A 128,338-nucleotide genomic window follows, 5' to 3' on the forward strand; every position below is an offset into this window, starting at 1 on the left:
GTCCGGGATGGTGCACGTCCATGTATTCATCTTCCAACCAGAAGGACGGAGAGGGAAGGAGAGGTCCCGGATCCAACGTCCCCTGCAAGGCTTTGACCCAGGAGTTCCACTTAACGATTCCTGCTACATCTCAGTGTCCAGACCCGAATCCATCTGGCCACACTGAGCTGCAAGAGGAGCTGGGGAGAAAGTAGTTTTAATTCTGAGTCATTATGCTAAAAATCATAGAGAATGTTTAAGGAAAAGTGGGAAATTGGAGGTTGAGGGGCAATGAACAGTCTCTTCTGCAGAAAGGTTTGAGGGAACTCACAGAGCTGATGCTCCAAAAACCAATCAGATTGTGGGTGCTGGATGAAATCAGCACTGAAATGAATGCCAGAGGGCGCTAGATCCTCTGCATCGTCTGTTCTGCGAACCCAGGTCCTCATCTGTATCCAGTCCTGACCCTCTAACCTTCCCCAAATTCTCAAATGCACATTTCCTCTGCTTCATCTTTCTAACAGTTTCCCAAGTTCTTAATCTATTTCCTCCAACTAAATCTTCAGCTTAAAACCTCCCCCTACTCCCCCAATTTCCTCACTTGCCTTTTCTGTGACACTCCATGCACCCTGTTCTGGGTATCTGTTGCTACATAACAACCATCCAAAACTTAGTGGCTTCAAATGACAAGATATTGTCTCTCATGGTTATGTGGTTGGCTCCAGTTGACTTAGGCTCTACGGGCTGACTTGGGGTCTCTCACGATTGCAATCAGCTGTCAGATGAGCCTGCAGTTATCTGGAGGCAACTCACTAACTCCTAAGATAACTCACTCACATGGCTGACAGTTGACGCTGGCTGTCAGCTGAAAGCTTAGCTGGGGCTGTTGACAGGAACCCGTGTCTTTCTTTTTTCTTTTTTTTTTAGCCCGTGTCTTTCTTGACAATTTCTGTTTCTCTTCTTTTTTTGTATCTTGTCTGTGCACTGCTGTCTCCCCACACCGCCCCCCACCACCGACCCCTCTCTTTCCAGAGGTCTCTGTCGCTTTTTGACCCTTTCACCTCTCTGTTTCTCTGCTTTGCTTCCTCGATCTGTATCTTCCGCTCCCCCCCTCCACCTTATCTCTCTGTTTCCAAATGTCAGTGTCCCCTGCCCACCGCCCCTGTGTCTGTGTCTCTGTGTGTGTATCAGTTATCTATTTCTGAGTAACAAACCACCCTGAAACTTGGTGGCTTAAAAAAATGATTTTAACGATTCTGTGTGTTGATGGTGGTGTTGGCTGACGTCATCGTGTGGCTGCATTCATCTTGGAGCTTGGCTGGGGCTCGAATGCGCGAGGTGCCCTCGTTCACGGCTGGCAGTGGGCGCTGTCTGTGGGCTGGGCCACCTCACTTCTCCCTGGAGCCCCCCTTCCTCTCCTAGTTGTCTAGACCAACTTCTTTGCAGCATGGTGACTGGGTTCCAAGAGAGCCACCGTGGAAGCTGTAAGGCCACGTCTGCCATATTCGGTGGGTCAAAGCAAGTCACAAGATTCAAGGGGCAGAGTAATAGACATCACCCCTTGGTGGGTGGAGAGGGCACCCTAGAAGGAGGGGAGGAATTGTTGGTGGCCATTCATGGTAGGCTGAATAATAGCCCCCAAAAGATATCCACATCCTAATTCCCAGAAACTGTGAATGTGTTCCCTTCTATGACAGAACAGGATTTGGCAGGTGTGATTACATTAAGGATCTTGAGATGGGGAGATGATCCTGGATCATCCTGGATCACATGGATCCTTAGAAGAGGGAGGCAAAGAGGAGATTATACTACACACAGAGGAGGAGGCCGTGTGAAGACGGGGCAGAGATTTGAAGATGCTGGCCTTGAAGATTGGAGCAATGTGGCTGCAAGCCAAGGAATGCCACAGCCCCCAGAAGCTGGACGAGGCAAGGAACTGATTCTCCCCTAGAGCCTCTGGAGGGATTGCAGCCCTGCTGACACCTGGATTTTGGCCAACTGGGACTGATTTTGGACTTTCAGCTTCCAGAACTGTGAGAGAATAAATTTGTGTTGTTTTAAGTCACTGAGACTGCACTAATTTGTTACAACAGCAGCAGGAAATTAACACACCATCTCTAGAGCTAATCCACCACTGCCTCTTGTCTGAGTTTCTATGGATCTCTACATCTTGAACTCTTTTTTTAAATTGTGGTAAAATACACATAACATAAAATGTACCATTTTAACCATTTTCAAGGGCACAATTCAGTGGCGTTTAGTACCACCACGATGTGGTGCAACCATCATCACTATCTAGTTCCAGACCTTTTTCATCTCCCCCAAAGGAAACCCCATAGCAATTAGGAGTTATGCTCCATTCGCCCCCCCCACCCCACCCCACCCCCAGGCAGCCACTAATCTACTTCCTGTCTCTATGGTTTTGCCTATTCTGGACATTTCACATAAATGGCATCCTACAATGTGTGGTATTTTTTGACTGGCTTCTTTCACTCAGCATGAGTAATGTTTTCAAGGTCCATCCATGCAGTAGCATGGAGCAGAACTTCATTCCTTTTTATGGAGGAATAATATTCCACTGGAGGAAAATACCACATTTTGCTTATCCAGTCATCTGTTGAAGGATGCTACATTTTTTTTTTTTTTGGCTGCGTTTGGTCTTCGTTGCTGCACGCGGGCTTTCTCTATTTGTGGCGAGCGGGGGCTACTCTTCGTTGCGGTGCACGGGCTTCTCATTGCAGTGGCTTTTCTTGTTGTGGAGCACAGGCTCTAGGCGTGCGGGCTTCAGTAGTTGTGGCACGTGGGCTCAGTAGTTGTGGCTCGCGGGCTCTAGAGCGCAGGCTCAGTAGTTGTGGCGCATGGGCTTAGTTGCTCTGGGGCATGTGGGATCTTCCCAGACCAGGGCTCGAACCCGTGCCCCCTGCATTGGCAGATGGATTCTTAACCACTGCGCCACCAGGGAAGCCCCGAAGGATGCTACATCTTGAACCCTTATGTTCTTTTTATTTCTTTGTCATGCCTCACATGCTCATAGCAATTTAGATTTTGGAAGTATATTAGTAAGGGTTCCCCAGAGAAATGAAACCAATAGGATGTATAGATAGATAGGTAGATAGACAGATAGTAAAGGATTTATTTTAAAGAATTGGCTTATGTGATTGTGGGGTCTGGCAAGTCCAAAACTGGGAACCCAGGGAAGCACTGAGGTTGCAGCTCAAATCTGAAGACAATCTGGAAGCAGAATTCCCTCTTTCTCAAAGAACCTCAGTCTTTTCCTTTTAAGACCTTCAACTGATTGGGTGAGGCCCACCCGCATTATGGAGGATAAACTGCTTTACTCCAAGTCAGCTGGTTTCAGTGTGAATCTCACCTGCAAGATACCTTCACAGCAACATCTAGGCTGGTGTTTGACCAAACAACTGGGTACCATAGCCTAGCCAAGTGGACATATACAATTAACCATCACGGGGGCGGGGGTCTCTTCTCGCCTTGCCCCCCTTTCTGCCCATCCACCATGTGCCTGGTTGGCTGCTGTCTCAGGCTGGGCTCCAGAGAAGTCAGCCCAAGGCAAGTGGCTTGTTTGGAAGACGATTCCAGAAAACACTGGAGGGGAGACAGGGAAAGAAACCATTAAGGGGCGTGTTGACAAACAGGTCACCCCCCGTGGACAATGAGGTCCGCTGGGGACTCTGTAGAACCCTCTTTGGGGGCCCAACCCGGGGTGAAGAAATTGGGGTGTTTATTTACTAACTCCCGGCTGCTGAGGGGGAAGGCCGCTTCCTTCAGTGGGGGGCGTCACAGGTGGCAGCGTGGGGACTGCTATTGGGTCAGAGGGGTGCGAATGGGGCATCCCTGTTCCCGTGGGGAAATCTGTGGGCACCAAGGAACGAGGGGAGGCACACCTGTGCCCAGGTCTCCCCCTCCCCTTGCCCCACACCCCCCAGCCCCCTTCTCCGCGCCTCGCACCTGGGAGCACAGAGCTTCTGGTCCCTCCAGGGAACAGGGAGGGCTTGCTCCTGGCACCTCCTCTGCATCCTGCTGTCTCCCTGAGGACTGAAGTCAGACTCTAGGGAGGATTTCCAGGCACTCAGGGCTGGCGGTGGGGGGCAGAAGGGATGGGCCTCCCAGGCCTCCAGGGACCCAGTCCTCAGTGCCTCCCAGGGCGCTTGCCCTCTTGCTTCTTCCTCCTCCTGCCCTCTCCCTGCAATTTTCTCTCCCTGGGGTGGAGGGAAGGAAATGTCTAGGATGATGGATTGAAAAGGGGCAGCTGGGGTCAGGAGAGGAGGGACCGAAGGACAGACGGGAAGAGGAACAGACAAGAGGCAGGAGGGAGGGAGCGGGGGAGGGAGGGGGTCCAGAACAAAACATCGGGTGGGGGGAGGGCAACAGAGACAGACAGGAGAGAAAGAGGTCCCCAGAGGTAGAGAGAGATGGGGAGGGGGAGGGGGGAGAGACAGAGAAAGGAGAGATTGAGAGTGAGAGTGAGAATGAGAGAGAGAGATGGAGACAGAGAGAAAAAGATGGAGGGAGAGACACATGAGACAGACGGATGGACAGACAGACAGACACACACACCCAAGACAGGGAGGGACACAGTGAAAGAGGAATGGGGGTGGGGGGAGGGGGTGGGCAGGAAGAGTGAAGAGGGGAGACCCAGAAAGGAGACAGGGAGGCAGATGCGGAGAAAAAGGAGAGAGAGGCCGGAGAGACGGGAAGTGGGTGGGGGAGCGGCGGCCCTGTGCCCCTCCCCCGCCCGCGTCAGGCCCGGTCCTCCCGGTGGCCTCTGGCCGGCCATGGCTAATGGTATGATTGCTTGGTGGGGCGGCAGGCAGCGGGTGACAAATGAGCCTCCGGAGTCACCAGCTCTGGTGATGGATGGGCCTGGGCGGCAGGCGGAGGGGCGGGCCCCGGAGCGGAGGAGAAGGGGCCCACCAAGATAAATGTTTCCTTCTCCTGGAGCCGGGCCAGGCACAGGGGGAGGAACTGGGGATTCGGCGCGCTGCATCTATGAAAGGCCTGGGCAGCGGGGTGGAGGAAGGCAGAAACCCGGGGACAGGGATGGGGGTGCAGAGAGGTGGGGAGACAAAGGCCCAGAGACACAGGTCCTCAGAGACGGACTGGGGGTGGGGGAGGGAGGGAGGCCTGAGAGAAAGTGAAGGGGAGAGACCGGGAGTGAGAGTGAGAGAGAGAGAGAGAGATGGAGACAGAGACACAGAGAGAGAGCCCAGAGAAAGAGAGACACAGAGATAGAGAGAAAAAATAGAGGGAGAGACACATGAGGCAAACAGCTGGAAAGACAGACACCCAAGACCGAAACAGAGACACAGAGGCCCCCCTCATATAGGATCCCCTTTTCCCCACCCCCGAGATACAGACCCTTGGAGAGAGACTAGGAGTGGGGGAGGAGGGCGAGGCAAACACAGCTGATGAGAAAGAGGGGAAACTGAGGCGGAGAGCTCGCAGGCCCACGAGAGAAGATGGGGGGCCCTGAGCTGGTCCTGGCTCACTCCCTCGGCTCCACAGCCTCGGAGCGCAGACCCTGGGGACCACTGGGGTTCCCTGGGGGTCGCCGCTGCCTGGTGGGCACAGCCCCAGTGGCCCGTGCTCCGGTGGGGGGACCGAAGAGAGCAAGAAGGTCCCGCCCAGCCACTGAGAGGTTGGTGGCGCGCTGGGAGAAACTGGTGTTGGGGAGACCTGCGAGGTCCCCCAGATCTATTCATGCAGATCTCAACGGGGCGGGCTAGGCTTGGGGCCTTCCCATCTATAAAATGGGGGCAGGGTGGGGCTAGGGGGCGATACCCCATCCTGGGTCTGGTGTTCATGTGCGAGTCTGTGCCCCCGCTGAGATGCACACACACACACAGACACACACAGAGACACACACAGACACGCACACAGACATGCACACAGACACGCACACAGACACACGCACAGACACACACACACAGACACACACAGAGACACACACAGACACGCACACAGACACGCACACAGACATGCACACAGACACACGCACAGACACACAGACACACACACAGAGACACACACAGACACGCACAGACACACACACATGCACACACACACACACACACACACCAAGAGACGCACCCAGATACACGCACCCAGAGAGAAATGCACACGGGCAGTCGGGATGCTTCCAGATTCCTGCACATAGGGGCCCAAACATCACCTCACAGATGCAACCAAGGCGGGACCAGCAAGTACGGGGCACCTGCCAACCAAGGGACTGGACCTGGACCCGTCTGCACCCTCCCCTGCCTGAGACGATGGGTACAAATGTCTAACCAAGGACCAATTAAGGGAGACAGCTCTGCAGAGGAGGCCTGAGTTCTGAGAGAGATGGGCCAGGGTGTGTCTGTGTGTGTGTCAGACAGACAGAATGGGGGCAGCAGGAGTGAGAAAACCAGCCTCCTGCTTCCTCCTCCCTCCAGGCTCTTGCCTTCCCCAGCAGGTTCTCTCCCAGACACTCCTACTTTCCCCTTGCTCTTCTCTTTAATTAAAAAGATTTATGCCCAAGAGTCCAAGCCCCTCCTCCCTGTTTGGGGGCTGAGCGATGCAAGGAATAACTCTGGTCTCTGTCTCCTGTCTTCTCTGTCTCCTGTCTTCTCTGTCTCCGTCTCTCCCTCCCTCTCCCTCCTCCCTCTCCCTCCTCCCTCTCCCTCCTCCCTCTCCCTCCTCCCTCTCCCCCCAACCCCCTCCTCTGTCCGGCTCACTCTGGGCCTCAGTCTGCCCCCTTTCCTTCTTTCCCTCTTTGCGCCACTCTGTTTCTGCCTTTCCCCAGCCGCCCTGCCCCCATTGGCTTCACCAAGACCGCCACCCAGTTAAGACACAGCTGGCTCCTTCCCTCCATCCACTTACCGCCCCCCAATCAGATCAGGCCACCCTCCTTGCCCCCCATCAGATCAGGCCACCCTCCTTGTTTTCAGAATCAGCTTGGGCGAGGGGACCTCAACACACCCCCCAAGACCCAAAGCGAGGCTGGGGGCCCAGACCCCTGGCTCCCGCACCCTAAGCCTCGGCTGAGAGCAGTAGGGGGAGGGGAGGGGGTGCACCCAGAAAAGCTTTGCGTCTTTAATTAAAAAGTGATTTAAATAAATTTTCTGCTCCAAAACCCCTATCTGGGGGGCGGGGTGTGTGTGGCAGTGATTAAAAGCTCTCCCCTGACCCTCCGCCTGCCTTAAAGGGCCAGCGTCACCCGAGGGACAGTGCGTGGGAAAGTTTCAGGGGGAGAACCCATTGGCTTGAGGACCCCGGACTCAGACAAGGTGCCCAGAGTCCTGGCACCTACCAGTTTAACCATTTCGCCATCACTCCTCACTCCTCAAGCCCAAGGCTCATCCAGCTGATGGGGAGATTGAGGCTTAGAGAAGGAAGAATTGGTCTGAGGTGGGTCTGGACCCCAGATTCCTGGAGGAGACCCAGGGATAGCCAGGAAGGAAGGTTGGTGGTGTGCCGAGGGGGGCGGTCAGAGGACAAGAGTCAGGGACACAGAGAAAGACAGGGATGGAGATCCTGGGTGAGACAGAGAGAGTGAGGGCCGGCGAGAAAGAGATCCAGGGAGAGACAGAGATGGGGGGGTGGGCTGGAGGTGAGGCTGAATCCTGGGTGGACGAGGAACGGCCTTCCCCGGGCCTGAGGGGGACCAGGGCCATCATCCTCGCCCTCAGCCAGAGCCCTCCAACTTGCCTTCTCCCTCTGGGAAGTGCTGCTGCTGTCCTAACCTCAATCCTTCATGCTGTAGCTCCAGCTCTCTCACCCCCTTCCCTGGCCCGGGTGGTTTGGTTTAATTTCCACAGGCTGGGAGGAGGTAAGAGCAGCAGGGTGTGGCAGAGGTGGAGCTGTTTATGAGGGTCATAAAAATATCCTTAGAGAGCCCAGCAGGGGTGGGCGTACGGCTTGCAGCCTGCCCTCTCAGCCCCCTTCTCTCTCTCTGGGACTCTGTCTCCCCCTCCCATCTCTGCCCTCCTTTCTCTGGGTCTTTGTCCCCTCCTCCAATTTCTGTCCCTTTCTCTCTGGATCTCTGTTTCATTTCTCTCTGGAATTCTTACTCTGGGGTGATGGTTTGTAACTTTTGGGGGGTCAAGTATCCTTTTTGATCATAGGATGAAAACTATGGGCCATCTCCCTAAAAAAACACATAAGCACCAAGACCATAATTTGCCAGGCAACCTGAGGGAGTTCACAGGCCTCTTGATACCCACTTATACATCCCCTCGGGAATCTGAGGCCACCAGAAGATAAAGTCACTAGTGTAGAAAAGCCAGTGAGAGAATGAATCCCAGGGGTCTCAACCTCCCTCCCCCCAACCCCATGCCCTCTCCTGCCCTCTCTGGCCTCCAAAACATTCCTGCCCCAGAACCTTTGCACCTGCCATTCCTCTGCCTGGAATGATCTTCCCCAGACATCCGTATGGCTCCCTCCTTCCCCTTCTTCAGGTCTCTGCTCAGATGTCACCTCCTCTGAGAACTTGCCCTGTCCAGCTTTTGTCACCCCCCTGTCCTTATTCTGCTTTGTCTCAGAGCACTTATCACCTCCAGGCATGATTTTATACTTACACATTTATTTACCGGACTAATCTCTCTCCCCCACACCATCCCCAGTAGCATGTGAGCACCAGGAGACCAGGAACGGTTGTCTTTTGTTCCCTGCTACATCTCCAGAACATCACCCAACACACAGTAGGCGCTCAATAAACTTCTGTTGCAGAAATCTTTCTTTCATTAGAACACCAGTTTCAAAGGCTGCCTGGGTCCCAGGCTCCTCCAGGAATCAGATCAGTGAAAAATTGGCAGAGGGGCAGTGATAGTTCCAGGCGTGTGCACGCATGTGCGCGCACACTCACACACCACTTACACACCCACTATATTCAGAAACAGAAACAACACACCCACACCAGGCATGATCCAACAACCAGACACAGCTGGGGACACACACACACACACACACACACACACACACAGATGGCTTCAGGCAAGCGCACAAGTGTCCTTGTCTCCCGGGGTGGGAAGTTAGGGGGGGCTGGAGCAAGAAGAGAAAGTACAACATAGGGTTTGGTTACTTCCAGCCTCTGGTTCTCCTCTGAGCTGTCTCCCAGTCAGAGAGAGAGAACAGGGAAAGGGGGAGGGGAAGAGGGACTGATCAGAGGGCCTGAGTGGGAGCCTGGGCGGCCAGGAGAGGCAGAGATGTGGGGAGCAGAGACGGGAGAGAGACACAGACACAGAGACAGAGAAAAAAAGAGAGAAAGAAATGGAGAGAGAGAGACTTGAAGACCTAGAGAAAAGAGGGAAGCAGGGAGATGGAGAGAGAGAGAGACGGAGACGGGTGGAAAGGAGGAGGAAAGGGGGGAGAGAGAGAGACAGGGACCTGGGGCGGCCGGGAGAGGGAGAGGCAGAGAAGACCCGAGCGCGGTGGGAGGAGAGCGCGCGACGTGGAGAGAGGAAGGCAGGCGGGGTGGGGACCGAGGCAGACCAGACGCTGCGAGACTCCGATACAAAAACCCGCCCCCGAGAGCGGCCGCAGCCCCCGGGAGGGGGGAGGGCGAGGGGAGGGGAGGGGGCTCCGGACGCTCCCGCCCTGCCCCGCCCCGCCCCGCCAGCGGCCGAGCCGCCGGCGGACAGTGGGTTAAGCATCTCCGCTGTGGAACTTCCGGATGTGACCACAGAGAGAGGGAGAGACCGGGAGAGGGGGAGAAGGGGAGAGAGGGAGAGACGGAGCCGCCAGCATCCCTCCGGCCCGCCACCGCCGGGACCCCGCACCGCGCGGGGAGCCGCCGCCCGCCGCCCGCCCCCCGGGCCGGGCCCCCTCGCGCCCCCCTCTCCCCCGCCTCTCGGTCTGTGGATCTCGGGCTGGTTCCATCCTCCCAGGACCCGGGGGAGGGACTGGGGGCCCCGGGGAGGGGGCCTCGGGCGGCCCTCCCCCGCCTTCTCGCCCCTGCCCTCGCTGGCAGGAGCCCCTAGCTGTGACCCCCGCGGGGGCAGGAGGCTGGGGGTCCATGCTCGGAGCCTCCGCTCGGCCCGGCGCCTGCCGCTGACGGCGGTGGGGGTGGGGGGGCCGGGCACCCAGCCTCCTGCCCCACCCCCTGGCGTCGGCACCGCGGGCCATCTGGGGCCGCTGCCCCTGGCTGCGCCCTCCCCGCCGGCCAGGCCCTGGAGGGACCCGGGAGCTGCCGCCGGCATCAGCCCATGGCCCGGAGGGTAGGTCTGAGGGCGGGCGATCCTGTGCCCCGGCCGGTGGTCGCATCCCCCATCCTTCCATCTCCTCCCTGGGGAGCTCTGGCCCCCATCAGCCCATCCCGCTCTCTCCACCATCTCTTTCTCTGCCTCCCCTCTTCCTAACCCCGGGTCTCCCCTCTGCCTGCCCCTCAGTCTCCCCTCTCTGCCCCTGGTCTCCCCTCCACCTCAGGCCCTTTATCCTACCCCCCCCTCTTCTTTTTCATCCCTCCCCCATCCTTCTCCCTGGTCTACTTTTGTTCCAAGTCCTCCAGAGGGTTAGGTGTGGGGACAGTGCTGGGAGAGGTGGGTCTCACCAGGCAGGGCCAAGGGATTCTCTTTCGCTGTCCTGGGGATGGAGAGACAGGCAAAGAGGTGAGTAGGCACCTTTGGGGGTGGAGGGGGGCAGGAATACCACAGGATTCGAGGACATCCTAAGATGTGCGATGAACAGTGGGGGGCAGATGGATTCAACTTCAGTGCTCAGGAGAAGTTAGGAGAAAAGGAAAGACACACACACACACACTCAGAGCCCTCCGCGCACACACCCGCGTGGCAGGAACACTGGTGCTCCCCCCTCCCCAGTCCCTTTGCCTCTTTGAACCTCAGTTTCTTCATCTCCGAGGAAAGGATTGGACGTGGGTGACTTAAAGGTCCCCTAGCTTCCCCGGTGCGTGTGCTTCTGTGATGACAGGACACAGAAATCTCACGCGTGATTTCTCTTTGGGGCTATTGGCACAAGTGCGTTTGTGTGGTTGAGCCGGGTTATACTTTGGTTCAACAAGTGTTTATTGAATGTGCGCCAGGCACTGTGCTAAATGTCTCATGCATTGATTCATTCACTCACTCATTCATTCCTGCGCCTGGCTTTTGGCTGTGTGTGTGTGTATGTGTGTGCGTGTGTGGTGGGTTCACATGGGGAGTGGAGTGTGACAAGTTAAGATGCACTCAGACGTGCATATTCATCTGTGAAATGAAATTGAGAGGGGGAGACTGTATGTGTACATTTGTGTACAAACAATGCACTGCTTTGATGGGCAGTGCCCACGAGCGAGAATCAATTTCTCTCCCGGCTCCTCTCTCTCCCCTTCTCTGTCTCTCTGTCTCCGTCTCTGTCCATCTCTCTCTGCCCCCTGTCTCCCTTTGCCTGTTTCTCCTGTATCTTCTCTCTGTGTGTGTCTCTCTCCCTTTCTGCTCTTCCCTCTGACTCTACATCTCTCTTTATCTCTTGTCTCTTTCTCCACCTTTTTTGTCTCTCCCACCATTTCTCTCCCTCCCTCTCTCTCTCTCCCTCTAATCTCTCCTTCCCTCTTTCTCTTGCATCTCCCTCCCAGTCTCTCTCTTCTCTCACATCTCTCTCCCTCTCTCTGAATCTCTCTCCCCCCAACTCTCTGTGAGAAGCTGGCAGTTACCGGCCAGCCAATCCCTGACCCCCCAACCCTGACCCTCAGATCCAAGACCTGGGTCAGTCTCTCTCCCCTGGACCCTCCTGTCCACACGCTGGGAATCTCTGACGGGACATTTTTCACAGTCCACGGGTCCAAGGGAAGGCTTGAGGACAGGGCCTTCAGTCCCACCCAGACAGCTCCATGGGACATCGGGGGCCCAAGGGAGCAAGGCTGGGACACTTGGGGACAGTAGGGCAGGTGACTGGGGCAAGGAGGGGGCATTTCCTGGGTGCGAGGGTAGGGAGGTTTCTTGTTGGTGCTGACACCTCCCTGGGGCTCTTCCCCTCTCACCTCCCCCCACCCAGTACGATGAGCTGCCCCACTACCCCGGCATCGTGGACAGCACTGCAGCCCTGGCTGGCTTCTCGGAGGCAGTGCCCTCGGCACCGAGAGCCCCCGGGCCCTACGGCCCCCACCGGCCTCCCCAGCCCCCGCCCCTGGGCTTGGATAGTGATGGCCTGAGGAGGGAGAAGGATGAGATCTACGGGTGAGTGGGGACAAGGCTGAGGGCTCCATGGGGTCTCGGGATGCGCCCCCCGCCCTGTTTCTTTGTCTCTCTGGATATGTTTCTCTTCTCTGACTCTGTCTCACTCTGTTTCTGTCTCTCCACCTCTTCCCTCTGGGTCTCCTCTCCACCTCCCGGTTGCGCCATACTTCCCAGCCCCCCTGCCCTCCCCTCATGAACTCTCACCTCTCCTGCTTCCCCCAGACACCCACTCTTCCCGCTGCTGGCCCTGGTCTTTGAGAAATGTGAACTGGCCACGTGTTCTCCCCGTGATGGGGCTGGGACTGGGCTGGGCACACTCCCAGGCAGTGACGTTTGCTCCTCCGATTCCTTCAACGAGGACATTGCAGCCTTTGCCAAGCAGGTGGGCACCCACCATCCACTGTGCGCCAGCAGAACCAGTGAAGTGGGGTGGGCAGGAGACAGGATGTGCCCTCCCTGGCCTCTCTCTTTCTCTCAGGTCCGCTCCGAGAGGCCTCTCTTCTCCTCCAACCCGGAGCTGGACAATCTGGTGAGACCTGGGCCCTCCCCAACTCCTCCTCCTCCAAGGGGGTCTCCTGTTCCACCCTACATAGCCCTGGGATTGGTTGTGGGAGCAAAGAGGAGACTGCCTGGCCCACGTCCTCAAATAGTGATAATTGTTGCCCATTTGCAATGCAGTGTAGCCTAGAGTTTGAGAACAGGGACCCGATGGCCTGAGTTCGAATCCCAGCTCTACACTTACTAGTTCTAAGAACCAGGGCAAGTAGTTCCATCTCCCTGGGCCCCGTTTTCCTCATCTGTGAAGTGTAGCTAGTAATAATTTCTATCTTGTAGGGCTGTTGTGAGTGTATAATGAGTTAAAGAGAGTCAAGCATGTAGCACAATGCCTGGCACTGAATGGGGACTCATTAAATGTTCGCTGTTCTATCAGTCAGAACAGGGCTCACACCACAATGAATAAAAGCAATTAGCTGTAAAGGAGAGAGGAGAGGAGAGAGAAGAGAGGGAAAGGGAAGAGAAGGAGGAGGGGGAGAGAGAGGGAGAAATACCACGGCTTGTCCCTTCCTTTTGCGGTCCAGCTCCCACCGGAGCTTCCTATTGGCTGAACCCTTTTGGCAAAGGACTCTGGGAAATGTAGTTTTCAGGTGAAGGGTGGGAAATGGATCCAAGGGCAAGCCGACAAAGGATGTGGTGTTATTATTAGAGCATACCTTAGCTCACTCCTCTTGTGATGGGTCCTCTTCTGTCTCTTGCACCTCTTGCTTCTCTTTCTTTGTCTCTGATCTCAATCTCACACTCCCTTGTTCCTTAATTCTGGGTCTCCATCTCTGTTCTCTATTTCTCTCTGCCCCTGTCATTTTGTCTTTGTCTCTCTTTGCACTCTTTTTCTCTTTGTCATCCAATGCACTTTTTGTTTCTCTCTCTTCTTCTTCCTCCTCCTCCCCCTCTTCTTCTCCTTCTTCTTCTTTCTTCTTCTTCTTCTTCTTCTACTTCTCCTTCTCCTTCTTCTTCTCCTTCTCCTTCTTCTTCTTCTTCTTCCTCTTCTTCTCCTCCTCCTCCTCCTCCTTCTTCTCTTTTTACACCTCCTCCTCTTCCTTCTTCTCTGTCTCGCTCCCTCGCTCCCTCTCTCCCTCCCCTCCTGTGTCTCTGTTTTCAGATGATACAGGCCATTCAAGTGCTCCGCTTCCACCTGCTGGAGCTGGAGAAGGTGAGTGCTTGTCACTTCCCCTCATGCCCTCACTTGCCCCCCATCCCTTCCCTTCTTGCCCCCTCCACCCCTCCTTCAGGCTCTCTCCCCACCAGAGTTGCAGCAGAAGGCCACCCCCATCCCTATACACCCCAGCCCTGGCCCCCGGGTGGCCCCCCCAGTACCCCGGTGCCCCCTCAGGTCCACGACCTGTGCGACAACTTCTGTCACCGCTACATCACCTGCCTCAAGGGAAAGATGCCCATCGACCTGGTCATCGAGGATCGGGACGGCGGCTGCAGGGAGGATCTCGACGACTACCCGGCCTCCTGCCCGAGCCTCCCAGATCAGGTGGGCCCCAGGATGGGGCAACAGGCATTGCCCTGAAACCAAAGGCATGCCCAGAGAGCTGGGTTCCAGCATCAGGGCGCACACAACACACCACACAACCTCAGACAGCCACTGTCAGACATGGCCTGACCACAGGACATGCACCAACTATGCAACAGCTACACAGACTGCAATACAGCTGGATGACAGCACACATATACACCCCAACAGCTGCAGATACCACACATAGACTTGGCTACACCCACATAGGTTCACAAAGAGCCACAAAACCCATTACACTCACAGTCAGGTGACATCATACGCCACATACTTAAGCACTCACAGCCCAGCGGCATAATAGCGTCATAGATCACACAGCCTGATTGAGACACTGCCATTCTAGCGTGTGTGTGTGTGTGTGTGTGTGTGTGTGTGTGTGGTGTGTGTGTGCAGTACACACACCTCAACAACATAACAGCCACCCAGCTGGAAATGGAGCCAAATGGCCCCAGATCCTGCAACATAAACTCAGCTACACCCACACTTAGACCCAGAGCAACCACAGTGCCTGCACACACATACACACACACACACACACACATGCTACCCTAACCTCTTTTTCTTTTTTATAAATTTATTTCTTTATTTTTGGCTACATTGGGTCTTCGTTGCTGCATGCAGGCTTTCTCTAGTTGTGGCGAGTGGGGGCTACTCTTCCTTGCAGTGCATGGGCTTCTCATTGCAGTGGCTTCTCTTGTTGCGGAGCACAGGCTCTAGGTGCGTGGACTTCAGTAGTTGTGGCACACGGGCTCAGTAGTTGTGGCTCACGGGCTCTAGAACTCAGGCTCAGTAGTTGTGGCACACGGGCTTTGTTGCTCCATGGTAGGTGGGATCTTCCCAGACCAGGGCTCGAACCCGTGTCCCCTGCATTGGCAGGCAGATTCTTAACCACTGCGCCACCAGGGAAGTCCTACCCTAACCTCTTAACAATTGGACTACTGTAGGTGTGGGCACACACCTTTCCACTCAATGGCCACGTGGGCCCAGATTCATTCAGTCTCAGATACAATCAGACTATAGTTTCATAGACCTAGGCACCCAGGCAACAATCACACAACAGCTGTGTGGATCCCAGTGAGGCCCATACCCACAAGGCGGTCACACTATCAACACAGCAATTATACAGCATGACACCCACACCCAAATACAGACACGTGGCCATACCACAACTACGCAGACTTGAGCATGCGCACACAGCAGTCACAGGTGAGCCTCAAGGACCCTCTGCCCCACGACCCATATTATGCACCTGCTCAGTGGCACACCATGTGCGTGTGCTGATCAGTTACAACCCCCTTGGAGGCAGAGCCATATTCTATATCTTCACACAGCTGCCAACACACGCCTATGGCCATCACCCCCCGCCAGAGAATCACGCCAGTCCCACTCATGCAGGACTCAGGATAACCACACACTGTCTCCCAAATAGGACACCAACCCCTAGAACTACAGCCACAAGCTTAGAAAACTAAATGTAGCCTTGCATTTGTCAGATACAGCCACCTGGCCGGTTGAGAGAGTGACACAACCGTGCTCAAATACGGCTGCGTGTCTTAGCTCTGCCCATGTGACACCTCCTCTCCAGGGACAACCTTGCCTTGTCAGGCACGGACGTAGGCACATTCACACTTACGTGCTGCATGACAGTCTCAGGGCAGCTTCAGGTACACTGACATGGACGCTCATCCGATCGGATCCAATGCCAGAAGGGCAGGGTGACAATTCCAACGATGCTCAAAAGCCTTCAGACCTAATGATTCTGTCATTTGCACACAACCCATCCCCAATGCCCTCAAACTCTAAATTCCACACAGATATTCTGAGCCCGGAGAAAACTTCTCTAAGGTGCCGGGTCCCAGGCTGAGCCCTGGCAGGACACAAATGATGCATCCACACTGGGTCATTTGCAGGGGTGGGGGACTAATTACAAAGCAGAGGGCAGGGTCTAGGACATTCAACAGGGGCAGGGGTGTACCCCAGGGCTCAGCAACAGCAGGCGGCTGTTGCCATCCCCACTTCCACCCAATCTGCCTCCCAACAACTGAAGAACCTTAAACCAAATGACAAAGAAATGATGTATCTATACAGGTGGGTGGGCCTCCTGGGACACAGAGCTGGGGCAGGGGGTGAATTCAACACATTGTCAAGTTCCTCAACGTGTGTAGGAGTTTGGATAAAGAAAATACAACCCCCGACTCCCTGATCTGCAATTTGGAGACCCCCCAAATCTCTGAAAACTAAAAGTTGGTGTTTTTTTCCTCATAAGTTTAGTGCAAACTCATTGGGCAGCAAAATCTGACCTGAACTAATGAGAGGCTATTTATAGCCTTTATTTATTCCACTTAGTTAAATATTCATCCATTCTGCTGCAGAAATGTTAATGAGTTTGATGATGAGGTTATGCCCCAGACCCTGTGGAGGTGTTAGGAAATACATGGCGTGTGCACTGATTTACTGCCTAAAGATGTGAAAAGTTTTGGATTTTGAAAGAGCGCTGGCTTCCAGGGATTTCTGATAAGGTGCCAGAGATCCGCACAAGCTCATCTTTCCTGAGTGATTGCTGTGTGCCTTTACGTAAGTTAACTCACTGAATCCTTACCACACTCTGTGAGGACAGTGGGGATGGCTATTGTCCTCCATTTTTCCAGTTGAGGAAACTGAGGCACAGAGAGGTGAAGTGACTTGCCCAAGGTCACACACAGCCAGGAAGGAGGCAGACACAGTCTTCACACTCAGGACTCCTAGCTCCAGAACCTGTGGTCTTAGCCACCGTAGTATATTATACCCCAAGCCTTGGCACTGACTTCCAACTCCTATTTTCCAGAATACTACATGGATTAGAGACCATGAAGACAGCGGGTCTGTACATTTGGTGACCCTGGGTCCATCCAGCGGGGGCCTGGCCTCCCAGAGTGGTGACAACTCCAGTGACCAAGGTGAGAAGCTTGAGAGGTGGAGGGGAAAGGTGGGAGTCAGTCTGAGGATTGAAGTTAGACAGCAGGTAGGACTTCCAGAGGGGCAAGGATGACTGGGGTGTGGAGTGGTGCCTTGGGGGAGGGTTCTGGGTCCCTCTGGTCCCCCCACCTTTCCCGTCCACAGCACAGCGTGCCTCTCCCTGCTCAGGAGATGGGCTAGACACAAACGTGGCCTCTCCCAGTTCTGGGGGAGAGGACGAGGAGCTGGACCAGGAGCCGCGGCAGAACAAGAAGAGAGGCATCTTCCCCAAGGTGGCCACCAACATCATGAGAGCCTGGTTGTTCCAGCACCTCTCGGTGAGAGCCCTGGGGCCCTGGTGCGGGGTGGGCAGAGAGAGAGATGGAGAAGGATGGCTACACAGAAACTGAGGCCCGGAGAGAGACCCAGAGGCGGGAGACTGAGGCAGCAGGGAAATATTGAGGGAGAATCTCAAGCAGATGGGAATTGACAAGAGCAAACATCCATGAGCACTACCTGTGTGCCAGGTGCCACTAAGGGCTCTTGACTCATTCAGTCCTCTCCCCCACCCCCGACCCTCCCATCCAGTCACCCACCCATCAGTCATCCACCATCCAGCCAAACATACCCCGTGACAACAGGGATGTTATTAGCTCCATTTCGCAGATGAGGAGACTGAGGCCCAGAGGTCTCACAGCCAGAAGTGGGTTCAAATGCAGGCAGTTTGGCCTTAATCACCAAACCACTCTGCCTCAAGGAGACAGGAGGACAGACAGGGAGAGGCCGAAACAAAGATAGAGATGGGGAGTTATGGAGAGCATTGAGTCAGAGCAAGAGAGACACAGGGGGAGACTGAGTCACATTGGGGGAGAGACAGACAGACAGATAGACACAGAGAAAGATAAGAGATTGGGATGGGGAGAGACATGCACAAGGACCTGACGGACTCAGATAGGGCTGGTGCTGGGCTTTGCCTCCTTTCTCCAGGGCGGTGGAGTTCCCCCAGTACCCCCCTCCCCCAGCTCCACCCCCCTGATGAGAACTGGCCAATTAGCCTCTAATTGCTGGAAGAGGTGGGGGGACACCCACCGGTGTAATTGCCCGAAGCTTGGCTCTGCCTCCCTCCATTGGGCCCCGGGGAGCACGGAGAAGCTCAGACACGCCACCGTCTCTCCCGGCCTTGCCTCAGCCTGGGCTCACCAACTCCCTGGGAGCTGGGCAGGCCAGGCCTTGGGGATCAGAGGGCAGCCAGGCAAGCAGGGTGACTCTTGCTGGTGGCCACAGCACCCGTACCCCTCAGAAGAGCAGAAGAAGCAGCTGTCGCAGGACACGGGGCTCACCATCCTGCAAGTCAACAACTGGTGAGAGACGCGGGAGGCCGGGGCCGTCCGTGCGCCAGCCCGGGGTGGGAGGCCGGGCGCTGTCCGCGGTGCTGAAGGAGGCCCCAAAGCCCCTCGGAGCCTCTCTTCTTCCTGCCTCTGCTTTGCCGCCCCTGTACCCGTCCTCTCTTGCCTGCTCTCTCTCTGTCCCTGTGTATCCATTTCTGCCTCTCTTCTACTCCCTCTTTGCACCCTCCTCCGTTTCCATGACCCCCTCCCAGGTTCATTAACGCCCGCAGACGCATCGTGCAACCAATGATCGATCAATCCAACCGCACAGGTACGGGGAGAAGGTGGGAAGAGAGGGCCTAGTGTTCCTGGGGGAATATCAAAGCCTGAACCAGGCATCCTGGGGCTCAGCCTGCACCCGTCAACTCCCCTAGCAGGGCAGGGTGCAGCCTTCAGCCCAGAGGGCCAGCCCATGGCGGGCTACACGGAGACTCAGCCGCAAGTGACTGTCAGGCCCCCAGGTAAGCCCCGCCCCCTAACTAAGCCACACCCCCAGCACTCCAGGCCCCTCCTCCAAACAATGTGCCCCACCTTCTGGGATTAAGTTCTTGAAAAATATCTTGCTTCATTTGCTTAAGAGGGGAGTCGAAGATGCAAATGCAGATTTCCTGGTCCCCACCTTTCCTCCCAGAGTTTGCTTCTTCCAGGCTTCAACCACCCATTGGAAAGCTCCACTTTTCCTTAAAGGACCAACACCCTCTTAAAGGATGACTCAGTTTGTCCTGATAGAGGAGTCCCCTGGGGAAGGAAGGGGGAGTGGGGCATATGGGGGTGTCTGGTGAAGACCACTAACACTCCTCTTTTGTCTTCCAGGATCAATGGGGATGAGTTTGAACTTAGAAGGAGAGTGGCATTATTTATAGAGGCTGGAGTCAGGAGAAATGTGAGTGTCCTAGGTCTAGGGGCACTGGGTTGGAGATTGTGCTATTCTCAACCCTTCGTAAGACCTCCAGACTCCCAACAGTGAGCCCACACAGAGCAGGGTCAGCCTGCGTCCCTGAACTGAGGGTTCTCCAATTCATCCATCCATCCATCAATTCACCCATACATACATTTATCCATCCATCAGTCATCCACCAACCCACCATCCATCCAAACATACATTCACCCACTCATTCATTCATCCATCCACCCACCTAGCCACTCATCCGTCCACCTCCAAACTGATCCACCCACCCACACATCCACCCACTTATTCATGCATTCATCCACCTACCTACCTACCTGCCTACCCATGGATCCATCCATGTATGTATCCCCCACCCTTCATCCATCAGAAGATACATCTACCCACTCATTCACCCACCTCCACATTGATCCACCCACCCACATGTCCACCCACTTGTCAACTTACGCATGCATTCACCCACCTACCTACCCACCCATCCACATATTACATACATTTCCAAACATATATTGACATGCCTCAGGTAGGGTCCAGCTCTTGAGAAGATTCTGGGCTCATGAGGAAGTGGACATCAGAAACCAATGGCAATCTAGTCCAACAGTTCAAACAATAAAACACAGCTATCATCAGCTATCTCTGAGATATCAGGGAAGACTTTGTAGAAGAAGTGGCTTCTGGGTAGGGCATTGAAGGATGAATAGGAGACCACTGGGCAGAAGGTTGGGGGCAAGGTAGCAGGGTGCATTCTTTTACTCTCCCAGGTCTTAAGTCTAGAGTATCTTCTCAGTCTTTACAATAACCCCAAAAGAGAGAAGCTATTATTATTTTCATTTTACAGATAAGAAAACTGAGGCTCAGAGAGAAGAATTCACTTGTGCAGGTTCACTCAGCTTAGAAAAGCAGAGGGAACAGCATGTACAAACGCCCAGGGTTGAGAGGCTGCCTGGAGTTTCTAAAGCACAGATCAGATCTTGACTCTCCTTGGATTAAAACCCTTCTGTGGCTCCCTAGTGCCCATTGGATGAGGTCCAAACTCCTTGGTTTGGCATCTATTCATTCATTCATTCCATACACATTCCCTGAGCAACTGTGTGCCCAGCCCTGTGCTGGGTGGTGATGGGGACACAGCAGTGACCATGACAGCCCAGCCCTGTGCCCATGAGGCTCACAGTCCAGTGGGGGAGACAGATCTGTCCCCAGACAGTAATGACCTACAGTGGGCAGGGCTGGGAGGAGGGAAGCCAGGAACTGGAAGAACCCAGAGGGGGCATTGGGCCCCGGCTGGGGGGGTTCAGGGAGGACTTCCTGGAGGAGGGCACTTTGGAGCTGAGACCAGGAGAATAAGAGGAGTGAGACAGGAGAGGAAGGAACAGTATATGCAAAGGCTATGAGACAGTCCCTCACTACACACACATGTACATACAAAGGGACTGGGCTGGGCTGAGGCGGGTGAGTAATGAACTCAGGGCCCACAGAAAGGCTGGGAGATGAGAGTGGAGACCTGTGAGGGCTTAGGCTTGGAGAGCACTGGAGGCCTGAGCCTGGGAGGAGAGGTTTGTTCAGTGCCCAGCAGGTCCATGGGGGGTCTCAGCTCTGCCCTGACCAATTGCAGACAGGTGAGCCCTGGTCCAGAGTCAGGGGACCTCTGGGACCAGGAGTGAGGGAGGGAGCTTCTTATCCTGCTCCCCAAGCAAGCTGCCTTTTCTCCCTCCACTTCTCTCTCCACTCTTTTCTGTCTCTCCCCAACCCCTGCCTTTTCCTCTTTGTCTCTCCCTTTATATCTGTCTCGCTCATTCTTTCTCTTTCCACATCTCCATCTCTATCTCGATGTCTCTTCTCTGTCCTGCTCTGTCTCTCTCGCCTTATCTTTTTTTTTTTAATAATTTATTTATTTTTGGCTGCGTTGGGTCTTTGTTGCTGCACGCGGACTTTCTCTAGTTGCAGAGAGCGGGGGCTACTCTTCGTTGCGGTGCGCGGGCTTCTCATTGTGGTGGCTTCTCATTGCAGAGCACAGGCTCTAGGTGCACGGGCTTCAGTCGTTGTGGCACGCGCGCGGGCTTAGTAGTTGTGGCTCACGGGCTTAGTTGCTCCTCGGTATGTGGGATCTTCCCAGACTAGGGCTCGAACCCATGTCTCCTGCATTGGCAGGCGGATTCTTAACCACTGCGCCACCAGGGAAGTCCTCCTTATCTTTATCTCTTTCTTTGTCTTGACTGTCTCCTTGTCCTTTTTTCATCTCTGTCTGTCTCTTTCCCTCCATTTCTGTTCTGATTCTCTGCCTCTGTCTCTGCCTCTCTCTCTATGTCCCTCTCACTGTGGGGCTGGTGGGGATAGCACAGAAGGCCTGATGTAGGTCCAGACCCCCTCCCCATCTCCTGACTTGGCATCTCCTCTCCTCTCCACAGACCCCCACCTCTGGACTGTGGCTGCCAGGCTCATACCTGCTTCTGGTCGACGCCTGGCCCTCTGGCTTCAGCACCCCACCTCCTATGGCCCCCCAACTCAATGCCTACCTCCCTGGGGCCCTGCCGGGACATGAGGGGCCTGAGCGCCCACTCGAGGGTCTCTCAAGGACAAAGACAAGGCCTCCAGGCCCTGTGCCCCACTTCTGCCCTCACCTCTGCCTGGAACCCGAGCGGAGATCCTGGGCCTGGGTGTTCAGAAGATGGTGGCTGGGTACCCCCCCAACCCCTAGGACAGAGAAGGGATTGGGGGTGGGCTGGGGCCATCAGGGAAGGAGGGTCACCCAGATCCGACATTTAGAGAGGTTCCCTTCATCCTCCCAGCCCACCCTCTTTCCCCCTCCCCCACCTCCCTCTTGTGTTGTCTTCTTTTTTTTTTAAGCATAAAGTCTTAAAAACAAAAGGCCACCAATCTGAGTTCGTGGGTCTCTTCCAAGATTCAAATTCTCATCAGTTTGAAGCTCATGAATTACTAATTATAATAATAATTGATGCTCTTTATCCTGCTCTCTCCTCAGGCCCTCTGTATGTATCAGTTAGCTATTGCTGTGTAACAAACCATACCAAAGCTTCATGGTTCAAAAGGCCAATTAATTTTTAGCACATTAATCTACGGGTTGGTGTAGTAGGCTGAGCTGGGCAGTTCTCGTGGCTTCAAAAGGGCTCTCTTGTGTGTCTGTGGCCAGCCACAGGTCAGCAAGGGGGCTCTGCCGGCAGGCAGTGGGGGCAACAGGAGTGACTGGGCCGCATGGTAATGTACACCAGCAGGCTGACCTTGTTTGTGGAAAAGGACCAGCTCAGTCCCCCTTCGGGGTGTCTGTCCTGGCTGTTCCCTTTGCCTGGGACACCTTCCTGGCTCAGAGGTCACCTCTGCAAAGACACAGGAACAGCCACACCAAAGCACCCCGCTCTGTCCACCGCTCTCTCTCACCTCATCCCCTGTCCCCCATCACCCCCTCCCTGGAATTCTTTCCATCATTTATTTGCCTATTCATTATTGGCTGGAACCTCAGCACTTCCAGAATGCAGGAGATTGTCTCTCTCTGTCACCGTGGTGACCTGGGGCCTCAGACAGCAAGCACCGTCTACCCAGCAGGTGCCTGGGAAACAGGTGGAGAACGGAGGAAGAAATTCCATAGTTCTGAGACTCAGCTGCCTTCACCTCGTCATTCATTCCTCCTAGCCACGGGTATGCCCTGGACATGCACCCTCTGCTCGTCCCTGCACTCGAGTGAACAAACCCAAGACCCTGCCCTGGGGGAGCTGACATCCTAGTGGGGAAGATCCACGATGGACCAAATAAATGAGCACATCATTTAGTCTGTTAGAAGCTGACAGTGTCATAAAAAGCAGAGCAGGGTAGGGATGGGAGTACAGGTGCCTCTTTTACACATTTATTTACCCTTTCTCTAGTTCGTGCTGTGCCAGGCTCTGTTCCAGGAGCTTTATGCCTATCAATCTGGTAAACGCTTACCACTAAGCCCCAGGAGGAGGAATGATCACTGGCCACATTTCCCAGATCAGGAAACTGAGGCCCAGAGAGGTGAAATCGTTCGCCCGGGGTCACAGAGCTGGAGAGCGGGTGTTCCCATTAGAACCCAGGCAGGCTTTGAGCTAACCACTTGCCTCACAACCTCTCATTTTTAAAAATAGAATTCTAAGAGTCTATGATTTCTAAAGGACCTATATCACCAACTGTTTTCTGAGTTACATATTGTTTTGGTGACTATGATTACGGTTTGTCTCTCCCCAAACTCCCAGGGGCTGAAGTGGGATGGATGAGGGATATACAGCAAGAAGGACTTCCAACACCTCTTCTCCCCACTTTTAAAGGCGGGCGGGGGAGGGTTATGGGGGAGGGGGCAGGGCTGGGCCAAGGCCTGAGGTCTACATCAAGGGGAGGGCTTTGTATTCCTGCAACCTGGCCTGGCTGGCAAAGGGACACTGGCAAGTGGGGGAGGGGAAGCTCTCCTCTCCCCCTCCCCCACCTGGTTGAAAATACCTCTCATTTAATCCTCTCTAATTAAATCAATCGGCTGTGCCATGGGGGAGGAGGGAAACTGGGCGGGAGGTTAATTGTAACTAAAAATACCTCCCCCACTTCCTGGGGTGAGGAAACAGCTGAACCTGGAGTTCCGAGGCTGCCTGCGCAGTGGGTGTTGCTGAGTGGAAAGGGCAGAGAGGTGGGGACTCTGATGGGTCTGCAGGGTGGCCCGTGTGGGGCTGGGTGGCAGGGCCGGGTGGTCACCGGGGTTGGTGCATGTGCGTGTGTGTGACAATTGCATGACTGCTGAGGCCATGGACTTAGGATGCTGGGGTCGACGTGCCATTGTGGGGAGGGGCATCGGTGTAGCGGCCGCCTCCAGGAGTGTGTCCGCCGCCGAGCCTACTACTGAATGGGACGTATGTCACTGAGGAAGGACTGTGGCTGTCACGCTGTGCCTCATAGGTTGTATGTCTCCGTGTGAGTGCGTGTCCATGACTACAAGACAGTGGGTCTTTATAACTGGGGACCACCTTGCGTGTGTCCAAAGCCTGGTTGTGTCTCCACGGCCGCTCTTCTCTCCAGACCAGACCTCACGGTGGCCGCGCCTGAACTGGGAAACAAGTGCAGTGGGGATCATCCGATCCGGGGGCGGCTGGGGCTAAGACGCGGCACTGAGCCGCCAAAGGCCAGGTGGGCGTGGCCACCACGCTGTGGGCGTGGCCACCACAAAGGACAGCCCCGCAAACAGCAATCGGAAGAGACCATGGCGCTGGGAGTTGATCATGGCGCTCCTAGGAGGGAAATAGATGTCCTCTCCACTAAGTTCTGGCTTGGTCTGTAGACGCGGAAGAGTTCTGGGTCTAGTGAACCAAAGTCTAACCTGAATCTTAAAATCAGAGAGTCACGGGCCCTCCGTCAATCCCCAGACTTGAGCCAGGTTACAGACCCAAGGCCCCTTGAATGAGGGGAGGCCGGGTCCCCTCGAGGAAGGACCCCAGTACACTGCTCAAAATTCATACTGTTAACCTTTCTACGGGTCTTCCCCAAAGGGACCTACAGCCTTTGGCCAGGGTCACTGCGCACTGGGAAAAAGGAAATAATCAGACCTTTCGGGTACCGCCAGACACCGGCTCTGAACTCATGCTGATTCCCAAAGACCACAAACTTCAATGTGGCCAACCGGTCAGACGGGGTGCTCATGGAGATCAGGTGACTAATGTTTTTTTTCCACTCAGGTCCGTCTCACCGTGGGCCCAGGGCATCCCCGAATCCATCCTGTGATAACTTCCCCAATTCTGGAATCCACAATTGAGATAAACATACTCAACAGCTGACAGAATCCCTGACAGACACCACCTTGGTGTCTGGCTGGGATGGTGGGCGAGGCCACTGGGCCACCTGGTACGGTCTGGGGGTGTGTCTGGGTGGGATCGTGTGGCAAAGTGAGTCATTATAACTGGGGGCCTCCTTATATGTGTCCATGGCAGTGTCTTCTGTGTGTGGCTTTGCAGCCTCTTGTGTCACGTGCCCACAACAGTGTGGGGTCATCCCGCGCGGATGCACCAGAACGTGGGGCCGGGCAATGAGGCCGGGCAATGAGGCCGGGCTTCCTCCAGAGGGCGCTGGGGAGCCAGGGAAGTTGTTTGATAGCAGTTTTATTGAGATACAATTCAAATACCATAAAATTCACCAATTTAAAGTGTGTAGTTCAGTGACTTTCTTATCTTCACAGAGTTGTGCATCCATCACCACAATCGGTTCTAGAACATTTCCATCACACCCAAAATAAACCCTCTACCTCTTACCAGTCACTCCCGATTCCCCCTCCCCAACCCCAAACCCCAGGCAACCACCAATCCACTTTCTGGCTCTGTGGATTTGCCTGTTCTGGACGTTTCTTATACATGGAATTATACAATACGAGGTCTTTTGTGTCTGCCTTCTTTCACTCAGCATAATATTTTCAAGGTTCATCCGTGTCATGGCAGTGCTTCATTTCTTTTTAGGGCTGATAATATTCCATTATCTTGGAAGAACTTTGAGCAGAGAAAGGACAGAGTCGGTTTGTGCTTTGCCCTTCGGGCTGCCATATGGAGGGTGGAATAAAGAGGGGGTGTTATGAGTGGAATTCTGTCCCCCAAAGAGATATACTGAAGTCCAAACTCCAGGACCTGTGAATGTGACCTCATTTGGAAGTAGGGTCTTAGCAGATGGTCAAGTTCAGATGGGGTCATCGGGTGGCAAATCACCAAAAACTGGGAGAGACAAGGAAGGCTTCCCTTGTGGGTTTCAGGGGTGACAAGCCAAGGCAGGGACGTGGGGAAAGAATATGAGGAAACAGGGCCAGACTTTTTATTTTTTATTTTGTAAAATAAATTTATTTATTTTTGGCTGCGTTGGGTCTTCGTTGCTGCGTGCGGGCTTTTCTCTTGTCGCGGCGAGCGGGGGCTACTCTTCGTTGCGTTGTGCAGCCTTCTCATTGCGGTGTCTTCTCTTGTTGCGGAGCACAGGCTCTAGAGCGCAGGCTCAGTAGTTGTGGTGCACGGGCTTAGTTGCTCCACGGCATGTGGGATCTTCCCGGACCAGGGCTGGAACCCGTGTCCCCTGCATTAGCAGGTGGATTCTTAACCACTGCGCCACCAGGGAAGTCCAGGGCCAGACTTTTTAGAGATGGGAGTGCCATCAAATTTCTACATGGTATCTCAAGATATCACTGTGCTCACCCCCACAGCTCACGGTGTAATTGCAAACACTCAGACAATGCCTGCTATGTGCCAGGCACCATTCTAAGCACTTTACATATATGGATTCACTTAATCTTTGAAACAACCCAGCAAGATAGATACTCTCATTACCCTCCATTTCGCAGATGGAGCAACTGACACCCAGAGAGATTGGGTAACCTGCCCAAGGTTGCACAGTGAGTATGTAGCAGAGCTGGGATTTGAATCCAGGCTGTCTGGCTCCTGAATCCATGCCCTTAACCATGATTCTATGCTGCGTGGAGAGCTTGCTTTTTCTACAGCCAAGGAGAACTCCGAGGCATAACTTATTCAGCCATCACCCAATTGATGAGTGTCTTTGTGGCTTCCAATTTTCTGATATAATTGGGTGCATCCAGGTTTTGTGGGGCCTGAGGCTCATACAATTCGAGGGGCCCTCTTTTGGAAAAACTATAGCGCTACCAGCACATTAGGTGCAGGGTCTTGAAAAAGACCTGAACAAGTGAGGGTCCTGAAGCCCCGGCGGCACCATCATCACAGTAAATCCCCCTCTGCTAACTGTACTGCAGAAACAGTACTAGCTGTAGCAAATAGAAGCACAGAATATCCACACGCAGTCTGCACATGTGTGCAAGTGTTAGGAGGAAAGCTTCCTAGAAGTGAAGTTTGGACTTTCCATCCCCAATGCCTAGAGCAGTCGTGCCTTCGACATAGAATATGCTCAATAAATAGTCGTCAGATATCTTTAACAGGACACAAAAACACTAATTGTACAGAAAAACTGGACAAACTGAAGTATAAGATGAATAACTCCTGTTCGTCAGCAGACATCATTAAAATAGAAAGGCAAGCCACAAATAAGATACTGGTAGTACAGACATTCAACAAGCATTTGTATGCAGAATATATAAAGAACTCCTACAAACCAGGAAAAAAAAGACAACCCAATAGAAAATAGATCAAACACTTAAATGGACGCATCACAAGAGACCATCCAAATAGCCAATAAGAACATGAAAAGATGCCCGAGTTCATCAGTCATCAGGGAAATGCAAATTAAAAACCACAAAGTGGATCTACCGGAACCTTCGAATTGTGAGCGGGAAGGTAAAGTGGATGAACCACTTTGCAAAACTGTTTAGCAGTTTCTTTTAAATGTAAACATATACCTACCTAAGGCAGCAATTCTGCTCCTAGGTATTTACCCAAGAGAAATGAAAACATATCCACATAAAATCTTATACATGAATGTTCACAGCAACTTTATTTCATAAATAGCTCCCCACTGGAAACAACCCAAACATCTAGAGAATGAAGAGACTGTAGAATATTCAGACGCTGGATTATCACAAAAAGGACATGCTGTATGATTCCATTTATGTGAAATTCTAGAAAAGGGAAATCTAATAAATGGTGACAGAGAGCAGATCAGTGATTGCCTGGGGCTGACGCTGGGGTAGGGCATTGACCCGAAGAGGGGGGAACCATGAAACTTTCTGGAGTGTTGAAAATGTTCTGTGTCAAAACAGACTCACAGACTTAGAACAAACATACGGTTACCAAAGGAGAAAGGTGTGGGTGAGGGATACATTAGGAGGTTGGGATTAACATATACACACCACTATATATAAAATGATAACCAACAAGGACCTACTGTATAGCACAGGGAACTCTACTTAATACTCTGTAATAACCTGTATGGGAAAAGAATCTGAAAAAGAATGGATATATATATATATATGTATAATTAAATCACTTTGCCATACACCTGAAACTAACACAACATTGTAAATCAACTATACTCCAATATAAAATAAAAATTAAAAAAAATAAAATGATGAAATAAAAAAAGAAAGAAAATGTTGTGTCTTGATTGAGATGGTGGTTACACAGGTGTGTTTGCCAAAATGTATTGACATTTTATTATATGTAAACTAGACCTCAATAATCTTGATTTAAAAAGAAAAATCACCCTTTCCTGTCTTCCGTCCCCACCCCTCCTATCCCCTGCCCTTCCCTCCACAAAGATGACCATCATTCAAGTTTGCTGTGTATCTATTGTATCTGGTGTGTAATTCTACTCAATTATGTGAGCATATGGAAACATAAATGTCAATTTTTTAAAAATTGGGATATCACACATGGTTCTGCAACTTGCTTTTTTTCACTTAGTATAATTTGGAAATATTGTTTGTATCAATACAGAGCCTGCTCGTTGTTTGGCATGGCTGCATAAGTGGTCCATTATATGGATGGGTTTTATTTAAGCAGATCCATATGGAGAGACGTTTACGCTGTTTCCCATATTTTGCTCCTACAAAGCTGGTGTGAATATCCTTACACACGTCATTTCCAGATATATGTGTATCTGTAGGATAAATTCCTGAAGGTGGAATCACTGGTCCAGGGGAAGGGGCATTTTTCACAGGTCATTTGATAGATTCTCCCAAATGTCTTTCCAAACAGGCTGTACTGATTTACATTAATTTCCCCTGATTGCCAGTGAGTCTGAGCACCTTTGCAAATTATTCTGGGCCATTTCTATTTCCTCTTCTGTGTGGGTTCAAATGTTTTGACTGTGTCCTTCCTAGGCTCTTTATCATTTTCTTATTGGTTTGTAGCAGCTCTTTATATATTTTGGATCTTAAGCTTCATCATAGATATTACAAACACTTCTCCCAGTTTGCTGCTTGTCTTTTGGCTTTATGGTGACTTTACCCTCTCAAAATGTTTCCATTTTTTGGTTGTCAAATCTCTATCCCTTTTCTGTTATGGCCCCCGAAAATGACTTCCCAACTCAAGGTATTAAAAACAGAGAAATAAATGGAAGAAGGGAGGAAACTCTAAATGCCCAGAGATAGCCATCAGGGCATCTGTCAGAATTGAGGGCCCAGAGGTCACAGCCCCTCAGGGGTGAATTCTATGGCCCTTAACAGTTCCAGAAGCTCTTACTATCCATTAATTACCTGGGGAAACATGTCTGTTCCAATACGTGCATAAAAATTCCAGGTGGGGCTGTGCCTTTGCCGTTCTCAACTGCCTTAAATAACCCTCGTTGTGACATTATTTTTCACCCATCAGATTGACCCAGGTTAAAAAGATGACGCTCACTGCTGGCGAGGCTGTCGGGGAAATGGGCTCTTTCATCTTCCTTGAGGGGAATTTGTACAACTTCAATTTAGCAGGGTCTTTCTAAATACAAAGTGCGTAGGCATTCATTCAATAACCTTTTAAAACTTTCTCTTGAAGCTTAACATACAGAAAAGTGCACAAATCATTAGTTTGGTGAGTTTTCCCAGAAAATGAAACACACCTGCGCCACCAGCATCCAGACCAAGAAACAAACCCTGAGCAGCCCCCGCAGCCCGGCTGGTGCTGCCCCCGCCCCCACTGCGTTGCACGGAGCTGTGGTTTAGTCCTTCTAATGTATGAATTCATCACAATTATTTAACTATTCTTCTGTCAATAGGCATTTGGCTGGGTTCCAGTTACAAATAATGCTGCTGCCCACACACCCTGGCTTTTGGTGGACACACGTGCATTTCTGTGGAGTGTGTGTCCACGAGCAGAACTGCCAGGTCACAGGACGTGCCCAGGTTCGATTTTAGCAGATTCTTTGAATTATTTTCCAGAGTTGTTTTACCAATTAATGTTCCCGCCAGCAACATATGTGAGCTCTGATTGTGCCACATATTGAATTAGTATTGTATTTTTTTATGTTAGCCATTCTAATGATATTTACTGTGATATTCATTGCAGTTTTAATTGCATCTCCACGACAGCTAATGATTGCAAGTATTTTTTCATGGGCTTATTAACCATTTGTTTATCTACTTTTTGTAGTTTATATTCAGTATTTTGCCTCTTATAAAGCAGTTGTCATTGATTTGAAAGAATTCTTTGTATAGTTTATATATTTATGTAATATGTATAGTTATTATATATGTATTTGTTAAATATACATATATAGTGAATATTTTCTCCAAGTCTATACTTGCCTTTTCATTTTCATTCTTTTTTTTGTTGTTCTTTTTCTTAGTATCTTTTGCAGAACAGATTTTTAATTTTGATGAAGTTCGATTATCATTTTCTTTTATTACTTGCACTTTTAAATAACTTTTATTTTATTGATTTTAATTGTTTATCTATTTATTTTAAATTTTATTTTTATATTTGTATTTCTCTTATTTTTATATCTATTTTATTATTAAATAAAGTTAAACCCAAGATTTCTATATCAAAATGAAACCTCTGGGGAAAATAGTTTAGCTGTGTTCATTTGTCAGAGAAAAGAAATGTTGGAGCAGAGCGGTCAAGGGGGTTTACACAAGGCCACAAGGTGTTGTTAAAATTCGTTTAACACATTTTCTGTTTTTAATACGGTGAATCACACTGATTAACTTCCAAATGTTAAACCTACTTTGTATTCCTAGAAGAATGCCACTTGGCCATGATGTACTGCTGTTCTTTTTATATGTTGCTGAATGAGTTGCTAAACTTTTAGGAAGTTTTGTGTCTGTGTGTCGTCTGAGTCAAGTTTTGCATTAGGGCAATGCTGGCCCAGAGGTGTCGCCTTCCACACTGTGAATGAGCCGTCGTTGAGTCCCTTCCCCGTCTGCTGGAGGTCACCAGTGAACCCACCCAAGCCTGTCCTCTGTGTTTGTAACTATGAATTAAATTTCTTAATAGGTTCATAGCATTGTGCAGTTTCTTCTTGAGTGAGCTTTGGTAGTTTGTGTCTTTCTCTGTTTCTCTCTTGCTGTGTCTCTTGTCTCTTGTTCTCTCCTCTATCCCGCAGCTGTCTCTGCCTTGGCCACGTCCATCCTGTTGTCACCCAGATTTCAACTGAGTCGTGGAACTTACTGGCATCATCCTCGTTCACAGCGTTCCCTATCCTTTTCATGTCTGTCGGGGAGACATGGCCAGGGAGTCCAGAGGGGACGGCTGAGGACTGCCCACGGACCCCGCAGCAGAACGACCCTGGTGAACAGGCAGCCTGTGGGTCCACAGGAACACTGAACCCACCCCGTCCAACTCTCAAAGTGGCACATGTACATGGGCCAATGCAGCGTCTCCCGGGTTCGAGGGAAAGCAGAGGCCGTGAGTACAGACTCAGGAGAGAGCAGTCGCCAGGGGCGATCAGATCCTGCACCTGGAATCTGAGGTCCCTGCTCAGCCTTAACTCCCCGGATCTACCCCAAAACACCTCAGATGGCCTGCTGCAGGAGGAGGGATGAGAGCCAGACCATGAAGAGGACCAACAAGAAGCAGCTGCTACTTTCTGGATGGGCAGGAGCAGGCTTAAACATCTGAGTCCATCGGTGAGACTTTTTTTTTTTTTGGCTGCGTTGGGTCTTCCTTGCTGCGCGCGGGCTTTCTCTAGTTGCAACGAGCAGGGGGCTACTCTTCGTTACGGTGCGCGGGCTTCTCATCGCGGTGGCTTCTCTTGTTGCGGAGCACGGGCTCTAGGCACGCGGGCTCGAAAGTTGTGGCACGCGGGCTCAGTAGTTGTGGCTTGCGGGCTCCAGAGCGCAGGCTCAGTAGTTGTGGCACACGGGCTTAGTTGCCCCACGGCATGTGGGATCTTCCCAGACCAGGGCTCGAACCCATGTCCCCTGCATTGGCAGGCGGATCCTTAACCACTGCGCCACCAGGGAAGTTCCATCAGTGAGACTTTATTCACATATTTATGCTCCCTCCCCGCGTAGGCCGGGGGCTTGGGCGGGAGCCCCGGCCCCGGCCCTGGCCCTGGCCCAGGACTGGCTGGGCTCACACGTGCTGCCTCCTGTGCCGCAGCACCTCCGTGGGCGTGAACAGAAAGTCCTTCTGGCAGGCCTCGCAGTGGTAGGGCCTCTGCAGGGCGGATGCCTTCTGGAGGGGCTCGGGGGCAGCTTCCTCAGCCCCTAAGGGAGAGGAGACGGGAGGCTGTGAGGGGGACGCGCCATTGCATGCTCTCACCCCCACCCAAATCCCAGAAACCTGGCGGGGTTAGGCTCTCTCCTGGCCTCTGGGGACTCCAGCTCTGTGTCCTCCAGGAAGCCCTCCTTGATCAATACACACACAGAGGCGAGTCTTTACTCTGTGTCCCAGGGGGTGAGAGAGACACAGAGAAAGACACAAGCAGAGACACAGAGACTGAAAGAGACAAATAGAGCCCAGGGGTGGGACCACGTGGCCCTACAGCCATCTCCCCAGCAAGCGCCAGCGTGTGGCGTGTGGGGCACCACAGCAGACTCTGTGCCCGGGTCTGCCCACTGCAGCGTCCCCTGGCTGACAACAGGATGGACGTGGCCAAGGCAGAGACAGCTGCAGGACAGAGGAAAGAACAAGAGCCACGGCAAGAGAGAGACAGAGAAACAGACAGGAACACACAGGGCGACCGGACAGGCGGAGACACAGAGACCAAAGAGAGACAGACACCACGACCTGAGAACGAGGTGGCTCCAGGGCCTCCTGGTCCCAGGCTCTGGGTCCTTGTGACGGGGTCCGCACGTGGCCCCGGCCAGGGCAGATGGCTGAGGTCGTGGGTCCCCAGAGTGTCGAGCAAGTGCCCAGAGGCACAGTCAACAACCACAGGCTGGACGGACAGCTGGGCAAACACAGGCGCCCCGGCCGCCACCGCCCCAGCCTCACCTGGGGGACCGTCCTGTGGGGCCTTGGGGCAGGTGTTCTCGTGGGCGATGCGCTCCAAGGGCGTGAAGGGCATGTGCAGGTCGCAGTGGGGGCAGGTCCAGAAGGTGCGGAGACAGTCGCTGTACAGGTCCGCATCGCTCTGCGACAGGCAGGTTGTGTCAGGCCTGGGTCCCCGCCGCCCCCCGCCGCCAGCCTGGGACCTTCCCAAAACCCCTCGGGGCTGGCAGGCCCCTTTCTGAAACTGCATCCCTGGACTAAGCTGGAGTGTGGTTGGGGGCAGAGGGTGGGGGGAATCACTGAAGTCACATTTTCAGGGGCAGGAGGATGAGGGGCCAAGGTGGGGTCCGTGCTCACCGTGAGGCAGCTGTAGGTGAGGAAGTCAGTGACTGCGTAGCCCCCTTTGGTGGGATGGGGGGACGGGGTAGAGCAGCCAAAGAGGCCAGGGAGGCTGGGGGCAGCAGTGATGGTCTGGGGTCCCACATAGAGGTTCTGGATTTCCAGCCCTGTGAGCCGCCGGAGGCTGTAGGAAACCTGAACAAAGAGAGACAGGAAATAGGGGAGAGAGACTCAGGCAGACATGATCGGAGCACCTGGATCCAGCCGTGCCGAAAGTCCACCCCTGGACTTTTCAGTTATGGGGGCCAATTGCTTAAGCCAATCACAACACGGTTTCAGATACTCATGACCACAGGCTTGTCTAGAACATTCCCTGATGCCCCATCCCCCATCTCACCTGCCTTCCCCAGACCCCTTCTCTCCTTATGACTGCTGGGAACACATCCAGACCTTAAGTCTGACCTGCAAGTCTGGCCACCTTGCCCCTTCTCCTCCAGCACGTCAGCCTGTTCCCCTTTCCCTGGTCTACTGGGTCGCACCCCATCCACGGGTAATAGCAATAGAATCAGGAGCAATTCTCAACTCCCCACCACTAAAAGAGGTGGGGGATCAGTTTCAAATCTGCTCCATCCGAATTCTTCCTGTCTGTCCTCCACAAATAGACAGATACCTTACAGCTTCCCTCTCACACCCTGCACGCCCTTAACTGCAAACGAGGGGTAACCTGCACCACACATGCAGTATGTATTCATGAATATCTGTTGAATGAGGGCCGCAGGGGTTAATGGCATGGCTCCTGGGGTCAAACCCTGGCTCTCCCCTTACCAGCTGTGTGATGTTGGGCTTGTCATCAACCTCTCTGGTTTGAAAACCCCCAAATGTGTGCATACTGATGAGCTGGAAGCCAGGCCTTCCAGAGCTTTCATCCCTATGGCTGATGGCCCCTCTGGCCAAGGGGGTGCAGGTGCCCCGGAGGCGGGTACCTTGGACGCCGTGAACTGCAGCAGCTCCCTGCTCAGGGCCGCCACCTCCTTGCGGTTCACGGGGGCCTCCTCCTCCTCATCTCTGTCCTCCAGCTGCCACCGGGCCTGGTGGGCCAGCTGCCGGTCCAGGGCGCTTTCCCAGTGGGCCCGGAGCCGCAGGGAAGCCGCCAGGAGCCGGACAGCACTCTCACTGTCCGCAAGCTGGAGCTCCAGCCAGCCATCGGCCACCAGACGGCAACAGTCACCATTGGTGTCCAGGGACCGGCTGAACAGCAGGAGGGACTGCAAGAGAAGGGCAGGAGACAGGCAGTGGCAGGAGGGGCAGGACGCCATCACAGAGGGGCCCCCGCCTGGCTGGGCTCCTGCCCACCCCCCACTCTCCCACCCACCCATCCAGACGTCCACCTGTCTCTCCAAAGCACCCACCCACCCGCGCAGCCGGCCACCCAGCCCTGCAACAAATACTGGCCACACGCCTACTCTGTGCCAGACACTCTTCCGGGTGCCAGAGACACAACGTGAACAAGATGGACTCAGGCCTCGCCCCACGGAGCTGAAATTCTACTCGGAGAAAGAGACTAATGAAGACTGAAGAGTAAAACACAGAGCAGGTTCCAAGAAGTCAGGGGAGTCGTCACCTGTGCTGGGGGCCAGTGGCCGTCTCTTATCTTCTTAGGGTTGGGGCTACACGTGTGTGTCTTTGTCAACACTCGTCAAATGGCGTGCTTACTATGTGTATGCGTCAATCTCTATACCTTTTATCCTCAAAATATATACACAAATATTGAACGCTAGTTAACGGGAAGCATGCTGAAGTGCTTACAGGTGAAGGGTACCGATGTCAGCAACTTACTTTAAAATGCATCAAGAAATTCAAAAGAAAGCCCACCTATTAAAATAGATTGATGAGTGGAGAGGTGATAAAGCAAAGACCGAATGTTAGCTGTAGGACTGGGGAGTGGGAATATTGAGTGTTCACTCTACACTTCTTTCAACTTTTCTCTTTGAAAACTGTCAAGATAACACGTTGGGGAAAATTCTATGGGATGGGGCGGGGGTGAGTGGATAGGGCAGGACTGGCCACGGGTCGAGGGTCTGTGGGGCTGGTGATAGAATATGAGAGTTCAGTGTGCTATTCTGTCTACTTTTGTGCATGTTTAAAATTCTCCATCATCAGAAACTGTACGGGGCAGGGACAGGGTCAGGGTGGGGCGGATTGAAATATCAGGCAGCATCTCGGCCAGCAAAGCCGTGTTTCCGTCCTGAGGTCCTGCTGATCACCAGTGCTCCGGCCCTCGCCCCACCTCATTCCTCCATCCGGCGCTGGTACGGCATCTGGTGTGGTCTCTTACATTTGTGCTTCTCTTTACCATCTGCCTCCCCCACTTATACATGAGCCCCACGAACACAGGGAATCTTGTCCATTCTGATCACGACTGCATTCCCAGCACCCGGAAGAGTACTTAGCGGCTGGTGCCAGGTGGCCACTCAGTACATGTTTGAACGAAGACATAACGGAGCAGATCAGAGTTCGCTATCTTGGTGCCAGTGGAAATCAGCGTCAACATCTCCCAGGGCTCTAGGAAGGGTTTCTCTCTTCCCTCTACGTTCCCTGGGATGGAAGCGAGGGGGTCGGGGTAACGGGGACGCCCACCTGATGGGGGGAGGCCTTAGGTGTGGCCTGTGACCCTGAGCTCAGGCTCAGCCACTTGCTCGCTGTGGGGCTTAGTCAAGGGACACGCCCTCCTCCTCACTGCCCCCTGCCCCCAGCCCCATCTTCTCCCCTATGAAGTGAGAATTGTGGCCAGGCCTGGAACCACAGGGTGGCCACAGTGGGCACACAGGTGTGGCAGCTACTGCTGTCAGGATCCCCCCCTTGCTGGCTGCAGACACATATACACACGTATATCTGCAACCTGAGCACGTCCTCAGCCTCCAGCGCCACCCGCTCCTGCCCTACAACCGCAGTCGCCTCCTTGCTGGGCTCCTGGCCTCTGCCCCATGTCAGACCCTGTCCCAGCTCTGCTCAGAACCCTCTGGTGGTGGGGCGGAGGGGGATCCAGTCTCACTTGCCTCCCTGACCTCTTCTCCAGCCACGCTCCCCCTCACTGACTCTGCTCCAGCTGTTCCGTGTCCACACCAGGCATGTGGTACCTCAGGGCCTTTGCACTTGCTCTTCGCTCTGCCCAGGACACTCTTCCCGCAGAGATCCCTACGGCTCCCTCCCTCCCTCCCTCAGGTCTTTATTTGACTGCACCTTCTCAATGAGGCCCACCCGGATCGCCTAATTCCACACTAGAACCTGTCCCCTCCCCTCCCCCCTCAACCCACCCCTCCCCAATCCCCTTACCTGTTATTTTCATTCTCCCCAAACGCTTATCGCCCTCTACCCTATCATTTAGTGCTGCACTGCGTTTAGTGCTACTGCCCGCCCTCCCCCCGCGAGATGTGAGCTCCTGGAGAGCAGGAACCGGGTCTTGCCTTGTGCACCTTCCACAGGTCCTGGCACCCGGCAGGCACTCAGCGAGTAATGAATGACAGCAGCCAGCCTGGGGGAAGGTGGCTCCTCCAGGCCCACCCGGGGCCCCCTGCCCTGGGACACAGCCATGGCACCGGGAGCCGGGAGGCAGGGAGGCTGGGGCGGGGACACACCTGCAGAGCGGGGATGCGGACGCAGTTCACCAGGTACGGTTTGTTGGTCTCCAGCAGGGACACGAAGGTGAGGAGCTGGTGCTTGCTGCTCATCTTGTCCTTGTCATCTGAACGGGTCGAGGGGACGGCTCAGCTCCCCCCCCTCCCACACCCGTCATCCCCCAGCGGCTGCCTGCCCCACCCGGGCCATTCACACATCCACACAAAGAACACGCTCACGTGTGCAACGATAAAATGCCTGTGGCTTATTCTTAAATACTTTGCCAGGCTGGATGTGATTTTGGCTATTCAGTGATACTAAGAACTATTGTTAATTTTGTTAGGGGAGATGACAGCATTGTGGTGATGCAAAAAAACAATCCTTAAGAATATGATTTTTATTATTATTACTAACTGGTAAGATGTCTGGGACCTGCTTTAACATGCTCCAGCAAAAAGGAAAAAAAAAAAAATCAAGGGGACAGAAGAAACAAGGATGGAAAAATGGTGACAGCTACAGCTAGGTAAGAGCACGGAGGGTTCCTCACACTCTCTCTACTTCGAAGATGCTTGGAACTTTCAAAATGTTTTCAAAAAGGAGTAAAACAATGTAATAGGAAGAGGGTAAATTCACTTGGAATTTACAGCACTTAAAGATTAGAGAGAAAATTTCAAATTCTATCTTTGGTATTTAAAATCATAAACCTTACCTTTTGGGGTTACTGTTCACCATTTTAGTGCAGTGTGTTACTTTCTTTACAAACAGGAGAAGGATGAGCTGTGTTTCAGCGCTCAGGCAAAGCACACAACTAGTCCTTCACGTTGCAGACGTAAAGCCCGCTCCTGAGTGCAGGGCCTGCGCCTGGGGAAGGGCACCCTGGTGGGACTGGCCTGGCCCGAGTGCAGCCTCAGCTGAGGCGACTTTTGTGGCCTGGATCCCACTAGAAGGTAGACCGTATCCAACTGCCTGAATGCTGGGGCTGGGGGAGCCCCCCCAGGCAGGACCAAGCCCTGAAGTTCACGGGGCTCCCGGGACAGGTCTCCCGGCAGGCGCTGCTCTAACTGCTAAAACCTCAGGCCTCGGGGCTCGGGACAGCCAGCACGTGGTGGGAGGGCGAGGCTCAGCAAGGGGTGGACTTGCCAAGGCCACCCAGCCAGGTCTGGCTCTTGGGACCTGCAGGTCCCACGTCAGAAGCCCCAGCGAAGCTGAATGTGGGGAGGAGCGAGGGGGTAACCCCAGATGGCAAGGGGCACCCTGAGGTCACTGTCTCGCCCCTCACGTCCCCGACGGAGGGCTTCTCCCCACCCCTACCTGGGCTCACGGTACCTCGGCTCCCATCGCCGCCCCTGGCCTCCTGTTCCTGTGTGTGCAGCACCTCAGGGCTGTTGGCGAAGATGCAGGTGGGGTGCAGCACGGCACCCTGCTTGGTCTCGGTGTGGAAGATCTGGAGAAGCCGAAGGCGGGCGCTGGGTGACAGAGGCCCTCAGACTTGCTCTTCCCGCTGCCAGGTTCCCTCCGCCTCATCTCACCTCAGAAGTCTCCTCCTCCAGGAAGCCCTTCCTGACCTCCTCCAAGGCTGATCAGGTCCCCCTCCGCCCCTGGGTCCCCATCCCGACCCCAACCACTCTGGTCATCTGTCTGGGAACGAGTCTATCCCCTGCCCCTGCCACTAGACTGCAGCCCCACAAGGGCATGGCCAAGGCTGTTTCAGTCACTGCTGTATCCCCAGCACAGAGCAGGTGCTGGGAAGGGGTGACAGATGACAAAACACACACGGGGACGGGGAGAGGGAAGGAGACCCACCTGGTCCGAGTCCTTGCGGCCGCTGTTGAACGGGTCCGGGATGGCAAGCTGGGGGTAGAGGCCCCGGCCCAGCACCAGCTTGAGCAGGGCCATCTGGTCCCGAGTCAGGGCCTGGGCCGAGCTGGCGGCCGCCTGCAGCTGCTCCAGGTTGTGCCGGAGCTTAAACTTCACATCCTGGTGGCAACACGGGGGAAGGTGGGTTCCCGAGGGCCCTCCCCGCTACCCCAGGGGCTTGTACTGCAATCTGTGGATCCAAGGGTTTCTGTAGACTCCTGTCCATGGAAACCTGCCTCCTGAATGAGGGCAGGGCTGTGTCCTCTCAGACCCCAGAGCAGGGCCATGTCCCATAAGACCCCCAGGGCAGCCCACATCCCCACTCTGATAAACTCCATCCCCACCCACCCCAGGCACCAGTCAGCCCCGCGGCGCCTCACCTGGATGTCCACGTTGTCGCCAGCCCCCTGGGAGGCTGTGCCGCCCCGGTCCTCATCGCTGGAGCCGCCGTCCTGGTCCTCCTGGAGCCGCAACACCTTGCGCCTGCGCCCCTGGCCCTCCTCATGCTGGCGCTTCAGCTGGTAGAGCGCCTGGCGCTCCCGGCGCTGCCGTAACCGACTGTAGCTGTCCCCCGGCTTTGAGGCCTGGGCCCTGGCCAGCAGCCCGTGGTCTTCCAACAGCTCCTGGGGGCGGGTGGGGCCCGAGTGAGGGACACGGGGCAGGCCAGGCGTGCTCTGGATGCAGACGCACGTTCCGGTCTGGGGCCTGCTGCTGGCTGGCACAAGACCTCACCCTTAGAGCCACACTTTGCCTCAAATGAAAAACGGGGCCCTTCCTGGGACCTCCCTGCTAGGGCTGTTAGGGCTGAAAGGGGCTGTAGGAGAACAACTCTTTGCATGGTGCCGGGCACATGACTGCTCCAGGAAAGAGCCGTCTCTGTCATCAGCCAACGGAACACCTGGGCCAGCCGCCAGGAGGGAGGAGAGGAGGCCAGGCGATCACCACCCAGGGTCCTCCCCGGGGCCTCCTCTCCACAGTCGTCAGCAGGCTCCGGGTACGCTCAGAAATGCCAAGACCTGGGCCCCATCCCAGAATGACTGAATCAGAATCTCAGGGGGCGTGGGTGTGGAATCTGGATATCACGGACCCTCCCCATGATTCCAATGCACATTAGAGACCTACTGCCCACGCCTTTGGAAGCAGTCTCCCAGGGACCTACTGGATTGGACCTTCTGTTTCTCATCGAGCCCCGATCAACGAGGAGAGATAGGATATCATATGTGACTCAGAGAGTGAGAGAGAGAAAAGGACTCACACTTTTCATTAGTTTCTGAGCGTCTGGGGCTCAACAAAGGTTGAACCGTCGCTCTTTAGAAAGTCAGAGACGTATAAAAAAAAAAAAAAAGAAAGTCAGAGATGTTGAGAGATGCCGAGAACAGCTGGGATGTTGGTGGTCCCCAACGTGGAGACCCCTGCGATTGCGTGGGAGGCCTTGGCAGTGACCGTCCACTCTGGGCCGCAATCTGCCCTCCTGTAGCCGAGAGGAACGGTTACACCGTTATTTTCGTTCCGTGGCACGCTACACGACCGCAGAGAAGTCCTCGGCACTGGATCTTTTTGTGCTCGAATGGAAAGATGCCCGTGGAATATTAACGACACAAGCAAGCTATAGAACCACATCCTCATAATGACAATGAAAACTGCAAACATTTGTATGGGAACACCTGTGTGTCAGGCCCTTCTAAATAGCTCTACGTGTATTAACTCATTTAATCTTCATGGGAACGCTGGGAGGCAGGGGCTGTTTTTAGCCTCCCCGTTTTCAGAGCGAGGAGCTGAGGCCCCGAGAGGCCCAGTAACTCGCCCAGGGTTGCACTGCTAGCAAGCAGCAGAGCTCAGATTCACTGCTGGGACGTCCGGCTCCAAATCTGGTGCCCCGTGCAGCCTGCCGGCACTCAGCCAGCTCGGCTCCCCCACTCCAGAGAAGGCGGCTTTTCGTGAGGATGCAGCTTGTTACCCTGTCCACCCCTCCAGGAAGCCCTCCTGGATCTCTACCCCTTTGCCCGGGCCCCACCCCACACCTGGTGATGTGACGGTAGGGGAGGCACGTGTAGGGTGGGACTCATGACTGTCAGAGGATGGGAAGCCGTGCCGCAGAAGGTGTTCATGCACACCCCACTCCAGCGCCCTCCACCCCCGCTCAGCAGGTCTGTTCCTGGCCCTGTCTGCCTGGGCAGGCCGGCCCTCACCCCTCCTCCTGGGCCTCACCTTGAACTGGCGCCGCAGGTTGGCCATCTCATACAGCCGATGCTCCTCTATGCCCCGGTGGCGGCACCACCTGCGAGAGTTTCTGCTCCGTTCAGATTTCACCTGGGTGGAGGTCCGGCCACCAGAGGGTCAGGGCCTGGCCAGCTGGGAGGAGGGATGGGGGTGCCGACCCACTGCCCAGACAAACCCAGTGTGAGCCCAAACACCAGCCTCTGGGAGGATGGCAGGCAGGCCTGCCGGCCCTCCCTCAGCACCACCTGCTCTCCTCCTTTTTCCAGGTCTCAGCCCCACTGCCCCCTCCTACAGGAAGCCCTCCCAGACACCACATGGGGTCAGACACCCTCCCTGGGCTCTCCCAGCCCCTTGGACTCCCCATCACAGCCCATTCTGGGTGGTCACTGTCCAGGGACGGTCTCTCTCCTGCACTGAACTGGGAGCCCCAGGAGGGCCGGGCCAGCACTGCCCAGAACAGGACCCGGCCCGGTCAGGGAACGTGTGCTGGAGATAGAGCCTCCACCCTAAGGCAACTAAACTCTCTCCAGATGGCACTGGCTTTCGTCAGTGCTTTAGAAACCGCAGGCTCCCCCTCAGGCGGGGGCCTCTGCACGTGCTGGTCCCATGAATGGAGTCGGGGTCCTCCGCAGACAGGCCCGGCCTGCGGAGGGCTCAGTGGTCGTCCCTGGGGTGGGGGTGGGGCGCACAAGGAGGAGCCACAGCCTCAGGGAGGCCCTGGCCCCGTGAAGAACGACAGCCAGACGGGGGCACCCTGCTGTCAACCTCACCTGCACCCAGGTGTTGAAGACGTTGAAGAGCGTGAAGGGGTCGCCCTGGTCACTCTCCAGGGGTCGCCGCGCCGCCACACACTCGGGGTTGCTCTGGGCACCGCGGGTGAAGGGCGACTGGACGCTGAGGGCGGCGGCGATGGTGAGCACAGGCTCCGCCAGGTGGAACATGGAGCCCAGGATCAGCATCTTCCCTGGGGGCAGACGCCGCGCTGAGCCTCCTGGGCGCCTGACAGCACCCCCAGCCCTCTGGGACCCCTGACCCCCCCTCCACCTCACCCACAGAGGGCCTCGGGAGCCAGAGGGACAGAATCAAACCCAGAATCGGATTCCAATGTGATGGAAGACTGTTTCCACCTGCCCCAAGGTCAGTGGCCTGCATGTCATGCATCTGACTCACCCTCACTGTTCCCCTAGCCTACGTTTCCAGAAAGATCCTGTTACACATGTAGCCTCATAAGATAAAGTAGGGCAGTAAAACAAGGCTGTCCCAGAACCCCCTAGCTCTGTCACCTCAGGCAAGTCCCTCCACCTCTCTGTGCCTCTGTTTCCCCATCTGTGAAATGGGTTAACTGCAGCATCTACCTGCTGTGAAGATGAACGGTCACCTGTGAAGCACTGGGAGCTCCACCTGGCACAGAGCAAGAACGGTGACTGAGCCACCTGGGCCCAGAACTGCCCGGCACTGCATCATCTGTGTCTCCTGCTCCGCAGAGCCTGGGGACCGATGGTGCCAGCCTGCCTGGGGCGTGCCTCCCTGGCGAGCGAGGGACAGCCTTTCTCTGAGCCTCGTTTTCCTCAACTGTACAACACGAGCGCCCAGAGGCCCTCCCCTCACCAGGTGAAGATGAAATAAGGGCCACAAAGTCTTCCACTGACACAAAGCAAATGCTCACAGACTGTTCCCTTTCTTCTCAGATCTGATTCTCCTTGCACTAGCCCTGTTTCCTTCTAAAATAAACAAAAATAACCATTTCCATAGCTGTGGGTGGCCCCCAGGGTTGGTGGTATCCAGCCCGCTGCCCGTCCTGACGCTCCAGCGTGCCGCAGTGATGGAGACTTTAACGACACTGACACAGGCAGAAAGCTCTCCTGAGCATTATGCTTGGGAAGTGGTGCCCCAGGTGGTAGAACTCAGCTAGGAATATTCTCTGGGCCGTGGATTGCTGGTAGACACAGAATGTCTCAAGTCAGGAGGATTGGGCAAGATGAATATGCCTCGGTCAGCAAGTTCCTCGGGAGGGGCAGGGATGACTCAGGAAGAGCAAGAGGAAGAGGCAGGCGGTTTTGACATCCAGCCGCAAGAGAGGGGGTACCACGGTGGAGCTGGGGACAGGCTGTGCAGAGAAGGGAAGTGTCTGTTTTGTTTACTGCTGTATCCCTGGCGCTAGAACAGGATCTGACACAGAGGACCTGAGAATGAATGGACAGGGCCCAGAGAAGGACCAGACTTGCCCCCGGGTCACTCAGAGCGAGCAGTGTCCCACACCCATTCCCAGCACCCTATGTGATCACCCAAAGGGGGTTCCTCACCAATCACGACATCCACAGGCAGCTGGGCCAGCAGGGACCCGATGGGGGTGAGGGCCTCTGAGCTGTCCAGGGCCCCCTGGTCCCGGAGGTAGAGGATGGCCGTTTCCAAGCTGGTTGGTGGGGGGGGCTCAATGAAGGGAAAGGTTCGGGGGTCCCCCACGCTCATGCTCTTCATCTGGAATGAGAACCAAACCCTGTCAGGAATGGGGAACACATGAGCCACTGTGGAACACTGGGGGACTCAGGGATCACAAACTTGTGATACTTTAAAATGCGCAACGTCAAGGCCCCTTGTACAGAAGCAGGGAAGGAGGGCCGTTATCTGTCTGTCTGCCTAGCAGCTCTTCTCCACACCCTTGCCATGGAGCGAGCAGACGATCTAAGCTGGACCAGTTGAGGTTTCTCAGCCCCTGGTCAGAGCGACTGACTAAGGAATGAGCACATGACCTGAGCTGGGCCATTCAGAATCCTTCCCTGGGACTTTGCAGACTGGAGCTGAGAGAGAGAAGCTCCAGCATCCTCTCTGGTTGTGAGGGGCCAGGATGGAAGCCCAGAGCTATTGTGGTTAGTTTTTCCACTGCCTGGAAATTAGCCCATTCACAGCAGATGGAGAAATCCTTAATTTTTCCTAAGCTAGACCCCCACCCCCGCAACATGGACACACAAATCCGTAAAATCCCCTTTTCTGCTAACAACAGTTTGAGTTGGGTTTCTCTCACTTTTGACCAAAGCATCCCGACTGATCCAAAGGCCCAGAGGGGTAGCAGGTCATGGGGAGGAAGCAGTGAAACAGGTACCATCACCAGGCCTGGCATGGCATAGGGAAGGAGCACCTCTCTGGTGAGTGGATGAAGGCAAGGCCGGCATGCGGCTCACGTGACCATGAGAGGGTGAGAACAAGGCTCAGAGAGCCTAGGGGTTCAGCCAAAGTCTCTGCGTAAGGTGCCCTGCTCTCCTGGGCCTGATCTGGAGGGCACCGGAAGTTCTGGCATCCACCCAGCAACCAGTGGTACCACCTTCCTCCCTGCTCACGAAGCTGTGGTGTTGTCTGGGAGATCACTAATGCTCATTAAAAGACCTGTGAACTAGAAGCTCTGGGTGAGGGGTAGGGCACGGATGTTTTTTGTTTTTTTAAGCGCTCTCGTGATTCCAACGCATAGCTGGGACTGCGAATCACTGCTCTGATCCAGTCGGGCGATGCCACGCCCCCGCGGACAATTACAGGTCACAGAGTGGACACGTGACCCAGTTCTGCTGACAAGACAGGATGGGAGACCAGCCAGGGGGCTTCTGGAAAAGGTTCCCACGGCCTTAAAAATGAGACCCACAAATTGGGAATTCCCTGGCGGTCCAGTGGTTGGGACTCCGCGCTTTCACTGCCGTGAGCCTGGGTTCAATCCCTGCTTGGGGAACGAAGATCCTGGAAGCTGCTTGGCACGGCTAAAAAAAAAAAAAAAAAATGAGATCCACAAAGAGGGGCAGTTCATCGCCTCTGCAGCCAGATAGTAAAGAAGGAGGAGGTGCTGCCCATGGCTACCAGAGCCAGGTGGCATTCATGAGGCACGCTCTGGAGCTTGAAGCCTCAGATGGAATCCGGGCTCTGCCACTTGCCAGCCATACCACATGGATCAAGCTACTTAACCTCTCTGCATCCTTTTTCTCATCCATAAATTGGAATAAGTTTACCTACTACAGAGATTGTGTGAGGAGCAAAAGTTATATACGTAACTCAGGCACCTAGAACAGAGCTAGCACACAGGAAGTACTAGGTAAGTGCTTTTCATCATCATCATGATCATCGTCATTAGAACGGCTGCTGACAAGCTGAGGCTGGAAAGCTAGAAAAAACCCTGGTCCTTTATGACATCACCATTCTATTTAAATAACCAAGCCTGGGGACTTCCCTGGTGGTCCAGTGGGTAAGACTCCACGCTCCCAGTGCAGGGGGCCCGGGTTCAATCCCTCGTCGGGGAACTAGATCTCGCATGCCGCAACTAAAAAAAGATCCCACGTGCCGCAACTAAGACCTGGCACAACCAAAATATATTAAATAAATAAATAAATATTAAATAAATAAATAAATAACCAAGCCTGGAATTTCCCTATCTCAAGGTTTCTTGTTATGTGAAACGGTACGTTTTCTGTATTGTTCAAGACAGCATTTTTCAAACAGCAGGTTATGTGAGTCAGAACTCCATGACATGGGTCACAACTGGCATTTTTTTAAAAGGAAATCAAATGAACAGAAACAATCAGTGTGCATCACCCATAGGAAAGGGGGCTGGTTCATGCCTCTCTCCGACCTGGGCACGTGTGAGCCTGAGGCAGATGCCACCTGCTGTTCCCCACTTTCAATTTCTGCTTCTTCCTGAGCACAGAGACTACACTTCCCAGCCTCCCCTGCAGCGAGGTGTGGCCACAGAACTGAGCTCTCACCAGGGTGAGTGGAAGGGAAGTACACTGCTTGTGGACACGGCCCTCACACCCTCCCAAACGTAAGTCCCACGCTCTCTCCCCATTGCTGGCTGACACACATGATGAAGAGGCCCCAGGGAGATGACGGAGCCATGAGAGGAAAAAGGCCCAGGTCTCTGAATAAAGGAAACTGCCCACCAACCCAAGGACTAACGTTCTGCTGTGTTGGCTGTTATGTGAGTGGGTCTATTTGTCACAGCAGCCTAATCTAAGCAAAACTAACTACTGAGATACGAGCCATGACATAAAATGTACTGAGAAACCCTGGTTTTTTGTTTGTTTGTTTTTGTTTTAATAAATTTATTTATTTTTGGCTGCGTTGGGTCTTCGTTGCTGTGTGCGGGCTTTTCTCTAGTTGCAGAGAGCGGGAGCTACTCTTCATTGTGGTGCGAGGGCTTCTCACTGCAGTGGCCTATCTTGTTGTGGAGCACAGGCTCTAGGCGCACAGGCTTCAGTAGTTGTGGCATACGGGCTCAGTAGTTGTGGCTCACGGGCTTAGCTGCTCCACGGTATGTGGGATCTTCCCGGACTAGGGCTCGAACCCATGTCTCCTGCATTGGCAGGCAGATTCTTAACCACTGCGCCACCAGGGAAGCCCAAAACCCTGGTTTTAAAAGCCACTTCTTGGGGCTTCCCTGGTGGCGCAGTGGTTGAGAATCTGCCTGCCAATGCAGGGGACGCGGGTTCGAGCCATGGTCTGGGAAGATCCCACGTGCCGCGGAGCAACTAGGCCCGTGAGCCACAATTGCTGAGCCTGCGCATCTGGAGCCTGTGCTCCGCAACAAGAGAGGCCGCAATAGTGAGAGGCCCACGCACCGCGATGAAGAGTGGCCCCCGCTCGCCACAACTAGAGAAAGCCCTCGCACAGAAGCAAAGACCCAACACAGCCAGAAATAAATTAATTAATTAATTAATAAAAAGAAAATTCACCCATTAAAAAAAAATAAATTAAATAAATAAATAAAAATAGATAAATAAAAGCCACTTCTTTTTTTTTTTTTTTTTTTTAAAGCCACTTCTTGATGGATTTTCTGTTACAGCTGAAAGCATTCTGATTGAGTCACAAGGTTCTTCCCATGACCCTGTGGATTTGGGGGGATAGTTCTCCCCTCAATACAGGATCTGACATTTGGAAGGAATGAGCTCCACTCAGTGGCCTGGCCAGCCCTGCCCTTCCTGACCCTGAAACCATGTCTAAATGCCTCCTGGGTTCCTCTCTGGCACCAGCACTCAGGATCCAGTCCCCTACCAGCCCCTGCCTCACCTGCAGCACCAACGCATCCAGGGCGACCCTCCGAATCTCCGGGACAGGGTAGGGGGCGAAGGCATCGTAGTCCGATTCGGCATAGAGGCGGAAGCAGACACCAGGGCCCGTGCGGCCCGCCCGGCCCTTACGCTGCTCAGCACTGGCCTGACTGATCCAGAACTCCTGCAGCCGCTGCAGTTTGGCCTGCGGGTCGTAGCTCATCTCCTTCACCTTCCCTGGGTGCGCAGGAGGGTAGCAGGGAGGGAAGGGAATGTGTGTGCAGGAGCCACGTGGGCCCTCCATGCGCCTGGCCCTCTACCCAGCTGTTCACTCACTGACACCCTCACTTACTCCTTTGTTCCAGTAACACTAACTGAGAGCTTACTCTTGGCCCCACCCTACCATTTTGTTAATGTATTCTTTAGTTTCCTCATTCACTTATCTTTTCATTTATTTTCTCAAGCCTTTTCTTACTCAGAGGTTCAGTCATCCAACATAAAATTATGGAATCTTTTGTCATCAGTGGCATCAGATTCAATACAATAAGATAACCGCTGACATTTATTGAGCATTCAACCTGTGCCAGATACCAGCCTCAGCCCCCAAATATATTAACTTCTTTAATCCTCACAACCTGAGGGAGGTGCTGTCATTATTGCCATTTTACAAATGAGCAAACTGACGCACTGAGAGTCACACAGCCGGCAGTGTACCTGCAGGCTGGCCCCAGTGTCTCCTCGCCACTAGGCTATGCTGACTTTCCAGAGAACAGTCTAGTTGGGAAGATAGACAATAAATAGATTAAGATATATAAAATATAATGCCCATACTATGAAGAAAAATAAAGCCTCATAAGGGAAGTGAAAGGAGATCACTTAGATAAAGTGAACAAGTGGGCTTCTCTAATGCGGAGACATTTGCACAGGTCCTGAAATAAGGTGAGGGAGTGAGCCGTGTAAAAATCTGGGGAGAGACAGCTCTCAGCAGAGACGATGGTAAGTGCAAAGGCCCTGAGGCAGGCGCAAGCTAGGAAGGCCTGAGCAAGATTAAGATGCTGCCACTGCTCCACAGCCCTAAACACTACCTCCTCCCTGCTGTGGTCCGGAGTTCCCTCACTACATGTGCACAGCTCCAAACCCCACACTTCTCACCAGATCCTTGAGGTAGCTGGGGGGCAGCGCTTACCAGAATCTACGACAAAGCGGATCCCATCAATGGTGACTGAGGTTTCAGCGATGTTGGTGGAGAGGATGCACTTCCGGACTCCAGGTGGGGCCACGTCGAACACCTGGGGTATAGTGAAGAGGCGGCATCAGTGCCTTGTCTTTCTCGCACCCCAGGCCCTTTGCACAACTAACTCGGCACTTACTAACCCACGTGTCCAGTGGCCTCCTGGATGTCCCATGGGCACCTCACAGCCATATGTCTAAAACAGCCTCAGCACCTTCTACTGAACCCTTCCCTACTCGGGCCCCCATCTGAGAGATGGCTCATCATCTACTGCAGCACTGGGGCCAGAAACCTGGGCTGTCCTGGGTGTTCCCTCCCTTCTCACCCACCCAGCCACACCTGATCGTCTTGAACATCTCATGAATTCACTCCCTCCTCCCCAAACCCACAGCCCCTGCCCTGCTCCACGCCCCTCCTTTCCCACCCCAATCCCGCTCCAGCTTCCTCCCTGGTCTCTAGTCTCATCCCCTCCCATCCAGCCTTCACATGCAGCAGAGGGATCTGCTAAAGCACAAACTGGCACTGCCCGCCACCTTGCTCAGAACCTTCCCATGACCCCCCCCCCCAGTGCCCTCAGGACAAAGCCCACCACCACACTGGGTCTTCAAGGTCCCTGGTGGTCTAACCCTGCCCACCTCTCCAGTCCCATCTCTCCTGAATTCCCCTTCACAATCTGGACCCAGCCACTTTGAGTGCAGTTTCCCAGCTGTCCCATCTTTCTCTCACCCCAGGCCCTTTGCACAAGCCCTTCTCATGGACCCAAGAGACAGCCAAGCACAGTGGTTAAGAGTGGCTGTCAGCAACTGCAGCCTGCAGGCCAAATCCACCCTGCCACCTGTTTTTGTAAATCAAGTTTTAATGGAACACAGCCTCACCAGGTCAGTCTACAGCTGCTTTCTACCTGTAATAGTAGAGTAGTTACGACAGAGACCATAGAGCCCATAAAACCTAAAAATTTGCCCTCTTCACAGAAAGTCTGCCAACCTCTGGTTAAGAGTATGGGCTCTGGTACCAAATTACCAAGTTCTACGGCCTGGCTCTGCCAATTATGTGACTTTGCATAAGTGCCTACACCTCAGTTTCTGTATCTGTTGAATGGGGACAACAGGACCTGGCAGACAGGGCGGCTGTGAAGATCAGAGGCAACGAGTACACAGAGCTCAGGACTCCGCCCAGCACAAAACAAGTGCTCCACACACTTCAGCTGGGACACGCTTCTCCTTACCCCCTTCCTAGAATGGGGCTTTCTCAGGTCTCCACGTGCAGAGTCCCTTCCTCCAGGAAGCCTTTCCTGAATCCAACAAGACTCTGCTCTCAGAGTATCCAGAGTTCTCCTCTACCACTTGGGGGATTGTCAATTACTTGTCTATCCCCCCTCAGCAGACCAGCAGCTTGAGGGGAAGAACCATATCTCAGCTCCCACTGTGTCCCAAAGAGGCCCCTGGGAGCAAGGGGGGCACTAAGGAGGTGCTCAAAGGTTGTTTCTTAAATCACTAAACAACCAAGTCTGACCTGAAGGGATTCTTCCGGAGGTGATTATGGCAGTCAGCCTCCAGGACAGCCTGGGGGAGTCTCAACTCCCGGGATTCACACCCTAACCCAGTACCTTCCCCCTGAACAGGGCAGACCAGGTTAAAAACTAAGGGATAGGGCTTCCCTGGTGGCGCAGTGGTTAGGAATCCACCTGCCAATGCAGGGGACACGGGTTTGAGCCCTGGTCCAGGAAGGTCCCACATGCCGCAGAGCAACTAAGCCCGTGCGCCACAACTACTGAGCCTGTGCTCTAGAGCCCGCAAGCCACAACTACTGAAGCCCATGTGCCTACAGCCCGTGCTCCGCAACAAGAGAAGCCACCGCAATGAGAAGCCCACACACTGCAACAAACAGTAGCCCCCACTCGCCACAGCTAGAGAAAGCCCGTGTGCAGCAATGAAGACCCAACGCAGCCAAAAATAAATAAAATTTAAAAATTTAAAAATAAATAAAAATAAATAAATAAAATAAAACTATCTACTATCTGGGAATTTAAAAAAAAACAAAAAACCAAAACCAAAAAAACTAAGGGATACTGTTTTCATCATTTTTAGAAATGATGGTTTGTGATTTCCAAAGCTAGGTCATAAAAGATGTTGTGGCTTCTACTTTGGTCTCTTGGGAAGAGCCAGCCACCATATTGTGAGGCCACTCAAACAGCCCCCTAGAGAGGCCCCCAGCCAACAGCCAGCTCCATCTGACAAGATAATCCTCCAGCCCCAGTTAAGCCTTCAGATGAGAGCATCCCCAGCTGACATCTGACTGCAACCTCATGAGAGTCCCTGAGCCAGAACCATCCAGCTAAGCTCCTCCCAGATTTCTGATCTACAGAAACTATGTGAGATAATGAATGTAACAGTAAACGTGCTGCTAGGTTTGGGGGTAATTTGTTACACGGCAATCAATAACTGAGACAGTGACCCAAAGGCCTCTCTCCCAGCACCCTTCCATTCCAACCAGGCGGTCTCTTCACCTTTCCCCACACCCCACTCACAGGTTCCCACCTCCAGGCCTTTGCTCAAGCTGGTTCCCCCCCACCTGGACTGCCTTCCTCCCTCTTCTCCTACTCAAAACCCTCCTTGTCCTCCAAAGCTCAGCTCCAATGCCTCCCACCTCATCAGGAACTCAAAGATGGGAGCAGCCCCTCTGCAGCCCACAGCCCTGGCTTGTGGGGTCACATCAGTCCTGCATTAGCCGCCCTCAACCCCTCCTAGACCCGCATCTGCCCCACACGGCCTGGCTGCACGCGCCACCTTGTCCTGGTCGGCCACAGAGAGGGCACTGTGCAGCGGCAGCACCGCCCAGCGCTGGGTGTGGCTGGCGTAGGTCTGGGCGGCCTCGAGCACGGCGCTGATCTCCGCCATGCCACTGAGGAAGACCAAGAGGTCACCCCGCTCCTCGGGTGGGTACTTATTGTCAATGGCCTCCAGCACCCTGAGGAAGGGCCGCGGGTCCAGCTTCTCCGACTTGGATGTTGTCGGCTCGGCCTCCTGCGGCTGGTACACGACCTGTGAGGAGACAGCCCCAGGCAGGAGCATACCTTGTCACTCCAGCTCCCGAGCAACGGGGCGGGGAGGTCACAGGCTGACAGAGAAGACACAGATCAGTCAGGCAGCAGACAGCACACTCAAAGACGATCATTTGAGGAGGATGTAATAAAAGGTCAAAGTATCAAGGTAATTGGAAGGTTTCTGGGGTGCTGGTAATGTTCATGTTTTTTAATCCGGGTGCTGGCTCTACACAGGTATTTAATTTGTGATAATTAATTGAGCGGTACACTTGTGATATGGGTACTATTTTGTATCCAGAGTGTAACTCCAACAAGAACAAAATTTTAAGGGGCAGAGTTGGGATTAAAACTCTAGAAATCACTTCTCTGAAAGCATCCTCACTGTTTCTAATGGCTACTTAGAAGACAGACTGATGGGCATTTAGACCCAGAAACCACAAGGGACAGTGCATCTCCTGGTGCTAGGAACCTCAGAGCTCTTAGCAATTCCTGGGCCCAAAAACAAGAGGAAGTAGTGGTTATCAAAACCATAAAGGAGAGAGCTGTGTGGAGAGACATCTCGAAAAGGAGCTGTGACTTCGGGTGAGGGTCACAGTTCACTGGAGACCTCGGGGGAGGGGGCTGACTCTCCTTTTCCCACTGGTCAACCAGAAGGCAGAGGGGAAAGGGGTCCGTTTGTGCCTCCCAGGGAAGACAGGAAGGTGGGGAAGGGACAAGGAGATCTGGAAGGGCAAACAGAAGCTATCAAGCACAGGGCCATGTCTGTCTGTGAGTGGGATTCAAGTCCTGGCTCTGCCACTTCTGAGATACTGCTAAACACCCTGTAATGCACAGGGCAGCCAAGAATTATCCAGACCCAAATGTCAAAAGCGCTGAGTCTGAGAAACCCTGCCCTATGAGATGGTAGAGCAATGAGAAAAGAGGAGCCTGGGTCCCTGAATGACCACGTAGAACAGAGCTGCCCATCAGCCTGGACCAGCCGCACTTGGCTGGCTTGGGTTATATAAGAAAAATTTATTTCTATGTTATTTCAGCCTTTAAATTTTGGGGTCTCCTCTAACAAGCACTTAGCACTCTATTCAGCACACTGTAAATGCTCCAAAAACAGCAACTTTAAAAAACAGAGAGAGAGAACATCATTAATCAAAGAGATGGGAAACAGAGAAGGAGAGAAGAGAAGGGACATGTCCAGGGTGGCCAGAGACCAGGTGGGAAGTCTGGGGAGGGGGGAGGGGGGCACCGACCGTGATGGGGAAGAGCCTCCCGGGCACCTGTACCACGGGGGCATTGCCGAAGTAGCTGGAAAAGAGCGAGATGTTGATGGTGGCGGACATGAGGATGACCTTGAGGTCAGGTCGCTGGGGCAGCAGGCGCCGGAGGATACCCAGGAGGAAGTCGTTGTGGAGGTGCCGCTCGTGGACTTCATCCACGATCAGGACCTGGTACTGCGGCAGGCTGGGCTCCCGCTGGATTTGCCTCAGGAGCAGCCCCACTGTCAGGAACACGATCTTGGTGGCCGCCGAGCGTGTGCTCTCAAAACGGATCTGGTAGCCGACCTGGGGGTGGGGGGCAGTGGGAGCGTGTGGTCAGGAGAGGACCTGGGCCTGGGCCACAGCCCCTCGCCCTCCCCAAACTGAAAATCTGAGCAAATGTCCCACATCAGACTCTGGAGTCCAACAGGTTTGGGTTCAAGTGCCACCTCTGCCACTTAGTGCTGTTGACTTGGGAAATTCCATCCCACAGATGCATATTTTTTCCTCCTAGATGCTGTGAGAATTACACGTGCTAATGCACATACAGTACTTGGCACAGAGCCTGATGTATGATACTAATTAATTATAATAGTAATGCTTAACCTTTCTTTGAGTCCTTTCTATGTATCAGGAACTACTTTAAATCTTTATGTATATCAACTCACTTCATCCTCACAACTACCACACAATATAAGCGCTAGTATTACCCTCACCTCAGAAATGGAGAAACTGACACCAGTCATCCAAAGTAAAACCGCTAAAAAGTGTTATTGAGAGGAAATGTATCTTAACCCCTACTTCACATCATACACACATTGATTTCAGATGAATTACAGTCCCAAATGTAAAGGTTTTTAGAAAAAAACAGAACATCTTCATGACCCTAAAGTATGCAAAAATTCCTTACACAGAACCCAAAGAGTGGCAACCATGAAAAGAAAATGACAGACTGTATTATATTTAAATGAAAAGACACCATCATCAAAAGACACCATTCAGAAAATGAAAGGAAACTCACAGAATAGAAGACAAGATTTACAATACATAAATTCCACAAAGGCCTCATATCCAGATTCTATAAAGACATATAAATCAAGAACAAAAGCACAGAAAACACAAAAGTGAAATGGGAAAAAGACTTGAACAGACCCTTCACAAAAGAGGATCTCCAAATGGCTAATACATACATGAAAAGGCACTCAACGTCCTTAGTCATCAAGGAAACACAAATTAAAACTCACAATGCAGGGACTTCCCTGGTGGTCCAGGGGTAAAGAATCCGCCTTCCAATGCAGGGGACACGGGTTCGATCCCTGGTCGGGTAACTAAGATCCCACATGCCGCGGGGCAACTAAGCCCTCTCGCCACAACTAGAGAGAGAAAAACCTGCATGCCACAACTAGAGAGAAGCACGCGCGCCACAAGGAAAGATCCTGCATGCCTCAACAAAGATCCTGCATGCCACAACTACTACCCAACGCAGCCAAAACAAAACAAAACTCACAATGCAAATTAAAATGTGGTATCACTACAGACCCACTGGAAAATCTAAAATGAAAATGATTAACCATAACAAGTATTGGTATGACCCAGTGATCCTACTCTTAGATATATACCCAACAGAAATACGTACCAAAACACACCAAAGGGCATGTTATAGAATGTTCATAGTGGTACCATTCACAAGAGCCTAAAACTAGAACTCTCCCCAGTTCCCATCAACAGTAAAAGGAACTAATACCTGTGGTGCCTTCACAGTGGAATACCATACAACAGTGTGAATGAATGGTGTACATCTACATGATAATACTATAGGTGAGTCTCACAAAACTAATACTGAGCAACAGAGGCCATAATTGGCAATAGTGAGCAAGAGAACATACTTTTTGATTCCATTTATAAAAAGTAAGAAAAAGAGGGACTTCCCTGGCGGTCCAGTGGGTAAGACTGTGCTCCCAATGCAGGGGGCCCCGGTTCAATCCCCGGTCGGGGAACTAGATCCCGCGTGCATGCTGAGACTAAGAAGTCCACACGCTGCAACTAAAAGATCCCGCGTGCCGCAACTAAGACCCAGCACAGCCAAAACAAACAAACAAATAAATAAATAAATTTTCAAAAAAGTAAGAAAAAGAGGAGAAAATAATCTGTGACATTCTATCACTAACGCAGGTCTGATAATCTAGCACTAAAATGACAATCTATCCCTAAGAATAGTGATGACTCTTGAGGCCTCAAGGCAGTAACTGGGAGGCGAAACGAGAAGGTTTCTGGGGTGCTGGTAAGTTTGATTTTTTTACCTGAGTGCTAGTCACAAAAATGCAGTCAACTTATGAAAATTCACAGAGTTATATACGTATGATACGTGCATTCTTCTGTATTGAGAGTATGATAACTTCAATAACAAAAATGTTTAAGTGGCCGAGCCAGGATTAGAACCCTAGAACTCCTTAGTAGGAAGCATCCTCATTCTTTTTTGTGACTGCCTAGAGGAAGACTGATGAACACCGAGGCATTTCCGATTTTTGACTGTTAAAGCGCTACACTGGGTAATGTTAGCGCCTCTGTCATTTGGACCATCTCCAGGCCAACTGATAGATAAATTTCTAGAAGAATCATCACTGGGTCAAAGGGTAAGTGCTTTCGTAACAATACTGCCATAGGGCAACCAACTTATTCCGCAAGGTCACTGGGAAAAACCGGAAACCTGTTCTGTCCCACTCACCTGTGAGCCATACTGACTGAGGCTCTCAAAGCCAACCCGCTTGGCCAGTGAGATGCAGGCGATTCGCCGGGGCTGGGTGCATGCCACGTGACTGAAGCCAGCGGCCAGCAGGTACTGGGGCACCTGAGTGGACTTGCCGCAGCCCGTGTCACCTGCCACCACCACCACCTGGTGCTCCTTCAGCGTCTGCAGGATGCGGTCCCCGTACTGGGCAATGGGCAGCGCCACGCGCTCACGCTGCAGTTTGGCCAGCCGCCCAAACGCCTGCTTCTGGCCAAAGTCCAGGTAGTGCAGCAGGGCCTGGCGGAACTCAGACACTCTCTCCGGGGCCAGGCGCCTGCCTAGCCCCCGAGAGCGCCGAGTGTCGGGGCCAAGGACGGAGAGGTTGATGCGGTAGCGTGGGTCGTAAGCGCGAGGTAGGTCGGCCAGTGCCGGGATGCTGTGCTTGCGATGCCTAGAGTCTTTCTCCTCCTTGCTGGCGGTCTTGAGATTCTGGAATCTCTGCAAGCGTTCAAAGAAGGTCCAGAACTTCTGGCACTCCTCAGAACCCTGCCGGATATAATCCTCATCACCGAAGAAGGCGTCCTCGAAGAGGCGACGTGTCTCTGGACAATTCCAGTCCCATTTCTCTGGGTCCTCTTCCTGATGGGGAGCCGGGGGTCGGTCTCGGGGACCCCTGCCCTCCCTTGTTCTGGGAGGCGGCATGCCGTGGCTAATCCCAGTGTTGTCACAAAACTGGCCTCAGTTCTGATCACCTGGACCAGATATTCTCAGCCATTCCCCACCTCCCGCGGTGAGAGGCCAGTGCCTGCAATAAGGAAGCACTTTCCCTTCAAGGAGCTAATTTCCTCCTCGGGGGTGGGATAGGATCACGGCAGGTGCTGGCAGAGTAAACGGCCTGCGGCCTGGGTCAAGCTGGTGACACGCAGGGCACCTCATGACTCCTGTGGTGAGCTCTGGGATGGACACAAGTTCATCCTGGGATTTCGGGCCCTGAATGTTTGCGGGAGAGAAGAGAGGACATTCATTCATTTTTAGAAGCATTTACAGAGAGCCCGCTGTTTCGCAAGCACCGGACTAGGGGGAGGGTCAGCAATGAGTAGGAGCACGGAGTCCCACAGGTGGTCATTTCGCCAGACTGGACAATCCCGAGATGGAGGCTGCGGTAAAGGAAGCCCAGGGGGCTGCGGCAGCCTTCCTTGACCATGCTAGAGAGTCAGGGAAGGATCCCCGGATGAGGGAATGTTTGACCTGAAGGAAGGAAAGTCATGTGGCCAGTCAACAGCAGAACGTGGTCCTGAGAGGTAATAACATGAGAGAGTTGTGGTCCACTGAGTTTCAGGACCCCTGGGAACCCTTTGAAATCAAGTGCACAGTTTTGCAAGTGTTGCATTATGTATGTTTTGTTTTTGCCTGCCCGGCACTTCTTTTTTTTTTTTTTTTTTTCAGAAAAACGTATGCACTTTCCTTTGGAGAGCAGCCCTTGTTGGAATCCACATGGTTCCCACTGCCTTTAAGTTAAGAGAATTCCTACGGGTTGGGCAAGTGACAAAGGCCTGGCCAATCACAGTAGCCTACTCCCCCTTTAACCAGTGACTGGTCTGAGGAGTGGACACATTGGCCCGAGGAGGGCCAATCAGGGCCTTTCCCTGGAATTTACACTGTTATTAGGAGAGAAAAGCTTATTTACTGTGGCTAAGCAAGGACAATATAAACAGGGATTTGTCTGCAGTAGCTCTTAAATAGTCTTTCCTAGAAATCTATCCTACAGAAAAGCCTGCACGTGGGCACAATGAGGCACACACAGGATGGTCAGCGAGCAACTACAAGGAGAGAAGTGGAAGAGGGACGGGGAGAAGCTTGGCATCATCGTTTAGTGCCTGAGGCTTAGTTCCCTCCAACCCTCCACTTCATGGCTACACAAGAAAATGTCTTCTTCTTAAGGTTTGGTTTCTGACTCTTAGCTGCATAAGTCCTAACTAACAAAGCACATCCCCTCGTATGTGCAATTTTCTGGAGGGAAGCCCATCACTCAGATTCTTAAAAGAGTTTATGATCTTAAAAGGGTCCCGAGACTTCCATGGTAAAGACTTCATGGTCAGGCAGATCTGGGTTTGAATCGCAGCTTTATCATTTATCAGATGTGTGACCACTGGCAAATTAAACCCTTTGCGGTTTTCTTCATCTATAACATGGGGACGATACCCATCTCAAAACACTGCAATGTTTATCACCTAGCCTGGCACAGAGAAGCTAAACAGGTAACTGGTACACAAGTCCAGTGCTTTCTCTGCACCATGACTAATAGCGAAAACAGTGAGAGGAACCACGGGCATATAACCTGGGCAAAAAATTTACACTCAAATGGCCACAATTCACCTTGGTTCATTAGCAGTGCTTTCACCTACTCTGCCTTCAGTCTCTGAGGGCCATCACAGAAGAGTCCAGAGGTTCCATCTCTGTAGCCTCAGAGGGACCCAGACCAACCCTGGGAGTTATTAGAGCCAGGGGAGGGTTTCAGCTGAAGAACTTGAGAACTGGCAGAGCTGCTTCCCACAGAAGCAGTAGCCACGTGTGGGGATGTAGCCACGTGTGGGGATGTCTGGGGAGTGCACATCACTTCCTGGTAAACACCTGGGCTGCGTGATGCCACAGCACCTTCAGAGGGAATTCCTGTTCTGGAAGGGAAGGAAAAGGCCTTGGAAGACTGCCGTGACGCTGAGCCAGTGTTCCTCAGAAAAAGGCAGGGACAATTAGATGGAGGAGAGCATTCCTCCCAGACTGCTGACTGCCTATCCTTGCACGTGGGCCAGACTGAGAGCACCCTCATGACTCTCAAGGAATCCATTCTCTTAAGACTACCTTTTAGACTTCTTGGATCTACTAGTTTCTCTGTAACTGTGTCTCGGACCATCTCTTGGTCTCTGGGCCTGTGTCTCCTAGGCTTAAGGCTTTTCCAGGTTTTCTCTGCTTCCCTATTTCTCTCCTGTCCGGCTCTCCGTCTTCAGGTCTCTTGTCTTTCTTGGTCCATCTTGCTCACCACCCTCATCTCTCTTCCCTTTCCTTGCCTGGTCCCATCTCTTTTCATTTATCTAATGTGCTCCCATTCTGATTCTGTTCTTTAGTCTGATTTTCTCTCCAACTGTCTTTCTCGAACTGTCCATTCGACGCCACTCCACTTCAGTTTTCCATCTGACTGTCTCATTTTCTGTTTGAATCTTTTTTTCTGACTCTCCGTTTTCGTCTCTCTCCATCACTCTCTTCCTCCATCCTGACTCTCTCATTTCTCTCCACTTCTCCCTAAAATTGTGTCACTCAGTTGTCTGAAGCTTTAACAAAGCTAACATTTACTTCGGGCTGACACATGTATCAGGTACTATTCTAAATCACTCATATATATTTATATGCATACATACACATCATACACACATATACACACTTTTCTCGCAACCCTCGTTTTCCACTCTCATCTTTCTACGTTTCCCTCCACTTCCCAAGTTCCCGGTGCGATCACATTTCTCTCGTAGTCCCTCTGAGCCTCTCTCGGTAGGACCCATCAGCCTCTTGCCCTCGACCTCTCCAGTCTTCAGCTTCCCTCCTCTCTCAACCTCCCCGTCTCTCGGTCCCCCAGTTTCTCGAAGCTTCTTTCCGTGCCTCCATTTCTTTCAGCCTCTCTGACCCTCAGGTTCTCTCAGGAACGCTCAGGCTCCACCTCGGTCTGTTTCTCCCGGCTGCTCGGCCTCCTCCAACACACTGCCTCATCTCGGGATTTCCCTCCCCCCCTCAGCTCGCTCCCAACATGTTCCCGGACCCGATCGGACTCCGGTCCCCGCCGCCACCGCCTTGCGCAGCCGCCCCACCCCCTCACCTCGTTAACCGCCGCGAACGCGTCAACTTCCGGACCGCAGGATCCCTCACGAGCCCGAAACCGGTCCTGCGCCTGCGCACGCCATCCTCACAGCCCAGCCCCGCCCCACTGTAGACATGAACCAGTGAGCAGCTGCGGACGCCCAAGACTCTCTCTGCGCCTGCGTACAGCACGCTCAGGCCCCGCCTCGCTTCGGCCGGAGCCTCGGGTGACGCTGCGCCCTCTAGGGGTCGGTGGAGGCGTGACGGTGGAGACTTGCTCTACCTTGCGCTAGAACAGCTAGTACTTGCAGCTGGGGATCGCCCGGACGCTGGGGTTTTAGCCGAACTAGGAAGCTGGCCGGAGCCCAGACACTATTAAAACAGTCCCGTTATTTACTTATTATGATTCATAATTATTAGTACATAATTCTATCAATGTATAATTCACGCTATCAACTCACTAATGAATAATACAACTCAACTTCCCAGCTTTCTGTCTTGAAGGTCCTATGTTTTCCAGCGACAACCATAGGGATTAGATAGTCGTTAAATGTTTGTTGAATGAATGACTAAATGAACGAGAAAAGTCAGTCCTCTTTAGTCCTAGATGGGCCAGTCATTGCAGCACTGAGCCTCAGTTTCCCTATTTATAACACGAGTATAATACCTACTTTTCAAGATCGTTGGGAAAAATAAATGCAAAAGTATACATAAGGTACATAAACTTTTTTCACTACTGTACATATAGGCGCTTCATAAATGTTAGATCTTTCTTTTTTTTTTTTTTTTTTTTTTATATCCTTCCTGTCATTCTCCTCTTACCTTTGGATAACTTTGCAGTTAAGGAGGTACAACCTTCATTTCTGGAATCAGTTCTAGGCACTGAGGATACAGAAATGGACAAAACAAAGGAGCTCATATTTGGTGGGGGAGACAGACACATAGATTAAAATACATAGACTGTCAAGCAGAACTGCATCCTCTACGGAGAAAAACAAAGCAGGGAAGGGGCAAGGAGTGATGCTCGTTGGCCCAGTGACAGTCAGAGAAGACATCTCCCAGAAAGTAGCATTTGAGCAGAGAGCTGAAAATAGTGGGGCTGCAAGCCATGGGGATCCCTGGGCAGGCACCTTCTAGGTAGAGGAAGCCCCAGAGGCAAAGACTGAGATTACCACAAACTTGGAGGGTTCAAGGGCCAGCAAGCAGGTTTGTGTGACTGGATGAAGCATAGGGGAATAGTAGGGAGAGAGGAAGAGGTTAGATCGTACACACCAAAGTGAGGACTTTGGCTTCCAATCTGAGTGAGATGGGCTCCTTGGGCAGAGTTCCATGTGACTTAGATTGTAACAGAATCCTCTGGCTCCCATGTGAGGAACAGACTATAGGGAATCAAGATGAGAAAAGGGGACCAGAGAGGAAGCTACTGCAATAGGTGGCTGGACCAGGATGATGGCAGAGAAGATGGATATTTTAAGATAGAATCTGCAGGATTGGCTGCCAGATTGGCCATGGAATGTGAGAGAGAGACGGCAGGGAAGACCCCAAAGTTCTTGGCCTGAGCTCCTGGAAATACGGAGTTGCCATCAACTGAGATGGGGAAGATGCAGGAGGATGGCTGAGAGAGAAAATCCAGAGTTCCATTTTGAGCATATTGAGTTATTTATTGTTCATTGAGTTGGGATGTCAAGTGGAAAGTTGCATGTAACTATCAAACCCTTGGGAAACAGTTTGAACATAGGTCAATTCTTGCGTCATTATCAAAAAAAGAAGAGGAAGAAATTGACTAACATCTGCTTAAAATGTACAAAAGAGAACTACAGTTTTTTTTAAAAAAAGGAAAATGGGAGGAAGTAAACAACAAATATGAAATCAGGAAGAAAATCACAAACTACCGACACTAAGATTGAGCAGCAAACTTGAAACTAGGTCTTGGAAAAACTATTAAGACCTGGTTCTTCGAAAACCTAAGGAACTCGATATATCCATGCTAACAATAAACAAAAACAAAGCAACAAACTTGAGAACAAAACGGGGAAGTTACAACAAACAAAAAGCAGGATTTTTCTTTTTTTAATAAATTTATTTATTTATTTTGGCTGTGTTGGGTCTTCGTTGCTGTGCGCGGGCTTTTCTCTAGTTGGGACGAGTGGGGGCTACTCTTCACCGTGGTGCACGGGCTTCTCATTGCGGTGGCTTCTCTTGTTGCAGAGCATGGGCCCTAGGCACATGGGCTTCAGTAGCTGTGGCACGCGGGCTCAGTAGTTATGGCTTGTGGGCTCTAGAGCACAGGCTCAGTAGTTGCGGTGCACAGGCTTAGGTGCTCTGCAGCATGTGGGATCTTCCCGGACCAGGGCTCGAACCCATGTCTCCTGCACTGGCAGGTGGATTCTTAACCACTGTGCCACCGGGGAAGCCCACAGGATTATTTTGAATGATTAAGGGACTTCCATGGAAAATTCCACAGAAATACATCTGAAAGCTTTCATGAAATTGATTCTTCTTAACAAAAAATAAGGCTGATGCAATAAGAAAGGAAAATAAATTCCAAAAAACAGAAAAGACTCTTTGTAAATGTATCAAAGAAGAACTCTCCTAAATGGCACCTGGCCCTAATGGATTAACAGCAGGATTTCTCCCAACTTTTCATGAAGTTATATAAATTGTCACAGGACATAATTCATTCTACAAGGCAGTCTTGGTCTTAATAATTCATGTGTGAGAGTTCTGAATAAAATATCAAAAAATAAAATGTGTCTTGTTGAGAACCTACTAAGTGTCCCTGTATCAGATAAAGAAAAAAAAAGATAGCAAGAAAGAGATCCCCCCCACAAAAAAATAAAAATTAAAAAATTAAAATGGGCAGAAAAAAAAGAAAGAAAGAAAGAGATCTCCACCAGTGGGAAGCTCACAATCTAGTTGGAAAAAAACAGGGTATAGACAAATATAGTTTGTCTCTTTTTAAGGCTTGGGATGGGTGGAGGAGAGACAGAAATTAAATTGGCCCAGATGCTGTCCTTAGGAAATTTACAGTTTAGCTGGGAATTTTTGGTCCAGAAACTTGGACAACTGAACACTACTTCCTCCCTGGGAGGGGGATGAATCAGGGAGAGCTTCCTGGAGGAAGTATTATTTGAACAAGGCATTGAAGGAAAATTTTGGTGATCAAGAGCATGGGCACTGGAGTCAAGTAAACATGGGGTCAAACCTCAACTCTATAACTTCCTTGCGTGTGATCTTGGGCAAATGACCTCTGCTCCCTGGGCCTCAGCTTATGAAAAGAAGCATCTCCCCCTGCCTGCCTGGGTTGTTGTAAGAATTACCTTAAAGGAGAAACTATGTGTAAAGTGCTATCCTGGAGTAATGACTCTACGTGAAGGTGTCACTGCTATGTGATTTAAAAGATCTGAGCAGGTGAGATTCTAGAGCAGCCCTGTCCAATAGAACTTCCTGCAATGATGGAAATGTCCTATATCTGCACTGCACATGGCAGGGGGCATAATGAATGTTTGTTGAATGAATCAAGGAATAAATGACAATATCATTAAGCCCCTGGATCCAGCTATGCCTGAAGCCAGTCTTGTAAAGTGGGATAGGAGGATACAAACCAATTTCCCTCTAGCTTACACTTCCATCTCTGAGACCAGGTCTTGGCCAGTGGATTTCTTGCTGACCACACTTTCATCATTGCTCTGTGACTCCTTCAGGGCCCAGCGACATGAAGCTGCCAGAGACTGTCGGAGTTGAGACCGCCCGAAATACAGGAAAAGCATGGGATTGAGACAGCTGTGAGCAAGGGCCAGGCCCACGACCAAGGGTTCAGCCCGCAGGGCCCGGGCCAAGAGCACGGAGTGTGGGGCAGCCAAGGTGAGTACCAGCCCCAGCGTGTGGTAGGGGGACCAGCAGACAAAAAACCCTACCACAACGGCCATGCCCAGTGGCCAGCGGTGTCGGGTAGCACGGCACAGGAGGGCACCATGGCAGCTGGCCACGACCACCAGCGGCCCCAGGAAGCCGAAAATAAACCGGGTGGCGGTCACTGAGTTCTCGGCCACGGTCGAGCCACCATAGTCCACCACGCACTCCAGCCGGTGTGGGAAATGCTCCTGACGCAGCCGGCGGTAGATGGCTGAGGGCACGGTGAGCAGCAAGGCCAGCGTCCAGGACGCCCCACAGGCTACCTGCACCCTGCACGCCCTCCCAGCTGCACCCCACCAGGTGGGCCCGAAGGCCAGCAGGCAGAGGTCAGCGCTTAGAGTGGCCAGGAGGAGGACGCTGGCGTACATGGACAGCAGGATGACGGCGGGCAGGGCCCGGCAGCCCACGGCCCCATACAGCCAACGGCCCCCGTGGGCGACGGACACCGCTAGGATGGGGAGAGACAAACAGCAGAGTAGGTCCGCCACGGCCAGGTGGAGGAACCAGGTGGCACCGACCCTCCGGCGGGCCTCTTTCCAGGTCACCCAGGCCACCATGGCATTGCCTGGCAACCCCCCCAGGAAGACGGCGGCATACAGCAGGAGTGGGGCCACGTGGAGGGGGTCAATGGGGACGCAGGTGCCACCAACACAGTCCACAGGGAGATCTGGAATCTCGCCGTAATCCCCATACTCATAGCCAAGAGAAGAGTTCTCCATCCAAGCCCCAGACACCTGGACGGGCGAGAAACGGCATGAAACCTCAGAGATAAAAACTCTCAGGCCCTTGGAATCCTACATGCTAGGATCCTAGCATCTCGATCCTGGATCCTAGATCCTTGGAATTCCAAGGTGCTAATGGGCTGGGACTTGGGCTGGGGTCCCAGCGCATTAGCATCTTGGAAACCGGAATAGAACAACGTTAGAACTCCAGCGCATAAGAATCTTGGAATTCTAAAATATTCCGGTGTTAGAACCCCAACTTCTTAGCATCCTGGAATTCTAGAATATTACAGTGTTAGAAAGCCAGCTGATCAGCTTCCTGGAATTCTAGAATATTACAGTGTTAGAAACCCAGCTGATCAGCTTCCTGGAATTCTAGAATATTAGTGTTAGAACCCCAGCTTATTAGCATCTTGGAATTCTAGAATATCAGCTTACTAGCATCTTGGAATTCTAAAATATTACAATGTTCCATATCTACTGTCCAGTACAGTAACTGCCAGCCACATGTGGCTACCGAGTATTTGAAATGGCAGCCAGTGTGACTGAGAAACTGAATTTTCGATCTTATTTAATTTTAATTGATTTAAATAGCTACACGTGGCTAGTGGCTACCTTATTGGACAGTGAAGTTCTAGAGCATCAAAATGTTAGAACACTAGCCCGTTAGTAACCTGGAATTCTAGAATCTAAACTATTGGAATCTGAATATCCATCAAGATGGGAAAAGGTTAATATGTCTTCCTCATCTGGACTTTCGAATCTTGGAACAACAACAAAAATGTACCTCTGAAGCAATTTTGTCATCTTTGGTTTTTTTAATGTAAACTAGATCATAGTAAAACATGCAGATGGCAAAGTGTACACATCATGCAGGTACACCCACTGAGTTTCACCCCAACACATCTGTGTCACTGGCACCCAGAGGGGGGAACAGAACATTTCTAGAATCCTACTAGAGCAGTTTTTAAAAGTAATGACAGTGTTAGGAAAACAAGAGGAATAAAATTTTGAATTCTCTATAATTCATTCATTCATTCATCCAGCCATCCTTCCAGCACAGTTAATGTTCCAGGCACTAGAAGCACAGCGGGGGCCAAGACAAACAAAAACCTCTCTCCCTTTGGAGCTGACATCCTGGTGGGAGGAGTCAGACAGTCCAGGAACAAATAAGCAAAATACACAGTATTTTAGAAGGTGATCAGTGCTACGACAAAAAAAAAAAAAACAGTCACACAGGGAATTTTTAATTCCCTATGTTGGAATTTTAAATGAGGGGTCAGGGAGGGCCTCTCTGAGAAGGTGATATTTGAGCAAAGCCATAAAGGAGGTGAGGGAGGGAGCTGTGTGGGGATCTGGGGGAAGAGAGTTCCAGGCAGAGGGAACAGCCAGTGCAGAAGCCCTGAGGTGGGCACATGATGGTCATGTTCAAGGAAGAGCAAGGGCACCAGTGTGGAGTAGATGGGAGGTAAAAACAGAGAGATATCAGCGGCCACATAGGTATTGTAAGTTCTTTATCTTTTATTCTGCGTGAAATGGGAGCCATGGGAGGGTGCTGAGGAATGATAATCATAACTATTATTACTGTTATTATTATTATTATTATTAATATTATTATTATTACTATAAGCCACCATCTATTGAGACTTTGTGTTATGTGCCAGGCCTTGCTCCAAGCCCCTTTAAATGTTATATCATTTAGTCCTTATTACAAGCCTCTAATTTTCATACCATTGTTATACCCATTCTGCAGATTAGAAAACTGAGGCACAGAGAAATTAAGGAACTTACTGAGGATGACTCAGCTAAGCAAGTAACAGACCTGAGTTTCAAGCTGTGTTAGTCCCACTCTGGAACTCTGGGCCCTAGAACATCATCATCCAAAAATCTGAGGTTCGGGAGAGTCGGAAGGCAGGACAGCCAGTGACCCTAAGCAGAACTGGGCTCTGTGACTCTGGGTGAGCAGTTTCGGTTGGCTTTCTCTCTCTGGGTTTCCTCATCTGAGAAGTGAGTCACGGAGGTGAGCCTACCTCACCAGTTTGGGGAGGCCTTGAAGAGTTAATATGTATAAAGCATGTAGCACAGAGTAAGGACTTGGTAGATGGTAGACCGGTCCCCGTGATGTCCCCATGATGTCATAGTAACCTGACCCTGCAGCTCTCTGCTGATTCTTTGTGGCCGACTGGCGCTGCCCAGAGCACCAGCTGGAGTTGATACAACAGGAAGGGCAGAGAGGAAGTTGGGGCACTCCTCCCTGCCAAGCAGATGCTAAGGGGCCAAGTCATTGTGTGTGTGTGTGTGTGTGTGTGTGTGTGTGTGTGTGTGTGTGTTTGGAATTTGGCACTCCGCTTTCATATTATTTTCATCACTAGAGTGAAACGTGTGCAGGTTTTAAAAATTCAAACCCTCATCAACTGTGTGGCCTTGGGCAAGCCACTGAACCTCTCTGTGCCTCAGCTTCCTCATTTGCAAAATGAGAATAATATACTCACCTTGGAGGGTGCTACGAGAATTCAAGTTAATAGGCGTGAAGAGCTGAGCACCGCGCCCAGTCCGCCCAGTCCGTTGTGAGCATTGGACCGTGTGTTAGCCACTGGTACAGAGATACACACACACCCTCTCCCCCCACCCTGAGACCCCGCCCTTTCCAGCTCATTCCGGTTCAGATCTGAGTTTTCTGTGTGTAAGCACCTCAGTCGGTCTATGGTATTTCCCTTTTAATACATTATACAGAAATGGGAAAGTTCAACACCCCCTGTGCCGTCTCTTAATCTTTTCAATTTAATGTCTTAGATCTGTTTCCCCATCCGGGCACACCCACTCCTTTCTTCACAATAACTTCAAAATCAATCCACGGGCTGGGCGTTTTGTGCTTATTAACTAGCCTCAGACTAAAGGACATTTAAGGATCATCATGGGTATCATTATTCTCTTCTTATTATTTTATACACCAAATAAATTATATTTCTATATGTACGTCTATAGATAAAACAATTACCATTATTATGATTTTATAAGCATTCAGGTAATAGATGACATTTATCAAGCTTCTATCATGTACCAGGCATTCCCCTTAGAACAACCCTATAAGGTAAGTACAATTATTATGCTCATTTTCCAGAGTGTCAGCTGTTCCCTGCTTTGGGCTCTGCTGTATCCCTGACACCTGGAGTAGCATGTGGCACACAGCAGGTGCTTAGCTGATATTTATTAGTTGAGTAAAAGAATGAAGAGGGAGAATCTGAAAAGAATATATATATATGTATGTATAACTGACTCACTTTGCTGTACACTTGAAACTAAAACGACATTGTAAGTTAACTATACTTCAACAGAAAAAAGAAGGAAAGGGAGGGAGGGAGGGAGGGAGGGAGGAAGGAAGAAAGGAAGAAAAGAAAAGTTAGTTTTGCCTTTAATGGAAGAAGCTGAAAAATGCCATCATTTTATTTTTATTTTTAACGCAGTATGTAATGATGTATGTATTAACATGAAAATACATGCACGAAATACTATTTTGTGAGAAAAGTACGTAACTAAACTTCTAATATTTTTAAACAATGCATTTGTTTTACAGCCAGAAAATCAACAATAAAGATACTGTCATTAAAAATACAAACAAAGGGCTTCCTTGGTGGCGCAGTGGTTGAGAATCCGCCTGCCAATGCAGGGGACACAGGTTCGGGCCCTGGTCTGGGAGGATCCCACGTGCCGCGGAGCGGCTGGGCCCGTGAGCCACAATTACTGAGCCTGCGCGTCTGGAGCCTGTGCTCTGCAACAAGACAGGCCGCGATAGTGAGGGGCCCGCGCCCCACGATGAAGAGTGGCCCCCGCTCGCCGCAACTGGAGAAAGCCCTCACGCAGAAACGAAGACCCAACACAGCCATAAATAAATAAATAAATACTTTTAAAAAAATGTGTTAAATGTTTAAAAACAAACAAACAAAAAGAATGAAGAGGGAAACTGAGGCACAGAGAAGCAGAGGGGCCACTTCAGTTCCTTGCGATCACAAGGGCCCTTGTGCATGCTCTAAGCACACATGTGTTTGTGTATCAGCCAGTCTGGCTGGAAATTCTGCCCTGGGAAACCGTGGGGAGCATCTACTAAAGCCAGACATATGATAACTTTCCCCTTCCCAGAGAAGCATGCATATGCTCACCAAAAGACATGTACCAGAATGTTCCCAGTGGCCCAAGATGGGACACCATCCAAATATTCACTCACAGGAGAATGAATAAACATATCGTGGAATATTCTAAACAGTGAGAATGAACAAACCACATGCGAGAATGTGGATGGACTTCATAAATATGGTGTTGAGGACAGAAAGGTAAACGCACAGGAGAATTTACTGAATGATCCCTTTCTCCTCAAGTTCAAAAATGGGCAAAAGAATTCTATGGGGATGGGGAGTGAGGGCAGGCGGAGGGAACTCTGGGGCTGGGCTCGGGCTATTTCTTAACCCGGATGCTGGTTCCCTGGGTGTCCTCAGCTTGTGGAGATACGCAGAACTGCTCAAGCCTCATGTGCGTACTTTTCTGTGTGTGTGTTCTATGTGAAAATAAAGTTAAAGGATCTTTCTCAAGAAGGGGAATCGCTGAGTCAAAGGGCTTGTTTGGTGGATTCCCCAGAAGCTGCAGGTTTGGGAAGGGCTGTTTTCCTACACACCTGAGTGTGGCCGTGGACGGGACCATTTGACAAAGGCTTTTTCTGTTAGACTGCCCAAGTAGATTCCAAGAGTCTGGGATTCTGATGTGGATTCCAGTGCAATGGCAATAAGATTCCACTCCTGAAATTCTAGTTCTGATTCCCAGATTCTGAAAATAATGAGTCTAAAAGGCCAGGATTAAAAAATGAATAAATGAAAAAAATTTTAAATAAAAATAAAAGGCCAGGATTGGGAAATGCCCCCTACACACACCATCATTCCCTCCCTCCTTCCCTCCATCCTTACCGTCTCTTGAGGAATGGTCCCCAGTTTAGCCAAACACCACTTGGGAGCACGATCCAGGCCCACAGCAGGACCTGGGAAGTCTGAAGTCTCTCCCCCGAGTCTGGCAGTTAGCGGATTCCTGCAAGCTGGTCCCGTTTGCCAGGGCTCCTAGGGGACTCCGTGGGGCACTGTCACCTCACAGGTCCCAGCCAATGCTCTTAAGCAGCGAAAAACAGGAATGGCCTTTTCCTACTCCCAGGGTGTGTTTGTCCTGGATTCTTCCCATGACTCACACATCCCAAAATTACTGGGCAGCAGGCGAGACTGGAGAGGGCTCGGGTGGGTGGAGGGTTGACCCAGTGTCAACAACAACAATCTCAATGTCACCAGCTTCCTGGAAGCCAGATCTACATGTGGTGTGACCTTCAAGGCCTGGGGGTCTTGGCCTAGACTCACTGTCCCTGCAGGGCCCTCTGAGGTCTTCCTCACCAAGTCCCCACTGCCTGCTACCCGCATCCCCGCCCCAGACTCCAACTGTGCACCCAGCCCCTCCCTTCTGCCCTCTGCAGAGCCTTGAAGACAGATCAGTATTCCTCCCACCTCACATGTTCTGAGGGAGACAGCTCAGGGTCACAGCCTCCACCAAAAGGCCAGGGGTGCCCAGCACAGGGCCTAAGGCTTCAGAGGCAGACAAAACACAAACAAGTCCTATCCGCTCTGTGGAGCCTCTGTTTTCCCTCTTTAAAATGGGAAGATTTGGGGAATTCCCTGGTGGTCCAGTGGTTAGGACTCTGCGCTTTCACTGCCGAGGGTGTGGGTTCGATCCCGGGTCAGGGAACTAAGATCCTGCAAGCCGCGCGGTGTGGCCAAACATTTTAAAAATAATAATAATAAATAAAATAAATAAATAATAAATAAAATGTGAAGATTTTGAGCATAGTGGTTCCTAACCTCCTTCCGAGCACAGCGCGGAGGCTGAGAACATGGATTTGAGAGCCACAGAGATAAGATACATATTCCAGGTTTCCCACTGATGAGTTTCTGGGCCTCAACCCTTCTGAGCCTCAACTTCCTCATCTGTGAAATGGACGTTTTAGCTACAGGCATTAAATGGGTAAAGAGATTTAAAATACACACAACAGGGCTTCCCTGGTGGTGCAGTGGTTAAGAATCCGCCTGCCAATGCAGGGGACACGGGTTCAAGCCCTGGTCCGGGAAGATCCCACATGCCGCAGAGCAACTAAGCCCGTGCGCCACAACTACTGAGCCCACGTGCCACAACTACTGAAGCCCACTCGCCTAGAGCCCGTGCTCCACAACTAGAGAAGCCACCGCAATGAGAAGCCCGCGCACCGCAACGAAGAGTAGCTCCCGCTCGCCGCAACTAGAGAAAGCCCACGTGCAGCAACGAAGACCCAACACAGCCAAAAATAAAAATAAATTAAATAAAATAAATTTTTAAAAAAGAAAGAAAATCACCTTTAAAAATAATAATAATAAAATAAAATACACACAACAGCGCCTGGCACACAGGAGATGCTGTGTACATGTTTGTTAAATTAGCAGTAATAAAAAGCATATGCAAAAAAAAAAAAAAGCATATGCTATCAATTTTTTAAACTTACATTTTAGGAAGACAGACTTAGCAAGAGGAAGTGGCCCTTATTTATTCCAACTTTGGAACCCTTTATTCAGCGGTTTTCGGTGTTTCTGCCACTGTGTGTGTGTGCTTTAGAGGTTGAGGGGGCACATTTATACATTTCTTTTTTTTTTTTTTTAATTTTATTTATTTATTTATTTTTGGCTTCCTTGGGTCTTCGTTGCTGCGCGTGGGCTTTTCTCTAGTCGCGGTGAGCGGGAGCTATTCTTTGTTGTGGTGTGCGGGCTTCTCATTGCGGTGGCTTCTCTTGTTGTGGAGCACGGGCTCTAGGTGCGCAGGCTTCAGTAGTTGTGGCTCACGGGCCCTAGAGCGCAGGCTCAGTAGTTGTGGCGCACAGGCTTAGTTGCTCCGCGGCGTGGGGGATCTTCCCGGACCAAGGCTCGAACCCGCGTCCCCTGCATTGGCAGGCGTATTCTTAACCACTGCACCACGAGGGAAGCCCTATTTATACATTTCTTTTGTTGTTGTTTGGAGAATAAACTCATGTTGGTAAAGGAAGTTATTTTTCTGTCAAGACACTAGAACTCGCAGCGTGAGCTGGGGTGTCTCTGCATGACCCAGTCTTGGCCGAGACTGGCCCCAGACCACCCCCTTCCACCATGTTCTGGGGGGGGCCTCCTCATCCCCACATCCCACCAGCCCCAGGCCCCTGTGGGAACCCACCCTGGTCAGAAAGAGAAACTAGCATGGAACAAGCATTGTGGGGGCGGGGTGGTGTCCAGTGAGGCACTGTCTTTTATCGGCTCAAACTTTCTCTCATCTTTCTGATCTGGACCATTTTTAAAGTCTTTATAGAATTTGTTTCAATATTGCTTCTGTTTTATGTTTTGGTTTTTTGGCCGCAAGGCATGTGGAATCTTAGCTCCCTGTCCAGGGATCGAACCTGCACCCCCTGCATTGGAAGGCAAAGTCTTAACCACTGGACTGCCAGGGAAGTCCCAGACCTTCTCTGATCTTGAGTTTACAGGGGTGTGTTTCTCAGATCACTTGATCTTTTTTTTTTTTTTTTAATAAATTCATTTATTTATTTATTTATTTTTGGGTGTGTTGGGTCTTCGTTTCTGTGCGAGGGCTTTCTCTAGTTGCGGCAAGCGGGGGCCACTCTTCATCGCGGTGCGCGGGCCTCTCACTGTCGCGGCCTCTCTTGTTGTGGAGCACAGGCTCCAGACGCGCAGGCTCAGTAGTTGTGGCTCACGGGCCCAGTTGCTCCGCGGCATGTGGGATCTTCCAGACCAGGGCTCGAACCCATGTCCCCTGCATTGGCAGGCAGATTCTCAACCACTGCGCCACCAGGGAAGCCTAGATCACTTGATCTTAAACTCCTCGGTCACTGAGTCTCGGGCATACGTTTCTCAGATTCTGGGAAGCTAAGGCTTTCTGGTGTCTCTGGAGCTGGGGGATCTTACCTGGGGATCTGGGGGATGCTGTGAACGGGGACAGGGACACAGCTGTTATGAAAAGTGAGGGGCTTTTGGGGGAGTGGGATTCGTTTTACAGATACCCTGCGAGATTCTGAGTACCAGCCCCTCAACAGTGGAGAAACTTACAATGAGGACATCCTTAGAAGGTTATTAAATTGACCCATATGAAATTGCCAGTTTTGTGAGTCAAAAGAGGTTGAAGTCTGGCAAATCGTGGCAACAGAAAGCAGATTAATGATGACCAGGGCCTGAGGGGAAGGGAGGACGTGAATGGAAAGTAACTGCTTGATAGGAATGGGGTCTTTATTTTGGGGTGGTGAAAATGTTCTGGAACTAGTTACATAGTGGTGACAATTGCACAACATTGTGGATATACTAAATGCTACTAATGGTGAGTTTTATGTTATGTGTATCTTACAAGCTTTTTTAAGTAATAAATAAACTGTTATACCCCCTCACCCTAAAATAGGATGAAGTCTGGTAATTTCATGGAGTGCAGCCTAATGGAATTCTAGAAGCCCAAGAGAGTGAGTGGCCAAGATGGGGAAACCAGTCTCTTTTGAACAATACATATTGTTACGTGATATCTGATGCATAGAAAAGAGTGCCTGTAACTTGTGTAAAGTACAAAGTACAACAAATTAGCATCTGTAAAATCACCATCCATCTTAGAATCTTTGAATATCTAGATCAAGGGTAAACTTTTTCAGCGAGAGAACTGAGAGTAAATGTTTTAGTTTTTGCTGGTCAAGAAGTCATTCATCTCTCTGGTAGAATGAAAGTGGCCACAGATTGAATGGCATGGCTGTGTTCCAATAAAACTTTATTCACAAAAACAAGCAGTGGGCTGGATTTGGCCCACAGGCTGGAGTTTGCTAACGCCTGATCTAGTTCAAAGACTCTGAAGGCTGAATTGCTGGCATCGCAGACTTTCAGAAAGTTGGAATCATAGGTGATTTGACCCAAGGGATCCTACAACATTAGCCACAGACTATTTGAATCACAGGATTTTAGAATGTCACACCAGAATCTTCAAGTGTTAGAAGTATAAAACTCCAGCTGTTAGATGTTACAATTTTGTAGATGATCTGAACATTAATCAAGATATTCTAGCCCTGAGCTGTCCAATATGGTAGCCACTGGCCACATGAGGCTACTGAGCATTTAGAATGAGCCGGATTGCTCATGCAGCTCAATATTGAAAAAACAAACAACCCAATCAAAAAATGGGCAGAAGACTTAAGTAGACATTTCTCCAAAGAAGACATACAGACGGCCAAGAAGCACATGAAAAGCTGCTCAACATCACTAATTATTAAAGAAATGCAAATCAAAACTACAATGAGGGCTTCCCTAGTGGCGCAGTGGTTAAGAATCCGCCTGCCAGTGCAGGGGACACAGGTTCGAGCCCTGGTCTGATTCCACACACCGCGGAGCAACTAAGCCCGTGCGCCACAACTACTGAAGCCCACGTGCCACAACTACTGAGCCTGTGCTCTAGAGCCCGCGAGCCACAACTACTGAGCCCACGTGCCACAACTACTGAAGCCCGCGCTCCTAGGGCCCGTGCTCCGCAACAAGAAAAGCCACCGCAATGAGAAGCCCACGCACCACAACAAAGAGTAGCCCCTGCTCACCACAACCAGAGAAAGCCCGCGTGCAGCAACTAAGACCCAAAGCAGCCAAAAATAAATAAATTAAAAAATAAAAAAAAACTACAATGAGGTATCACCTCACACCAGTTAGAATGGGCATCATCAGAAAATCTACAAGCAACAAATGCTAGAGAGGGTGTGGAGAAAAGGGAACCCTCTTGCACTGTTGGTGGGAATGTAAATTGATACAGCCACTATGGAGAACAGTATGGAGGTTCTTTAAAAAACTAAAAATAGAATTACCACATGACCCAGCAATCCCACTACTGGGCATATACCCAGAGAAAAAGACACATGCACCCCAATGTTCATTGCAGCACTATTTACACTAGCCAGGTCATGGAAGCAACCTAAATGCCCATCGACTGACGAATGGATAAAGAAGATGTGGTACATATATACAATGGAATATTACTCAGCCATAAAAAGGAAAGAAATTGGGTCATTTGTAGAGACGTGGATGGATCTAGAGACTGTCACACAGAGTGAAGTAATTCAGAAAGAGAAAAACAAATATCGTATATTAACGCATATATGTGGAACCTAGAAAAATGGTACAGATGAACTGGTTTGCAGGGCAGAAATAGAGACACAGATGTAGAGAACAAATGTAAGGACACCAAGGAGGGAAAGTGACCGGGGGGGGGGATTGGGATGAATTGGGAGATTGGGATTGACATGTATACACTAATATGTATAAAATGGATAACTAATAACCTGCTGTATAAAAAAATAAATAAAATAAAATTCAAAAAACAAAAAAGATAACCGGACACAGGAAGAAAAATGTTAAGTTGAAACCAGAGATGAAAATAAACAAGACAACCAAACAACTGTGTGAAAACAGAAATAGTGCAAAGAGGTAAAGAAAAAAGATTTATTATAATTAATAAATTATAATTAGAGAGTTAAAAGAATATATTGCATAAGAACCAGAAAAAAAAATGAGCTGGATCTAAGATGAAAGATTCTGTGATACACACCAAATTTCGAAGACTTGGCATGAAAAAAAAAGAATGCAAAATCTCTCAATAACTTTTTATACCAATCACATATTGAAATGACAGTGCTTGAAATATCTTTGGTTCAATAAAATATAGCACCAAAATTCATTTTAACCTGATTCTTTTTGTTTCTCTTTGCTTGTCTCTTGCTTGTCTGCTGAAAAATGTAAAATCATGCGTGTGGTTTGCATTATATTCCTATCAGACAACAAGAATTTGGAGTAATACCGTCCTGGAGGTTGGAGATGGGGTGCTTGGGAAGGTCACATGGCACAGATGCAGGGCGGGAGTCTCTGACCCCCCAGGCCTTGGGGAGCCAGATCTGAGCAACGGGTGGGGCCGTGACAGGGGACTTAGGGGGGTGGGAGTGGAGGTAGGAACACTGCCAACTCAGCCAAACCCATCATTCCCTTCCTTTCCCCACTTCCTCTTTAGAACTTGTTGACTTAGCAGATTTCCCAGGCTCCAGATTTCACAATCGCCTGGCCCTTCAACCCACTTCCCTCCTGGGCAGCACTGATCAACACCAGGCTGAGGATGCCTTGAAGAAGACACCTGGATCCCACATGTTGGCCTCCAAGTGTTTCTAGAAGACCGCTGTGGGGTCCAGCTTCTGGGAAGCATCTCCTTTCCAAATCAGCGTGAAGGAAAGACCCCACTGCCTGCAGCCCACTGCCCAAACCAGGAAAGCCAGAGGATGGCCAGGAACAGAGATGGAGCATAGGGGTGGGAAGTCAGGGAGGACTTCCTGGAGGAGGCTGCACCCTAAAGGAAGGTAGACTAGCGATAGGGGTGGTCTTTTAAAAACAGACCAAGCAGCTGGGAGACCAGGCAGGAGAAGGAGCAGGGATCCAAGTGGGAGAGGATGGAGGGCTTGGACCATGAAAGGCATGGGGTGGGAAGAGGGTGGCGTCCAGCATGGGTCCCAAGTGCAGGCTTGGGTGACTATATGGACGGTAGGGCACCCCCTGGGTTGGGGAATGCAAAGGGAGGGGGAGGTTTGGGAGAAGATGCTGAGATCATTTTGGGCAAAGTAGGTCCGGAGGCCACACCCTGAAGAGAGAGAGAGAACTGTGAAGGTATTGGATGAAGTCACAAAAGTAGGAAGCCTGTTCAAGAGACCTCTAGAAAGCCAACATTTCAGGGCAGAGGAAGAAAGTCTGCAGAGGAGGCAGGGAAGGATCACACTGAGAGAGAGGATACCCAGCCGGCCTGGAACCAGCCAGGGAGGAGGCCCAAGCAGCTGGGAGGAGGGTGGAAGGAGGGCTGTGGGCTGACCAGGCAGAAGGGACATCCAAGATCGCCAGCATCTTTACAGCGGGTATCAGACCTGAAGGTAGCTGGGGCTCAGGTCTTCCCCCAACAATCTTGCTGCTAGAGGGTCTGCGCAGGTACCAACATTTACTATCAAAAACCACACACAACCTCTTCTGGAAGTCCTGCAGAGCACCTGTCACTCTAGGTGCTCAGACAGCATCTTTAAATAAAAGTTGTCCCCAAGGCAGACATGAGAACACTGTAGTAGCAGGATTCAGCTATGTTTCCCATCGGAATTAGGCAAAATCCCAGCCCAGCGCCCCATGCTGAAGGCTGTACCCTGGACCCAGCCAGCCCTTGCAAAAAGAAGGAGGGAGTCGATATCTATGTGGTCGTCGGATTCAGGGGACACCAGCTCTGTGTGGCTCCCTGGGCACTTGTAGTGTGCCAGCCTGAATGGAGACGTGCTGTGACTGTAACACATCCAGGATTTTGAAGACAGTACCAAAAAAAAAAAAAATGTAAAATGTAGCAGCCACTATGGAGAACAGTATGGAGGTTCCTTTAAAAAACTAAAAATAGGGTTACCATATGACCTGGCAATCCCACTCCTGGGCATATATCCACATAAAACTCTAATTAGAAAAGACACATGCACCCCAATGTTCATAACAGCACTATTTACAATAGCCAAGACATGGAAACCACCTAAATGTCCATTGACAGATGAATGGATGAAGAAGATGTGGTACATATATACAAAAGAATATTACTCAGCCATAAAAAAGAATGAAATGATGCCATTTGCAGCAACATGGATGGACCTAGAGATTATCATTTTAAGTGGAGTAAGTCAGAGAAAGACAAATACCATACAATATCACTCATATGTGGAATCTAAAAAAAATGATACAAATGAACTTATTTACAAAACAGAAATACAGACATAGAAAGCAAACTTATGGTTACCAGAGGAGATAGTGGGGTGAGGGGATAGATAAATTAGGAGGTTGGGATTAACATATACACACTACTATATATAAAATAGATAAACAACAAGGACCTACTGTATAGCACAGGAGGGAACTATACTCAATATCTTGTAATAACCTATAATGGAAAAGAATCTGAAAAAGAATATATGTATAACTGTATCACTTTGCTGTTCACTTGAAACTAACATAACATTGTAAATTAACTATACTTCAATTAAAAAAAGAATGTAAGGGCTTCCCTGATGGCGCAGTGGTTTGGGGTCTGCCTGCTAATGCGGGGGACGCGGGTTCGGGCCCTGGTCTGGGGGGATCCCACGTGCCGCGGAGCGGCTGGGCCCGTGAGCCACAACTGCTGAGCCTGCGCGTCTGGAGCCTGTGCTCCGCAGCGGGAGAGGCCGCAATAGTGAAGAGGCCCGCGCACCGCGATGAGGAGTGGCCCCCACTTGCCGCAGCTGGGGGAAGCCCTCGCACAGAAACGAAGACCCAACACAGCCAAAAATAAATATAATAAATAAATAAAAGATTACTATTAAAAAAAAAATACTGTGCAGCTATTAAAAAAAGTTATTAAAAAAAAAAAAAAAAGAATGTAAAAGACCTCAGTAATAATTTTTCACACTGATTACATGTCAAAATAAAAATATTTTCAATATACTGAGTTAAGAAAAATTTATTATTGATTATATTATTATTTTATCAATTTATATTAGATATCTTTATATATAGTAATATATAAATATATTAATAGCACTAATATTACTATAATATATTCATACATATATACATTAATATAGTATGATATATGTTATATATTTTGTTATATTACATATTTATATATTATATAATTATAAACAAAATTATTATATAATATTATATACTACATAGATATTCATGTAACATATAATCATACAATATATAATAAATTATTATAATATAATTAATATAGCATTCATATCGTTGTTAATATAACATATAATTGCATTACATTATTAAATATATTACTATTATTTCATCCTTTTCAATTAAATTTTTAACGTGGCTAGTAAAAAGTTTTAAACTACTTACGTGGCTCACATCATATTTCTGTTGGTCTGTACAATATTTCTAGCCAATGTGGACACACACACACACACACACACAAAACACTAAGCAGGAATATTTCCAAGTCAGTTATAAACAACGCAACATTTCAACATTTATTATTTTTTATTTTCATTTTTCAACTGGTGCGTACTAGTTTTTTTGAAAGTCCAAAGGTTACATGTTTTGTATGTTATATATGTATGAGTCCATTGATATAACATTCTTGAAAGGACCAAATCACAGAGATGGGGAGAGGATTCGTGGTTGCTAGGGGTTCAGGACAAGGCTGGGGAGGGTAGAAGGCAGTGCGAGTGGCTAGAAAAGGGTGTCACGAGGGATCCTGGCAGTGACGACAATGACCTGTATTCATGTCAACATCTTGGTTGTGATATTGTAATTTTGCAAGACGTGCCTATTGCAGGAAACAGGTCAAAGGTACCCAGGATCACTCCGTTTTACTACTTACAGCCCAACGGCATGAGAATTTAAATGAGGTCAAAAGAAAATGTTTAATTTTTTTTTCAGTGCAAACAAAACAGCAGTTGACGACATAAAACAGCAAATTCCCCTGGGACCGCATTCCCTGGAGGGGCCCAACCAATGTTTCCCAACCCTAGGTGTCTTCCTCACTGCTTGCTTTTTGCCATAACCATATAACATCTTTTTACTTAATACTTTTTTTTTTAACCCAGTGAAGTAACATACTAACTTACTGTTTTTCTTTAAATCAACTCAATTCCAAAAGCTGAGATAGGTCCGTGGACTTTTGCTTTGTACTAAACAAGAATAACTTCTGAGACGCCAGTTACATTTTTTTTTTTTTTTTGCCAACTCTCCATAAAATAAATATAGAACTCTTTTCTTCAAGGTTTGAATGTTTCTGTTTGTCTGGGTTCTATGTATCTAACGTATTCACACTCTCTGCACACGAATGTGTTGTTCTATGGAAGGACTCCAGGTATATTGGGTGCTGTTTGTTTTCCAAAGGCCTTGGATGGAAAGAAAGGTTGTGGGTCCCTAGAAGGATGTGCTAATCTTGGAAATGCCGAGTGATGAGAAGGGTTCGCCTGGAAGAGGAAGGACAAGGCCGGGAAAGATGGAAGGCATGGAGGCGAATTCACTCAACCGTCACCCACCTCGCCAAGATCCAATAAGCAATGTGAATGGACCGGAAGTTTGGTTGAGCGCCGGAAAGATGGTGGCCAGAGAGGCCTCGCCTTACACCGCCTGGCTCTTCAGGGTCGGGGTGTCCACCGTGGAGAACGTGTTGGACTTGCTCTCCCTGCCCACGGACTCTTCGACCAACACATCCCGGATCCTGGAGGGGAGGGACTTGAGGAACCGGGCATGAAAGCCCTGGGCAGCGACCACGTAGATGATGGGGTTAATACAGCAGTTGATATAAGCTATGGAGACACACAGGGCATCCAAAGTGGACACGGATTTGAAGTTTGCCTTGTGGAAAAAAAACAGCAACATCCCTGTCACCTGGTAGGGCAGCCAGAAGACAAAGAAGCTGGCCACCACTGCCACCACCACCTTGAGAGTCTTGGTGGAGCGGGTAGCACTGCGGCTCCAGGCCCGGATCAGAAGGATGGTGTAACAGACTGTAAGTGTGGCCAGCGGGCCCAGGAAGCCCACGACCAGCCGGATGATGGCCACGGCCCTCTCTGTATATAAACCGTCCTTACCATAGTCAAGCACGCACATCACCTTGGGTGGGAAGTGCTCCACATGGACCTTACGAAACACAAAGGAAGGTACGGTCAGCAGCAGAGCCAAGGCCCAGGCCACACCGCAGGCCACCCAGGCCAAGCGGGCCCCTCGATAGTTCTGGCACCAGATGGGATTAAACACCAGCAGGAAGCGGTCGGCGCTGATCGTGGCCAGGAGCAAGATGCTGGCAAACATGTTAAGCAGGATGAGAGAGGGCAGGATTCCACAAGCAGTGCCACCGAAGGGCCAGTCGTTGTGCTGGACAATGGATGCAAACAAGATGGGCAGCGCCAGGCAGGAGAGGAGGTCAGCCACCGCCAGGTTGAGAAACCAGATGGCATTGATGGTTCGCCTGACCTCGGACCCCGTCACACAGACCACCAGGGCATTGCCTGGCACTCCCACCAGGAAGACGACTGCAAAGATAACCAGGGCGATCACATCTGGAGCAGGCAGCCTGCGGGTTTGGGAAGAGTCATCCACCAGTATGTTGGGGTTATCGGTCCAGTTGCTATAATCGTAGTAATCAGGGGTGCTATTAGTCATGGAGTCCTGGGTGGAATCAGAGAAGCAGGGATGGTATAAGTCTGCAGACAGGTGGCAGGGGGGCCCATCAGAGCTACTCAAAGCCCATCACTCCACTTCTTTAAGTCTTAGGTTTCTCCCGGGGAAATGGGGATGCTGCCGGCTGAGAGCCAGCTGGGGTGTCATACCACTTATTAAAGTGGTGAAAACCCTTCCATGCTAATGGGTCTCTGTGCCATCCTGCCACCTCCCCCTGAAGTCCCTGGACTTCCCCAGAATCTAGCAACCGAATGGTTAAAGCCTAGGCCTGCTACAATACTGTGGTCGCTATCCACTCTGGCCAGTACCCATGACACACTGCTTGTTAGACATCTTTAATGTCACCAACAAACTGAGATGATATTACTGAGTAGGTAGTTCCCCCACCAACACCACCACCAGCAGCGTCACCCCCTTTTGCTGCCTCCCACCCACTGAGGCAGCTCTGTGCTCTGCCTGGGAGCAGCTACCCAGAGTCAGCAGTGTTTCAGCAGGGCCTCATGTACTCAGGCATACGGTGTAGACAGGGACCACCGGTCATCAAGATACATAATATCTTTTTTTAAAGTTAATTCTGCACTTTAATACTTAGAGGAGAATAAGCTAATAATCATATGCACATAAATCCAAAACTGATAGCCCAAGTTCTGAGCTATTCCCTAAATTTTATTTACTTATTTTTTAAATTTTCATTGGAGTATAGGTGATTTACAATGTTGTGTTAGTTTCAGGTGTACAGCAAAGTGAAGATATATAATATCTTAATGCAATATTTTAAAGAATCAAGATGAATTCCCCCCCCCCAGAAAAAAAACCACAGTGGAAAAAAATTCTAATTTTAAGTAAAGACAACCTACTGCAGTTGTTTGTTTGGTTTATGACCCTGCATTATTATGCAAGAGGAACCTGCAGATCAGCCCACAGTTTTCATTCCCAGCTGGGCGGGTTTTTGCAGGTTGACAATGGCGTGCAAACATATCAAGCAATGTGGGGCTTTATGTATAGTCATGGGGTTTTAGGAGGGGTTGTTTTGGGAAGGGGGTTGGTACAGCTTTATTTACTTTTTCTACTTGGTTCAAACCATGGAAGGCTATTTTCCTAAGTGTAGATAGGGGCACACATGTGTCCTTCTGCCCTGGGTACCAGGATGGCTCAGCACGACACTAGGATCCAGATCCCGACTGTCCTACTTGAAGCCTACATGGCCCTCTGCAAGTTCCATTACTGCTTCATGCCTCCATTTCATTCCTGGCTAACTCCTAGCAATCCTTCAGTTTTAGCTATCATTATTCCAAAACCTCAGTCTCAGAGCAGAGAGAAAATATTTAGGGGCAGCAAGAGGAAGAATAAGAAATAAGAATAAGGAATAGACTTGTACCTTGCTAGAGGCAGGGCAGAAGGGATGAAAGGAATAGAGAAGGATATGAGTTCAAGAACAAGGGGTATCTTAGCGCACAGATTGTGGTCTTTAATTACCACCTGGCATTCAAAGGAACCAGGGCTCCTTGGAGAAAGGCTGATTCCTGTTCTGGGACAGAAAATATACAAGATGAGCCCAGAACAGCTCACACTAGAAAGTAAGAAAAAATTTTAAATAATGATAGGGACATATCAAAGAGACAGCCTGAAAAAGCTCTCACTAGTCAAAAAGATGGCACAATTTGAGTATATAATAATAATAATAATAATAATAATAAATAACTGTGATGCAATAAAATACATTAATAATAAAGATCTATGAGTTCATAATGGTAATAAAAGCAAATAAACCCATTGGTCACATTTTTATTCTGGAAAGGGAATGAATCAAGCACTTATCCTGCCATTTCTGTACAGAGTATATTTCAGGGAAATAAAGAGTCAATGTGGGCGGGCCTTCTTTAGAGAAGAATCCAAAAATAATACTTGCAGAAGGAATGATAGACTTAAGGAAACATGGATCTGAATGACAATCAACAACATCTAATAAAACCATCAGGTGAAAAACTGATAAATATAATAAATAGGTTGAGCTGGCACCGCAAACCCTCCAGCCAACCTCAGCACCTTGAGAAGAGAGACAAGTAGACATTTGCTCTATCTGATGTGATGCAGTAGAAAGGATACGGCACCACCTATGAAGTAATTTTTGCAAAAAAAAAAAAAAATGAAGGTAAATCTAATCAAGATTCTAGATCTAAAACTACCAGTTTACAGGAAAAGCAGAGGAGAGAGGAACACGATAAATAACACCACAGGGACAAAATCAGCCCAATCAGAACTCAGGAAACTCTACAGGACAAATGGTCTTGTTACTCTCACAGATAAATGGCATTTTTAAAAAAGAAGGGGAGGGACTTCTCTGGCGGTCCAGTGGCTAAGACTCCCCGCTTCCAATGCAGGGAGCCCAGGTTCAATCCCTGGTTGGGGAACTAAGATCCTACATGTCGTGCAGCGCGGCCAAAAGATTTAAAAAAAAGGGGCAGGGGAAGGAACAGGAAGTGTCATGGATTAAAAGAGATTTAAGAAGCATATCAACCAAAGGCAAAATGGAGACCTTGGTTGGATCCAATTGGAATAATCATATGGGAAAGAAGATATTTTAGAGACCATCTGGGAGATTTAAAAATGGACTGAATATTTGACGATAGTAAGGAATTATTGCTAATTTTGTTGAGGGTGATATGATACTGTGCTTATGTTTTCAAAAAGTGGGGGAAGGCTATTTCTGATAGAGATACTTAGCAAGTGAAATAGGATGTTTTGGATTTGCTTTAAAACACTCCAGAAAAAAAATAGCTAGAGGGAAGGAGAGAGGAAGGAAGAAGGAAGGGAGGAAGGGAGGACCAAAGATGACTTAGAATGGCAAAGTGTTGATAACTACTGGAGGCTGGGTGATGGGTACATTGGGCATTCACAATATTATTCTCTCTATTTTTGTGTGTTTGAAATTTTCCATAATAAAATAAAGAACAGAAAAGTCTTGAGCACTTCTTCCCCAGACAGAGCTGCCTGGAAGTATCATACCGCCCCAAGAGAGAAAGGGTAGCAGCTGAGCTGCAAACAGCCTTGGATGCAAAACTGTAACCCAGAGGCACCAGACACAGCAGAAAAATCCCCATGCAGGACACGGAATGATCATACTAAAGTAGACAGTATTGATTGAGCATCTACTATGCTCCAAGCACAGCATTAGCTCTTTCAATCCTGACCATGACCCTACAAGTAGGTTCTATTAATATGTCCATTTTATTGATGAGAAAACAGAGGCACCAGAAGATCAAGTAGCCTGTTCCAGTCACATAGATGGGAATTCAACTCTGTTTAGATTGGGATGCAAACCCAGGCAGGCTGCCCCTGGGCATCTCCAGGGGGGCTGTCAATGGGGTAAGGACACTTGAGGGGTGAGGTCTGTGGCCCTTGGAGCCCACCCCTGAAGGTGACTTTGTCACCAACCCAGAGAAAGGAGATAGAGAAAAATAGAAATCATTATTATAGAAATAATAAGAGCTGGATTCTGAGGGCACCTAAATTTGCAGGCTGAGGTTGATACCCACTAAACACCCAGCTCGCGGATTAAATAAGATGAAAAATGTTCAAGCACCTGGCAAAATGCCTGGTACACAATAGGGAGATGAGAAATGGCAATGCTCTTATTATTTATCGATCTTACAATTATTGAAGAGCTCAGATCTTTCTCTGAACAACTGTTTTTTATTTCTAGTTCCTTTATGTTACCCTAAGGTCAACTGGGTCAATCGGGCTGATGGTCCAGGGTACTTGCTGGTAGAGCCATAGTAGTGATTAAATTATTCAGAGGGAAAATGTCAATGTCAGCTGATGAGTGGATGAACAGGGTAGCTATACCCATGCAGTGGAATATTATTTAGCCATAAAAAGGGATGAAGTATTGATACAAGCTACAACGTGGATGAAGCTTGTAAACATTATGCTGAGTGAAAGAAGTCAGACACGAAAGGTCACATATTGTATGATTCCATTTACATGAGGCGTCCAGAATAGGCAAATCCATAGAGATGGGGAATGTGCTAGTCATTGCCAGGGACTGGGGGAAGGGAATCAGGGAGGGAGTGCTTAATGGGTACAGGGTTTTTTTGAGGGTGATTAAAAGGTTCTGGAAATAGATAAAGATAGTGATGGGACAACATCTTGAATGTACTAAATGTCGCTGAATGGTACACTTTAAAATGGTGAATTAGTGTGTATGGCTGATTCATTTTGTTGTACAGTAGAGGCTAACACAACATTGCAAAGCAACCAAACTCCAATAATAATTAATATAAATAAATTAATTAATTTAAAAAATGGTGAATTGTATGTTACGTGAATTATACGGAATTAAAATTAAAATGCCAGTGTCATAAAGACAAGAAAGGACCAAAGGACTGTTCCAGATGAATGGGGACTAAAGAGCCAGGACAACCAAATGTAATGTGACATCCTGAACCAGAGTCTGGAGCAGGAAAAACAAATTCACTCTAAAGGGCATTATTTGGACAATTGAGCAAGTTTGAATATTATCTAGTATTGCACCGTTTGGATATAGATAATAGTATCTCACCAAACAGTACATTTCCTGACATAGATCATTGTGCTGTGCTCGTGTAAATGAATGTCCTTGTTCTTGAGAAGGAGACACCGAGACATGTGGGGGGCAAAGGACATGATGCCTGCAGCTTACTCTCAACTGGTTCAGGACAAAAAGACAGTAGATGACAGATAGATAGGTAGATAGGTAGATAGATAGATAGATAGATAGATAGATAGATAGATAGATAGACAAAGCAAACTTGGAGAATCTGGGTAAAGAGTATATGGAAGTTCTTTGTATTATTCTTGTAATTTTTCTATAAGCGTGAAAATGTTTCAAAAAAGTTAAAATTGTTGAATTATTTCCATTGATAACGAGCCCCTGCCCTGAGCCACCCACCTGTACCATCCCCACTCCCAGCACCCTGGCCTCCCATTTTCTACTTTGGGACCCCCACTCCCAGTTCCCATGCTCGGATCACGAAAGGGTTAATGCCAAGCATGGCAAGAGGCCCCAGACCCTGCTCAGGGGGGCTCTGCACCTTAGCAGGATGTTAAATATTTTAAATGTCCACCTCAGACATGATACATGAAGCTAACTTTTGTCCCTGCTCGTTTCACAAGCTCTCGGCCATGTTTAGCTGCAGAATAACCCAGACCCCAAAAACGGGAGCCTCCCCACCCCCTGCTCTCACGCTCACCATTACCCCTCTCATCAGCTGACAAGCTCCTTTTCTGGAATGAACTCACGAGGCCCTTTCCTCTCACTGACTTCACAAGTGCAGAAAAAAGATGCTGATTCTAACCCTTTGTGATTTCTAGGATGCTCCCGATAAAAAAGGCTTGCAAAGTTCTGCCATTGCAGCATCCCTACAAAGAATGGAAATAGCCGAAGCATCCAGCAAGAGGGGACTGACTAAATTAATGATGGCACATCCAGGCAAAAGAATACTATGCAACCGTCAAAAGAATGAGGAAGTTTACGTAAGGATGTGTGTGGAAAGAGCTCCAAGATCTAGGGTGAAATAGAAAAAGCAGGAACTGAACAGTGCGTGAAGCACGCTACCTACAAAAGAGGAATCTCTCTCTCTCTCTCACTCTCTCAGTTTTCCTCTCTCTCTCCCTTCCTTCCTCCCCCTCCCTCCCCTCTGTCTCTATCATTCTATCTCTCCGTGTGTGTGTGTGTGTGTATGTGTGTGTGTGTGTGTGTGTGTGTGTGTGTGTGCTTGCTTCTGTATGCACAGACCAGTTCCAGAAGCAGGCAGAGGAAATCTGTAACAGTGATTCCCCCTGGGGAGGGGAAGTAGTGGGTTGGAGGGCAAGCATTGGAAGGAAGCTTTTACCATATATGCTTTTGTTCTTCTTTTATGTAGAGCCATACCAGTGAATGCACCGCCCTTTCCCCCCAAAATGGATGTTATATAGACTATACAAAAGAATTCATGGTTCTACCATTCTAGGAGTCTAGGAAAGATTCTAATAATATTTCTTCATTGCACAAATATTAACAGGCTAGGGGATTTGTTCCTGACATACCTGGCACCTGCCCTTGGAGAGGTTATGGTCTACTGGGAGAGAGAAATTAATCCCCAGGGATGGGAACTGAGTGTGTTCAATAGAGAATCCAGCCTGGTGTGGGACCAGGAGAAGGGTCTTGGTGAAATAAAACCGCAGCACCATTCAACAGAACTTTCTGTACTGATGGAAATGTTCCAGATGTGCACCATCCAAGATGGAAGCCACCAGTCACCTGTGGCTGTTGAGTGCATGAAACGTGGCAGATGCGTCTGGGAAGTGAACTTTTACTTTTCTGTCATTTTAATTAAATTTCACCAGCCACATGTGGCTGGTGGCTACCGTCTCGGACAGCACAGGTCTGGGGCTCCTAAGTGATTCCTAAGTGCCGGGCGCTGTTCTCCATGCTTCCCAGGTGTTAGTTCGTCAATTCCCTAAGCACAGTATTTATGCCACAACAACCCCAAGGGCAGGGTACTCTTATTGTTCCTAAGTTCACAGGCTCATTTCAAGAGCCCTTGTCTGTTGTGTGGAGAAAGGGCTCCCGATCAGAAGCTGACAAGAAAAGGAGGTTGGGATTGTCTAGCTGCGGTGAGGGATGATGGTGCCTTGCACTACGGTGGTGGCAGTGAGGAGTCATGAATGGATCGGAGGAGAACAGGGTGAAGAAGATGCTTACGAGAAAAGAATTCAGAATTGCCAAGCTCTGTTCTAAGTCCTTTTCACATAACAGCTCGCTTATTTATTTATTTATTTAGGCCACGTGGCAGGCGGGTTCTTAGCTCCCCAACTAGGAATTGAACCTGCGCACCTTGCGGTGGAAGCGCGGAGTCTTAACCACTGGACCGCCAGGGGAGTTCCATGTATCATCTCATTTAATCCACAGGACGACCCTATGAGCATTGTTGCCATTGCAACACCCATTTTACAGATGAGAAGACTGAGGCTACAGAGAGCTTAAGAGACCTTTCCTAGTCCTCGCAGTTAGCAAGTGGCAGAGGTAGGAGAGAACTTCTGAGAGTCCAACTCCAGAGCCCTCTCTGAGAGGCTACCAGACCTCAAGTGTGTTGAGAGTGAGGGGCATGCATTCAAGGCAAAAGGCCACAAGGTAACACGGAGAGAGTGTCCACACACCAGAAAAATGAACGAACATCAGCGTGGCTGGCAGGTAGCCAAGACGAGGTTGGAGGAGCCAAAGATGCCGTGTTAAAGGATATGTATTTTATCCTGGGGTAATGGGGAGCCATGGATGGTCTTGGAGCTGCAGAGGGACTAGATGAGAGTTCCTCTTTAGAAAGATCCGTCTGGCTGCTGTGAGGAGGTAAGACTAGAGGCAAGAGGACCAGAGAGGAGGCAGAGGCAGGGACCCAGGCTAGCGAAGATGGGGGCTTCGATGGGGGTGATGCCCGGGGGAGGAAGAAAAGTGGAAAGACTTAAGAGGCATGACAGGGGACTTCCCTGGTGGTCCCGTGGTTAAGACTCCGTGCTCCCAATGCAGGGTGCCTGGGTTCGATCTCCGATCAGGGAACTAGATCCAGCATGCATGACACAACTAAGACCCAGCACAGCTAAATAAATAAATAAATAATAAATAAATAAATATTAAAAAAAGAGGCATGACATGGCTACAGTCAAGCAGCTGGTGGGTGGTAAACTCTGCCCCAGCCCCTTCCCTCCCTCACTGGGCTTCAGTCTCACCATCCTCACAGCAGGAAAGTCCTGCCAACTGTCCCCTCCATTACAGTGGAAATAACAGACTCACATAGGAATGCTGTCAGAGCTAGAAAATACGCAGAAGGCACAGTCTGCTTTTTTCTGGAACACCCCTCTCCCTGTTCCTACATGGACACAACGTCTTTAAACAATCCACGCACAGAACCACTTGAAACCATTATAGCATCCTCTGAGACATGGGATACAAGGGTGGAGGTGAGCATCTCGACTCAGATTTATCTTCTTGAATTTGCAATCTTTGTGACTCAACATCCCTGAGCACGAAGAAACATAAGCACTTGCGTTTTAAAAACCACGAGAAAAAGACAAGCCTTCAGATCCTTTGAGGATGCAATGAACTGCCTTTCAGGTTGGCAAAAATAAGAAAGTTCCATATAACTATGCAGATGGGGGTCTAGACAAGTAGATACTCTCATGCTCTGTAGATGAGGAATGTAAATTGGTACAAGTTTTGTCAATATCTGTTAAAATAAAAATTTCCCATGCCTTGGATTCAGCATTTGCAGTTCTGGAAACCCAGATGTGGGTCCAAAGATGTAATTTGGGTTTTGTTTTGGTTTGGTTTGGTTTTGCCACACGGTTTGTGGGATCTTAGCTCCCTGACCAGGGATCTAACACCAGCCCTCGGCAGTGAAAGCACCAAGGTTTAACCACTGGACCACCAGGGAATTCCCTAATTTTGGTTTTAAAGACAAAGTATTGGACAGCCTAAATCTCCTTTGATAAGAGATGGAAACTCCCACTGGCATATCACACAGCTGATAAAAGGAAAGAGGCAATTTCCCTGAAATACATGGGGATGATACCTTCCTCACAGATTGTTTAAGTCAAAATTCGTAAATGTCAAGTGCCTAGCACAGTGCCTGGCATGCAGTAAGCGCTCAATAAATGCTGCGCAATAATATACTATGTTATTCATGAAAGAAAAAAAAAAGACGTAGGATAATGTGTAAAAGAGACTTACTTCCCTTTATAGGATGGGTGGCGGAGAAAGGATAGACACGTCACAAGCATTGAGGACCAACTGTATGCCAGGCACCGCTGTAAGAGCTTTCTGTGTATTATCTCATTTAATTCTCTCCACGACCCTATGATGTACATTCCGCTCTGTAGGGTTACTATCCCCATCTTCGCTATAAGGAGAAGGAGGTTCAGAAAGACGGGTCTCTCCCGCTATTACACAGGAAAGGCAGGGTTTGAACCCCATTTCAGTATGACCCTCGTGTCAAACTACTCTTTACTTCTTTCCCTACGCTGCCCTGGAGCACCTGTAGACTGTTTCCAGAAAGATCCACCAAAAACTGGTGCCCACCGTTGCCTCTGGGGGAAGCTACAATGAATCTGAAGCTCTGGGGAGGGAAGGGAGTTTCACAGAATACCCTTTAGGGATTTGGAGCTATTTAACAGAAAGAAAAAGAAGTCGAAGCTAATCGTGGGCCCTATAATCCCTTGACAATCTAACTCTTTAGCTGCCTCCCAGACCTGGAGTGGGAGAGTCTGAGATGAGGGAGAGGGGAGAAGGCGGGGGCTGGAGATCGAGGGCAGGGAGGAGGAGGAAGGAAAGGGGGAGAGGTAGCAAGAAGGGGCGAGTGGGGCAAGCAGACGGCGCCCAGAAGGGAGAGCGCGCAGGTAGAGGGTGTCTGCCCCCCACTCCCCCCGCCAAGACTCACCATATTCAGGTCTCTCCCAGGTTCTCCGCTGATCAAAGGTTCCCTCCCGCCTGAGGGCTGTGGTTTTTAAAGCCCCAAGTGATTCTGCAGATAGGCGGAAAGGAAGTGACCCGTCTTTCCCCTTTGGGGTTCTCATTGGTCTAGGGCTCCTTCCGCGGGGCACACACCCAGAGAGCCCCGATCACCTCCTCCCAGCCACAGGAAGGAGGCAGGGGATCCGAAACCTGAGGAAGTCCCAGGTCCCAGGAGGGAGGAAGCCAGACGAAAGAGACCCCCGCCCCATCTAGCCTCGGCCCCTCTCCAGGCCTTGGTTTGCCCCATTTGAGATGATCTCTCCCTTTCCTTCTATGGCCCCAGGTAGCAGTGGGAAATCTCAGGGGTCCAACTGGCTTAAACCTGGGAAACAGAGATTGTGAGACCCAGCCTCCCAACCAGATTCCATTGAGGCCCAGAGAGGCACAGCAGGTCTGTGGAGGTGGCCCAGCACTTGGGGACTGTTCCGTCTTCCTCCCTAGAGTTTTGAAGATGGCATGCACCCCCCCAGAGCCACCACCATCCTTTCCAGCCCCATTCTGGGTTCTTGTGGAAACATGCTGGAGTCTGGGGCAGGGAAGGATCCTACCTGATTTAGTTTCTTATTGCTGCTGTAACAAATTGCCATAAACTGAGTAGCTTAAAACAACAAAAATGTATCCTTTCACAGTTCTAGAGGCCAGAAATCCGAAATCAAAATGTTACCAAGGCCACACTTCCTGTGTAGGCTCCAGAGCAGAATCTGTTCCTGCCTCTTCAAGTTCTGTCTCCGCCAGCATTCCTTGGCTCGTGGCCACATCACTCAAATCTCTGCCTCTAACGGTCACATCTCCTTCCCTCCTACTGTGTGTCTCAAATCTCCCTCTGCCTCCCTCATTTAAGGACCCTTGTGATTACATTTAAGGACCCCCTAGATAATCCAGGATAATCTCCCATTTCAAGATCCTTAATTTACCTGCAAAGTCCTTTTTCCTATATAAAGTCATGCCCTGGGTTCCAGGAATTAGGACGCAGACATCACTGGGAACCATTCTTCAGTCTATCACAATGAGCATGATTACTACGACCGGTGCAGAAACAGGTTCAGTTTTCCCATGCTTGTCTGCAACTCTCCTGTAGACCACCCACATCATTCCTCCACAAATAGTATTTTTCTCCAGCAAGCTTCAATTTGTGAAGATCTAGCTTTCTTTTTATTGCAAAGATGATCCATGCACCTTGTAAATATTTGAACAATCCAGAAATGCCCTCCTCACCCCCACCCCCCAAAAAAAGCATTGAAAAATCCCCTGACTGCTAACCTTCTGAAACTCCTATTAGCAGTTTGGAGTGTATTCACCCAGACTTTTACAAATGTGGTGTTTGTGTTTGGGAATGGATATGTGAGTGCACGATGTTCGGCAAGTTTCTGTTCTACTAAATGAAGCCATGTGTTGTGGACGTGACTCGGGGAGGATTTTGAAGGTCTAGTTGTGGGGATTTGGTGCTGGTTAAGAATGCGTGGTTGTTATACCAACCCTGACCTCAAGAGGGCGTCTGAGGGACTTCCCTGGTGGCGCAGTGGTTAAGAATCCGCCTGCCAATGCAGGGCACACAGGTTCGAGCCCTGGGCCGGGAAGATCCCACATGCCGCGGAGCAGCTAAGCCTGTGCACCACAGCTACTGAGCCCACGCGCCTAGAGCCTGTGCTTCGCAACAAAGATAAGCCACCGCAACGAGAAGCCCACGAACCACAACGAAGAGTAGCCCCTACTCGCCCCCAAGTAGACAAAACCGGGACGCAGCAACGAAGACCCAACGCAGCCAAAAATTAATTAATTAAAAAAAAAAAAAAAAACAAAGAGGGCCACTGAGCTGCGGGAGACTCAGGATGCAAGGTCACACCCTCTTGATTTTTTAAAGATTTTTGGACCAAAGTTGTGCGTTGCCTTCAAATCTTGAGTTCTTAACATTTTCTATGTCCTGGACCTTTAGCGAAGTTATGAACTGCCTCTCAGAATAATTCTTATAACTTTTTATGTTGATGTAATTTCAAATTTAAAGGGAAGTGGCTGGGATAGTAAAAGCAGAAAGGAAATGTGATAACACCTTATGTAAGCCACCATCCTCATTCACGTTTCATCAATTGTTCGAATAATGTGTTTTTATCACTATTTTTTCAGAATAATGTTTTTGTAAGTACATTTAAACACCTCGTGCTTTTGTAACAGCATCGTAAGTCCACTGTTAGTTTGAAACCTGTTTATTTGATCACTTCCCTGTTGGTGGAACTTTAGGTTGTTTCCAATATTTTTGTCCATATCACAGTGAGCACCCTTGCACATACATCCTGGTGCCCGTGTATGAGGACTTATTGCAGATAACTCTCTAGAAATGGAATTGCAGGGCAGAGGGGGTGCATACATCGTTCTCAGTATTAGCAACCTTTATGCTGGTGTCTCTTCATCCTCTTCCTCAAGACCCGACCTGGGCGGCTCAATAGAGCAGGCCACCAGCCACATGCAGCTACTGAGTAACTGAAATGTGGTGAGTCCAACTTGAGATGTGCCCTCCCTGAGTATAACACACACACCAGATTTCCAAGACTTACTGGAAAAAAAAAAAAGATTGTAAAACATCTCAACAATTTTTATATTGTATTACATGTTCAAATAATAAAATTTTGGAGAAATTGTGTTAAGTATAATATATTATTAATTACAGGTGACGCCTGAAGAAAGTGGAGGTTAGGGGCACTGACCCCCATGTGGTCGAAAACCCTAGTACTGCTCTCTCTGCCTCAAAAACAAAGGAATTGATAAATGACTCACCCAAGGGCAGGAAGTGGAAACAGTTGAGATAGAATGAGGACTCAAACTCTAGTTCTTTTGATTCCACATATTGTGATCTCTAATCGAACACAAACTTTTCCCCACACTTAGTTAATTTAAAAATCTGTAAAAGTAAAGTACAGGTACTATATCTATTGGAAAAAAACCCGCATGTAAATGGATCTGCCCAGCTCAAACCCATGTTGCTCAAGGGTCAACTATATATTATTGTTATTGTTACATATTTTAGATCATTATATAAAATAGATAACTAATGGGAACCTATTGTATAGCACAGGGAACTCTACTCAGTACTCTGTAATGACCTATATGGGAAAATAATCTAAAAAATAGTGGATAGATGTATATGTATAACTGATTCACTTTACTGTACACCTGAAACTAACACAACATTGTAAATCAACTACACTCCAATAAAAAATGTTTTAATAATTTTTTTTAATTTTTAAAACATTATGTTATAATATTAACATCTTACTGTGACTATAATATATTAATATATGTTTATATTGTTGATATTAATCTAATATATAATTATATTATTAAATATGTTATTATTTCATTTGTTTCTTTTTACTTTTCTAACACAGCCACTTGAAAAATTAACATTACCTATGAGGCTTGCATTTATGGCTTACATTATATTTCTATAGGATAGGGACTTCCCTGGTGGCGCAGTGGTTAAGAATCCGCCTGCCAATGCAGGGGACATGGGTTCGAGCCCTGGTCCAGGAAGATCCCACATGCCGTGGAGCAACTAAGCCTGTGTGCCACAACTACTGAGCCTGCACTCTAGAGCCTGTGAGCCACAACTACTGAGCCCACATGCTGCAACTACTGAAGTCTGCGCGCCTAGAGCCCGTGCTCCACAGCAAGAGAAACCACTGCAATGAGAAGCCCGCGCACCGCAACAAAGAGTGGCCCCCGCTCGCCGCAACTACAGAAAGCTGGAGCACAGCAACAAAGACCCAACACAGCCAAAAATAAATAAATAAAATAAATAAATTTAAAATATATATTTCTATAGGATAGCACTGCTCTGGAGCCACCATTAGCCCAGCCAGAAACTTTGTGAATTATAAAGAGATGCCCTTTCCAGACAGCGCTCCATGCCAGGGCACACACACAATTTGACTGGGAGACCCATCTCTGACTATTCCCCTTAAGTTCATTTCTCTCTCACAAACCAGTGTAACTCCTGGCTTCCACTGTGGGGTCTAAGGTGGCTGTGCCGGCTCTCACCACATCCAAGCAGAAAGGGAAAAAAGAAGATGGGGCACAGATGCCCAAACCTTTTAAGGATGAGACTCAGAAGTGGTACCTTGGCCTCCCATTCACAGCCCATTGCCTGAAACATGGTCACCTGACCACCCTAACTGCAAGGGAGGCTGAAAAACCTGGTCTTGAGCTGTATGTTCCCGTGTCCTGTTAAAACTCTATTCCAGTGGACAAATGGGAAAATACATCCTAGAGGACAATTAGAAGTCACAAACAGCATCAGGAAGGGCTGCTTTAATTTAAGAAAGATGGCATCTACTGAAACTAAATACACACCTAACCTATGACCCAGCAATCCCACTATTAGGTATTTACCTGATAGAGAACCCAACATGTGTCCAGCAAAATAATGTACTAGAATGTTCATAGAAGCTTTATTCATAATAACCAACAACTGGAATCCAACCTAAAAGTATCCAATCAGCTGTAGAATGGATAAATACATTGTACATTCATACAATGGAATACTATATAGCAGCAGAGAAGAATGCAAAAACTAATATTTAAAAAACTAGGGGACTTCCCTGGCGGTCCAATGGTTAAGACTTCATGCTCCCAATGCAGGGCGTGCGGGTTCGATCCCTGGTCAGGGAACTAAGATCCTGCATGCCACACAGGGTGGCCGAAAGAAAAGAAAAGAAAAGAAAAAAACTAATACATGCAACAAACAACATGGCTGAATCTCAGAGTGATTCCGCTGCATGAAAGAAGCCAGACACTAATGTGTACATACTGTATAATTCTGTTTACATGAGGTCAACAGCAGACAAAACTAGGCTTTGGTGTCATAAGTCGGGATAGAGGTAATTTTCGAGGGATAGAAATTGTAAGGGGCACTGGGGCAGAGAGGAATCTGGGGGCTAGAAACATTCTTTTTCTTGATCAGGATGTTGGTCCCACAGAGACATTCAACTGTGAAAATTCATTACGCTGCCCCTTTATGGTTTGTGAACTTTTCTGTCTGTGTCCTATATTTCAATAAAAGGTTTTTTCTTTTAATATTTATTTATTTATTTTGGCTGCACCGGGTCTTAGTTGCGGCACACGAACTCTTAGTTTGCAGCACGCATGCGGGATCTAGTTCCCCGACCAGGGATCGAACCCGGGTCCCCTGCATTGGAAGGCGGATTCTTTACCCCTGGACCACCAGGGAAGTCCCAGATTGTTGTTGTTTTAAGTAGCCCTGAGAGGCTTAAAATTTACACAATGGAAAGGGAAAGCAGAAAAGGATTGTGACCAAGTGGCATATAGACTCACGGTTTTGTGACCCCAAGTCCCTAGGATCGTTCAGAGCTGACCCCATCTGGAGGGACAGGACTGAGTAGGGGGCTGTAGCCACCACACCCCAAGGAGGGATAGCTGTGGCCAACCACCAGCCTGCCAGCAGCCATAGGAAGCCCAGAGCCAGTCAGATGTTAGCAATCCATGCCAAGGCTCTCAGCTGTGGGCACAGTGGCTTCTGAGGCAGGATGTTGTGAATTATCAGCAGCAGATCCACACAGGCGTCCGATCCTGGCTAGACTGGCTCACCAGAACTTTCGGCACTGTGGAATTTGAGACACAGGAGGTGGCAGTAAGCACCACGGGGAGACTGGGAGGAAAACTCTGGAGGATGCATCAAGGAGAGGGCCTCTCAAAGGCTGGCGGAAAACACCACCACCAGCAATAATAATAATAATAGCCAACACTCATCAAGCCATTGTCTGGTACCAGGGGCTGTTCTAAGCATTTCACAATAACCTGAACAGATTAAGATACGAAGCGCTGGGGCTTCCCTGGTGGCGCAGTGGTTACGAATCCACCTGCCAATGCAGGGGACATGGGTTCGAGCCCTGGTCCAGGAAGAGCCCACATGCCGCGGAGCAACAAAGCCCGTGCGCCACAACTACTGAGCCTGCGCTCTAGAGCCTGCGAGCCACACCTACTGAGCCCACGCGCCTAGAGCCCATGCTCCGCAACAAGAGAAACCACTGCAGTGAGAAGCCCGCGCACCGCAATGAAGAGTAGCCCCCGCTCGCCGCAACTAGAGAAAGCCCGCACGCAGCAACAAAGACCCAATGCAGCCAAAAATAAATTAATTAAATAAAGAAATTTTTTTAAAAAAGAAATATGTATGTGAAACCATCACTACAGTCAATTTAGCTAACATTTCCATAATACCCAGAAGTTTCTCTGTGGCTTTTTGTAATTTATCTCTCACTCCCTCCACCTTCATTTTCAGGAAACCACTAATCTTCCTGACACTGTAGATTACTTTGTATTTCCTAGAACTTCATACTGATGGAAACATACAGTATGAGGAATTTTTTTTTTCTGATCCGGCTTCTTTCACTCAGTAAAATGCTCTAGAGTTTCATCATGTCATTGCAGGTACTAGGAGTTTATACCTTTTTCTTTCTAACTTTCCATTGTACAGTGTGGTAGACAGAATAATGGTCCCTGGGTTCTTCATGCCTATGTGACTGACCCCCAGTGAAAACCCTGGACACCGAGGCTCAGGTGAGCTCCCTGATTGGCAATACTCCATGCATGTCATCACATGACGTACTGGAAAGAAATAAGTACTGTCTTATGACTCCACTGGGAGAGACCACTGGAAGCTTGTGCCTGGTCTCTCCTGGACTCTGCCCTGTGCACCTTTTACCTTTGCTGATTTTAATCTCTAGCCTTTCACTGTAACATACCATAAACATGATTATGACAGCCTTTCTGAGTTCTGTGAGCCCTTCTAGTAAGTCTCTAAACCTGAGAGTTGTCTTGGGGACCCCCAGCACACCTGTCTAGGTGTTTCTCAGTTTACACCTCTCAGAATTCCAGCGACTTCATCTCAGTTTGGTCTCTATCTCAATCTCCATTTCCATTTCCCAAACCCACATATTATCCATCTCCCAGGTCTTTCCTTGTCTCATTTTTCTTGTCTCTCCCTCTTCTCCATTTCCTTACAACATCTTCTGTTTCTGTCTATCAATTTGACAGCCAGAATTACAGCTGCCTCTTCTCTCTTGACGAAAACCACAGTTTGATTAATTTTATAAAGTGGGAATTTTAGAACATCAGAAAACAGAATAGATAACAAGAAACACTCTCCCCTTGTTCCCTATCAAACTCAGTGCCAAGCACTTCCTAGGTGTTTACCATCATTGCTCCCATCCTCTGCCAGAAAAGAGATTCTTTAATCATCCACAGTCCTGAGCCCCAGGCTTCCTGGGCAGTGGGGACAGACAACAAAAAGATTTCTCATGCTCTGCACAATGTTCTGAAAGAGGACTGGCTGACAAAGGGTTAAAATGTTCCAAGACCTTTATTGTCACACTAAGAGAAGAAATGAAGAACCCGTGGTGTATCAGTTAATTATGGCTGTTGTTATAGACTGAATGTTTTTGTCCCCTCCAAAATTCGTATGTTGAAACAGAATCCCGAATGTGATGGAATTAGAAGGTAGGGCCTTTGGGGTGATTAGGTAATGAAAGTGGAGCTCTCATGAATGGGATTAGTGGCTTTATAAAAGAGACCCCAGAGAGCTCTCTGACTCTTTCTGCCATGTGAGGACACAGCAAGAAGGCAGCTGTCTACAAACCAGGAAGTGACCTCTCACCGGACACAGAATCTGTTGGCATCTTGAACCTGGACTTCCCAGCCTCCAGAACTATAAGAAATAAATATTTATTGTTTAAGCCACCCAGTCTATGGTAATTTGTTACAGAAGCCCAAAAGGACAAAGACAGCTATGTAACAAATATCTCCAAATATTAATAGTTTAAAACAATAACTTTTGTTGTTGCTCACAGATCCATGGGTCAGCTGGATGGTTCTTTTGGTCTTGGATGACCTAAACCATGCATCTGAAGTCAACTGTGGGTTGGGTAGTTGGCCCTGTTTCTGGGAGTTGGATGGATGCCTGTGGTCTGCTTGGTGCAGGCTCTCATCCTCCAGCAGGTTAGCCCAGGCTTATTCCCATGGCAGTGGAAACTTTCCAAGGAAGCAAACGGAAGACACAAAGACTCTCAAGACCTAGACTCAGAACTAACACAGCATCACATCTGCCACATTCTATTGGTCAAGCCTAGCCCAGATTCAAGGGGTGGAGAAACTGGTGCTACCCCTTGAAAGGAGGAGCTACAAAGTCAAATGCAAAGGGCATAAGTGGGGAGATTTGTGGCCACTTTTTACTTGTGACACTAGTGGGCAATGGTGATTCTATTCTGTTATAAAGAGAAAGCAAGCCCAATTTCTAGTCAAAAATGGTGTCTTTCACAGAAGATCTGCAGAATGTGTGACTCGTGTTTCAGAGCAGGAAACAACCCATTTGCGACAGTCATTAGAGATGGTCTCAGATACTGTGGCTCTCCTGGGCACATGGTAGGGTTCCACCTACTGGAGGTTTGGCGGGGCCATGTGACTTTCCCTGCCCAGTGAAACATGAGAAGAAGGAATATGTGCCACTTCAGTCTGCAAATTCTAAGAACTAGTACACCCTTGACCATATTTTTAATTTTCCCTTGGCCAGTCAGATGCTGGCTGGGGCTGTACTCATCTGAAGGCTTGAGTGGCTGGATGTCCCAGGGGGCTTACTCACATGTCTGGCAGTTGATTCTGGCTGTCAAATGGGAGCACAGCCAGGATTTTCAACCAGAGTGTCTGCATGTGTGCTCTCCATATGGTTTGGGCTAAGAAGCAAAATAAACAGTGAAATGAAACAGTTCAGAGTCAGATGGCCTGGATTTTCATCTTCCCACCCACTCATCCCCCCAACGCACACACTTACTGCTCTGCAAATTACTATTTAACCTCTCTGAGGCACAATATTAATATTCATGCCGTTCATATCACCCTTACTGGATGCTCATACTTTGGTTCTCAGTTTCAGGTTTGAACACAACATCCAGACCCTTTCCCCAACCCCCCCTGCCCCCCACCATGGTGGCCTAGGCTGGGACATGACCACCTGTAACAGATTGGATTACTCTTCAGAAGTCTTCACTCCATCCACCTCATCTCCTTGGAAGGAATGTATAATACTTCTACCCCTTTATACTGGGTTTGGCCATGTGACTTGTTTGGCCAATAGTATGATGGTACACAGAACACAAACAGAGGCTTGACATGTACCTGTACAGTTAAGTTCACACCTCTGCCATCAACATGAGAGATCCTGGGATAGACCGCTGGTCCCAAGCATTGAATGCACCAGCCAAGGCCAGCCAAGATCAGCCCATGCACAAACACCTGAGGCAGCCCAGTCAAGATCAGCGAGGCAGCCCACCATGTGCAGCCCCGATCAATCATGCCCCAGACGACCTCAGACATATGGGACAGCCCAGCCAAGATCAGTAGAGCCATCCTGCCACAATCAGCTAGGTGACTCTCAGCATGAGCTAAATAAATGTTCGTATTGAAACGGAGCAATACCCTAAGGTCCTTCCCCCTCCGCATGTCCTCCACCTGCCTTTCGTCTGTGGAAAAACGTTAGCCAAAGAATAAGTTTAATCGGAGAAGTGAGAAAATGCAGAAACAGAGGAAATCAGTCCAACAAGACTAAATAATAATAATAGTTTAGCCATTAAGCATAGTCAAGGACCTTTAGTTCCTTCTCAAGGGCTATAGATAATATTCTGAGCCTATCCTGTGAGCTGTCTGATACTGAAAACTCCAGCAAGTGGAAGAAGTTAACTACATGATGACCAGACTGTAGCCATGACATAAGCTGCCACAATTCTGAGAACTGGCCTCAAGGAAATGGGAACAAACCGACCCCGGAACTGAAGATTAACTGTACTTAAAACAGTCAAGACGAAGCTAATTAGACCACTGATGACCAATTTCAAGATGACTGTCAGAGCTGACTGTGCTCTTTCTGCATGTAGCCCCCTCCCTCTGTCTATAAAAGCTCTCGCCCCCTGATTGTCGGGGGGAGGGGGAGTCAGCCTTTGAACAGGTGTCCACCCTCCCCTCCCCACCACTTCCACCAACCTTGCCTCTTTATTGGCTTTTGAGCTGCGAGCAGCTGGACCACACTTTTGGTTACAATATGTGTACATCACACACAGGTTTTGATTGTTTGTTACCCAACTATAGTGAATTGATACATTACCAGCATTATATCCACAGACTCGTCATCATTACATAGCTGCAATGTGACTGTATGACCACCAGATTATTTTTATTTTATTTGTGATCCATGGACCACATAGCAAGATGACACTGGCAAAATCATAAGTAATTGTACCCAGACCAAATGTTAAATGCAGATGACACGGAAGGCTAAAGGTGGTTTTACAACCACATAAGTTTCAGGGTAGTGTGGTTGGTGATTAACAGGCTGGAAAAGCCCATGCTCAGGATTTCCCATGGCTTGGCTGGACTTCACCCAGATTCTTCCAGAGGCCGGATGACTTGTGATATTGCAACAGATCAAATGAAAAAGCAACTCTGAAAATCCAGTTGTCTTCTCTTGAACTGGACATTACTTATTCTCAGAAATGTAAAATAATGCCATTCTTCTCATTAAATATTTTTATTTTGGAAAATATAGCATTTCTCACTTAAAATGTTATTTACGTTTAAATGCAATGTTTCCAAATGTCCATCGACACATGAATAGATAAACAAAATGTGGTATCTGTGTGCAATGAAATATTACTCAATCTTAAAAGGGAAGGAAATTCTGACACATGCTACGACATGAATAAACTTTGAAAACATGATGTTAAGTGAAAGGAGACAGGCACAAAAGAACAAATGCTGTATGATTCCATTTACATGAGGTACATAGAATAGGCAAATTCATAGAGACCTAAAGTAGAATAGAGATTACCTGGTGTTGGGGGGATGAGGAATTATTGTTTAGTGGGTAGAGTTTCAGTTTGGGAAGATAAAAAGAAATGCTGGAAATGAATGGTCATAATGGTTGCACAACAATGTGAATTTACTTAGTGCCTCTAAACTGTATACTCTTTTTTTAAATTTATTTATTTTATTTTTTTATTTTTGGCTGCATTGGGTCTTCGGTGCTGCTCACAGGCTTTCTCTAGTTGCAGTGAGCTGGGGCTACTCTTCGTTGCGGTGTGCAGGCTTCTCATTGCAGTGGTTTCTCTTGTTGTGGAGCACGGGCTCTAGGCATGTGGGCTTCAGTAGTTGCAGCATGTGGGCTCAGTAGTTGTGGCTCGCAGGCTCTAGAGCGCAGGCTCAGTAGTTGTGGCGCACAGGCTTAGTTGCTCCACAGCATGTGGGATCTTCCTGGACCAGGGCTTGAACCCATGTCCCCTGCATTGGCAGGCGGATTCTTAACCACTGCGCCACCAGGGAAGCCCTGAACTGTATACTTAAAAATGGTTAAAATGGTAAATTTTATGTTATGTACATTTTACCACAATAAAACCGTTGCAGAAACGCAATGGATTTATCATGGTTATTTTTAAATGACTTACTAAATAATTTTTAACTTCTCAATCTTAATGCTCATATATATATTTTTTAAATATTTATTTAGGCTGTGCCAGGTCTTAGTTGCGACATGCAATATCTTCATTGAGGCATGCGGGCTTTTAGTTGCAGCATGCATGCAGGCTCTAGTTCCCTGACCAGGGATCGGACCCGGGTCCCCTGCATTGGGAGTGCAGATTCTTACCCACTGGACCACCAAGGAAGCCCCTTAATGCTTAAATATCGATAGATATAACACACATACAAAAAAACTCTTTGGGTCCTCAAGAATTTTTAAGGGTGTAAAAGAATCCTGAGACCAATAAGTTTGAGAACTGCTGCTCTATGTGCAGCTGAGGCAAGCCTGAGCTAGCTGTCCCTGGCACTTCTCTGCAAGGATCTACAAACTCCCAGGAATTAAAGTTTCTTCTGGCCCAGGTGGACAGGCGACCTCTAGTGGAAGTATAAGGTATTGCTTGACAGCGCAAAATTTGAGTCATTTTGTGGAGTTCGCTGAAATTCTAAGACAGAAACAGAGATGGTCGCGTGAAATGAGGATTTTATTTCAGCATATTAACTTTAAACCGTGAACCATGTCTCCTCTCCTGCACATTCACACACATACACACACAGACATTCACACGGAGATCCACGGTCACATGCACACACACAAAATTACATACAGACAGAACTAGATGCTCACACACACAGTCACAGACACGCAGACAAGATCAAACACACACACACACACCATCTCTCCACAGACCCCCATATGTACACACACAGAAATACTTTCACACACACAGACACAGCTTCACACATGGACACACACTCATATAGTCATACACACAGACACACTTTCACATGCACAGACACACACACACTAAAATAGCATATCGTTAACAAAAGGGACTTAGTAAATGAACGTCATTCTCTATTTTTAAAAAAAGATTGTAATGGAAAATGAGTTTCTTCCCAAAGCCATTAAATAAATGTTGAACAAATAATTAAGATGAATCTAGGTTTGGCAGCGTGCCCAATTAGAGGTCCACAATCCCTTAGCTGAAGTCTTTGGGGACAGATGCGTTTCAGAACTCAGAACTGTTCCAATTTTAGAAAGGTAATTCTGAGCGAATGCCATATATTATGTAACGCTCCCAGGGGCTTGAAGCAGACCCTGCTCCATCAGACATGTTAATATATTTGCAGCAAAATGTGTGAAAATTCACACCAACGGAGATAAATAGTGTTAAGAACGCATATTAGCTGATTTGCCGCCATGTGAGACTGGGCCAAAATGACCCCCTGAAGAAACATTTTTTTTGGTTGTCAGAGCTTTTTGGAATTCGGAATTACGGATAAGGGATAGGGGATTCTATCGGCAGGCCCTTCACACGTCATCTACCTATACTCCTGCTCTGATTGTAAATTTTCGACTTCAACTTGGACGTGGGGGAGGACGGCAGGATCCTGGAGGACTGTGACTCTTTAGCGCCCCCTCCTGGTAGCCCCAGTCCTTGCAGTTTGGCTGAGGATTTGTCATGTCTGCCGGCTTTGGCCAGATCCAGCAGTAGGTCCTGATTGGTCTAACCCTCCTGGCACAGGCATTGGTTCCGGGGTTGTCATGTGACCCAAGCTGATCCAATCAGACTGAAGGCAAGCCCTTTGGCTCATCAGTAGGGGACCAAGCCTCCCTATCTCTTTAGGATGGGAATGAGGAGCTCACAGGTGCCTGGATCTGTGGGCACCAGGTGAAGCCGCTTGGGGATGAGGCCAGAAAGAACTAGAAACAGTTAGATCCCTGTGGTGGCCATGGAATGGCGCTGCTCAGATCTCCCTTTAAGAGATCCTGCTGCTGACGGCACAGCTGTCTGACAGCCCCACCTCACTGGTGCCAAGGCCGCGCCTCCCTTGGGCAGCTCCCAATGAGAGAACACAGTGGGTACTAGTGCCAGCCCACTGCAGCCCCGCCCAGGACTCCTCTGATGGGCAACCTTTGCTCAAAGACCGCCCCATAGTCACACACACCCCACCCCCACCCCACAGACGTACAGCCAGAGGCTCCTCCGACCCAGTCCCTCTTTCCCTCTCTCCTTTCACAGCTGTCAGACTGATGGATGGTGGTGACTGTCCACTTCAGAATGGTTAAAATAGTAACTCATATGCCATGGGTATTTCATACACACAAATTTGACCACCCACCTCTCCTCGCCTCTCCATCACCACCCTGGTCTAGCCGCTATCGTCCCTCACCTGAATCACGGCTGTGGTCTCCTTACTGGGCTCCCAGCTTGCACCCCCGTTCCCTGCAGTTCATTCCCCACGTGGCAGTCGGAGGGTCCTGTTAACACCTATATCGGGCTCAGAAGCCTCCCACTTCTCCACCTCACAAAGAGTAAAATTCTTCACCCTGTCCCATGGGGCCCTGCACAAACTACCCCCATTCTCTCTCCCCCAACCTCCTCCTGCCCTCCCTCTCATTCACTCTGCTCCAGCCACACTGACCTCTTTGCTGTTCCTTGAACAAGCCAAGCACCTTCAGCCTCAGGGCCTTTGCACTTGCTGTTCCTGATTCCTGGAGCACTCTTCTCCCAAGACCTGCATGTCCTGCCCTCACTTCTCTTAGGCTTCTAGCCAGTAACCAGCAACTTCATCACTCCCTATCCCCTATGCCCTGATTATTTTTCTCCTTTGTGCTTATTACTACCTGATAGTAATAACATATACTTAAGTTATTCATCTATATTTCTTGTCCGTCTCTTCACTGATATGTCAGCTCCAATGAGAGCAGAAATTTCTGCCTGTTTTGTTCCCTGCTGTGTCCCCAGTGCTTAAAATAAGGCCTGGCACATAGTAAGTGCTGCATAAATATTTGTTAAATGAAAGATTAAGAGATAGCGACCAAAAGAGAGGCTGCGAAAAACAGGAAGAGAGAAGGGAAGACAAACACACAAAAAAGGGGAGGGGGGAGGAGATAGGGGAGTGAGGGAGGCTGAACTAGGGGAAAAATGAGAAGGGGGGGTTGGATCAAGATGGGGGGGAGAAAAGTGAGGAAGCGGGACAAAATAGAGAGAGAGCTGAGGCGACTGAGTCAGAACAGAGTGAGGGATAGAAACAGAGACAATATTGACAGACATCAGACAGAAAGACAGAGACACACAAAAATTGAGAGACAAAGAGAAAAGGGGTAGAGGAGACAGTGGTGAGGGAGACACACAGACGAGAAACCAAGAGAGCAGGAAAACGGGCTGGGAGAAGTGAGTTGAGAACTAGAGAGAAGGGGGCCAGTGGGAACAGAGATGGAGTCCCTCCCTCTAACTCACCATTGGCTGGTGTCCAGGGCTCTGGGCTGACTGGATATCCCTTGCGATCCAAGCTGTGGTTTTTAAAACCCCGAGGGACAGAGGTGGGTGGAGAGAAAGAACATGTCATGCTGTTCTATGGGCTTCAAATCGCCAGCTTCTTTAATCCTCAGAGAAAACTTTATGAGATAAATACTATGATCATCTTCATTTTACAGGACCAGAGAGGTTGAGTTACCTGCCCAAAGTCACACAGCTAGTGAGAGGAAGAGCTAGGATTTGAATCTGGGCATCTTGGCCCAAGGTCAGTGCCCCTAACCACCATCTACGCTAACTGGAAAGAGGTGCTGGCTTCCTGAGTCCCATTCAGTCTGGAGACACCCTCTGGGAAGTGGTGCTGGAGGGGTAGAGGAAGCAGAGGAGGTAAACAGATCGACATTCCTAGCCAGGTACATATCCACAGATGTCCCAGTCTAGAGAAGAGGCTCAGCTTCACCATCCTAGGAATGTCTCCAGTTCAAGGGAGGTAGTTGGACAGGAAACCACTTCCTGCTTGTAGGGTCCAACGCCCTGCCCAGAGCTAGGCCTTAGTAGTCGGGATGGGAAAATGGACTCAACCATCTCTGACTCTTTTATCAGGACTGGAGTTTCTCTACCTTGGTTTGCGGGCAGCATTGCAGACCAGAGAGGTTGCACTAATTAATCTTCAAAGGCAGCAGCGTGCTCTGATAACTTCCTCTGTGATTTCCAGAGGGGCAGAGAAGCTCTACCACCACCCCTGTCCACGCTCAACTCTCAGATCCGAGGAAGAAGGCCTCATTCTCTCCCAGCAGCACCCTGACATCTCCAGGTGACTTAGCCTCTGTCCCCGACATTATAATTATACAAATCACAACTCCCAGAAACCCAGCTCTTGCTGAGATCATCCCATCTCTCGTCTCCTGTGCTGTAACAGAAGGCCGGACCCTTTGCTCCCCTCCAGAGGAACTTGACCTCTGCCCCAAGCATGCAAAAAACTGCGAAGTCCTTCACACTGCCTGACCTTCAACTGCCCTGTTGCGGACAAGCCTCTTCTCCTCATCCCAACCCAGAAAATACATGATACCAATGGAAGAAGAAAAGGGCCCCCCTAAGGAAGGGGAGAACCCACACAGCCCACCTAAGGAGAGAAACGAAGATCAGATGCCAGGAAGGATTTGCCCTCACAAACTTGAGAGGAGTGGCACCTCTGTAGACAACACGACAAACACAGCACGAGGCAGCTGGGGCTGAGTTTATTGCAGGTGGAAGATGGATACGGAGATTCAGGGAGAAGGGGGGCGGGCTGAAGACTCTGTACTCAGAATCCTAAAGAGAGAGGGTCACGAGGCAGAGATCTGTATGCGGTCGGCCAGATGGTGGAGGACCGGCCTGACGGCGGAGAAGCTGCGAGGGGCGAGGCCCAGAGCCAGCCCCTCTTCGCCCCCCATTCTTCAGGATGACGGCTCCGGAGACGCTAGACGATGTCATGAAGAGGGAGCCAGACCCCAATCCGGGAACGGCGCATCCGCGGCGGGGGCGCCGGGCTCTCGAGGGCCGGCGGTCCATCTTGGGTGAAAAGGAGGGTTACCCGAGTCCTCGCCCCCCGCGGCCTCCGGCGTCTCCCCCGGCGTCTGGCGGCTCGGGCGGCGGCTGGGGTCGCTGTGGCGGCGGCGGCGGCGGCGGCGGCTGTGCGGCAGCTCGAGGTGGGGTCGCGGCCCGCCAGGGGCTCCCAGGAGACAAGAGACCGAGGCAGCGGCGGGCACCGAGGCAGGCAGAGCACCCGCGCGGGCGCCGCAGGGAGAGGACTGCGCGCTGGGCGGCGGGCCGGCTGGGGCCGCAGGGGGCCGCGTGGGAACCCAGATGAGACCGTAATAGACAGCGAGCAGCACGGCAGCCAACGAGACGCAGAGAAAGTAGGCGCAGACCGGAGCCAGGCGCAGCCAGCGGCCCCGCGGGCCTTCGCTCAGCCCCGCGCCACCCGGGCTGTCGCCGCCGCCACCCACGCAGCTCGTGCCCCGCATCCCCGCAGCCCACTCGGCCCAGCGCCACAGCCCGCACAGGACCCGCCCCTTAGGCCCGCCCCCTCCGGAAGACCGCCTTCGCGCTCTAACCCTCCCTCGTCCAACCCCGCCCCCGCCAGCGTGGTCACGCCCCCGCCAGCGTGGTCACGCCCCCGCGCGGGCGGGCCTCCTCCGCGTTGTAAGCCCGCCTCCTCAGCCTCCGGCCAACCATCATCAACCTAACGCTTAACCACAGCGTTCTGACCCCGCCCCCACCTGGCTCCGGGCCCGCCCCAAGCACGCAGTATCTCGATTTTTCTCAAACGCAGGTCCCGACACCCGCCAGGCTGGCCAGGCAGAGGTTATACCCACCCCGGCGCTTCGCTCCGCTCTCCCTTTTCTGCCTCCTCCCTGCGCCCTAACCCCGTCCCCTTTCGGAACTCAGACTCCTTCCAGGCATCTAGCTCCGCCACTCCCTTGCCAAGCTCAGGCCTTTTAAGTCCCGCCCTTCCTTAGCCGCAGTCCCGCCCCAGTTGTAATTTGCGTTTCTCCAAGCTAAACTTTACTCCGACATTCGATCCCACCCTTTTCTCCCTCTACCCTCACCCATCTTCGGTCCAGGCTCCACCTCTTTTCTCCACTAGTTCGAGCACCCCATTCTAAACCACGCCCTCCGCCGCTGGCTGCGCCCCACACCGGCATAAGGGATTCCCATCTAAACCTGCTCTTGTGGTTCCATCCCACATGCTAACATCCTCCGTCCCATGGTTTAACTCCGTACACCAGAATTCTGGCCCCACCCAGACACCCTAACCACGCCCCCTCAGGGGACGTGCCTCCTTCTCCATACTTTGCGTCCTGAGGTCTAAGCTCACACCCCGAAGCTCCAGATCCGCCCCACACACCAGTCATGCCCCCTCCCCATCTCCTCCCGACCACCCTCAATATCTCCCTCTCTAAAACCATGGAGTGGGCTCCGGGGAGGAGAGAGCACAGCCCGGAGATCCAGACTAAGCCCCTCCTGCCTCCCCCTCCCCATCAAGGCGGGGAAGCTTCAGTCCCCTCCCAGCAGCGTCTTCAGGAATTCGGGGAGGCCTGTGGGAGGGTGGGAGGGAAGACGTATCAGGGGGTGTGGAAGAAGAAAGACCCCCTTCCTCCCCCCTCTTCCGCCACGGAAAAGCCCGCCAAGCACAGCAACCCAGCCTGCGCCCGCCAGCAACACAGTTCAAAAGTTAGCGGAAGCACTGCGTTTAATAGAGACCGGGCTGGCGGCCGAGGAAATCAAGTCCTTCAGGAGTCACCGGCTATTCGCCATGACCCAGATGTAAGCTCCTGGAGGCGGAAAACGGCCCGGGAACTGGCACCTAGACCCCCATGGCCTCCATAAGGCGTTAACTCGGGGGCGTCTCAGCCACCCCGGTGCCACAGCGCCCCCCATTTGTGAAACTGGACTACTGCCCTGGCCCAATCCGGTTCACTATCCCTGGCTCCTCCCCCCCTTACATTTAACCCTCTCCTGGCTGGAGTGTGGCGGAAGCAGAGGACAGAGGAGCGAGGCGGCAGGAGGTTAGTGCAGAGCGCGGAGGCCACTGTCGGCGGGCGCGGTCAGCGGGCGGCCCCCGGTGGCGAAGCGGCCGCCACCACTTTGCAGAAACGCACCCTCTGGAAGTCGGTGATCTCCGCCGTCTCCTGGCCCTCAGGGTCCGCCTCTGGAAAGAGAAGGGGTGGTCACTGGAGGGCAACAGTAACCCCTGCCCCCCTACCGCCGGACCGGGACGCTCTAGCCCCGCCCCTCTGCCCCACTGAGCCTGGCTGCTGCCCACCCCGCGTTAAGCGGTTTACGAGTCTCGGACTCCTTTAATCCTCGGAGCGGACCCACGCAGCAACACCCATCCCAGCAGTACCCTGTTTACAATCGAATACATAATCTGATATAACGAGATCGCAGTCACGTGACCCAAAGACAAAGCGCTTGGGCACCCCGGCCTCAGCCACCACCATAAACTCCGTCCTCTCCGATCGCGGCCCCAGCCCACCCCATCCCACGGGCCTAAGCCAACCTCTATCGCGCCTGCCCTACAGGACCTACCCTTCACTTCCCCTGCCCACCTTCTGAGTCCTAACCAGACCTTCCTTGGCTCTGCCCCGAAATCCTAATCCCACTCCTGGGGGAGGTCCGTGGTTCACAACCCGGCTTCCACCTGCTGGAGGTGGAGACAGGGTTGGCCTCTTGCTCCAGGTCCGCTGGCCCCAACATTCTATTTTACCCCAATTTTTTTACCCCACTATTTTACGTATTTCTAATTTACCCCAATTTACTAATTTACACCTCGAAACTCTAATCCCGCCCACAGCTAAATCCATTACTCTGCCCCTCCCCATTCTTATTTTTGACCTAAATTTCTAATCCTGCCCTTAGCTCCTCCCCCTGAACCTAGCCCACCCCCTTACTTTTAGATTACTTTCCAGAACCCCTGGGATAGGTCTCTAAATCCTAATCCCATCCTGGTTCCACTTCCTCACCCCCAAACCCCATACACACTCTATTCCTAGCGGCTCGGCCCCGGGGGGAAGTCCTTCCTTTAGCCCCACCCCCTTCACGCCCACCCTTTCCCAGCAGCGTAACCCCACCCCCCGTCCAGCTGTTCGCCCACACCAATGGTGGAGACCCACTTCACCCCGTTCTGCTCCCCCGAAACCCTCTTCCCCTCAACCCAAGAGGAAGCAGAAGGAAGAAGGCCACCGCGCAGCCGCTCCCCCACCTGGAGCTGCCTCAGACCCCTCCTCTTCAGCTTTCTGGATTCTTGGGAGGCTGGGCCCACTCTTCAAGGAGGCAGGGGCTGGCTGGTCACCTCCTGGAGGAGGAGGAGGCCCAGTCAAGCCCCTTCCCCTCCAAGTATCCCCCCACCCAAGACAGAAGGCCCTGGGGGAGAGGGGGGTTCAAGGACACACGTGGGGAGGGTCACTGGAGAAAGTGAACTCTTTATTGGGGAGGACACTCTGAATGGTTCACAGCAGAGCAGGATCTGGGGGTGGGCATTCCGGAGACAGGCACGGCCCATCCTCCCTAGCCACCAGGGTGGTGGGACACACGGGGTCCTGGGGCTCAGGCTGAGGGTCCCCCATGCACCCCTCAAGCACACACACAAGCAGCCAGCTTCATGCATTTCCGAAAGGCCAGGCCTCACCTGGAGAGAGGGCGTCAGCCGGATGGGCGGTCCGGGGAGAATTCAGCTCCATCTCTTCTCCCCAGTCGGACACAGGCTGGTGGCCCCCGGTGGGCGAGAAGGGGCTGGAAGGCGTGGCAGGGGCCTGGGGGAGCGGCAGAGGCTCCTCCGGCCTAGCGGGCTCTTCGTCGCCACGTTCCCCGGTGGGGCTCCCGGTGGGGCTCCCGGTGGGGCTCCCGCTGGGCTCAGCCTCGTGGGGTCGGTGGTCTCGGGCAGGTTCTTCTCCCTCCTCGTCAGCCTCTTCTTCTTCCTCGATCTCCTCCTCCTCCGCATCCTCACTCATGTCTTCCCACTCCTCGCCCTCCCCATCCTCACCCTCGCCCTCCCCGCCCTCGCCCTCCTCACCCTCGTCCTCGGGAGGCCGATGGGCAGGGGCCGGGCTCTCGGGAGGCTGTGAGGAACACAAGGCAGGTCGGGGAAAGGGTGTGGGCCCTGGGCACCCTCACATCACCTGCCCAGAGATGACACGCCGCCCTACCTGCGTGGGCGCCTCCTCAGGGGTAGCGGGCTGTGTGGGCTCAGGGGCTGCGGACACTGCCTCCTGCGTCTCCCAGCGGTCATCGTGGTCACTGGAGGGAACAGAGGAACGGGGTGAAGCCCAGGTGGAAAGAGGAAGGGCTTCCCACCCCCAGCTCCCCCCCCAGAGACAGAGCTGCAACATTCAGCTGGGTGGGGGGAGCAGGCTGTGGGATTTCCAGACCGGGAGCTGGCACGCTGGAGCACCCAGGAGGAGGAAATGGTGGGCACGTCCGTCAGGGACGGACAGATGGAGGAGGGCCAAGTGGCAGAAGAGGACCCAGATGGGAGGGGAGGAGGGGACAGATGAGGGCAAAGTGGAGAGCCAGGCCCCAACACCCCCAAAACCAAGTTCCTGACCCACAGGGAGACGAGTGCCCGAGGCAGGCAGGGCCAAGACAGGACAGATAGATGTACCCTCCCACACACAAGCCAGAGAACGGCCAGGGGTAGAGCCACACAGCCCCACTGGGGTTGTGCACGTGCCAGAGGAAGGGGTGCCCCCACCTGTAGGCACGGGGAGCTGCCTTGGCCTGGGGTCGGCCACTCTTCCTCTTTCTGCGGCTGACCTCAGTTTTGTGCTGGGACAGGAACTCCCTGAAAGTGGGGGGCTTGGGAGGCCGGGCCCAGGCCTGGTCATCTGCAACAAAACCCAGGGGGAGTTGGGGGTGGAGGGCACGGCACAAACCACCCCCACCCCTCCCCCGGCCCCGGCCCAGCCAGCTGCCTCACCCCACCCAAGGACTCTCCCACTCACCGTAGCAGTGGGATGGTTCCAGGGCCACAGCTGGGCCATCCTTGAACCTGGGGAAAGAGAAAGGGGGTGAGCAGGCAGCTGGGGGCACAGGGAGAACAAGAAGGGGGAAGAGATTGGGGGGAGAGATGGGGGCCAGGGTCAGAAATCAAGATCATAGAAGGCAAGGTGGTCAACCAGAAGCGGGCAGAGGTGAGGAGTGTCACTGACTAAAAGGAGGACAGGATCAGGTGAAGGACAAGGGGCAAATTTGATATCATAGTGACAAATACAGAAGAAAAAATTCAGTATTTGACAGCCTGCCCGCCCGTGAACAAAAATTTGGAAAGTACATGATCCCCAGCTCCCTGTCCAGCCTCATTTCCTATCACTCTCACCTCCCCAGCTAAGCAAGTTCTCCTACCACATGGAGCTCCTGCCTCAGGGCCTTTGCTCTTCCTCAGATCTCTAAGTGACCCACTCCCTAACCTCCTTCAGCCCTCAGTTTGGAGGCTTTCCTAAACTTCCTAATCACATATTACATATATTATCTAAGTCCAAAACAGTAGCCTCCAACCTTCTCCATACTCTGCTTCATTATTCTTCAGCGTCTGACATGAGCTCTATTCATTGCCCATCTTTCCCACTGGACTCTAAGTTCCATGAAGACAGAAGCATTTTCCTCACAGAAAAATATATCCCCATCACCTAGAACCTTCCATGACACATAGGAAGGACTCAATAAACGTTTGCTCATGAAATCACTGCACATGTGCAGTAGTGAGACTTGCTGCTGGCTGCTTTGAGGACATAAGAGAAAAACAATTACTTCCTCAGTCTTAACCCTGAGAACATCTCCCCAAAAGCCCCACCTGTCTACACCTTAGAAAGATCAGCTACAATATCTGTGCAAAACATTTCTCACGCTGGCACAGGCTTAGCTCACAACCCAAAAATAAATGCTCCGACCGCCAGGCACACAGACAAGATCCTCTTTCTTTAGCCAGCGCCATGGCAGAGGATAGAGGATGATGTAAAAACTACAGCTGTCCGGCTTCCCTGGTGGCGCAGTGGTTGAGAATCTGCCTGCCAATGCAGGGGACACGGGTTCGAGCCCTGGTCTGGGAAGATCCCACGTGCCGCGGAGCGACTAGGCCCGTGAGCCACAATTGCTGAGCCTGCGCGTCTGGAGCCTGTGCTCCGCAACAAGAGAGGCCGCGACAGTGAGAGGCCCGCACACCGCGATGAAGAGTGGCCCCCACTTGCCGCAACTAGAGAAAGCCCTCGCACAGAAACGAAGACCCAACACAGCCATAAATAAATAAATAAATAAATAAATAAAATTAAAAAAAAAAAAAAAACAAAACTACAGCTGTCGACCTTAAAACTGCCGCTGGGCAGCTCTTCCAGAACCTCTCTGTCTTCGCTATGGAAGTCAGTGCTCCTGTGGATGATGCCTTTGCTTTAAGTTTGACTAACGGGATGTTTCCTGGGACCCGAAAGGGGACAGAGTCAGACCTGAGGATAATAATGCCACCAGGATAAGGGGTTTGGGTTGGTGGGGGACAAGTCAGAGGGATGAAGGGAGGATGCAGAGGTGTTATCACTATAAGTAATTCTTCATGCCCTCCCTGCGTGAGAAGTCCCATCTGTGTCCTTGGCCATGTAGCCACAGCAGTACCACCCACTAGAGTGGGCAGAGTTTAAGTTCCTGCCACAGCAATGCAAGGTCTGCTGGCTAACAGAATAGGGAAGTGTGTCCACTCTCCCTCCTGCACATCTGCCAGTGCCACGGCCAGCACGTCCCCAGGGAGCCCGAAGGGAAGGCACACCCAGGTAGACCCACAGCTTCAAATCCAGCCTGGATCAGCCCAACCCAGGAGACCTGTGAACACGTGAGAAAGAAATGCTTTCATGTGTCCCTGAGATTTGGTGGTGGTTACGCAGCATCACCTAGCAACTGCTAACTGATACACAGGGTGAGAAACCAGAGACAGGCAAAGGAGTCAGAAGTCAGGGCCAAGGTCGAGGAGCCAAAGAGGGGCAGGCAGGGCGGAGACTCACATGCCATCAGTCTTCTCAGCATCCCACTCCCTCCGCCACTGGCCGGTGGGCTTGCGGTGCCGCTGCAGCCGCTCCTGGTCGATCTTCTCCCGCTCCTGCTTCCAGCGCAGGTACTCGGACCGCTCTCGGCCCGTCATGGAGAGCGTCATGTCCCCAGCGCCACCCAGGCCGGCCCGGCGGCCCTGCCCCCAGCAGACAGGCAGTCAGGGCCCAGCGACAACCCTCCCCCGCCACACCCCCTCCCCCAGGCCCTCTAAGCTAGCGGGGAGGGGGTAGAGCCACCGGCTCAAGGTCACACATGGAGAAGATCAAAGCCACATCTGCCCACGTGGCACCTCCTCAGAGAGGCCATCCCAGATCTCTGTCTCTTAGTAGTATCCCTCTCTCCTCTGTCCCCTGACCCGGCTGGGCTGGAGTTTTCTTCTCAACACTTGCCATTACCTGACATCTTATTACATGGTCACTGATTTAGCCCCAGCACCCAAAACAGTGCCTGGCCCCGGCAGGGGCCCAGTAAATATCACTAACGTTAGTAATGAGAAAACATCGCCAAAACACACCAGAAAGCTTCGGAAGGAAAGCAGTGTGGTGCTGGCTCAAGAGCCGACAATCACTTGGGGGGCGAAGCCTGAGTGCAGGGCTGCCGCCTCTCCCGCTCTGTGCCCCGTGCGGCCGCACCCGGCCCTCCACACACACCCCACCCCCGAACCCAGAGACTGACTGCCGGACGGAATGTCAATGTCGTGGCCCCAGGCGCCCCGGCTGCCGGCACTCACCTGCCGGTCCTGCTCGAGGCCACAACGCACCCGCTCGAAGTCGGGGCCCCCCCAGTTGCGCCCGTGCCGACGGCTGCCTTCCCGACGGTCCCGCTCAGGCTCCTCCAGGGGCCCGCTGCGTCGCCGGGGGTCGTCCAGGAAGTTCCGCACTGGGTTGGGCTCCAGCACGCCTTCCTGCGGGTACACGGAGGTGGGGGGTGTTGGCGGGCTCCCGGGGCCGGGCGGCTCCGCCCCACCGCCGGGGGCGCCCGAGGCACTGACCCGCTGGTTGCGCTCGTACTCTGCAATCTTCTCCATCTCTTCGTTCATCTTCTCAATGTTCTGCTTGCGCCGCTCCTCCCACTCCTTGTTGGGGGTGGGGTGGGGACAAAGAGAGAGACAGGGCGTCAGAAAGAACCACTCAACCCGAGCGTCTGTCACCTTCTGAGGCTCTCAGGCCTGCGTGCGTGGCAGCCCCTGGCTGGCAGCTGGGCATTGGCTCTCAGTGTGTCCCCGCTCAACCGATAAGGGGGCTCAACGTACCTCGACTGTTTGTGCAAATACAACGTGTGCTGACCGCCTGCTTTCCTTCTGGGGTCTGGAATTTGGGCGTGTACTAGGCAGAGAGCACCTACATGACCAGCCCCGGATAAAAAGCCTGGGCACTAGGTCCCTAATGAGTCCCCAGTAGATGACCTTTGACATGTATTGTCAATGCCGGAGGAATTAAGTGCAGCCCGTGTGGCTCCACTGGGCGAGGACTCTTGGAAGCTGGCACCTGGTATCCTCCAGACTTCAGCCCATGGGCCCTTCTTTCCCCTTGCTGATTTTGCTTTGTATTCTTTCCCTGTAGTAAATCTTAGCTGTGAATCTTTCTAGCAAAACCCCGAACCTGGGAGAGTGGTGGGAACCCCAGCACACTATGGCTGGCACGGTAACAATGCCACAGCAATAACTCGGCACATGGCCAGGTGACCCCCACAATCCATTCTCCTCTCCTTCCAAGGTAACAGAATTTTAGATGAGCACGTGGCATTTCCAGGACTCAGCATACAAGAAAGAAATGAACTTCCATTTGATTGAAGCCATGGCATTTTGGGGTCTTTCTGTTACAACAGCTTAGCACCTACATATAATAACCATCCTTAAATAACACTCACTGAGCACTTACTCTGAGGGTTTCAATGTCTGATGTCGCATGATGCTTACAATAACCTTTAAACCTGATTTTCATTCCCGTTTAAGAGTGATAACCAGGAAGTTCCCAGAGGGGAAGTGAGCTGCCCAAGGACAGGGAACTAACAGAAGAAGGCTGACCCCTAAGCCACCATGCCAGACAGCCTCCCACTCTGCTAACCTGCGTGGTGGGGCACTGGGAGCAGTTACAGTAAGAACATCACTGTTTCCCACCAACAACTCCGGGGAGTGACACAGAGAGAGCACGTGCGTACGCACACATGCAAGAGAAAGCGTGCGCGCATGCGCTGCTGGACAGAGCCCGCCAGACGGCATCAGAAAGAGAAAAACGAGAGACGCGCAAGGGAAGGCAGGTGGGCAAGCACACAGCAGACAGAGAGCAAAACAGGAGAGACAGAAAGAGACGAGGAGAGTACCTACAAGCACTGGTCTGGAGGAGGGAAGGAGGGAGGGAGGGAGGGAGAGAGAGAGGGAAGAAATGAAAAAGAGCTGAAGAGAGAGGCCAAAAAAGAAACAGAGGAAGATGGATGAAGGAGACAATCCGTTTGAGAGCAGGAACAGAGAGAGAAACGGGACCACGTGGAGCCTCGCCAGAGGACTCCAGCCCCTGCTCGGCTCCTACCTTGGATTTGCGGTCGGCAGTTGAGGCATCTCCATTTCCAGAGAGATGAGGGGACCCCCTGCCCCGACCCCTCCGGCCGCGGCCCCCAGCTCCTCCTCGAGGCTGCTCCCCGGGACTGTCTTCCCAGCTGCGGGATGCCCGGCCCATGCCTGCCCGGCCCATGCCTGCCCGGCCTCCATGCTGAGGGGGGATCCGGCCTCCCTTGCTGGCCCCTGGGGGCCGAGGGGTCCCAGGAGACCTCCGGGAGGGACCCAGGTTCTTCTCCTGGAAAGGGGGGAGGGGGGGAAAGTACAGTCACTGGGGCAGGGAGATGGGGACATCCCAGGCCCAGAGGGCAGCTGCCAGGATCAAGGCTCCCACAGGTCTGGGGCAGCTGGGAAGGCCTTTAGTTCTCAACCCTTGCCCCCGCCCTGTACTCACGAGTCCCCATCCCGGCGTGGAGCTCACCATTTCCAGTGCCACATTCTCCTTCTCCACTGAGCGGCCCTTCCGGGGAGCTGTCACCGCTACTCCCTCGAGTTCAGCTTTTTTACGGTCCTCCTCGATCTCCTAGGAGCAAACAACAGAGACAGGGAGTGTCAGGGGTCCTCTGAACCAGCTGGATTCCCACAGCCCCCTGAACTCCTCCCACGTCTGCCCCAGCCCAGACCTCTCTCTGGAGCTCTAGACAAGAAAGCTGGTCACTTCAGCACCTTCCCTCAAACTCTGCCAGGCTGTTCCCCTGCTCAGAACCCTCCTGTGTGCCCGTCTCTGAGCCAGAGCCAAAGGCTTCCCCACAGCCGACGGGGCCCTACAGGGTCTGGTCTCGTTACCACCATGAACTCTCCTCCCACTCTCTCCCCTCACTCACTCTGACCTCACTGTTCCTGGAACCTACCAGGCTCAAACCTGCCTCAGGGCCTTTTTCACCCGCTGTTCCCTCCGACGGGAACACTCTTCCCCCAGAGATCCTCCAGTCCCTCACCTCCTTCAGGTCTCTGCTCAAAAGTCCCCTTCTCAGAGTGAGAGGCCCGCGCACTGCGATGAAGAGTGGCCCCTGCTTGCCACAACTAGAGAAAGCCCTCGCACAAAAAACGAAGAGCCAACACAGCCAAAAATAAATAAATAAATAAACAGAATACCATGGCCAAAAATTAGTAAAAATAAAAAAAATAAAAATAATAAAAAAAAAAAAAGTCCCCTTCTCAGGAAGGCCTTCCCTGACCAGCTCCCCTGTCATTCTCTCACCCCTCCCCCTCCCCCCGTCACTACCCCGCATTATGTGTATTTTGCTAACCGCCTGCCTCCTCCCCGAGACAGAATCTGCCCCAGGACAGGGATATCTGTCTGTTTTGTTCACTGATGTATACCCCGAGCCTAGAACACTGCCTGGCACACAACAGAGGCTCAGTATGTTTTTGTTTTTGTTTTAAATGAACAAACGTATGAAGAATGAATAAATGAAACCCACTCTTCATCCCATCTCAGGGACAGCCCCACCACCTACTCTGTCACCTGTGATAGGGACCTGGGCCTTGTCCTGGACCCTCTCTCCTCTCTAACCCCACCACGGCCCGTCAGTCACTGAGTCCCTCCCAAGAGCCCTGTCCCAGGCCGGGCACCTCTTCTCCACATCCCCCACCGAAGTCCCTGCCCCAGCTTCCTCCCTGTCTCCAGTATCCCCTCCTCCCACCCACCACCACACAGCAGCCAGAGGGGTCTTCCTAAAAAGCTATTCTGACCTGGCCCCACTCCCCCTCAAAGCCCTCCAGGGATCTGCAGTGTCCTTAGGAAAAAGTCCAAACTCTTAGCCTGGTGGTATTCTGGGCCCTGCATGGCCTGGCCCCAGCTGATCACTCCAGGTCAATATCCCCCAACTGACCCTCCAACTTTAAGCTCCAAGTTTTTGCACAAACTGTTCCCTCTGTGTTAAACGTGTTATGCTTTCCTTTTTGACTGGCTAACGATCTACTTACCTTTTAGGTCTCAGAATCCCCTCCTCCAGGAAGCCCCCTTAGTATCCCCTGGGCTGGGTGAAGAGCCCCCTCTGGGCTCCCACAGAACCCTGAACTCCTCCATCCCAGCCTTGCCCACTCTGGGTCATCACTGACTGAAGCCACAGCTGGATCCCTACTGGCCTGTGAGGCCCGGGGCCCAGGGCCATCTCCATCACTGCTGCTTCCCCAGCACCACTCAGCAGTGGGCCTGGTGCAGTGAAGACACTGGAGAATACTTGTGAACGAATGAATGAATGATGGAATGAAAGAAGGAATCTCAGGCTAAGGCCTTTGGCTTTTATCCCGAGAGTGATGAAAAGTCATGAAAAGGTTTTAAGGAAGGGAGAGGTGAGGGAAACTCACTGCGGGGAGGAGAGGGGATGGGGTCTCCCAGGGCGGGGCTAGGGCACCTGGTAGCGCCGGATGAGGGCCTCATTCTTCCGCCGAAGAGCCTCGATCCTCTTATCTAGCTCAGCATCCTTCTCCTCCTTCGATTTCAGATCCAGTGTGGCCGACTGAGAGGGGTAGACAGTTCAGAGACAGTAAGAAAAACCTACACCCACCCCAGTGCCATTCAATCTGGTGTCTGAGAGTCGGGAACCTGGGTCCCCTCCTCCCAAGGCCCCTGCCCCAAAGCTCAGATCCCAGAGACCCCACTTTCCTTCTCACCATTCCGCTGGCAGGGTGGGACCAGGGTCCCAGCAAACCTTCCCTGCAGAATCTGGACACAGCACTCGGGATTCCTGAGGTCAGAGGGAACAGAAGGACTAAGGCCAGTGACTCTACCCAATCTGTCTCCTCCTCTCCCATAACGGGGGCTCCTCTAACGCACACACTGCACGCGCACCCACAAACACCTGCACTCCAGGGTAATGTTAGCCCTCACTCCCACACCTTCTTCTTGAAGTGCTAGCCCGCCCCTTACCTGGAAATGTTTAGACTCAGTCCTCTCCGGAACGTTTTGGACTCACCCATTTCCCATAAAAACAATGTAATCACACCCACCTTGGGTGGGTTCTGGTCCCGCCCCACCATTTAGGAAAACATCCCATACTGCTCCCTTCAAAACGAAAATTCTAGGTCAGTCTCCACACCTCTGTGCTGGGAGTTTAAACCCGGGCCTCTATCCCAGGAGAGCTTTAGGTAGAGCCGCTCCCCCAACCTGCACAAGAAAGTTCTAGGCCCACATCCCCGTTAACAGTCTAGACCTGCCTCTTTCCCAGGAGTTTCACAAACGTCTTATAACCCCACAGTCAAAACAGTTCGAACCCCACTCCTATTTGCTGCCCCTACACTCAGGAATGTTCTAGCCCCACCCCCAGCATCCTAAGAAAGGTGCCGCTGCCTCCCCGCACTCCCACAAAGATTCCGCCAACAGGCCCGGTACCCACTGGAGAGACTTCCTGGGTCTGGCTTGACCTCCCAGCGGATAGTGTACCCGCCCGAGCGCGGACAGAACTTCCCCGCCCGCCCGCGGCTTTCTAGGTAAAAGCTCGTCTCCAACCGGTAGAGAACGCCACGGGCCCGCCCCGGGCCAGGGCAAACTTTCTGGCCCCGCCTTTCCCGCCAAACCTATGGCCCCGCCCACATGCTCGCTTCATTAATCCCCCCACCCCCGGCTTCCGACTTTCCCAGCCAACCCTCTGGCCCCGCCCTCTAGATCCCCAGGCAACAGCCTAAACCCGCCCCCTCCTTCTCGCGTTATTACACCGGCCCCGCCCCCGGCTCACCAGCCAACACCCTGGCCCCGCCTCCGATTTGTCCTTCCAACCTTCTGGTCACGCCCCCTGGCTCCGCCCCCGCCTAGTCGAGTCAAAATCTGGCCCCGCCCCCCGGCGCCCCTAGGTTCTGGCTCAGCGGCTAGCTTCTCCACCACACTCTGGCCGCGCCCCGGGCTCCCACAAAACTTTCTGGCTCCACCCCCAGCATTCTCTGCCAGCACTCTGGCCCAGACCCCAGCTCCCCGGCATCTTTTTTGGCCCCGCCCCCACCCTCGGGTCAGCCCCTGACTTCAAGGACCCACTTCCAGGGCAGGCAAAACTTTCTGGCCCCACCCCCAGAGTTTTCGACCAGAGTCCCGGCCCCGCCCCTAGCTCTCCGGGTAACGGCCCCGCTCCTAGCCCGAGCACTACTTTTCGGCCCCGCCCCCAGCTGCCCACCCACGCTCCAGACTCACCCTCAGCCCGGCCTACCCCGGCCCTGCCCACCCACCGACGTCCCGCCCCTCCAGTACCCCCTCCAACTTCCCATGTGGGCGTCCAGTCTCCGCCCCCCGCAGAGTACTCTGACCCCGCCCCCGCGGGCCGCTCGCTACCCCGCCCGTGCCCGCACCCGCCCCTGTACGTGGGGCGTCAGACCCCGCCCTCTCCGGGCGCGCTCCCGGCCCCCTCCCCCGGTCACCTGTCCCGGAGACCCCGCGGCGTCCGCGACTCCGACTCCGTCGGCCTCCGCGTCCGCAGCTCCCGGGCCGCGCGCGTCACTTCCCTCCCGCACCACGTGAAGAGGCGCACTAAAGCGGGTCATTTCCGGTCCTGCTGGCCGTTTCCGGGAGCCTTAAAGGCGCCGCGCCCACTCGGGTGAAGGAGGGAGTGGGTTGAGGCGGTCCGCAAGGGTGTTCAAGGGTGTTCTGGAAGCTTGTGTTACTGCTTTATGCCTGAATTACCTTCTTCCACGGAAAGGAGACACCATCCTCTCTCTCTGGCCTCTATCTGCTTGTCCTCTTTTCTGGTTCCAATAAATAGATGCCAGGCACTGGGCAATGGCTCCTGGAAGCCTGACCTGCCAGCTTGTGCTGGGGGTGGATGGGGGGGATCCCCCACCCTCCTGCCAGTGAAACCTTACAGTTAGTTGTGGGAGCTTAAAATTTTCAACGGAAAGAATCGTTTCTTCATCCTCTAAATCAGCGTTGAGTGACAGGCTGTGTGCTGGGGTGGGGGGTGAAGCGTGTTAAGGTGACGAACAAGGCAGACCCTATCCCTGTCCTCATGAGGGAAGGCACAAGTACACGTGAAATAACAGAAAACAGAAATGTGGGCGATGTCTTGCAAGAAGGACTGGAGGAGAGGCTGAGGGTGAGAGGGGGTTACTGTCCAGGCAGAGGGCACACAGCCTGTGCAAAGGCCCTGTGGTGAGTGAGCTTGGTGCCTTCTAGGAACTGGAAGATGCTCAGAGAAGGACCTGCTGAATTTGGCTACAGAGTCCAGAGGGTTACGTGCATTAAACAAAACTTAGACATGATTAACCTATTTTTACAAGTGATGCTAAATGTTATGGAACACCCTTACAGGAGGTGATGACAGTTATAAGTGGGCGGACCAGATTCCCTGAGGTTGCTGATAATTTTATTTTGTGATTTAAAGCATGGAAAGGGGAAGTACCTTGCCCCTCATGTGGTTACGGTTAACAGCATTTCAGAGACCTTCTCTACACATACAACTTAATTCTCTTGAAATTCCCCAGGAATTCCCTGGCAGTCCAGTGGTTAGGACTTGGCACTTCCACTGCTGGGGCCCAGGTTCAATCCCTGGTCAGGGAACTAAGATCCCACAAGCCATGTGGTGCGGCCACAAAAATAAATAAATAAGTAAATAAGTAAATAAATAAATATAAAATTCCCCAAATACCTGCCAAATTCAGGACACCCTTGCTTCAGCTCTTTATTCAAATGTCACTTCCACTTCGGGGCCTTCCTTGAAACCACCCATTTGACAATTTCGAAATCTCTCATCCTTTCCTCTTCCAATTTTATTCCTCCATGTTACTGTTTACCCTCTAAACTACCATGTTTCACTCACTTCTCTTGTTCACTGTCTGTCTCCTCCACTATATTGTCGGTTTTATGTCCCCAGTGCCTCCAACTGTACCTTATACATAAGAAGCTCTCAAAACCTATTTGTTTCGTGAAACTTTTTTTTTTTTGGCTGCACTGCGTGGCCTGTGGGATTTTAGTTCCCCGACCAGGGATCGAGCCCAGGCCCTCGGCAGTGAGAACACAGAGCCCTAACCACTGGACCACCAGGGAATTCCCTGAGTGAATCTTTATTACTACTATTTTCTTCCTTTTTTATAAAACAAAAAGTATGTGTACTGCACTGAAATTCTATACCTTGAACTTAACAGTGGATGGTTGGCCACCTTTTAAACTGCCATGTGATGTTCTATCCCAGAGATGAGCCATAATTTGGCCCAACTGGTCTTGTGGACCTTCGAGTTGTTTCCAATTGGGGAGGTTGCTAACAATGCCGTATTGAATTTCTTTTCTAAAAAATATTTATTTATTTAGTTGCACCGGGTCTTAGTTGCAGCATGCAAGATCTTCATTGCCACGTGTGGGATCTTTAGTTATGGCATGCGGGCTCTTAGTTGTGGCATGCGAGATATAGTTCCCTGACCAAGGATTGAACTTGGGCCCCCTGCATTGGGAGCATGGAGTTTTAACCACTGGACCACCAGGGAAGTCCCCACATTGAATTTCTATAGGCACATATCTTTACAAGTATATGATCTGTCACAATGTCATGATTAACACTCTGAAGCCAGGAGACTTCCCTGGGGGTGCAGTGGTTAAGAATCCAGGGACACGGGTTCGATCCCTGGTCCGGGAAGATTTCACATGCCTCGGAGCAACTAAGCCTGTGTGCCACAACTACTGAGCCCACGTGCCGCAATTACTGAGCCCACGTGCTGCAACTACTGAAACCCCTGCGCTCTAGAGCCCGTGCTCTGCAACAAGAGAAGCCACCACAATGAGAAGCCCACACACCGCAACGAAGAGTAGCCCCCGCTCACTGCAACTAGAGAAAGCCTGCGCGCAGCAATGAAGACCCAACGTGGCCAAAAAAAAAAAAAAAAAAGACTCTGAAGCCAGAAGTTCTGACTTTGAATCCTGGCTCTGTCATTTACCAACTGTGTGATCTTAGGGAATACGTATCTAAAACTTCTCTGGCCTTCATCTTCTCCATCTGTAAAATAGAGATCATAACACCTGCCTACTAGTTTGTTGTTCAGAATTCAATGGATTAATCGATTAATACACATCCAGTATATTAGGCCAGAAATATTGTACGTTCTCAATAAATGGAGACCAGTCTTATGGCTTCTAAGCAGATTGCTGGATCAGAGGTTAATTCACATTTTTACTTTCCAGCAAAAATGAACAGAGGCGGGCCCAGGATACATAGAGCCTGAAGTTTATACCAAGTTGGAAACCCCCTTGAAGAAAAAGAGTAGGGAATTCGCTGGCGGTCCAGTGGTTAGGGCTTGGCACTTTCACTGCTGGGCCTTGGTTCGATCCCTGGTCGGGGAACTAAGATTCCGCAAGCTGCGGGTGGTGCAGCGGGGGGGGGGGGGGGGGGGGAAGAGTACAAGATTGCAAGGGCACCTCGCAGGGTGTTGGACGAAGCCATGGAAATGAGGGGCCCAGAAGCTTACACTTCCTCGGTTTTGCAGGAAAGCCACCTCTGATGGCAGCTCAGGAAAGACGGTGTGCCCACTTCCACTTCCCCAGGCAGGACAGGAGTGCGTGCTCCCCCGCAGCCTCGCTGACATTGCGTTTCTCATTCTTTGATCTTTGCCAATATGATGGCCAAAGGGTGTGTCTCAAGTGTAGTTTGAGTTGCCGCTCTCTGATTAAAAAGTGAAACTGAACACTTTTCAGTGTGTCTATTGGGGATCAGAAGGTGAGATGAAGAGTGAGCTGGACCTTGAGAATCCCTCCTGGGGGCACTCAGCATTTTCACTGGAACTCTCTGAGCAACTCAGGGAGTTCCTTATCATCTCCAGTTTACAAAGGATAATGCAGAGGCCCAGCAAGGAGAACCCAAAGGTCAGCTAAGCTACCACTGATGGGGCCCCTTCCTGCAGCTCAGGCTCTAGGTGGTCCTGATCCCCTTGCCCCTCCCAGCCAGTTGAGGAGGTGATCATTCTCACTCCCATTTTATTTTTTAATTTTTAAAAATTTTTAAATGAAGTACAGTTGATTTACAATGTTGTGTTAGTTTCATGTGTACAGCAAAGTGATTCAGTTGTGTATATATATATTTTTTGGTTGTTTGTTTGTTTTTGTTTTTTAATATTTATTTATTTATTTAGGCTGCACCGGGTCTTTAGTTGCGGCATGCAGGCTCTTAGTTGCGGCATGCATGCGGGATCTAGTTCCCTGACCAGGGATCGAACCCGGGCCCCCTGCATTGGGAGCACAGAGTCCTACCCACTGGACCACCAGGGAAGTCCCTGAAAAAGCAATTTGAAAAAGTTAGTAAACTGATTTTCCCCTCAAGCTGCCCGAGGGAGCGTGGTCCTGCCGCCACCTTGATTTTGGCCCAGTGAAATTGATTTTGCACTTCTGACTCCCAAAACAGTAAGAGAATAAACGTGTGTTGTTTGACAGCAGCAAGAGGCACTTAGAACAGTGCCAGGGACACAGGAGGTGCATTTAACTGCCACTATTATATTACTGTTACTTGAAAGACCCTTGACCACATAATACCAGCTGATCGCCTGTGAACATGACATGAATGTTTGCTAACTTATTGGTTAAAGGGACACTCTTTTTTCATTTGCATCACAGTCCTAAAAGGTAAGTGCCTTTGTTTATACTCAATTTACAGAGAGAGAAAACAGGCTCAGTGAGGCTTCTCTGTGCAAGGTGTCACAGCTGCTAAGTGGCTGGGTTGATGTCCGATAACAAATGACCACAAACTGTGTGACTCACAATAGCAGAAATGTATTCTTTCGCACTTCTGGAGGCCAGAAGTCTGAAGTCAAGGTGTCAGCTGGGTTGGTTCCTTCGGGAGGCCCTGCCTCTCTCCCAGCTTCTGGAGGCTGCCGGCAATTCTTCGCATCCCTTGGCTTGTAGACATATCTCTCCAGCCTCTGCCTCAGCCTTCGCCAGGGCTTCCTCTCTGTGACTCTGTGTCTTCTCCTTTTCTGTCTCTTATAAGGACACCTGTCACTGGATTTGGGGCCTGCCCTAATCCAGAATGATCTCAACTCGAGATCCTTACTTTCACTACATCTGCAAAGACCCTTATTCCCAGTAAGGTCACATTTTGAGGTTCTGGGTGGACATATCTTGGGGGCCACAATTCAACCACTACAGTGGCAGGGTCACAGTTTGAACCCAGGGACTTCCCTGGTGGCGCAGTAGATGAGACTCCGTGCTCCCAAAGCAGGGGGCCCATGTTTGATCCCTGGTCAAGGAACTAGATCCCACATGCATGCCACAACTAAGAGTTCGCATGCCACAACTAAGGAGCCCACCTGCCACAACTAAGAGCCAGTGCAACCAAATAAATAAATAAATATTTTAAAATAAATAAATAAAAAGTTAATTGTACTAAAAAAAATTTGAACCCAGTCCCCAGGCCTTGCCAGCCTCCACGTGGCCCAGCCCTCCATAGTGTCCCTCAGACAGAAAGTGTCCCTGACTTGCTGGTGCCCATCCCTCTGCTGACCCTTCCAGCCACATCTTTCCCTTTCTCCCCTCCTCACACTGCACGTTCTCACCCCCTAGTTCTCAACAGGGATGATTTTGCCCCCCCAGGGGACATTTGGCAATGTCTGGAGACATTTTTTTTTAATATTTTTAAAAATTTATTTATATTTTATTTATTTATTTATTTATTGGCTGCGTTGGGTCTTCATTGCTGCATGCGGGCTCTCTCTAGTTGCGGCGAGCAGGGGCTACTCTTCGTTGAGATGCGCGGGCTTCTCATTGTGGTGGCTTCTCTTGTTGCGGAGCATGGGCTCTAGGTGCGCGGGCTTCAGTAGTTGTGGCTCGCAGGCCCAGTAGTTGTGGCACACAGGCTTAGTTGCTCTGCGGCATGTGAGATCTTCCCGGACCAGGGCTCGAACCCGTGTCCCCTGCATTGGCAGGCGGATTCTTAACCCCTGTGCCACCAGGGAAGTCCCTGGAGACATTTTTGATTGTCACAGCTAGAACCTCAAACTGTGACCTTGTTTGAACTGAGGGTCTTTGCCGATGTGGTTAAAGCAAGGATCTCGAGCTGAGATTATCTTGGATTAGGGTGGATTAGGGAAAGGGTCCTACTGGCATCTATTGGGTTGAGGCCAGGAATCTGCAGAACATCCTACAATGCCCAGAACAGCCCCCACTGCAAAGACTCATCCAGCCCCAAATGTCAACAGAGCTGACGGTGAGAAATCCTGCACTAGCCACACTGAACGATAGTTTCAGTTCCTTGAAAACAACATGCTCTCCCTCATCTGGGCCTTGGCATAAGTCGTTCCTCCTGCTTGGAACACCCTTCATAGCCTCTTCCTCTGGTTAAGTCTTCCTCATCCTTCCGGGCTCAGCTCAGATGTCACCTCCTCCAGGAAGCCCTCCTGGACCTCAGGCCAGGTCAGATGCCCCTCTAGGCTGTCTCTGGATCCCCACATCCCAGCTCTGCCCACTCAGGGTCCTCACTGTCCAGGGACAGTTCTGTATCACCCACTGGCCTCCGAGCCCTGTGGGGGCAGGGCTGGAGTTGTCTCTGTCACTGCTGTGTCCCCAGCAGTGTCCAGCACAGGGCCACGCACACAGTAGGTCTCAATACATGTTGAATAACCAAAGCAACCTGGTTCTCATGGAGCCTTCTCAGTCTCCCAAACCAATTAGACCAACATGTCCCAATCCCAGGGGATCCCAAACGCCTTTTAGGACAAACACTATTTTCATAACACCCCTTTTCCTCTCCTGAAATGAGATGCATAGATAGTGTGTCCGACCTACATAATCATTTTTTAAAATATTTATTTATTTATTTATTTATTTATTTATTTATTTATTTGGCTGCACTGGTCTTAGTTGCAGCATGCGGGATCTTTAGTTGCGGCATGCATGTGGGATCTAGTTCCCTGACCAGGGATCAAACCCGGGCCCCCTGTATTGGGAGTGTGGAGTCTTACCCACTGGACCACCAGGGAAGTCCCTACATAATCATTTTTTTTCAAATCAATTTAATAACCTAACTGCAATATAAAGGAGAAATTAAAGGAAAGTAATTTATGTTAAATCAGTACATATGTAAAGATGCATTAGTCCAACTACACTGGAAAACATAAAGAAATAGTCAAACGCTTTCACCTACTTATAATGAGTGGGTTTGAGTATAAAAGAATTTGAAAAATCACCAGTGGAATATTGTCAACAACCTTTCTATATTTGAGATTTTGAGAAATGGCTAAGTGTGTGTGTGTGTGTGTGTGTGCGTAAACTCAACTTGGATGCAGCAGCTGGGACAGCAGCCTGACACAAGATGCTGCGGTGAGACACTTTTGATGTGACTTTGAAACCAGAAGTGGGATTGCAGTGGTGACATGAACCCTGGACAGATTTCTGAACAAAACAAGGTACAATTTTCCCTTGAAAGAAGTAGTTGCAACCCTGGGAAGTTCAGGCTATATTAAAACCATGCAAATATTACTTTACCATGCAAATAATACTTTGCGTTTACCAACAACAGAATGGCTCAGATTAAAGGGCCCGACAATGTCAAATGCTGACGAGGACTTGGAGCAACTGGAACTCCCAACCCCTCCTGGAGTGGAGCAGGTAAAATGCTCCGATCACTGTGAGGTACCGCTGGGCAAGTTCTACTACAACACAGCGTACACACATAACCTATGAGCCAGCAGATTCACTCCAAGGGATTTACCCAACAGCACTGCATACACGTGTTCCCAAAAGACATGCCATGTATAAGAACATTCATAGCAGATTTATCATAATAGCCCCTCTTACGGGACTGGTTTGTGGCCCCCAAAAATGTATCGATATATGTTGAAGTCCTAAACACCCCCAGGACCCCAGAATGTGACCTCATTTAGACATAGGCCCTTTGGAACTTCCCTGGTGGTCCAGTGGTTAAGACTCCACGCTTCCACTGCAGAGGGCACGGGTTTGATCCCTGGTCGGGGAACTAAGATCCCACATGCTGTGCGGTGTGGCAAAAAAAAAAACAGAAACAAAAACATAAGCCCTTTGCAGAGGTAATTAAGTGACAATGAGGTCATTAGGATGGGCCCTAGTCCAGGATGACTGGTGTCCTTATAAGAAGAGATTAGGACACACACACACACACACACACACACAGAGGCAAGACCATGGGAAGACATAGAGAGAAGGTGGCCATCTACAAGCCAATGAGAGAGGCCTCAGAAGAAACCAACCCCACCGATACCTTGATCTAAGACTTCTGGCCTCCAGAACTATGAGAAAATAAATATCTGTTGTTTAGGCCATCCAGTATGTGCTACTTTCTTATGACAGCCCTAAGCAAACTAATCCAACCCCAAACTGGAAACAAGTCAAATGCCTGTCAGCAGCAGAATAGATAGTCATACTGTGGTGTCTTCACACCAAGGAATACTATACAAAGATGAAAATGAACGACCGTCTCTAACCGTGCACAAAAACACGATGAAACTCACAAACATGAGGCTGAGTGACAAATGCCAGACACAAAGGAGCACATACTGCATGTTTCCATTTGTATGAAGTTCTAGAAAAGGCAAAACTAACCTCTGCTGTTAGCAACCAGGATAGTGATTACCCAGGGGGATAGTGACTAGAAGGGGGTCTG

At 50.7% G+C, this 128,338-nt stretch overlaps 6 protein-coding genes across 18 annotated transcripts; 1 reads left to right on the forward strand and 5 right to left on the reverse strand.

Annotated features, from left to right (window-relative positions):
* Positions 1–9,635: 9,635 nt before the first annotated feature.
* MEIS3 (Meis homeobox 3) lies at positions 9,636–22,319 on the forward strand. Of its 8 annotated transcripts, none has more exons than XM_059906071.1 (13): positions 9,636–10,193; positions 11,962–12,143; positions 12,366–12,525; positions 12,622–12,672; positions 13,810–13,851; positions 14,032–14,181; positions 17,045–17,156; positions 17,320–17,492; positions 18,439–18,515; positions 18,755–18,813; positions 18,917–19,003; positions 19,356–19,425; positions 21,855–22,319. In XM_059906071.1, the coding sequence occupies exons 1-12, from the start codon at positions 10,182–10,184 to the stop codon at positions 19,403–19,405; spliced, it is 1,155 nt and encodes a 384-aa protein (XP_059762054.1). In that variant the 5' UTR covers positions 9,636–10,181; the 3' UTR covers positions 19,406–19,425; positions 21,855–22,319. The 8 variants fall into 8 exon arrangements, with proteins under 8 accessions (XP_059762054.1, XP_059762053.1, XP_059762058.1 ...); XM_059906070.1 differs by having other exon boundaries at positions 9,638–10,193; positions 13,801–13,851; positions 18,920–19,003; XM_059906075.1 differs by having other exon boundaries at positions 9,638–10,193; positions 14,083–14,181.
* Positions 22,320–32,276: 9,957 nt separating this feature from the next.
* Positions 32,277–69,081, reverse strand: DHX34 (DExH-box helicase 34). 2 transcript variants are annotated; one of them, XM_059903644.1, is made up of 17 exons: positions 68,993–69,081; positions 55,555–56,547; positions 52,824–53,135; positions 51,323–51,577; positions 48,492–48,594; positions 47,325–47,542; positions 43,586–43,760; positions 42,053–42,246; positions 41,271–41,372; positions 39,443–39,685; positions 39,009–39,182; positions 38,532–38,649; positions 37,226–37,332; positions 34,574–34,855; positions 33,609–33,785; positions 33,255–33,393; positions 32,277–32,524 (listed from the first exon to the last, which is right to left on the reverse strand). In XM_059903644.1, the coding sequence occupies exons 2-17, from the start codon at positions 56,257–56,259 to the stop codon at positions 32,391–32,393; spliced, it is 3,438 nt and encodes a 1,145-aa protein (XP_059759627.1). In that variant the 5' UTR covers positions 56,260–56,547; positions 68,993–69,081; the 3' UTR covers positions 32,277–32,390. The 2 variants fall into 2 exon arrangements, with proteins under 2 accessions (XP_059759627.1, XP_059759626.1); XM_059903643.1 differs by lacking the exon at positions 68,993–69,081 and adding an exon at positions 59,423–59,510 and having other exon boundaries at positions 38,517–38,649.
* On the reverse strand, positions 62,309–69,069 carry C5AR2 (complement C5a receptor 2). The gene is made up of 2 exons (XM_059903645.1): positions 68,993–69,069; positions 62,309–64,052 (listed from the first exon to the last, which is right to left on the reverse strand). Exon 2 carries the CDS (start codon positions 64,035–64,037, stop codon positions 63,024–63,026), a length of 1,014 nt encoding a protein of 337 aa, XP_059759628.1. The 5' UTR covers positions 64,038–64,052; positions 68,993–69,069; the 3' UTR covers positions 62,309–63,023.
* Positions 69,082–78,867: 9,786 nt separating the features above from the next.
* C5AR1 (complement C5a receptor 1) lies at positions 78,868–89,813 on the reverse strand. The gene is made up of 2 exons (XM_059904772.1): positions 89,776–89,813; positions 78,868–80,314 (listed from the first exon to the last, which is right to left on the reverse strand). Exons 1-2 carry the CDS (start codon positions 89,776–89,778, stop codon positions 79,265–79,267), a joined length of 1,053 nt encoding a protein of 350 aa, XP_059760755.1. The 5' UTR covers positions 89,779–89,813; the 3' UTR covers positions 78,868–79,264.
* A 16,086-nt stretch (positions 89,814–105,899) lies between these two features.
* INAFM1 (InaF motif containing 1) lies at positions 105,900–106,752 on the reverse strand. The gene has a single exon (XM_059904557.1). It carries the CDS (start codon positions 106,681–106,683, stop codon positions 106,147–106,149), a length of 537 nt encoding a protein of 178 aa, XP_059760540.1. The 5' UTR covers positions 106,684–106,752; the 3' UTR covers positions 105,900–106,146.
* An 85-nt stretch (positions 106,753–106,837) lies between these two features.
* CCDC9 (coiled-coil domain containing 9) lies at positions 106,838–120,242 on the reverse strand. Of its 5 annotated transcripts, none has more exons than XM_059904553.1 (16): positions 119,144–119,303; positions 118,422–118,495; positions 118,163–118,267; positions 116,224–116,325; positions 115,777–116,040; positions 114,240–114,323; positions 113,979–114,152; positions 113,203–113,384; positions 111,163–111,209; positions 110,913–111,045; positions 110,368–110,458; positions 109,851–110,280; positions 109,425–109,517; positions 108,772–108,866; positions 108,322–108,371; positions 106,838–107,757 (listed from the first exon to the last, which is right to left on the reverse strand). In XM_059904553.1, the coding sequence occupies exons 2-16, from the start codon at positions 118,422–118,424 to the stop codon at positions 107,673–107,675; spliced, it is 1,938 nt and encodes a 645-aa protein (XP_059760536.1). In that variant the 5' UTR covers positions 118,425–118,495; positions 119,144–119,303; the 3' UTR covers positions 106,838–107,672. The 5 variants fall into 5 exon arrangements, with proteins under 5 accessions (XP_059760536.1, XP_059760539.1, XP_059760535.1 ...); XM_059904552.1 differs by lacking the exon at positions 119,144–119,303 and adding an exon at positions 120,153–120,242 and having other exon boundaries at positions 106,842–107,757; XM_059904554.1 differs by lacking the exon at positions 119,144–119,303 and adding an exon at positions 118,678–119,046 and having other exon boundaries at positions 106,842–107,757.
* Positions 120,243–128,338: the final 8,096 nt, after the last annotated feature.

The sequence above is a fragment of the Balaenoptera ricei genome, chromosome 19, assembly GCF_028023285.1.
Source record: "Balaenoptera ricei isolate mBalRic1 chromosome 19, mBalRic1.hap2, whole genome shotgun sequence".
NCBI lineage: Eukaryota > Metazoa > Chordata > Mammalia > Artiodactyla > Balaenopteridae > Balaenoptera > Balaenoptera ricei.

Excerpts from the sequence above, each read along its gene's own strand:
- MEIS3 (XM_059906069.1), top strand. Across the intron at positions 12,526-12,621 it reads TTGCAGCCTTTGCCAAGCAG|GTCCGCTCCGAGAGGCCTCT; the intron begins GTGGGCACCCAC and ends TCTTTCTCTCAG. Across the intron at positions 19,004-19,355 it reads AGTGACTGTCAGGCCCCCAG|GATCAATGGGGATGAGTTTG; the intron begins GTAAGCCCCGCC and ends TTTGTCTTCCAG.
- DHX34 (XM_059903643.1), bottom strand. The coding sequence starts at position 56,259 with ATGCCGCCTCCCAGAACAAGGGAGGGCAGGGGTCCCCGAGACCGACCC. Across the intron at positions 39,686-41,270 it reads ACCTGCGGCGCCAGTTCAAG|GAGCTGTTGGAAGACCACGG; the intron begins GTGAGGCCCAGG and ends ACCCGCCCCCAG. Across the intron at positions 34,856-37,225 it reads TCCGCATCCCCGCTCTGCAG|TCCCTCCTGCTGTTCAGCCG; the intron begins GTGTGTCCCCGC and ends CTTCTCTTGCAG.
- C5AR2 (XM_059903645.1), bottom strand. The coding sequence starts at position 64,037 with ATGGAGAACTCTTCTCTTGGCTATGAGTATGGGGATTACGGCGAGATT.
- INAFM1 (XM_059904557.1), bottom strand. The coding sequence starts at position 106,683 with ATGCGGGGCACGAGCTGCGTGGGTGGCGGCGGCGACAGCCCGGGTGGC.
- CCDC9 (XM_059904553.1), bottom strand. Across the intron at positions 113,385-113,978 it reads GCCTCGAGCAGGACCGGCAG|GGCCGCCGGGCCGGCCTGGG; the intron begins GTGAGTGCCGGC and ends TGCTGGGGGCAG. Across the intron at positions 110,281-110,367 it reads CTGAGGAGGCGCCCACGCAG|CCTCCCGAGAGCCCGGCCCC; the intron begins GTAGGGCGGCGT and ends TGTTCCTCACAG.